The following is a 144179-nucleotide window of genomic DNA, read 5'->3' as shown; positions in this document are numbered from 1 at the left end:
AACCCCTCACATCTAAATGTTTGAGGTGCCTGGTTTCCACCATTTGGTGGAGTGAGATAAGTATATTTAGGAGGAGGAAAACTTTTTGTACAAAGCACCATAGGAGGGAAGACTTATTACCACTAAGCAGAATGCAAAACATATTTTCTCATATCTACGTTATGTATATTTCCTTGTGAAATTATGTTTTTCATTTGTTTTAGAGAGATGTATTTCTAATAATAAATTTATTTAGCATTTTTCACCAGATTGCTTCATTTCTGATTTGTGCACACACTTATGTCAATATTTAATGAGTTTCATTAGAGTACAAGCCACTACATCTAAACCTTTATAATACATTGGGTTCTCCAATCCCTGATTATACGACAGTCTCTAATTTCTTTATAATTGGTTACTTGCAACACACACAGTCCCTGATTATAAAGAAAACATGTCAAAACTCCACTATTATAAGTTATTACAGCCCGGTTCTGATGTCATTGTGCCTGCTGCCAGAACCAGCAGCGGAGGTGAACAACAGCTAAGGTCACGGAACATAATTTAAGCAACTCTTTTAGGCAATGAAAATGGAACATTGCCTTTTTTTCTTCTGCTCTGTTTTAGTAGCTTACAATGATAGGCAAAGAGAATATGTTTCTTTTTTGCTCTCCTTAGATAAAGATAAACTGGGACTTTTCTGCATGTTTCTACACATTTCGAGCTCCGGAAAAAACGTGTATTGATGTGATTATATCTGTTTGCAATAAATATCTAACAGGTTTTTGATGTGTTTGATTTTGCACTGGAGGTTTTCATCATCATAATCAAATAGTTTGTTTTGGGTTTCGATGAACCCATAAAACATTCATACTCGTAGTCAACAACATTCGTAAAACATTATGAGCATCAAAGTTAAAATAATACAAAAGATACACATATTAAAACAACAATCCCATGGTGTATTGATCTAATTACATAAAGTGCAAGTGCAACAACAATACCATCAGTACATTGCTAAAAAACTGTTCATGGGAGTCAAACTTCCCTAAATATCCAAATATAAAAACAATTAATATCAGAGGCTCGGATAAGATGGCTCCTGAGATCAGATAGCAATTACAAATGACCAAGGGCCATATGTATCAAGCTAATTAGCATTTGCAAAGGCCGAAATTCTGCGAATTTCGGCCTTTGCGAATGCTAATTAGACACATGGTATGTATCAAACATGTTTGATGCAAAATAAGGAATAGCAAAATTTGCAATTCCTTATTTTGCGATTGCACTTAAGGAATCGCAAATTTTGCGATTCCTTAAATGCAATGTATCAAACAAAAAATATTCAAAAAATGCCATTAAGGATTCGCAAATTACCACCAACTTCTAGTTGGTGGTAATTTGCGAATTCTTTTCAAAAAGCTTTTTCACAAAAAACAAAAGGTGCCATATGACGCCCATACATGCCCTTAGGGCATGTATGTGCGCCATATGCCCCCAAATGTCTTTTTCAGGGGTGCAGCAGGGTGTTCTTGAGACACCCCTGCACCCTTGAAGAAATTCCTAATTTGCGATTAGCTAATTGCTAATCGCAAATTGCATCTTCATTCCTATGGGCCTCCTGGCCCATAGAAATGAATGGGTAATTTGCGATTAGCAATTTGCTAATCGCAAATCAGGAATGGTAAAGAATCGCTATTTAATAGTGATTTTGTACATACATACCGTTTTGCATTTCCTAAATAGCGATTCCTTAAAATTCGCTATTTAGGAAATGCAAAATTGTTTGATGATACATATGGCCCCAAGTGTCCGACTCCCTGCAGTCATAGTTCCTTAGAATGAACAGATTACCAGGTAATAAATAATTATAGAGTGATACTAAATCATTTCTTAAAAGTCAGACTGCTTAGAGATACCTACTCACTGCAAATATAATAGGCCCGTCTTTATTTGTTATTAATATCCTTTAGGGTATTAAAGAGCTTTTAAGCCCTAGGCTGTGGCAAAGGGGCTTACACCATTTCCTATGAGGGTATTTATACTGGGGGCAAAAAAACGATAGATGTTCAACATCTTCACAGAGTGCTGCACACATGCAGCATGAGGAAAAATCTGCCAGATGATTGTTCCAGTTTTTGGTGAAATGCCCAATCTGGAGAATTCCCAATCTAAATTTAACAAATAGGGTCCTCGTGTGGCCAGGTCTTATATCATCAAAGTAGGGTTTGAATACTGGATTTGGTTTAAACAGGAGAAAGCTGACATCAGCTAACCTAGTCTGCCATTGAAAAGGTACTGTTCCATCACATTGACCAATATGCTACTTTAACGCCAGATTTCGCGTTGGTGGTAATGACAGACGGAGTGGTCCAAAGTTGGCTCATGCCTGTCACTAGAAAGGTCCTTTTTAGGTGCAAAAGCCACTAGAAGAATTTGGAATTAGGAATACTCATGACTCCTGTTTATTCTTTACAGTATGGTTCCAACTCTGGGGTACTCCACAAGCACACCCAAAATAGCAAAGGTCAAGGAACTGCTGTATCACCGATCCTCTTGAGACTGATTTCAAAAGCTAAATGGATAATAGGAGTACTCTGCGGTAAATTAAACAGTGTTTTGAGGAATGGATTTTCTTTGGTGGTCACCTCTTTTTTTCCTACATGTCCCCAAATATCTGCCCCATACAGGTCCACAATCTGGATCTTTGCGCAATATATTTCAATAGCTGGTGAGACATATCATATCTTGGTGTTGTACTTCTATATCTCTTCAACACAGCATGTGCTCTGTGCAAAAGAGAAGCACTTGCTTTGCCCATATGTGACATCCAAGTACTGGATTTTTCAATTGAAATACCCAAATATTAAAATGTATCCTCGCTCTGTAAGGGAAACCCTTCCATGTTGGTACCACTACTATGGGATCTATGGGGGCTGAAGCACATATATTTTGTATGAGACGTTCTGATTTCAAGACCCCTTTCATCACGAAAAAGTGTAAATTGATTGAGAAGATTTAGTAAGCCCATAGGAGTGTGCGACTACAGTAGAGTATTGTTGGTGAAAAAAATCGCTGTTATAGACTTGCCGCATTAGCTAGGGGATAGACAAAGAACAAGGGGACTCATAGTCAGAAGGGACCAAGGGTATTAGTAAGTTATTAGAGACAGCGGTCCCTTTCAATAGAAATAAATACATATAGCCACAAAACTACAATCAGGATCGGGTCTACTCATGTAAAATTGACTGATAATTAAGAATTATTTACAGAAGTTAAAGCTAAACAATACATGAAAAAATTGAATGAGCAAAACGTGAAAGGGTTAGATTTCCTTATCACAGGCATGTGACTTAAAAGTGACTCTTGGTGAAAATACGGAATCACAATAGTCACAATAACAGAAGCATCTTATACTCCACATAAGTATCAAATGAAGGTTGGAGTTTAAGACATGGTTGTCGACGGCAGTTCGATCCCCAACAACGATTATGGGATCATCATCAGGACTAAACAATCAAAAAAATGAGAGTCGGGATGACAGGGGGGAAGTGATAGGGGAGAACGAGGTCAAGTCCTCCGCGGGTTCCGACAATCGGAGCAAGTTTACAGGAAGGCTAAATGGCAGAAATCAGCGAAGACAGTCTAGAAGGAGCCTCTGAATCTAGATGCATTGGGTAAGTGCGCGATACCAGAATGATACTCGCGGAATTGGTGATCCATATGTGCGAGTCAGAGTGCTGGCCCAAAGTGTTTCCGGGGCCTTGAATCAGGTTCGATACAAGGCGAAGATGAGGGTGCAGAGTGCCTACACCGTATGGCGCTGTGCTCGTTGTGCGTGGTAGCAGAGCCCGGCCTGGCTATGTTGGAACAACCGGGCTGGGCTTGAAGCCTGATTCTTATGTTTCTCAGGATTGTTCATGTCACCTTTCTTATATCTTGGGGATACCTGCACCTTCCTCAATAAGCTTAAAAAGCTTATTAATGTAAGGGACCCATACTTTTTGCCCTGAAATATAAAGGTTGTCTGTGTTTTTATCAAGCCCTGGAGCCTTCCCTGACTTGAGTTGATTAACAGCTCTTCTTGCCTCTTCTAGGGTAAAGCTCAGTGACAAATCATTGCTATACATCTTAGTACCTGGTGCCACTGAACTCTCATTTTGCTGGGGGTTTGGGATGCTATTATCAGGTCCTAAAGTGTTGTTCCCAAATGTGGGCTGGTATATGATGTTCCAGCTGATTGTTAGCACTTTAGTTGCCATTTGCTACTATACACCTTAAAGCAAATCCTGCCAACTATTGTCTACACACTCTTGTTTGGACTTAGCAATAATATCAATGAACATGGCTCTTTTTGTTCTAACCAGAGATGTGTCCACTTGCTTCAATGCTGTTAAAAGTGCCAGTTTGGCTTGCTTGCACTCTGAGTTGAATCAAGAGGAAGGGTTGGTGTTGGCTAGATAAATATGTTTATATTTCGTAGAGAATATTAGGCTCATGATGCTAAACAGTTCAAGGTGTGCCTCCATGAAAACAACCCCTGCATCATAGTTGTCTGACATGGGTCCAACTAGGTTATTATAAGAATTATAGATTGCTGTCATAGCCTTAGAATTATTCAGGGTTGTTTCCCCTTCTGACAGTTTTACTATTATTGGCCAACATGAATACACTGTTAGATAGTTCTTCTGTTTTACCATTACAATGGGAGGGTATCGTGTTAAAAGACAGATGTAATGGGTACTGATCACTATCTCCCCTCTTACACTTCCTAAAGTCAGACATAGTATACCAGATATCTAAAAAATATATAATCAATCCTACTCTTGGATCTCCCCTTTGTGAAGGTGAAATCTCTGCAGGGATCAGATTTAGACCTGCCATTACAGGGCCTCAAGCCATGTTTAAGTGATATCCTACTAAGCTGTAGAGTCATGGAGGACCATTTCTTTAAAGGTTCAGCATCTAATCTCTGGACATTTCTAAATCTGTCCCCCCCTTTCATAATGGAGCCAATATGAGCAATAGGTTCCAATGAAATATTAAAATCCCCAGCTATGATCAATGGGACATTGAGGGAGTCATTAGAAACAATACAATGTAATTTAGATAAAGTTGGTAATTCCCAGGTTGATTGCAAACAATAAACAATTTAATACAAAAACCTTTAGGACCCTCACCAATCAACCTCATGATGTCAGCACAATCCTAATAGATATGCCCCAAAGACAGATTCCTAGCAACTTGCACCTAAATAAAAATTCCTTCTTCGACCTTCACCACCTCGAGAGAAGTGCTTCAACGCTATAGCTAGTGTATCCATTTATTGCCACTGAGGACAAAGACCAAGGGTATGATTATGACTACGGCAGTTGGATGGACTGACGAAGCCATGGTGGCGGTGCAGGCACTGCCGCACCAATGGTCCGACCATCCTATTATGAGTTGGGCGGTCGGACTGCCATAGGACTGCTGCTACCGCCAGTCTTGCAGAGGTCTGAGGCCCATAGTATGCTGGCAGTGTCACTGCAGCACCGCCAAGCATATTACGGGTTTCCTCACGGTACAGCATTCATGGTGGTGAGCCCGCCATGAAAAGTGTGATGGTGAGGAAACTAAGGGGGTCCTATATGCCCCCTGTTGTCTCTGGGCCAGGGAATTCATGCAGGGGGGCACGTGTTGTGCCTCCCTTTCTGCATGCACTCCCAGTTCCTGCATGCCATGGACTTAACAGTCCATGCCGTACAAGACGGGCTTTGGAGGTTCCTCGGCACTGCTTTTCTAAGGCTTACTTATGAGCCTTAGGAATGCACTGACGTTGGACTGCCAAAAGACCTCCTGACAGACCAGGAGAAAACTCCTCATCTGGCGGGCGCTCGTGTTTGGCGTCGTGGGAGCAAGGTGCTGGTGTGGTGGCCCGCTCCCACACCGCCGAACTTCTAATCAGCCCCAAGTCTCCTGCAATATGATAATATCAAAACGGTTGATACATTTAATCCACTTAGGATCTTCCAGGTTGCCCCTCAGCCCTGCCATGTTCCAAAATAGTATCAAAATTACTGATAAGGAATCTGAGATAAGAACAGGGCTGATGGAATGGTTGGTAAGATGATGTTCCCTTCACCAGCATTCAAATTATGGGTGAGCCAGACTTCCCCAGATGGAATTGTAAAAAAAAGCGATTGAGGGTATGATAGTGACTTGGTTTCCCTCTACTCGAGAGGCTGCGATAACGTCCTCTCGCATTATAACCCGACAATGTCTTTTGGTTTGAATCTAATGGGTGACTTTATTTATAAGCGAGTCCATGCTCTCCGTTTGGTCTTTTACCAGCATATGCACATTTATTATAGATATCTTGGATTTCTCAGAGACGTGGGGTTTGGAAGGGGTCTACATGCTAGCCCTGTCCATCCCAACCGCCCTTTGTGCCTTGCCTGAATGGCTTTGAAAGTTGCCAAAATGATAGCTGGCCTTCTGAGCATTTAATCCATGTGAGGGATTCAACCAAGGTGGTTTGGGAGCCATTATGCAGATTTTGTGAAGAGGCTCTTCTCGTGGAAGAAAAGGTGCAAGTTGGTAATTAAACCTTCAAAGTGGTGTTTCATGTGAACCTGAGTGCAAGAATTGTAAGGGAGGTGGAACTAAATTGCCACCTACATTATTAACTGATAGAGGGTAGAAAGGTTGGTCATTGTGATCGCTATTCCTGAATGTTATAGTTGAGAACCCATTGGAATCAAACTTTTGAGAGCAATAGGCAAGTGGTAAGTGCAGGTTTGAGGGAAGATTCGAATCAGCAGTAATAGACTCTTGCATAGACCTTGGAGTGTAATCAAGCAAACTCGATTTTAAGAAAGGCGATTAAGGCTTGTAGGTCCACAGTAAACAAAGTATTTGAACCCACTTTTGACACCAGGCCAGTAGATGAGTTACCATTTTCCTTTGGATGGGCATTAGTAGTTTGATGATTAGCCGAGCTGTGGAGTGGGCTTGTCATTAAATTTGCTTGGCGGGTCATTAGAGGGCGTGCTCACAGTCCTTGAGCAGTCAGGGATTTTGCTGGGACCTTGTGTGGGCTATAAAGGAGCAGCATTATGAATTACAGTAGTACCTAAGGGGCTCTGATTGTGATTGCACAATTTATTGCCTGGAGTGTGTTCATTCCCACTTGTTTTAGATTGTTTTCCCGAGTAGAAATGTATTTGCTTTATCAAGCTTGTCTTGCCTGAGCATCCCCTACACTTCTACAATCAAATGTCTTTTTCACTAGAGGTGCAATTCTCGGCAGAATGCCTTGGTGTTTTAGCCCCTTTCCTGTTACCCAACAGGGCTTCAGCCGCCTTCCTCTTCTAATAGTGTCTCTCAATAACTCAATAGCTCTTTTCCAATATACCCTTTCAATTTGCACTGGAGGTTTTATTTTTATTGTTCATTTTCCGAAACATGCGTGTTCGTTTAAATGACTGAGCTGTGCGGCAAGGTTTAAGTGGTTTGTGCCAAAAGTGAATATGTGACCATGCATTATATGGGTTAAAGTACCTCCTGGCATACATGATAAGGATATTGCAAGTCACCTCAGAGTTCCATAACCTTCGGTCTCACTCCTCAGTGACTTGCATTATCCTTATAATGTACGGCAGGGAGTACTTCATATCTTATATTATTCATTTACATTTTCAGAGGATGTGGATGAACAACTTTTATTATTTTTAAAAAAAAGAAAATAAGGAGGATAAAGGTAAGACGAGGAGAAAAGAGGAATATGTGTATTATATAAGTATGCGGAATAACAACATGTGTTACGATTCTGTAGTAACATATGTGATATAATAGGACTTGAGACTGCTACTAAAACCATTTCCAACACTTTGATGTAGCCAACAATCAATCAATCAATCGGATTTGTATAGCGCGCTACTCCCCCGCCAGGGTCTCAAGGCGCTGGGGGGAGGGGTCCGTTACTGCTCGAAAAGCCAGGTCTTGAGTTGCTTCCTGAAGGAGAGATGGTCCTGGGTCAGCCGTAGGTGGACGGGGAGGGAGTTCCATGTCTTGGCCGCCAGGTAGGAGAAGGATCTTCCTCCGGCGGTGGCTCTGCGAATGCGTGGTACGGTGGCGAGGGCGAGGCTGGTCGATCGCAGCTGGCGGGTGGGTGTGTAGAAGGTGAGGCGGTTGTTGAGGTACTTGGGGCCCAGGACGTGGAGAGCTTTGTGTGCGTGGGTGAGGAGTCTGAACGTGATCCTCTTGCTGACAGGGAGCCAGTGCAGGTCTCTTAGGTGGGCGGAGATGTGGTTGTGGCGGGGGATGTCCAGGACGAGTCGTGCGGAGGCGTTCTGTATGCGCTGGAGTCTTTTCTGTAGTTTGGCTGTGGTTCCCGCGTAGAGGGTGTTCCTGTAGTCCAATCGGCTGGTGACGAGTGCCTGGGTGACCGTCTTCCTGGTTTCGGTGGGGATCCATCGAAAGATCTTATGGAGCATGCGCAGGGTGTTGAAGCAGGATGACGAGACGGCGTTAACTTGTTTGGTCATCGAGAGGGAGGAGTCCAGGATGAAGCCCAGGTTTCGTGCGTGGTCCGTTGGCTTGGGGGTGGAGCCCAAGGCAGGGGGCCACCAGGAGTCGTCCCAGGCAGAGGGGGATGATCCCAGGATGAGGACTTCCGTCTTGTCTGAGTTCAGTTTCAGGCGGCTTTTCTTCATCCACTCGGCGACGTCTTTCATTCCTTCGTGTAGGCTGGCTCTGGCGGTGGCGGGGTCGTTGGTGAGGGAGAGGATCAGCTGGGTGTCGTCGGCGTAGGAAATGATGTTAAGGTTGTGTTGGCGTGCGATGGTTGCGAGGGGGCTCATGTAGACGTTGAAGAGAGTGGGGCTGAGCGATGATCCTTGAGGTACGCCGCAGATGACTTCGGTGGCCGCGGATCGGAACGGGGGGAGGCGGACTCGTTGGGTTCTTCCGGCGAGGAACGAGATGATCCAGTCCAGTGCTTTCTCTTGGATTCCGGTGTTGCTGAGGTGCTGTATTAGTGTGCGGTGGCAGACTGTGTCGAACGCTGCAGAGAGGTCCAGGAGGATGAGGGCGGCTGTTTCCCCGTTGTCGAGCAGGGATCTGATGTCGTCGGTGGCTGCGATGAGGACGGTCTCGGTGCTGTGGTTGGCTCGGAACCCAGACTGTGAGGGGTCGAGGTATCCGTTCATCTCGAGGAATGCGGCAAGCTGTTTGTTGACGGTCTTCTCGATGACTTTGGCAGGAAAAGGGAGGAGCGAGATGGGGCGGAAGTTCTTGAGGTCGGTGGGGTCTGCTGTCGGTTTCTTCAGGAGGGCGCTGAGCTCTGCATGCTTTCAGTTCTCCGGGAAGGTGGCGGTGGTGAAGGAGATGTTGATGATGTCTCGGAGGTGGGGTGCGATGATGGAGTCGGCCTTGTTGAAGACGTTGTGGGGGCAGGGGTCGGTGGGGGGATCCGGAGTGGATGGTGTTCATCGTGCGGGTGGTGTCTTCGGTGCTGACCGGGGTCCAGTTGCAGAGGGTGGTGGTGGGGGGCGTTGGTTCTGTGGTTGGGTGCGTGGTCTGTGCGTCGAAGCTGTTGTGTATGTCGGCGATCTTGCGGTGGAAGAATGAGGCGAGTGAGTCACAGAGGTCTTGCGAGGGTGTGATGTCGTTGTTTCCGGCACTAGGGTTGGAGAGCTCTTTGACGATGCTGAAGAGTTCCTTGCTGTTGTGGGAGTTGTTGTCCAGTCATTCTTTGAATGTTGCTCTTTTGGTGGTGCGGATCAACTGGTGGTGTGTGCGGGTGGCGTTCTTGAGGGTTGTCATGTTTTCTGTAGTCTGGTCGTGGCGCCATGTCTTTTCGAGGGTGCGGCAGTTTTTCTTGGAAGTTTTGAGTTCGTTGGTGAACCACGGGGCTTTCTTGCTGCTGGGTCTGCTGGGTGGGTTCTTCAGGGGTGCGAGGTCGTCGGCGCAGTTGGTGAGCCACTGCGTGAAGTTGCAGGCTGCTTCGTTGGGGTCCGTTGCATTGGCGGGAGGGTTCTGGCTGAGGGAGGTGGTGAGCTGGTTGGCGGTGATCTTGCTCCAGCTCCTGCGGGGAGCCTGTTGTGGGTGGTGGTGGGTCGTGGTTCTCCTGAAGTTGAAGTGGACACAGCTGATACAACAGAGATATATAACATATAATCAGAAAATCAGTCAATGTTATTGTATATTGCTACACTATCAGAACCATCTATGATGCTGTATTGAATGATAACAGTGGATATAAATAAAAGTTTAAACAAAAAAAAGAAAATGTTATACATATGTAAATGTTTGTTTGGATGGCTAATTTTACATACTCTCCATTAGCAATAGTAAAATAGTAGGAGCAACATAGCTTATTTGGAGTGTGCTTCCATCATATTGACCAAGGTCTGCGGCAAAAAGAGTAATGTGTGAAAACAAAACTGACGTATATGACTCTACTAAAAACATTTTCTATGGTAAGGGTTTACCTACACAATTACAATATAATAAAACACACATTTCATATGTTTAATTGCTATATATTCAGACATACTGATTCTTTAAGTGAAAACATCACAGTTAGGAACAGGGACGTTTTATGGCAATATCAAAAAAGTTACACATACCATTGATTATTTTGGCGCAGTCATGACTCATCATCCATATTGAACAGTAGGCAAGAGAATCCTTGCAACATCCAATTTATGGTAATAGCTTGATGAGTATATGCAGGAGAGCTCTGGTATCCCCTTTTATGTGTATGGAACCGCCAGCTCAGGTGTGGATTAACCACCATGCCAACAACAGCCAAAAGCAAAGTTATAATCTGGCGAGCAGAGTTATCCCTGTCAGGAATCAGTCAGCTGCTTTCTGGCCAATACCCCTTCAACAGAGTAGTTTGAATGCAATGGAGACAGCGGAGGCTTGACTGAGTTTCGTCAACATTTAAATCGGGTGGATGAATAGTTACAACATTGCATTGATGTTACGTCGGTTCTCGGCAGTCAGGACGCATCCTCCAACATATAAATCAGGCCCTAAGTTTGAAGATAGATACAGAGAGACTGGAATAGTTGCAGAGGGAATAGAGAAAAGGCAGACAGCACAGTCTCACACAGAGACAGGAAAATGCCATAACCCTTCTACTGGGAAGAAGGGCCTGAGTGAGAACTAAAAACCTCTGGGGCAAAAATGTCCAAACCAGCTCCGCTCCCTTCCCCTCTCTCTTACATCGCTTACTCTCTCTCTCTCTCTCGCTCTCTCTCTCCTCCTCATTTTCATGCTCTCTTGTACCTACAATGGTGCCAGCAATGGCCCTCTGCTTTCAAATACCAGCCTCCCATAGCTCCAGCAGCCCAGGGGGAAATGCCTGATGTAATAAACAGGCAGTAGAGTGCTGCTGGGAACTGCAACAGGCTTGAAATAATGAAGAGACGTTGTCTCGCAATCAAGAGGTGATTACCAGTAGATGCAAGGACATCAAAGCAGAAATTGGGGCACTCCCAAAGTTCCAATTTCCTAAAGTTGTTTAACACGTTTCCCTTTTTTGCTGCTGATACAATTCCAAGTACCTTCTCTCTCTGTTTTTGTTGTTTTCTTTAAAGGAACCCCCTGAGTGCAGTATGTTTTCTATGAAGACTGAAGCTTTGATTTGGACTTGTATCAGTGGCATAAAGGGAAGAGTGTTAAAAAAACTTTAAGAAATTAGAACTTTGGGAGTGCTCATATTGTGGCACAATATGTAACTCATATTTAGTCAGTGAGACTGAGTAACTTTGGAAAAAACTACCGTAGTACATTTTGAATTCCCGTAAGAACAACAGAGGGGAATGATAGCGATATGGGACTTATCAATCCCCTTCTTCCTTTTGCCTAGTGCGCCCATTGGGAAACAACTCATGCATTTAAAAGTTCCGATATGCTTTTGCTGGTTGTCATTTAGGTGCGAGCTGGAAGAAGGTTGACACGCGAAACGCGTCCTCGCAATAAATAATTCAAATGAACCCTGTTTGTGCAGTATGTTTTCTATGAAGACAGGAGCTTTGAGGTATATATATATGTAGGTTGATCTATCTATATATTTACAGATACACACACATATATAGATTCACGCAAACCCCCTCTTTCTTTAAAATGTCAGCCCCAGGGCAAAGGTATGGGCGGTTAATATTGAACACAATAACCATTCGCTGGTGAGTGAGAGTACTCCGACCATGTGCACATACTGCTGACACCACTAATTACCTATTAAAAAAAAACTGTTGCTAAAATAAATTGTCTATGAGAACAAGAGAGTATTCCTGCAGGCATGCATTGAAGTACCCCCTATGTATTATTGTTAATTCATTCACTTGGATGGATTCACTTGATACCAACCTAATGGCACTTTTTCGTATTCCTTTTTTAACTATTCTTTTAGGATCTTTTTTTCTACTTCTATAATAAATACAGGCTCCCCATTAATGAGTCCAAGTACCTATCAATGCAAAAAAGCAATTGGTTCAAGGTTTGTATAACATAATATAAACAACAAAAATATTGCAATACAGAAATAGTGTAACACAAATGGTGTGGTCCTTAGCTTTGAAATTTCAAACTTACAATGTAAACTACAAAAAATCATCTACAAAATATCCTGGTCTTAAATATGGAGATTACATAGGTAACTATACATACTTAAAAATATTTCAAAGTATAATACCTTCATAATTAATGTTAAAAAATCTCACACATAATTAGATATGTATAATAAAAGTGCAAAAATAATGGCAATATTTCAAAAATTGATAATGAGTAAAATGAAATGTAAAAAAATATAAAATGAACAATATGTAAATAAATGAAGCTGGTTCTTAAAGAAATTACGCAATATATCAAAAAATGTTTTAAAACACAACATATAATATTGATTTATGCCAACATTCATTTTACTAAAATTGTTACAGTATAAAACTAAATATAACATTACAATAAACATATATCACAAAACATATATTAAAAAAATTAAAAGAAATAGAAAACCAAAACTGAAAAATAATTCAATTAAAAAATATACAAAGAATGATGAACATACATTCAAATTTACCAAAAAGTGAAAAAATACTTTCAATTCTGTATCCAAACGCATAAACATAAACAAAGTAAAGTAAATAGCAAACAATTAAAGTCCATTAAAATAAAGAAATTAAGCCAAAAACATAAATAAAACAGAATTAATATTCCAACTTTGAAAAAGGTAAGAAAAAAATGTTACTCTTTGGAGGAATACAATTTACTACTCCCACTCCAACCTAAGCAACAGTATATAAAGGGTTGGACTTTTAAGGGCTCATATTTCACTATTTCCATTCTAACCTAAGCAACAGTAAGGAAAACATTGGAGTTTGAATAGGACAGCTTTACTATTTTTGCTCAAACCTAAACAACATCAGGGAAAGGATTGGATTTAGGAGGGGTCATATTTATTCTATCACCTCTAACCCAAGAAACAGTAGGGAAAGTGTTGGACTTTGGAGGGATCACATTTACTAATCACACTCCAACCAAAGTAATAGTAGGGAAAGTATCAGATTTGGAGGGGTCAAAAGTATTATCCTCACTCCAAACTAAGCAACATAGGGTAAGGGCTGGAAAGAAATATATAGTAAATATTATAAAATATTTTTTTTTAAATCACACCATAAAAATAATATTGTTAAAACATTTTAAAAATACATAACATTTTAAAAATATAAATACCACCAACTTATACATACAACAAATACTCTTAAAATTTACTTAAACACATAGAAAAAAAATACTTCTTAAAAACAAAATTAATATTTTAATCATTATTTACCAATTAAAAACAGTAAAGACATTCATGGTGAATCCTACTTTCCTACAATCCCAACAACCCACAGAAAAGCTGAAATAATAAAAAAAAAATAATCAATTAAGTCACAACAGATAAAGATATTTACAAAAAATGAAATGCCTAAACAAACAAAAACATAACACAGTAAAATAAATCAACTAATATGAATACATATAAAATACATATTTAATAATGTAAATATTTAATTAAAATTAAAACTGAATAATTTTCAAAAACAAATGAATGAATAACTTATCACATCAGAATTACATACTAATAACCTAATCAGGCAATAACAAAAATAATACATATGAAAATAATTAATTAGATAATGCACCATTAAATAATTTACATAACCCTACTCCTCTACAAACCTCTACAAACCCACAAGCCACCATTGATTAAAAAGTTAAAATAAGCTGAAAGCAACTTTAAAAATATTACCAAAACTATAAAAACAGGTTAAAAAAAAGAATTACCAACAACATATTAGTAACTCAAAGCACGTACAATCATATAATGTTACAAAATATTTAAAAACCATTAATATATACAATTATATTTAAATCATTTTAAACACTTAAAAATGTGGTATTCTTATCTGCATAATTCTGCCCTTCAGGCAATTCATGAGATATGTTTTCTTAACATGTTTATATATGGTTTTGTGTGTGTGTGTGTGTATACATTACCACAGGTCAAAGGTCAAATTAGAGTATAATACAGAAAAATTGACGGGAGAAAAACACTTTTTACAGCCTCACAGATTGCATGTAAAGGTTACTTTACACAAGGAAAGAACTTCTTGATAGTAAGGATATCTCAACAATGTGATCATACCATACTGCAAAAACATAACCCCTTGCATCTTGGTTTTGGTTAAATGTCTTTTTTTTTTAAAACAAGGCAAGTGCAGAATTACCAAGGCATAAACCATATGTGCAGATGCGCAGAATATAATATTCTAATTATTACCATTGTTATGCTAGAGGAGGGCCGTCATGAATCACTCGTCTTCGCCTCTTCTGAGTCATGGCCCTACCCACACTCAACAATGGTAGTAAATAGCAGCTGCAGCCAGTGGAGGGAGTTTCGTGGGGCAGAAAGGCGGGGCGGAGGAGGGGCAGGGTGGGGGGTGCTAAACACAGGAAATGGATAATGAGAGGTAAGTAAACATGTTAATAAATAAAACGAATTTCGTAGCGCGCCCTGCATCTCAAAATGCGATGCAGGGCGCGCTACGAAATTGGTTTTATTTATTAAAATGTTTACTTACCTCACATTATCCATATTCCGGTGTTTAGCACCCCCACCCTGCCCCTCCCCGCCCCCCCTTTCTGCCCCATGGAACTCCCTCCAAGGGCAACCGCTGGTAAATACCATATTCCACTCTGCACATCTACATAGATACTATGTATACATATGCACACACACACAATCCCATAAAGGATAAGTCCTTGCAATCGTGACATATGTAAATAAGATTAATACAAGCAATGATTAAATAAAAAGAAACATTGTTGCATTTCATGTTGTGTTAGCCCAATAAAAGGTATCAAACCCGGTGCTGTTTAGTTTCTCAAATCAAAGGTAGAAAGCACACAACTGGGAAAATATGTAAGGCAATGTGCTCTGCGAGAGAGAATCAGCAAAATTAATTATTTTGCCGACTGTGAACTTTAATTAGAGAATACAATTTAATTGCATTACGGAATGTGTTTCTAATTAATATAGAAATCTCGAAAACAACTCTCAGAAATTTATGTAGGGACACAAGTAATAAAAATCATGCTCTGCTTTCTCAAATAAGATCACATTATTGGAGAAATTGAGACAGGAGCCTAGGGATAGAAGCATCTGACTCACTTGCTAAATGAAGCTCAGGAGGTGACCTTAGAACAAGTGATATAAAAAGCTAAAAATCCACTGGAAATAAATATGCAAGTATGGTCATTTGGTGGTGCAATTAATACCGCAGCGTGGAAGCTAATCTATTCCTTCTGGGAGTGATAACATGGAGAAGGAGGCATAGAAACATGGTGAATCTGTTTAAAGTCAAACACAGAGAAATACCCTTTTTCCATCTCTTACATGATGGAAATTCCTCGGTGGCCACTTTTGTTACACAGGCAGAGCTATGTAGTTACCCACAAAGAGAGGTACTATAATAAAAGTATACAAAGATTTAACTCCTCAATGAGAAAATGCATGATGTGATTCTGGGAACAGACGAGACGTGCCAGTTTGGAACATAACTGGATAGGAAAGCAGTAAAGGTTACTGCCCAGGAAGATCTCCATATACAGGGACCAAAATGGCTTCAAGATCTAAAGAGAATGGCAGAGCTACCATGGTCTTTCTTTCCACCATTGCGGACTGTTCAATGTATGTAGAAATTGCTCTTTTCTAGGCTAGAGCGAGTTACAACCCAACAAGTGGTGGCTTCCGCTCTTAGGGCCTGATTATGATCTTGGCAGATGGGTTACTCCATCACAAACGTGAGTATATCCCTTCCACCAAATTGCAGTTCCATTGTATCCTATAGAACTTGTAAAATGGCAGATGGGATATCCGTCATATGTGTGACAGAGTATCCCCTCTGCCAAGATCATAGTCAGGCCCTAAATTTCCAGTAATTTCCCATCACAGCTGCCCGAGATCTGCACCATGGTGTGGTTGGCCTCAAGCAGTACAGGGGTTACAATCCTGTAAATAGAGCTGGGTTGACTTTATCAGATATGAATTCAAAAAGTGACAGTAAGCAGGAGAAGCCGCACCGCATCATAGGACAGAGACAGCTGCTCAGAGCTGTTATTCAATTTGGTTCTCACAGCCTTTTGCACATTGGATGCCCTAAAAATATACTTCTACTTCTGTGCTTTCAGATGGCTATGGATTTCACCACTCATGGCTCTGCGTGAACTTCGGTAACCTAGCAACATTTTACATCACTGCTGCCCACAACTCCCACGAGGCCAGTGCATGGGTCTCAGGATCACTTGCCATCATCGTCAGACTCATCAGTCAGTGTAGCACTGGATGCTCTGACATTCCTGTGAAGCAGTGAAAAATGGTCCAGGTACGCATTAACCTCTTCGATGCTGATGACGGAACCGCACCGGCATCAGCCGTGGTGGCGCTGTGCTGATGACGGAGCGGTTCCGTCATGGCCCGCCCGACGCGCCTGTGCTGATTTTGCGCCTGCGCGGCGCGTTCTATTGAGCGGTCGGGGCCATGACAGAACCGCTCCATCATCAGCACAGCTCACCCGAGGCTGGTGACGGAGCGGTTCCGTCACCAGCGTGTGAGCGCCGCGCGGCCCCCCGCCCCCTTAGCGCTGCGGCGGAATAGCCACCGCAGCGAAGGTGTTAACAGGAGATGGGGATATTTCGGTGTAGTTATAGCTGCTGCTGATATATCTTGTTTGTTTCATTTGTGTGGCCATTTTTGGTGATCTGAGGTATTTGCCTTATGGACTGAGATTATGGTATTGGGGTGTTTTTCTTTTCAACCTACATTGCCATATCTGTGGCCTTCAAATCTGCATTTGCTTTAGGGTCTTTGGTGTGATCTGAGTAGGCACCTTTAGGTGCTACAATACCAGAGCTATATGTATATCCATCTATATATCGTGACAAATTGATTATTTGGTTGTTTTCTTGTTGGCATACTTCAGGAACACTGCAGACACATTGTGGTCACTGGGTAACTAACGGCGGCGTAGCATGGGTTAACAGCATCCAGGGCAAGGCAAGAATTGCGCTCCCTAACCCGTGGACCATTAGAACTTCCTCAGTGCTACTAGTACGAATTGTTCTTCTTTATAATTTTGCACCCATAAGGAATTATGCACCCGTGGCACTCCCCCCTTGGCCCTGCCCGCGCTATGCCACAGGTTAGTAATTTTTATTTGCACAGTTAATAAAAACTATTGCAATTGTAGCATAAAAGCAACGAGCTTTGGTAATTCTTCAATATGCGAACAATCATGTAACCGTCGTACGATCATGTAACTGTAGTAAAAAGTGTTTTTTAAAACAAGGTGAAACTCGAAGTCAAAATCATCTTTGAGGTTACTTTTCAACAGCTAAAGTTAAAGTGCATAGATAAACTTTTGTTCCCAGTAGGGTACATTTCAGCAGTGCAAGCTAGTAAAACCTGACATTCACTAGGAAGTCGTTTCTCCCTTGGGACATTTGTATAACCACCATAATAATTAAATAGACAAACATAAAAAAAATATATATCATCTACAAGGCAATATTGAAATTCAACTGTAGATCAGTGTTCCCAATTAAAGTAAGTTTCATCGACATAGACTGGTAGAGCTTGAGCATTCGTTTTAAAGACTTTTCTCCCTAGGACTGCGTTGTCTGGGATTATATAAATGCTATAAAAGGGAAGAAATGTAATCAAAATGTTTCTTGACTTTTGGTCTATTCACATCAATTGGCAGTTTGGGGCAAATATATAAACTGTTCCTGCTGGAGTCTTGTTCACTTAGTCCACTCCTTAGAGCCCCTCACCAATCAAGCAAAAGTGCAACGTTATTGGACCTTTTCAGAACAGGAGCAATCCCATTTGAAGAGAACTCTTCTTGAACCCCCATCAATTAAATTAAGTCAGATTCTGAGTTGATTATCTTTAAGAAGTGATCCACTTTTAAAAGATATGTTAAAACACGATATGATTTGGGGGTGGATCTTTTACACAAAATAAAACTACTCGTCAACAGATTCTGATACCATTGAGTCGTGGGTAGTGGGTGTGGTGGTTGGAGGTAAGGATCTTCACACAAGAATCTGGAGCCACGTAGGTAGGAGATACGTTTTTTAAATTTCCTTTAAGACGCTCAGGTTATAGCAACAGCATGTAGGTACTGGACCTCATCCTTAGTCGAACTGTCCCTATCTTCTAGCTTTCACTCCATTCTATTACCTCATTCACTCTCAGCATTTCAGACACCAGCTCAGGCAATGAGGAATGGGGACAACCAGTATACTACAGTGGGTTGTGGGACACAAGGCACTCACAGGATCATGGGCTCCACATGTGACAAATGGGGCCATTTGCTGATGGTTTCATGGGGCTGTACCTACTAATAGACCTAAACATGAGCACCAAGTTTACCTCTTGAACACTCAATTCACAGGATAGTGATGCAAGGCGATCAAAGTTTGCTTGGGGAGGTGATATAGGGTTGGAGACTCCGACATCAGTATAGGACACAATAAACAATGCAATAAACCAAGGACCAACCAGTGCTTTGCCTTAAGCTTAGAAAAGCATTTATGTCTATTTACAACACAATGTTATACTGCTAATGATACAGATAAATGTATCAACAGTTTAAGTAGGGTACCCAGAAATTGGTGGTAACCACCTGTAGTATAGTCACAATGATTAGCAGAGCCCTCTGCTTCTGTGTGATCAAGTTTCATCTGCACATCCTGTTTCTGCTCAATATCTTGTATCTTGTGAACTACTCTGGTTCCTTCTGGTATTTGTAATATGTGTGAGCTATGCAGGGACTACTTCCCTCGGGTACGGTCTTCCCTTCCACCTGGCTATTGATGATAGGCCTGATCCAGTGCCTCAGTAATCAATTGTCTAAATAGTGCACTCACCCACCGTCTTGATGTAGTTGATGCATGTCGGGCGGATTGGTGTCTCAGCCAGTTCTGCTGCACTCTTCATACATTACACATAGTTTACTGTAAGGCAGAGGTTGTAGGCTGCTTATTGAAAGTAGGAAACTCTGATATGCTTGTAACCGTTGATTCGGGATCGAAACACAACAGCTTCACAAACGCCTCAGCTCTTCACCAAATCCAGCAGTTACAGAGCCAACATTTCAACGGCCGTTGGAATGTTCGAAATACCAAGAAGTAGGCAGGGAAAGGAAATAGGAACGAGGAGTAAGAGGGGGGAACATAACAAGATATGGCATAACACAACAACAACACTTCTCCCTCCATAAAATTAAAAAATTGAATAATCCAGAGCATGACATTAGAGCAGAAGATAAATAAATGTGCAAAAGGAGAAGAGAAAAACATTCAGTACTAGATTACAACACAACAGTATTATACAAAACAGTAGTCTTTGTGCGAGTTAGGGACATTGCAGTGTCTAACATTACTGGGAATGCTATCCTGTGGCACATCATCATAAGAACAGCCAACAAAGGCTCCTCATTCCAATTGTGAGGGACATCACGCCACTCTGTCTATACTCCATGTTCTCCCATCCTCCAGTATTACTTCATTATTCTTAACAGAAATAAATTTGATGGGTTTGGAGGACTTAGAATACCCCTTCTGAAGTGGGACAGAAAGATTAATCAAAAGTACATCTCCCACCTTCAAGTCCTGTTCCTTGGTACCATGTTTTGTATTAAATCATTTGCTCTACTCTTCTTGATGTACTCGCACCCGTTTATTCATTTCCTCTGTCTATCCATTTGGGTTCACTACCCCTAAGCCAATTAGGTGACATTTCAGTGCCCCGTAGCCTGCCTTTAAATGCTAGAAAATGGGAAACTTGGGTAATTGCATTAGGTGCAGTATGATATGACCACAGCATATTCTTGAGGACCTTGTCCATGGGTTGCCCAGACATACACACCAGTTGCAAACACTCTATGATCATTCGATTGACCCGTTCCACTAAGACATTGGCCCTGGGAACAATACAACACAATCTTGAGATGTTTTATAGCCATCTTTTCCAGGAAATCACACATTTCCTTCAAGGTACACTGAACCCCATTGTCGGTTTTAATGGTAATCCACTAGAACCAGCTTAAATTTTCCTGCCCACATGGAAACTTTCAACGGGCCAGTAATTTCAAGACCAAGTTTGTCCCAAGGTTTAGTAGGTACTTTCACAGGTGACAACAGAGCATCCCTAGTATATTTTGCTTTATCACTCATAGCACATATTAAGCAATCCTTAACTTTAGCTTCCCCAATCATCTCCATCCTGGGGAACCAGTATGTGGCTATAACCTTGGATTTGGTAAAACTCCTCCCCAAGGGGCCTTCGTGAGCTAGCTTTGCTATCCTGTTTCATAACTCGTTGGGGAGTTCTAGTCTCTCCCCTCTCAAAACCTGGTTCTTAACAATGCTTAATTCATGGCTTACCACCCAGAAATCTTTTATCTCATCATCCAGATTACTAGATTTAACAAGCAAGCCCTGGACATTTTTCTCCATTACTTGTCTAAGAGACTGATCTTTATACATGCTCTCATCCCATTCTTCTCTCTACATACCAGGGACCTCCACTAATCCCACCAGATCCGCAACATTTCTGTCAATGCCATCTTCCCCTTTGCACAGCAACCTAAAAAGGCAATCAGCAACCAGATTTCTGTGCCCTGGTACATGCTCAATCTTCAAGTTATATCCTTCCATATTAGCAATTCGAGGAGTAGTAATCTCCCTCCCCTTGGTGAGAAAGATGTACACCAGAGGTTGTGGTCTGTATGAAGAGAAAAAGTCAAACCCCACAAGAAAAACGTAAAATGTCCAGTGGAATATGTACGCTCCACATCCTTAAGGGTTCTTGAAGCGAATGCAACAGATTTGTCATTTCCATCCACAATTTGAGACAATGATGCACCTAAGCCATTACCACTTGCATCGGTAGGCAAAATAGTCTTACTGCTAGTGTTGAAGTTCCCTCGAAACAGTGCCTCAATAATAGCTTTGTTGATGACCTCATAGGAACTCTTGCAATCCAAATCCCATTGAAATGGAACTAGTTTCTTAAATAAAGCTGTCAAGGGTCCTGTTGTCAGCAACATTTTTTTTACATATTTAGACATATATTCTACCAATGCAAGGAGCGATTGAAGATCCTCTTTGTTTACAAGGGGAAGTGCTTCCCTCACAGCCTTAATAAGTCAGACTTAGGTTTAACACCATGTTCCGAAAAAGATTGGCTTAGATAGTCAACAGACACCACACCAAATAAACACTTATCTTTCCTCATAGTTAATCCTGTACTCTTGGGCGCCAACAATACCTATCTTAAAGTGGAGTTGTGTTGTTCTGAACTCCCATAAATCAGAATGTCACCCTGGAAGCAAAGAACGTCTTTTATCCCTTCCAAAACCATTTGCATTACTCTTTGGAAAAACTGCGACCGCTGACACAAGGCAAAACGGCATTCTGCAAAACCTATAGGCCCCAAAAGGTGTAATGACAGGGTCAAAGATCTAGATTCAGAATGCAGTTCTATTTGATGGTATGCGAAGGAAAGGTCAATAACACTACAACTTTCAGCATCACCTCTCATACTAATCATCTCATTTATACGTGGAAGGGGAAACCTGTCCACCCAAATGTTGGCTTTAAGGCCATTTGAGTCCACAGAGAGCCCTAAGCCCCTCCCCCCTGACATCTGGGTGACAACAATCGAAGCCAACCATAATGAGCTCTCAATTGGTTAAATAATGCCCTGTGACACCAATTTGTTTAATTCTTCTTTAAGAGGTTCATACATTAAATGTGGTAAAGGTCTAACTTTGTGAACTACTGGAACAGCATTGGTTTTCACCTTGATTTTATGGTGGACATTCCTTAGATAATCTAATTCTTCAGAAAAACTTCAGGAAATTCCTGACATAACCCTGCACATCTATTTCTCTCCCCTACTGTCAAGACGGGTTCGGAGTTGTTGGGAACTACTCTGATTCCCAGATCTTTCTGGTCTGGCGAGCCCAGCCCAATAAGTTAGACCCATTCTTTGTTAAATAAACATTTCCTACTGTAGTGCAATCCTTAAACTGAATATGCATGACATTTCCACTAGGGGTATAGGGTCCCTATTGTACCCCCTGGTTCAATGTCCACCTGTTTAATTACATAAATTTCCCCCTGAAACATTTCTTCAAAACTATCATAATCAATTAATGTATAAGGTGAGCATGAACCTGCAAAAACCTTCACTTTAACCCCATCCAATGTAATATCAAACGTAGGGTAATTGCACTCCTTTCTTGATTCACCCCCTCCAACTTGACTCACAATTTGGAATATATACTTGCTCTCTCCATCCCCTGCATCACTAATTGAATGTACATTCTTTTTCTCTACACTGATATTTTTGCATAACCTGGCAAAGTATCATTTCTTGCATTTCTTACACACCACCGTACGTGCAGGACAAGTAATGCTATTAGATAAGTTTAGATTATTGTTACAACAGCGATAACATCGCAATCTCTCCCTTCTTTCATCTCCTGTTTTCTTGTTAAGTTGCTCCTTGAATTAATTTTCTTCTCCAAATTCACTTGCGGGTGTGTCAGAGCTAGACTGGCGCTTTACTACCTGTACCATGTCAGAACTGATGCCTTGCTTCATTTCCCTTATGCATTCTGCTGTGTGTTCCACACTGTTAGCAAGTATCACTGTGACCTTTAAATCAGGATTTCCAGTAAGAAGCTTTCCCCAAATTTTAGGAATATTTGTATATCTAGCTAATTGGTCTCTGATGAGAGACTCACTCAATGATCCAAATTCACATAAGTTGGCCATGCCTCTTAACACTGCCATATAACTAGTTACTTTCTCATTCTTTCCCTGTACTCTGCAGAAGAATGCGTGCCTTTCCGACACTACGTTTACCTTTTGACCAAAGTATGTTGCCAACATGTGGAGGGTTGACACATAGACATCTTCTTGAGCTTCTTCCCCCCAGAATCACTTTTAGAGTACTACATTTTTGTACACTTTCCTCCCCTGAAAACCAATATTAATAAACAAAATGTGTTGATTTCTGAGAGTGAAACATTTCTCACCACCTATTGATATAAGATGTGACGTAAACAATTTTTCCCATTCTTTCCACAGTATGGTCGGTTCCCCGATTTCATCCAGAAAGGGTCACGGTCGAGACATGTTCATTGCAGCCATATTAACATGGTAACAACACTACCCAACTTCACAAGAATGCAACAACATTAATGAGGTGCCCGCTGAAATTAGCTATTTCCCTACCCAAGATTGCTGTATATTAGGGCAGAGGAGTTTGCCTAATGGCTAGGGCGTTCAACCTCGAATCTTGGGAACTGGGTTCAAGTCTCGGCAACGACGCTCAACATCCTGTGATTCTGTGCAAATCACTTAATCTCCCCGTGCCTAACAAAACAATGAATGTGTACTCATGTAACGCAACTGGTGCTATGTAAAGTGCACTGTATACGCTACTATCCAGAAGGAGTGGGAAAGAAAATGAAAACAGTACACAAACTACAGTTTAAAGACTTATAAAGTGTTAAAATAGTCCAACACTATGCAAATAATCTGTGAAAAGGAGGTTATAGTGTTTACAAAGCACTCCAGAGAACAGGATAAGTTGCCAGAAAGCTGCATAAATTGAGAGTGTGACAAAACTCCACTACCTCTCTGGCACCCTCATAACAAAAGGAGCGAGTTGTTGCCTCAGCTGAGCCTGTCAGCATTAATTACTTTGAGCAGAAGGAAAGTGACAGACTATATCCGTATATTCCATAAGGCTGAGGGAGCATGACCAGTAGTTACCTTAGTTAAGCTTGTAAGCATAAATTGCTTTTAGCAGGAGGAACGTGACACACTATTTCCAGAGATTCCATAAGGCTGAGGGAGCATGAACGGCTAGATCCCACAGCTGTGCCTGTCAGTGTAACTACCTTTATTAAACAGAGCGTGACAGGCTCTTGTATGAGCTGTGCCTGTCAGTGTTGAAAAAAAAACCCTTAGCCACCTCCAAACGCTGGGATTCCCGCTTTAAGAAAGCTGTGCCTCCATGCCCCTCAGAGTGATGGGCGTGGAGGCAGAATGCTAGACTGCCCCGTTAAGTCGAGCTGTGCCTGTCAGCGTGATGGGCACATTGAACCCAGCAGAGCGTGGCAGACCCGGATCTGTCAATCTCGGCCAGATGCTACCTTGCTCCTCCTCGGCAGCTCTCCTGCAGAGAGGATACGCTCTTCCTCTTAGGGTGAAAAGCCACGTGGAAGCAGGCGATGGCGAAGGAGAGCAGCGATGAACTGACCCCCTGCAGAACCAAGCAAGTGGTTCACTTACACTGATGCCGTAGACAGGATTTATTCTCAAAATTGTACCGCAAATAGAGACTATAAGTGAGGAAGGTCTATAGGCAAATGGTCTGATGAGGTATTACTCACTTTAACCTTGTGGGCAGCAAGGTATTCAGTGGGAGCGAAGCAGCAAAACATCCTTATCGGGGGTGAAGCTGTCCCTGCTGCCCCCTGCGCAGCAATCGTCGCCAATATTGAAAGTAGGAAACTCCGATATGATTGTAACTGTTTATTCAAGATATAAACATGACAGCATCACAAACTCCTCAGCTCTTCACCAACTACGGCAGTTACAGAGCCAACATTCCAACGGCTGTTGGAATGTTGGAAGTACCAAGATGCAGGCAGGAAAGGGGAATCGGACAAGGAGGAGTAAGAGCGGGAACATAACAAGATATGGCATAACATAACTATAACAGTGCTCTAGCAGTAGTTGCCGGGATGCTGGCTTTGGTCCTTAGTCCCATGAGGAATTGGTCAGACTCTTCGCCTTTTATTGCCTGGCAAATAAAGCACCCCAGCTAAATGGGATAAAATAACCTATCCCAATCAGGATACATTGTGAGAGCAGAAAGGTAAATGTTCTATGGGAGCCCATTGGTGGGACTAGAAATAACACTCAGGGCCCGTGAACCAAGATCTTCAGTCTTGTCGATATCTCGGTCCGATGGCTTTATCCTTGACACTTCAAGACCTTGGCCAAGCGTCTTGGTCAGCACAACTTACAATCGCTAAGCACATGCCCCCCTGGTCTCTCTTTCAAGGGATCTCTCATGCGGGTCAACAGACCAAAGAGTAGACTTCCAGTAAGCAGCCAGACCTGGCCAGGTGGTAGTTTAGCAGTGATAGTACAGTGCTGGATCACCATAACTGTATCCCTGGCGCTTCACTCTTAGGCTTCACACTTGACACATAAGCCCTTTCTTAAACAGCTGCATCCACCAGATAGATGGGCTCCGGGTTACTTTTTTAGACAGCTGCACATCTCCAGGTCCCTTTCTTCTTCATTGTAGGTCTTTCAACTCTCTTAAAAGCAGTCTGTCGATGTTCGCACTAGCTGTATGCTCAAACAAAAGCCCATTTTCTGCAGATTTACCAAGCCAGAGTATGGATATAGGAGTTCTCTCACAGGAGCTTGTGAGAATAATCACTTAAAAGAGAAAAGTCTTCCTCGCTCAGCAAGTCCAAAAACTGTCCAGAGCCCACACAGGGAGAAGACTGAAGCAGGAAAGTGACAGGAACTATTCCTACACTTCAAAGGAGAAGGGTTCTCTTCAAATTACTACTGGGCTGTTCTAGTTTATGCCTATTCACATCCCTAGTTGGAAAGCTCTCCTCGTCCTCCATTTTATCTGCCAATCTCTACAAAAGTTCCAAAATAGATCCCTGTCTCCCTGCAGTCACACACTGCCCGACTCACGCTCACTCCACCACATTATTCACAGAACATACGTACGTATTCCATCTGTGTCCCATATGGATGCAGGAAAGGAACCAGCTGATAGAACATTTTCAGACCCTTTCAGGTGTGATTAGTAGACCACTCTTATACTGCAGGTAAATAATAAAATGCCCTGCTCCTACACATATAATTTCTTGCTACTGTCAGTTCTTCGCAGTAATGAGTTGTGCCACCTCCAGACTTCAGTCCATTGATTTATTTTATTGTGGAGTTCATATTGTGGATAAGGACAGTGATTATAGAGGGGTCAGTCTAGAACTGAGCTAGTCCAAAAATATTTGTTATATATGGTCTCCATAGAACGTCTCTGTGATGAATAACTCCATCAAAATCCAGTTTTCCACTACCACTATATCTGTTTTGCACATTGATGTAAAATTTTCCAGCTATTATTATTTTTTTCCATAACTGTAGTGTCTTTTCAACACTAATAATTTAACATGTCACAAATGTTACAATTACTGAACTATACTAAAATAGCATTGTTTGGTGTTGATGGTGGCGAGCAGAAAAGTAATGCAATATATGTAAATTAGAACAAACTGATGGGGTCATTTAGCGTTTGGGAGATGCAAAGCATCTGCCATTATATAGAAGATCCCTTATCTGCTAACCTTATGGCAGGGCCAGTGGATTTATGCAATGGGGGGCAAATTATGCTGCAGGGTTGAGTAAATTATGCTGCAAGTAAAGGCAAATTATGTGGCGTAATGCAGCCCATTTTGTGATAGTGTTACTTTATTATTTTTACACTGTCTGGGATTTGGTTGCACCTCATTAGTACCAGTTTAACACCCAACTACATCGATAGGCAAAATAAAGGTGACCAGTCAACTTTTGCAATTGGCCTTCTACTCGTGGCAACAAATCTTGCTGCATTTTTTTGTAACTTTTGAACCATTTGAGCTAAAAACAATCATTTTTTGTAAAAATCTGCAGATTATGATGCAGATGAGGGATTATGTAGCAAATTGATAATTATGCGAAACACTCCACGGCTGCACACTTACATAATTCCAGGGACCCTGCTTTATGTTTCGCCCGCTCATTTAGATTAGGTTTGTAATGGTGGAGCAGAAACCCTTGAGCGGACAATTCGTCTGTCACCAGGTCAATTGGTCACAGTGACAGCCGTGCTCCCTAATTAGAACATGATAGAGACTGGTGCTCCCAGAGAATCAAGCAATGGCCCCCACATGCAAGGATAAATCGCCCTAGCTCTCAGGGCAAATTGAATGTTTATTTTTCAAAGACAAACTCCCACTTTGTGAATTTGTTTTTGAAAAACAAGCATAGAGACTCACAGGCAACATGGAGCCCACTCAGCATTTCCTTCAGCATATAGTGAAGCCGCCACACTGGGAGCTCTACTTTAGGCTTAGAGATCCACACCAGGCATGCAGGCATTTCTAAATTGAGCTGATGGTACTCTTACAGAAGATACCATAGTCTCCTCCATCTTGTGGACACTGGGCTATCTGCCCAATTTTAAATGAGCCCCTTAATCTTTACCTTAAATCTAAATGGATAACATTGACTGAGAGTAGGGTATCTTTTTCTATACAGAGATGAACCTTTACTTAACCAAGAGACTCAAGAAATGAATGTGAGAATATTCAACCACGACAAACAAGGTAGCCGCCAACATAAGGACACTTTGCCTGCAAGGTGGCCCTGTTTTTTTGGGAGGGCCCCAATACTCAGAAGCCTCCACTCAAGACCTCGCCCACCTCAAGCTTATAAGTATGTTGCGATCTTACGGCCAGTGTAGCCACCAATGTGAGGCCTCTTTACCTCCACTGGGGCTCTGTTTTTCGGAAGGACCACAACACTCTGCTGCCTCCACTCAAGGCCCCGTCTCCCTCATGCTCATAAGCGCGTCATGTTCTTGCAGCCAGTGTAGCCGCCAACATGAGGACTCTTTGCCTGCACGGGTCCCTGTTTTTCGTGAGGACAACAACATCCAGCAGCCTCCTCTCAAGACCCCGCCCCACTCATGCTCATCAGCGTGTCGCGGTCTTGCGGCCAGTGTAGCCACCAATGTCAGGACTCTTTGGCTGCACATGGCCCTGTTTTTTGGGAGGGCCACAACGCCCAGCAGCCTCCACTCAAGACCTCACCCCCCTCGAGCTCAAAAGCGTGTCGCGGTCTTGCGGCCAGTCCTAGCCGCTAATGTGAGGAATCTTTACCTGCACTGGGGTTCTGTTTTCCGGGAGGACCACAACACCCTGCTTCCTCCACTCAAGACCCTGCCCCCCTTGTGCTCACAAGCACATCGCAATCTCGCTGCCAGCATAGCTGCCAACATGAGTTCTCGTTGCCTGAATGGGGGCACTGTTTTTTGGGAGGACAACAACAACCAGCAGCCTCCACTCAAGACCCCGCCCCCTCCCATTCATCAGCATGTTGCTGTGTCACGGCCAGTGTAGCCGCCAAAGCGAGGACTCTTTGCCTGCACAGGGGCACTGTTTTTCGTGAGGACAACAACATCCAGCAGCCTCCACTCAAGACCCTGCTCCCCTCACGCTCAGAAGCGCATCGTGGTCTCATGGCACAGTGCGTGCCCAGGCCAAGGACTGGCCTGTCCACACCCACAAGAGCCCGGAAGAGGGTGGGCTGGGCCACTCCCTAACGATTAGGTCCTGAGATTTATAATGGTTATAGGGAAGACAATGCAAATGGATGCAGGTGGGGAGATTATTATGACTCTTGATTCTTTCTTGGTATGGGCTGCTAGTGTAATTTCAAAGGAGATAGAACTGACGGAGCGTAGATTGTCCCTAGGAGAGTCAAATAGTGGGGGCATTATTAATGAGAGCCCCTTGAGCAATGCTTTGATCGACCCACTGGGGGGCATTTATCCCGATCTCCCTAATGCTCAGATTGGCAAAAACGGAAATGATGTTATTTCCCCTAAGGAACCACTTTGAAGAGGAAAAGAGGAGGACCTAGACAGCAGCAACACCTAAAAGTGAGGAAATGAAAGGGGATAACTACTTGTACTGAATAGTTGCAGTAGCAGGCCCCATCAAATGATAATTTGCAGGAAGTATATATAATATTGGAGCATGAATTGATCCAGTCCTTGATAAAATGGTTGGAGTCTTTTAGAACAACGTTTAATGTCATTAATTGAGAAGGGCGAGTCTGTTCAGAAGCCTGGCCCTTTTATTACCCCAAATGATGCTTCAAAGGGTATAAACCCCAATTCAAAATCGTTTGTGCCAAATGCGGGAGGAAATGCTAAAGTTGGAGAGGGGAGGAGGTGGAGGAATCGCATAATTAGTCTCAGCAATTGTGTTTACAATCAATGGGCCAGAATAGAGAAGTGTTACATCTAAGAGAGAGATATTCATCTAGGGTGGGTGCTGGTGCTAGAGCTATGCCTGTAATTACCATCACCTCTAATACCCAGAATAATTCAGTCTACAGAGAAGCACAAGCCCTTAATTTACATATAGAGCCCAATGTAGTCTCTGATAGGGAGGAATGAGGGCATTTACAAAAGGCATGATGGTGAGGGAAAAACGAGTATGGTGGGAGAGGGAGGGAAATAGAGGCAAGACCCTTTTTCTCCCACCCGAAGCAAGCCTAGATGTCCTCATGTTGGTCAATGTGCCAGAATTAAGAAAGTCCCAATATAAATCAACAGTGCAATTTATAAGGGAAAGCGCTCTACTAGTTGAAGAAATTTGGCAGAATGGGCACGTATATACACAGACATATCCTCATGGCGAGGAGAATCCCTCGAATTGGACCGGCACCAAAATCTATTTCAGGAGATTGTATTGTGATACATTTGATAGCCGAGAAATGGTGAGGGACTTGTTAGGGCAACTCCCCATAGCATCATCAATAGGAACACGGATACATGCCTTACCATTAGGGGTTTTTTATAAACCCCTTGAAGTGTATAGGACTCAGGCAGGGGCATTATGTGGTATCTTCCCTTAGAAAAATCAACCCCTCGAGTGGACTCAATGAAGTCCATACAAATAACAGGTTTGCTCCATTAGAGGACTTGGAGGAGTGAGATTGACTCTCAGGCAGGGTATCATGCAAGGTCATAAGGAAGAAGGCAGGTTACCATCCAACGAGGAGTATGAGCAGAGGAAGGAGGGAATGGAGGAAATTCAGATAATTTCCTGGAATATAGCAGGGTTTAGCCATAAGAGGAATGATAATGATTGGCAAATTGAGATACTCAAATATGATATTGTGTGCCTCCAGGAACCCTGGAAGGTGGCACTAGTATTTAGCATGGCTTCCGATCTTACCAAACTTTGGTGGTTCCATCTAGAGCTGGTAAGACAAAAGGTGGTATTGTGACATTGGTTGTGAAAACCGTTAGTATTAAAATACTAAGGTTTTTTAAATAGTCTTTATATTGTCATTATTTAATATGTGAGGGACAAGGAGACTGTGACTTATTAATAATGAACTTTTATAGCAACAAATTTGATGGTATGATGAACACTGTGGTAAATGAAGTGGAAAGGTTGATTGATGAAATAAGTACCAAACATCCTAAATCACTGAGATTTATTTGGATGGGTGACTTTAATATTAGAATTTGTCATTTACTGGATACATGAGTGTGCTGGGTAACAGATTGTGGTGGAGACCCGTTCATCCATGTTAAACATAGTACCTATGGAGAGGCACTGGATAGGATTTTAATTATGTGGAATTTGGGGATTGAAAATTGTATTAACCCGGTATCAGGAGACATGGACAAATCTTATGAATGTCCGGCATCAGTATCTACAATTGATTTTATAATAACTTCTGAATCTTAAAGTGATAGACTTAGTAATAAGAAGGTTGTTTTTGTGGCCTTTAGTGACCATACTTCCCTTATATATAATATGAGGTGGGAGACTAACTCTGATAATCAAATAGAGCGAGTACCAAAACCTGTCCTGGCCAGAAATGATGGCTACATACAAAAATGGGATAGGGTGGAGAGGAAAGGTTTTATTCATACTCTGATTGCCAATAAACAATCAGAGATTATGATTTGTTTAGATGACAGTGCTCCTGCAGAGCAGGTGATAATAGCCTTCGAAGAGGTCCTGAAAGGGATGCTAACTGGAGGAAGTCTGGCTAAAAAGCTAACTGGAGCTGTGTGCATACCTGTGGGGGCATTTCCGGACCAGCGCCTGCTCCCCTTTTTCCTTCGTTGGACCTGCCGCCTCACCCTTGCCCTTGCTCGCCTCCCGCCGTCGCATCTTGTCGGACCTGTGCGGCCGCTGTGTGGGGGAGAGCCTGGACTGGTGGGGACTACAGTTCCCAGCTCTCATCGTGGCCGGAAGCCGCCTACCGCAAAAGAGCGCAAGGAGGCGCATAAATTACAGCTTCTCTGCCCGCGTCGCGGGAGCGCGCGGGAGCGTCCCCGGAGAAGCCCGGGACAAGGGCGGGACAGTCTGTGGCAGTCCGGGGCAGGACGAGGCCGGGCTGGGCTATAAACCCTGGCCGTTGCAGCTAGGGCCATCTATCCCCATATCGTGAGACATTTAAACGTATTTAAGTTATAAGGACACTGATTTGTTATATTCGTGTTATTATCATTTCATTGTCTGATTCATGATAGCTTCCGGTTTTTAACATAAGTATTGTGGGGTTTGTTGGCGGTTTTAACAATGTCTAAACAGAAAACAGTGAAAAACCCCTCAGTGCCTGCCACACTGGATAATTATTTAGTTAAAGTAGTCAAGAAAACTAATAATGACCGGCGAGTATCGCTGGGCCGTGGTAGTCCCCCCACTCTGTCTACTCCTCTAGGCGTACATGCATTATATGACAGTTGCAAAGCCGACAATGTGGATATCATTAATAATGAGGTACCAGCGCTAGCTGCGCCCAACCAGGCTGTGATGGATGACTTCTCTGACACACCAGTACAGGCTTCCCCGGTCCGTAGAGTAGTCAGAGCTTGTAGGAAACTGCCAATGAAACGAGGGGGTAATCGGAATAAAAAAAGAGTAGAAACCCCCCCCCCCAAAAGTACAGTAGGCGAGGAGGATGCCGTGGAAAAGGAAGGTACAGCGAAACTGAACACTGAGCAATTAGATTTCCTGGTTAGCCTTATTGGTGCCAAGTTAGAAAGCATCATTAAACCCTTAGTGGCTAAATTAGATCTGATTTCCGCAGAAGTAACTAGATTAGGGGGCCTTTTGGATACACACATTGCCCTGGTTGGAAAACCTAAGATCACAGAGAAGGGCATTAGAGAGAGTAAAGATGTAAAAATCCCATCAGAGGGGATGCAAAGTGTTAATGAGACAGTGCTACTGGATAGCCCACCAAGAATTTGCCAGGAAAATAAGGCCTTAAGAGCAGCCGAGAGCAAAGAAGGGTGGACAGGGGTGAAGAGAAGGCGTTTTATTAACCTACCCCTGATTGTGCCCCCTATGTGGTCGTCTTAACCAATGTCCCGCCTATTGAAACAAGTATGACCCAGTCCCAACAAGAAACACATGACTCTTTAAAAAATAAAACAGTTTCATGGTTGCATAGGCAATGTGGGTTTCCTGTGGCCTATTCCGACCAAATATTAACAACTAGAAGGGTCAACTGGATTGGCAACTCTACAAAGAATAGCAGGGGTGACTGTGTTATTATTAATTTTAAACACCCCCAACATGCCGCTACTGTCTTGTTAAGAGCAGCATCCTTACCGATTGCTGATAACAGTGTTTGTGCCCGTCCACTTGGTTATTTTTATAGCCACCTTATAAAAGGCCCCCCTAATGACAGTAACAGTATCAGGCAATCTTTATTTATCTACCAGCCAGGTCTGAATATCCCATTGCGAAATCGATTCCATGCCTTAAATAGCTTGGACACTAATGATTGACTTCCACAGGTTCTCAAGCCCTCCTTGTGAGAGATCTCAGATACCTCTGTAACTGAGATAAGTGAAAACACGTTGGGCCATGAGCCAATCCGGGTGGACAACTTAGATCTGATCAATGACCTTGGGGTCCAATCCGGGTGGACAACTTAGATCTGATCAATGACCTTGGGGTTCTATCAAGTGGAAATCAAAGGGAGGAAGATGGTAGTAATGTAATTACGATACCGGATAGCATTGGAACAACGGGTAAAGAGATAACAATCGCTAGCTGGAACATTGCAGGGTTGAAATCAAAGGGGAATGTTCTAGGCTGGTCGGACCTTATTAATACCTATGATATTCTATGCTTCCAAGAAACGTGGTGCAGGGAAGATGTTGATTTTGAGGGGCTTGTCTCTTACAACCTGTCGGCGCAGGGCACTGGACCTGGGAGAGCGAAAGGTGGTCTATTGATATTAGTATCGATCTATCGCCTGATTGTAGTTAAAAGGTACATAAACGTGGGAGCACATGTGCAGATCCTCTGGTTATTTGAGGATCAAGGACGTAACATTTTACTGGTTAATTACTACAATAACATTTTTGATAGCTCAAGGGTAACAGTAGTACATGATCTGGCACGTGCCATCGAAAATCTAATTTTAGATGTAAATGTTTCTTTTGATTTCATTTGGGTTGGCGATGTCAATACTCCATTATGTGAATTTTCAACACAAAAAGTCTGTGGGTTCACAAATAATGCCGGATTTGACGACCTGCATTTCGGACATAACAGCTATGGTGAGGCACTACACTCATTTATGGGCTGCTATGATCTGGAAATTCTGGGTTTTGCAAAAGATTAAAATGGTGAAACTATTCCTACCTTTAAGAATCGGCACACTAGTTCGGTCATTGATCATGTGATCATTTCTTCTAACATCATTTCTAGTTGTGCTGTACCTAGGATTGAAGAAACTTCTATAAGTGACCACAACTGTATCATCCTGGAAACAATTTTTTGGGGGGGAAGTTTTGTTAAAATTGGTACTACAGTTACCAATGTGGAACCACACAGACCAAATGGAGTTAGACTAAGATGGGCAGGGGACAAAGCCAATGAATTAACCGGTACTATTGTCAGGGACTGTTTGATAGATATTACCTGTATCCTTGATAATAGTACCGATCACACGCAGGTTTTATTCTCTTTTAATGATATTAATAAATCCATTGATGCCAGGTTCACTAGGCCCAAAAGTGTTCAGAGGAGAAACGGCCCAGGTTGGTTCCACCACACAAGCACTAGTCTATTAATTGAATTGAAACATGCACTTGCCAAAAGGCAGAGGGACGTTAATTATATAAGAAATTTAAGAGCAGAATATAAGCATGCCCTGAAATGGAGGAGGTGTGAGTTACAGCAGTTGGCCTGGGATTCACGTAATCAAGCTGCCGAATTATCTAACAGTACTCTGTTCTGGGCTACTGTTAACTCTCCTTTTTTGAAGGGAGAAAATATACCAGAGTTAACCTCGAATGTCCCGAGTAAAAGCTGGGTTGCCCTTTTTTCAGATATTTTTGATTCAAATAGCTGTGTAGATCCCAACCTTAGAAGGTGGGCAGTTCTACCATTGGACATCACGGTTAGGGAGGTGGAACTTGCCATATGTGCTAGCAAGGGGGGGAAAGCCCAGGGCCCCGATGGGGTGTCCGTGGATGTATATAAAGCAGTCCCTGAGATGTGGAGCACTCTCTTTGCCATTGTTTTTAACGCTGCAGTATGTACCGAGGCCCCCAAAACATGGGGGGAATCTATTATTATTCCAATACACAAAAAGGGCAGTAGATCTGATGTGAAAAACTATCGCCCCATTTCCCTTCTTGACTCCTCAGTTAAGATCATGAGTAGAGTCATGCTGGCTAGGCTAGAGGAATGGGTCGAGCAAGAGGGTATTCTTGCCGACAGTCAGTATGGATTTAGAAAGGGTCGGGGAACACTCTATCAGTGTATAAACCTTGACTTACTGATCGGGAAATATACTGAAGCAAAACAAGGATCACTGTACCTTTGTTTTGCAGACCTTAGTAGTGCTTTTGACATGGTTGACCACTCTATTTTATGGCCAACCCTGTTACAGCTAGGAGCACCAGAGGGTATCATCTTTTTTCTCGCAAGGCTGTACGGGAAACTACAAACATCTGTGCTTTACGGCGTTAAAGGTGAATGCACCCCAAAATTTAGTGTCAAAAGAGGGATTAGACAGGGCTGTGTGCTGGCCCCCCTACTTTTTATACTATTTATTAACGGAATTGATGCAATTTAAAAAAAATTTGAAGCGGGTGCCCCCCAGATCAAAGGTGTACCCGTTCCGGTGTTACTATACGCCGATGACGCCGTTTTGCTCTCTAGAACCGCTTTGGGATTACAGAGTCTGCTCCATAGATTTTCTGTCTTTATTTAAGACAGAAAACTGATCATTAATAAGGGGAAAACGCACACTATGACGGGTGGGGCTAAAAGTAAATTTTTAAATGCCTTTTTTATTGATCAAGAAAAGGTGCAACAAGTAAATACATTCTGTTACCTTGGTATAACCTTTTCCAAAGATAGAAAATGGTCCAATGAATTCAGTAATATTCGCACAAAAATGACTAAAAGTGCCCATGGTGTTTTTAGATTTGCTGCAAAGGTGGGGGACCGACGCACCAGGGACATGCTTAAGATTTACCAAGCTAGATGTGTTACAATTGCACTCTATGGGGCTGGTGTGTGGAGTCACAGAAGTGACCATCATTTACAGCAGGAGGAAAACTCTGTCTTAAAAAAGCTCCTGTCTTTACCAACCTCTGCTCCGACTGAGTTAATCCATCAGGAACTGGATTCCAATTCTCTAACTGATCTGTTATCCCTAAGGCCACTTATGATTTGGCGGTCAATTTGGCTTCAGGAAGAAAAATCTTTTAACAGATCAATCATCGAGGATTGTATCTTGCTGGATAAACATCTAAATATACCCTGGCTAAAATATGTTAGCGTTTGTTTTTCGGAGATATTCGATCTAAATGTTTTGATTGATCCCAGTGCAGCATCTCAGATACCCAAAAATAGAGTTGAAAATCAAATTCTTAGCTTTTACTGCAAGGAAGCGGGCCTTAGCCTATGGTGTCAGGATCTGAGTCCCGGACCATGGCGCCTACCTAGCGCGGAGGAACTACATGTCCCAGAAGTCCCGGCGACATGGAGGCGGGAGCTACATATGCGGGCTGAACCCGGAAGTCGGGTTGTATCAGATTCCGTCTTAGAGTTGGACTGACGGTGCGGCTGCCCGTTAGGCTCTGGCTTTTCCGTGGTGCTTCGCAGGTCAATTCGCGAAGACACGGACTTCTGCTTGTTTGACCCGGCTGGGTTAGGAACTATTCCGTTTCAGCGAAGGCTTGGGGGGAGTGGTCTCCCTACTGTGGTGGTGTGGTGCTTCGCAGGAACTGGTCTGTGCAAAGACACACCCAACACTCGACTTGTGTTCCCTGCACGGAGGAGGGGTGTCGGCTGACACGCTCTGCAGCGCTGTGGTGCTTCGCTGTTGTGAGCGCGAAGACACGGACGCTGAATAACGTTTCTTTCTTCATTCTCTGGGAGGTAAGGTTAGAGGAGCCTGGATACTGCCTACAGGGGAGCCCAGGTAGACTGTATTGGTGATTGGCAGTAGGCCTATGGGCTAGCTCACCTTTTGTGACTCCTTGTGTTTTCTTCTTTCTTTATTTTCTCTTTTGTTTCGGGCTCTGGTGCTAAACTGTGGATTCCAGCCCTTGCTTCTGTGATGGTACTGGAGGAGGGGTGTTTGGTGAACCTTTGATAATCTTGCTATTCAAACCAGTGGAGGGCGAGGTCTGACGTCTGGTTAAAGGCTTCGGGAAGTGAGGCTCTGGTACGTACTGGAGGAGGGGAGGCCAAAAGCATGGAGACTTGAGACAGGGAGGCAGGAAGGGTGTAACTTGTGCTTGTGTCATTATAGGTACCCGTTAGGGAGTTTCACACAAGAGAAGAGCGTCAGGCGACCGCATTGGTTGTCCCGCACCGGTACTCTTAGCAAGGTACGATCATCACCTCGCAAGAGAATACTATTCGGAGAGGTGCCCTAGAGTGGTTATAACGGGTTCTTCCTTTGTCTTTCAGGTTGATACCTTCCAGGCCGCACCATCCTGGCATTATACAATTTTCCCTCCCCAGACCACCTCTACGCTCTGGGTACCAGGGTGAGCCGAGCTTGGGGAGGTCTGGAGGTGGACCCTTTGAGCATCACCCGGATCCCGAAGAGCGTGGCAATTCCTGACAGAATCCGATACCCACGAATTACTGCTCTTCTTGGTCTGGGTGATTCGCAAACATGGCAACCTTGGATGACGTGCTGCAAGCTCTTGTGCTGGTACAGCAGGAGCTGGCAGATTCCAAGGCTGAGACCGCTGCTTTGAGGGAAAGGGTGGATAGGCAGGCCCGCAACCCCTTTGTTGCTTCCTCATCCAACCCTCATATACATGTCACGGTTCCCCCGCCAGTCCCATTAGCCACACCGGAGAGATATTCAGGGGACCCCCTTAAGGGTCAGTCTTTTCTTACACAAATAGCGTTTCACTTTTCTTGTCGGCCTGCCTCTTTCCCTACTAATGTTTCATAGGGTTGCTTTTGCGATATCGTATCTCACTGGGGATGGAGCCGATTGGGCGGTTCCATTGGTACGGAACGATGACCCATTGCTTTCTAACTGGGATGATTTCAGGAAGGAGTTTGAGAGGGTGTTTGACCGGAGGGCAACCACTTTCAGCGCAGATAAAGAACTTTTGGAGCTCAAGCAGGGTAATAGGGACCTAGTCTCCTATATGACGGCGTTCAACCGCTTGATCGCGGAGACCGCTTGGCCAGAGGAAAAAAGGATGTCCTTATACTACCAGGGTTTGTGCGGGGAGATGAAGGATGTATTGGCACAAATCGATCCCCAATCCACCTCCTGCATCAATCTCATTAACCTCACGCTCAGGCTAGACCATCGTATGACTGAAAGGCACGGGGGAGGACAAAGGGGGGAGAAGCCATCTCCGGTAAGAGAACTGAATAATCGTTCTCAGGCCGCTCCTAGGGAGGTAGGGCCGGAACCGATGGACATAGGGGCGGTTCGGCCGCCCTTGTCTAGGACAGAAAGAGGGAATCGCAGAGCCCAGGGTCTATGTCTCTACTGCGGTAAAAAGGGTCACTATGTCCGGGATTGTCCGGTTAAACCCAAGAGACGGAACACCTATTTTCACGGGAAAGAGGTGGCTATGAGCGCGGTGGGAGACTCTGACAGGAGTCTTCCGTCCACTGGAGGAGACAGGGAGGAACCACGAGTTGCAGGATGGCAGATACCCTCTCTGGCTATTGCGGAACAAATAATTCGGAATCGCACATCGTTCTGGACATGCTGTTGAAGGTCCATCGTAACACGTATTCCGTCCGGTCCATGATCGATTCAGGTGCCACGGGGAATATCATTGACCATGGGTTGGTACAGCGGCTAGGGCTGACGCGAGTGCGCAGCAAGAAACCTGAACCGGTGCTGCCCGTGGACGGCACCCCTTTGAAGTCGGGCCCTATTGTTGAACACACGGAAGCACTAGAACTGACTCTTCCTGGGGATCCACAAGATCATGTGGAAAGTATCGTCCTCAATATCATCGAGGTTCCTCAGTATGAGCTCATACATGGCATGCCGTGGTTGTGGCGACACAGTCCTACCATGGACTGGCGACAAAAAACTATTCAATTCCAGTCTAGGGAGTGTGTGTCGCAGTGCATGAAGGACCACCGATCTTTAGCTTTGTCTCTCGCTTTGGTCCACCAGGTGGCCACGGCGGCAGAGAAGGAGGTAGTGCTGCCGTCGGAGTATGTGGAATTCCAGGACGTTTTCAGTGTGGCTAAGGCCGAAAGGTTACCACCCCATCGCGAATATGACTGCCAGATTGACCTAGTGGATGGTGCAGTTCTGCCCTCTTGTAGGGTCTATGCCCTTTCTGACCCAGAGAATAAACATCTACGGGATTATTTGGATCACTACTGTGCCCTAGGGTTCATTCGACCATCATGCTCTCCGGCTGCCTCTCCACTCTTCTTTACAGCTTAAGCCAACGGGGATCTACGGGCCTGCATAGACTATTGTGTCTTGAACAAAAACACGGTGAGGAACAGGTACCCGCTTCCGCTCATCCCTGTGTTGTTGGACCAGGTGAGAAAGGCTACCATTTACACCCGCCTCGATCTGCGAGGAGCCTATCACCTGGTCCGTATACGGCAGGGAGATGAGTGGAAAACAGCGTTCAAGATGCGATATGGCCTGTACGAGTATTTGGTCATGCCGTCGGGCTGTGTAATGCCCCGGCGGCATTCCAATATTTCCTGAACGATGTGTTGAAGGAATATCTGGACCGCATAGCGGTCGTTTATATCGATGATATGCTCATCTATTCTGCTTCCCCTGCACAACACTCCGAGCACGTGTGCATGATCTTACAACGATTGCAAGAGAACCACCTTTATTGCAAGTTAAGAAAGTGCGAGTTTGGTGTACGGCAGGTGGAATTCTTGGGAGTGATCTTGAGTCCCCAGGGGTTCAGTATGGCGGAAAGGAAAGTATCAGCCGTGCAAGAGTGGCCCATCCCCAAGAATGTGCGAGAGGTACATCGTTTCCTTGGATTCGCCAACTACTATAGGCGTTTCATCTCGCATTTCTCACAGTTGGCTGCCCCAATAACTCGGCTGTTGCGGACAGGTGTTCCTTATGTTTGGACCCCGGAGACAAGACAGGACAGTTGCATCCGGTGGCGTTCCTGTACAAAAAGTTGAATCAGGCCGGGACCAACTATACCGTAGCAGAGAAAGAACTGTTAGCGATTAAACGCGCCTTGCAGGAATGGAGGCACTACCTGTGGGGGGCTCAACACCCTGTCACGGAATATACGGATCATCGCAACCTGCAGTTTATGAAAACCGCTCGACACTTATCACAGAGGCAGATGCGATGGACTTTGTTCTTTGCGGAATACAATTTCGTAATAACCTACCGTCCTGGCACCGACAACTGAAAAGCAGATTCATTATCGAGACAAAGCGAAGAAGATACCACGAGTATAGTAGCCCTGGAGGCCATTGTGCCACCTGAGAAGGTTTTGTGTGCGGTCACAGCGGACGCATTCCTGGATTTGGTAAAGAATCATCACACTTTAGCACAATGGCAAGAATGGGTTAAGAGGGATAGACAACGCTCCTTGCATCATGGTATACCGTTACATCGTAACCGACTGTACTTGCCTCAGCATGAAGTGCGCCAGAAGGTGTTCAACTGGTGTCATAATGCGGTACTAGCGGGACATCCCGGATGCAAGAAAACACTGTCATCCTTGCAGCGATCCTTCTGGTGGGAAAACATGGCTAAAGATGTGAAAACCTGGGTATCCCAATGCGACACCTGTGCTCGGGCCAAGGGAGAGAACTGTAAAGCGAAGGGATTTCTGATGCCGTTGTCCACTCCTTCCGGCCCGTGGCAGACCATTAGTCTCGATTTTGTGGTGGGGTTACCTATGGATCAAGGGTGTAACGCGATCCTGGTGGTGGTGGACAGCTTAACCAAAGCCGGACATTTCCTTCCATGTAGAAACTTGCCTACGGCCGCTCAGACAGCCTAAATGGTACTGCAACAGGTGGTCCGGCTGCATGGCCTCCCCAAGGTTATTGTATCGGACAGGGGACCACAATTTGTTGCTCGGTTCTGGAGGACATGGTGTAAGGCGTTACGGGTGGAGGTGGCCTTGTCCACAAGCTTCCATCCGCAGACGGATGGCCAGACCGAAAGGTTAAATCAAACTCTCAAGAAATACCTGAGATGTTATGCAAAAGAGGCTTCTGAATCATGGGTATCGTTGTTATGGCTAGCGGAACTTACGTATAACAACTACTGGCACAGTTCCATCAAGGAAACCCCTTTTAGGGCGAACACCGGGTACCATGCCAACACGTTGCCGGTGACGGTGCCAAGTGAGGTACAGAACCATCCCTTGGTCCATGCCCCAGTGACGGACCTATTGAAGATCCACAAACGGATACAGGCGGAGCTGATCCGGTCCAAGATCACTTATAAGAAACGGGCAGACCTCCATCGTCAAGCCGGACCGCAGTATTGAGCAGGGGACCGGGTGTGGTTATCCACCAAGAACATCAGGTTCCGCTATCGCAGTGTGTTCCACCCTCGCTTCATTGGTCCATACGTGATTGTTCGCCAGGTAAATCCGGTGGCGTATCGACTGAAGTTGCCTGCATCCCTGCGGATTCATCCGGTATTTCATTGCAGCCTTCTGAAGCCGGCTAGCAGTCGCAGGCGTGTGGCGGTTCCTCCCGTGGTGAGGGATGGCCAGCTGGAGTATGAGGTGCACAGGATCCTGGATTCCCGGTATCGTCGGGGCCGGCTTTGGTACCTCGTGTCGTGGAAGGGCTACACCTCGGAGGAGGACTCATGGGAGCCATGCTCGGGGGTGCATGCACCGAGGGCGGTGCGTCTGTTCCATGCTCGCTTTCCAGGGAAACCCGGTTCTAGGAGGCACTGGGGAGGAGGACGTACTGTCCGGATCTGAGTCCCAGACCATGGCGCCTACTTAGCGCGGAGGAACTACATGTCCCAGAAGTCCTGACGACATGGAGGCGGGAGCTACATATGCGGGCTGAACCCGGAAGTCGGGTTGTATCGGATTCCGTCTTGGAGTTGGACTGACGGTGCGGCTGCCCGTTAGGCTCTGGCTTTTCCGTGGTGCTTCGCAGGTCGATTCGCGAAGACACGGACTTCTGCTTGTTTGACCCGGCTGGGTCAGGAACTATTCCATTTCAGCGGAGGTTTGGGGGGAGTGGTCTCCCTACTGTGGTGGTGTGGGGCTTCGCAGGCACTGGTCTGTGCGAAGACACACCCAACACTCGACTTGTGTTCCCTACACGGAGGAGGGGTGTCGGCTGACACGCTCTGCGGCGCTGTGGTGCTTCGCTGTTGTGAGCGTGAAGACACGGACGCTGAATAACGTTTCTTTCTTCATTCTCTGGGAGGTAAGGTTAGAGCAGCCTGGATACTGCCTACAGGGGAGCCCAGGCAGACTGTAGACTCCATTGGTGATTGGCAGTAGGCCTATGGGCTATCTCACCTTTTGTGACTCCATGTGTTTTCTTCTTTCTTTATTTTCTCTTTTGTTTCGGGCTCTGGTGCTAAACTGTGGATTCCAGCCCTTGCTTCTGTGATGGAAAAGGAGGAGGGGTGTTTGGTGAACCTTTGAGAATCTTGCTATTCAAACCGGTGGAGGGCAAGGTCTGACGTCTGGTTAAAGGCTTCGTGAAGTGAGGCTCTGGTACGTACTGAAGGAGGGGAGGTCAAAAGCATGGAGACTTGAGACAGGGAGGCAGGAAGGGTGTAACTTGTGCTTGTGTCATTATAGGTACCCGTCAGGGAGTTTCACACAAGAGAAGAGCGTCAGGCGACCGCATTGGTTGTCCCGCACTGGTACTCTTAGCAAGGTACGATCATCACCTCGCAAGAGAATACTATTCGGAGAGGTGCCCTAGAGTGGTTATAACGGGTTCTTCCTTTGTCTTTCAGGTTGATACCTTCCAGGCCGCACCATCCCGGCCTTATACAATTTTCCCTCGCCAGACCACCTCTAAGCTCTGGGTACAAGGGTGAGCCGAGCTTGGGGAGGTCTGGAGGTGGACCCTTTGAGCATCACCCGGATCCCGAAGAGCGTGGCTGTTCCTGACATATGGATCTTTATCTACTGTTATATTTTATAATAGTTATCTCACTGTTGGAGGTTTCCCAAATTTCTTGGTATGGGTGACAAGGCCATCCCACAAGTTTGTGCTGACCAGACTGAGGTTTGGAGTAGGACATCATTTAGTGGCTCTGCCGAACCTTAAGAGACACCCGCTAGGGCCATGTATGTGTGATGGAGTATCTAAACAGAGCACTTTGCACTGTTTACTGTTGTGTAAACTGTATATGAATTTCCGTACTGCCTATCTGAAGCCTATGTTTGTCAAATATGGCGTACGTACAGTTAACCAGGCAATGAGTTTAATTTTTGATATGCAATCTGTCGATATTTGTTTTTATACTGCAACGTTTTTAACTCAGTGTATTAATGTTAGGAAAAGTATGTGTTTTTAAGAACCATGTCTGTAATGTCTTGGTCGTTCCTTGCCCTGAAACTTGATGTATTTCTTTTTTTAAATTTTATGTATGATTCTCTTTTTTCTTTTTGTGCTTTTATGGTCATTTTATATGTACCGAATAAAGCTTCATGAATTGAATTGGATAAGAAATCAACTGACACAACCATTTAAGAATAGAAAGATTGCTCAAGAGTCATGCTTTGACCATAATTGTATTAAGACTGCCACCAATGTACGCACTGCCCTGCGAGCAATGCCTAGGGATCAGTTGTTTAAACGGTCCCTACGAGCAAGCTATAAAAAGGCGAGGTGGGATAGACTAAAAGGCTAAAAAGACAAAGCATGGAAAGATCCAAGGCAGGCATTGCAGAAAAGGAGCACCTTCATTAGATACACACATGGAGGAGCAGGTGTGGGTCATGCATTTTCAAAATATTTTTAAAAATACTAAGGTGACTGAAAGTTATAACCAAGTTCAGAGGTCAAACCATTACCCAGCTAACTTTTGATGGGGGAAAAATAGAATGCACATTGGCCCACACCTGCCCCTTGAAGGCGCCCAGACCCGATGGGGTCCCGGTAGATGTATCTTCAGAAACCAAGGTCTTGTGTGGTCCTGCCCTGACAAATGTATTTAAAGTTGCAACCAAACTGGGACAGCCAAGTATATGAAAACACTCACAATGTGTGCCACTGTATAAAAAGGCTAAACCCAAAGAGCTGTAGATCTATCTCCTTAATTGATAACACAACAAAGTTATTGGGTAGGATGCTCTTAAATAGGTTAGATGATTGGGAAAGGGATCAGAGAATATTAACAGAGGCACAATATGGTTTTAGAAAAGGTATGTTAACGATCAACCAGTGCCTAAATTTGACCATGATAATTTCTAAATGCACACTTGCCAAAGACTGACAGTTATGCATGGCATTCATGGATTTGAAAGCCGCTTTGGACTGTGTTGCCCACAATACATTATTATGTGAAATTTGGAGGAAATGTGAGTGAACCCTCTCATTATTTACTTCATAAGGCATCTATATATAGGAGCAACTGCGTGTGTCAGTTTTGAAAGAGAAAGGGAATGCATAAGATCTTTTAACATTGAGAGAGGGGTGAGACATGGTTGCGCCCTTGCCCCCTTTTTGTTCTCTCTGTATACCAATGAATTACATGCAATATTGGGTGAATGTACTAAGGACGTCCCATATGTTGAGGCATCCTCCTTACCTAGTAAGTAAGTAAGTAATAGTTTATTAGCATAGTTAGTTAAAACCATTGCAATTCATCCTTAAAAACATCCTTAAAAACATCACTTGAGTAAAATTACATTCACATAAAATGTATATTTATAATTCCTATCAAAAATTCATGAGATTTAATATATGTTAGGGAAAATTAAAATAGTAAACATATTGTTCTAAATGTCCTCTGTAAGTTATGGCAAGGGGGCAAGTTCCAGTATTCTCTTTTCTTCCACCTTCCGTATTTGGTACTGTGTGGAATACCGGTAAGGGATTCTGCTTTGTTTGATAACCTCTAAAAACATGACGGTGGGTCAGTTTTCTGCATCTTTATTTCTACCTCCTTCAAGAACTTCACCAAGCTGCAGTTCAACTGCGGGTCACAGGGGGCAAAGCAGGCAAGAACTGCCTGTCTTCGTGTACGTATTCCACGATGGTTGAAATGGTATTTCAATAGCCGTTTCCTTTCCACCAACAGCTTCTCACAGGAGCACAGCAAATGTTCCATGTCTTCTAGCGCCGTGCCACAAAGACGACAGAGGGAACCCTCATTAACCCTCATCCACTGCGGGAAATGGCGTGTGCAAGGTAACACGCCCAATCTATATTTGAGGAACTTCAGTTTTATATGGCGTGAGTACCCGAGGTCAAGATAACTCTGTTGGCCATGTTTAGAGTAAGAGTTTAGAATGATCCACCCATGTGACCTCATTGCAACACTCGCTTTATCTTCAATCCATGAGAGGTGTTTTATTGGTTTTTTTTTACTAATCTTTTGATCGTAATATGATTAGTAGGGGTGTTCCACAGCTCCTGTAGCCCTAGATTCACTAGGCTGTTTTTCAAGTATCTAGCGGCTGGCGATGCCGGATTCCGTTCTAATTCTGACCATAAATAGCTATTTAGAGTTCCTTTGTTTGCCTTGCGGACTTTATCCCAAATCATTATGTATACACCTTGTCTTGCCAGAGACTGCTTCTGGCCTCCAAATTCAAGCCTGAGTTGGGCCGGGGAGGTTTGTTTTGGCAAGCTGAATATGGTTCTATATGCCGCTGCCACAGTTCTATCTAGGGTCGCCGCATCCCTTCCTCTCTGAACTTCGCTCCCATAGGTAATTGTGGGCAACAGTTTAGCTCTTATAACTTGTGCCAGGGGCAGGAGAGAGGGACTGGTGAGTTTGCCATTTAATTTTTTTAGCGAGATAGATATCGCAATGCCTTTTCCTCTAATGCTTGCTTTCTGGATGGTAAACTGGCCGCTGTTATCGATTTTGACTCCCAGGAACTTATACACTGTTGTGTCCTCAATACGGTTGTTGTTCCAAAACCAGCCATAATTGGTTTTCCCTTTTTTGTTAATTGACATAGTTTGTGTCTTCTGTAGATATATCGTTAGTTGATTATCATCCGAGTACACCCGAGTTGCATCCACAAGATTTTGCAGCCCTATTTTTGTTTGACTGATTAATACTATGTCATCCGCATATAGTAACGAGGGTAGTATATGGCCTCCTAATTCCGGTGCATGGGAATTACAGTTGTTTAAAATTGGAATTAGATCACCTAAGAACAGATTAAAAAGGGTTGGGGCCAAAACGCATCCCTGTTTTAGTCCCTTGTTAGTTGGGATGCGTCTGGACAGGTGGGATCCATCGCCCAACTTCACCTGTATCCATGTGTCACTGTGCATGTTAATCAATAAGTCTAGCAAGGGCCTCGGGATCCCCTACTTATTCAATTTCGACCACAGGAGATTTCGATTAATATGATCAAAGGCTGCCTTATAGTCGATAAAGCACAGGTGGATTGGCATTTTGGTGGTTTTGGCTTTATCAATTAGCAGGCCCATTGTCAGGATGTTCGTTGTTGTCCCAACAGTTTTAGCAAAACCTGTTTGATTTACGGGGATTAGGGAATTTTCTGTAGCCTATACTCCTCTATGCAGATGGTACAGTGCTCCTGGCTAGCACTCCAGTGGCACTGCAGAAGCTCATAGAGGAGTATACAAGAGTTATACCTAGTTTAGATCTACGCATGAATTTTGCTAAATCCTTTGTTCTAATTAATGGGCAGCACCCAAGGAAAGCCTTAGGCTTCCATATAAAGAAGAGAAGATTGGAAGTGGTTGACACATTCTCTGATTTGGGGGTCCTATTCGATAAGAAACTATCTTGAAAAGAAAATGGTTTTAAATAGAACGACCCTCTTGGAAAAAGGTATTGTGACACTGACAACGTTTTTAAAATAATTGGGATCTAAACGTATCTGTTAAACACTTATTTAGTGAAAGCTGAAGCTAGTGCCATTTATGGGGGCAGCAATTTGGGGCACGCTAGATCTAAGTCCTCTGCAGTGAATGGAAGATGCATTCTGTAAGAAAACGCTTTCTTTGCCCTCTACTTGTGCGAATTATAATTCCCATACAGAGTTAGCTCTGATATATTTGGAAGATTTAATCATATTGGCCCCGTTACTACTTTAGCTATCTATATGTAAAAAGGGAATGTGTACAGCTGAACCAGGCGGTCCTTAGGCATTGTTTAGAATTGGATTATGTTCATAGGATTCCCTGGTTAAAATATGTAGAGACCACTTTGACTGCATTGGGACTTCCAGTTTTATTTGACATTCCATTATCATGTGTTAATGTTTCCATTGCCAAATTAAAAAAATATTTTCTTAGCAAAAGATACGGGGGATAGATGGGAGAGGAATAAAGCAAAAAAGTACCATAATTACATATAGTTTCCTTCCCCCTGTAAAATGTGTATTACAATCGTATTGGTCCTTTGTCCAGGACTCCCAATATCAGAACATCTTGACAAGGTTCCATCTAAATTATATTCCTTTAATGTTCAATTTACCGGCCAACATTAAGTGATTTACCACTATGTCCTTGTAATGGGACAGCACCGCAAACAAATCTGCATATTTTATTCTTTCGATTATTTTATGGTCCCTAAAAGGAAAGCTTTTTTAGTCCCTATGTTGCGGAAATATACATTTGTCCAATGTAGACCTGCTCTGTTTTTTCATTCAGTGTTTGGGAGAGCCGTGTGTGTGTTGTGAGAGACCAAAAGATTTTGCTCCCAAAAAATTAAATGTTGATGTTAACAGGACAGACCTAAATACAAATGATATTTTTTTTTATTAGGTTTCGTCTGCACAGCGCTTGCACTGTGCTTGCTTGTCTGGTTTCGCCTGCACAGCACTTGTGCGATGCTTGTGAAATCATTGTATTTAATATAAATCTTAAAAGGGGCTTCAGTAACTTATATTGCACAACTGCTCACCAAGCTACAACTTACAACAAAAAACAGCTTATTATTTACCCCATAGGTGAAACCTATTGCATTTACCAATGCCTGTTTTGTATTTCCAATAACAATATCATATTGAGTTGAGAAGAGCAAGACTGTTTTATCTCACTGACAGTGAAGATTTAAAATGCATTTTAAGGGGTGCAAAATGCCTGATCCCAGGTAAGTCTTTAAAATAGGATCTCAAGCAGAAACTTTGACACACCCTAAGTGCCCTGTCTAAAGAAAAATTGAGAAACTTCTTACATTGATACCATCTGAAAACAAAAGCTGTGACAGATCATTACTGAGGGATTGTGCTCAATATGAGCACAATAAATATATGAATGATGTCTGTTGTATTTAGCAGAAAGGAAAACATTTTGCTGAACATATTCAATGTTATAGTCAAAAGAAATAACTTACACTTTGTTCCTCACTAATAAATATTAATTAGGATTTGCTCTAACAAAAATGGCAGTTGTAAAAGAACCACTAATGTAAACTTATTGTATAGATTGGTGGATGTTGGATTGTTTTGTTACCATGTAAATCTTTAATGAAAAAAGCTGGGCAAAATACATTTGTAAAGAGAGATAGAAATGAAAATAAAATTGCTCATATACAATTTGGGAAGATATAATTTTGTATATTGACACTTTTACTGATATAAAATACTCTCCGATACACTCCTTGTACATCACAAGAGAACATGCCCAGGAAGTAAGCAATGTAGAGAATTATAGATGGAAACAGGGCCGGCTTTTGCGCTGGTTGCACCAGGTGCTACAGTCTTTTTGCCCTCCCCCATTACTTTCTTTTCCATGAATTCCTACACTACCTCTCTCCAACAGTGCACCTCATCTCTCCATAGTCACTCTCCGGCATACATTTCATTTTTTTATAGTGCTACTCATAGTTCACTCACAATCAGATCTGCATGGTACACGTTTTTTGCAGCAGGCACATTAACCCTCCGTGCTACTTTATGATAAGCCAAAAAACTGCCACTGGATCTCTCAGCAGAAGGAACAATATCACCAGAATTATCTTGACATCTTTATTGTTGCCTGACAATTGCTAGACAAAAGGGGGTGGTGATGGACGGAGCATCTGAATCAATCAAACACTCACACCCAGTCAAAAGATATGGGTTTAATCCATCACCGTTCTTTAGCCCACTCTGCCACCCCAGTTCAGACATGGCTATATGCAAATCAGTCTGACCCTGTGCCTCATGGGAACAGTCCAGCCCGAACTGCCAAGCCATGTCTTCCCTGGACCGGAAACAAGCTTCCGAGGATCGGTTTCTGGCATTCCAGCCGTCTTCAGCCGGGCTTGCTTGAATCCAGTGGCAAAGTGAGCAAGGGACTCACGTCTGAGCATACCCTGTCACACTTATGGCGGCCAAAAGCGGTACAAAAGGGGGTGGTGATGGACGGAGCATCTGAATCAATCAAACACTCACACCCAGTCAAAAGATCTGGGTTTAATCCATCACCGTTCTTTAGCCCACTCTGCCACCCCAGTTCAGACATGGCCATATGCAAATCAGTCTGACCCTGTGCCTCATGGGAACAGTCCAGCCCGAACTGCCAAGCCATGTCTTCCCTGGACCGGAAACAAGCTTCCGAGGACCGGTTTCTGGCATTCCAGCCGTCTTCAGCCCGGCTTGCTTGAATCCAGTGGCAAAGTGAGCAAGGGACTCACGTCTGAGCATACCCTGCCACACAGGGTCAGACTGATTTGCATATAGCCATGTCTGAACTGGGGTGGCAGAGTGGGCTAAAGAACGGTGATGGATTAAACCCAGATCTTTTGACTGGGTGTGAGTGTTTGATTGATTCAGATGCTCCGTCCATCACCACCCCCTTTTGTACCTAACAATTGCTAGAGGCACGTAGAAGTGCCTGTGCTTTTAAACCAAAAATTATTTCTGAACATAGTGCTCCCCCCTCACCAAAGTCAGCGCCAGGTGCAGCTGCACCGGCTCCACAGCCCCAAAGCTGGCCCTAAATGGAAACCTATCATTTCCGCCTCGTTTGTCTTCCTAATCCCAGTTCATACCTTATGAGTATTTGCTCCCATTCACCTACAATGTGTACATATCTGAGTAAGTATTTCAACCACTTTAATATGGCTTCCTCTCCTACTGATGTGCACTCCCCTCTTAGAAAAAAGAGAAGCCCAATCCATACACTTCCTGTTTTAGTTTCCTGTCATCACTGACGTGTTTGTTTTCTAATCCAACAAGATGCATTATAAGGGAGTAGAAATATCAGTTATTGGTTGCATTTAGCTTTTTTACGATTCTAACTTTTTTACAGCTAAGGATTTGTAATAGCAGTCCTTAAAGACTTAGGCTGCTACAGTATGTGACCAGCACTCAACGAAGCCGTGACCCCCCTCCCCCTTGAGCCTTGAGACCCTTGCGGGTGAGTAGCTGTGCTTTACCAACCCTGATTGATTGATTGATTGATTGATTGACTGAACAAGCATGTTTGCTTGTGCAGTCTTTCTAATGGTGCCAGATATTCCCCTCCTGAAACGTTTGGTGAGATATCCATTCTAGCAGATCCTAAAAGTGAGTGCTCCTGCTCCATTTTCCTTATTGTGAGAAAATGCACAGATGCAATAACCTATTTCCTTGCAATGAGTCAAATGACTGGAATGAAACTGAATGCTTAAATTCAATAGTATGGTGCGTAGTGAGTAAAGAAATGGAGGATCATTTTTCCGTGGAGAATGTCAGAAAAATTGTTTCTAACCTAAATTTGACACGGGCAGCCGGACCTGACAATCTCCCTGCGGTGGTGATAAAAAAGAGGCCGGCGTGGTGGGCTCTTTTCTTTTCAAAAATGTTCCAGGGGATACTTGCCACAGGCCAAATCCCTGAAAATTGGAGAGGCGCAATTATTAGGCCTATTCACAAAAAAGGTGACCTTAACTCTCCTAAAAATTACAGATTAATCAATTTGTTGGATATCGGCGAAAAAGTATTTGCAAAATTGATCTTAGAAAAACTAAAGGAGTGGTCAGAGATGAATCATGTTGTACCTCCTGAACAAGGGGGGTTTAAGGATGGCCATTCGATGGTCGACCACTGTTTCGCACTTTGGTCCATTGCAGGGAAGTCCATGGAGCAGAATGGTAAGTTGTGCTGTTGCTTCGTGGACTTCCGTGCGGCATTTGATTTAGTGGACCATGGGAAGCTGTGGGAGACACTGATTGGCTATGATATTCCCAGAGAACTGTAAAGCATAATACAACTTCTGCACACTGCAAACTGGGCACAGATCATTTAAGACATAGATGGGAGTATATCTAGAAAAATTGAGATTGGAAATGGGCTAAGACAAGGGTGTGTTTTGGCCCCTCAACTGTTTTCACTCTTTATAGCAGACCTACCCTTAATTTTAGGTAGAGCAAGGGAGGCAAGCCCTAAGATAAATGGGGAACATATAGTATGCCTCTTATACGCAGACGACCTGGTAATTTTTGACCAAACAGAGATCGGGTTACAAAGAAAGCTGAACAGTTTCCATGAGTATTGTAAGTTGAAAAAGTTAGTAGTCAACATGGACAAAACAAAGATTTTATGTTTTGGAAAAATGGAAATAAGATATAGCTGGTACCTAGGCCTTGAGAAGCTGGAAACTGTAGAAGAATACAGGTATCTGGGTATGTGGTTTCAGAAAAATCTTAAATGGACAACCCACCTAGATGCATGTAGAACAAGGACAGCAGCGACAATAAATGGCCTTAAGAAATGTAATGGAAGCTATGGAGAAAAATCGGAAAGGCCGGTCCTAAAGGCATATCTAGCTATGGTGCCCCCGCAATTTCTATATAGGGCTGAATTACTGTTTTTGCGTGGTAAACATGGTTGGGACGCAGAGGAGGGAAAAGCTATGAAAAATCTATTCTCACTCCCTAAATGTTCAATGGTGCAAGCTGTAAGGCTAGAAACATGTGTAACCTCTTGGAAGTTTACAGTCTGTGTGGCCTTAGTTAGATTCTGGCAGCGTTTGGGCACTGAGGAAGATCTAAAAGTCTTGCAATGCTGTAGGAGGGAAGCCCTGACGAGTGAACGATCATGGGCTAAAGGGGTTAGAAATTCCCCTAAGATGGTAGGTAAATTGCTTTGACTGGATGTAAGTCCTGTGACTCTCCAAATGGAAGTTACGAGGAAGGCTCTTAGGGAGGTAGGATATGAAGTAGCCCGAGCCGAGGACCAAGATTACTTGGCGACGAAAAAGTGGGTACAGTTTATGGCCCAGGCCTGGCTAAAAGATACACATTTTCCTTATATGGATAGACTACTGAATAGATGGCTGAGGTGAGAAGTTCTCAGACTAAGAACTGGATTGTCATTGTAATACTAGAGTAAAATTAGTGACGATAGATAGAATTGGAAACTGTAAGTGTATATTGGGAACTACATGCGACATGATGCATATTTTATTGGATTGTACAAAGTTTTTAGAACCACGAAAAGAGATCTTATGTCCCATTTTTAAAAAATACGGTATACATATTTGACTTGCTGCAAGTGTCCTAACAGAAATGATGAATTTAGATATTACTTGTGCACTGGGGAGATTTATGCAAAAAGTTAAACAAATTATAAATTGCGATTAGCTCAAGTCGTGTTTGACCCATTTTAATGAGTTATAAGTCATATATTGTTTTAAAGTTTTTATGCAACAATGAACTGTTTTTTAAAATGTTTTTATCTGTTTAAGGACAATTGTCCAAATAAACTTTGATTTTGAACTGAACTGAGTCAAAATAGGAAGCGTTTGACCGAGATAGGGAAATTAGTATTTAGCTTCTGGGTTACTGTGTGGTTTTTACATCAGTATGGAGCAAATGAAAAAAGAAAAAAATTACGACCTTTTGAGGAGCATCCCTCCCTTTGATCAGTAGCGGAGAAACCGGATCTTCATACACCCCCAGATACCGTACCATAAATGGGGGCTACTTAACAAATAATGGACAGGTGACACATGGCTAGAAAGAGGTCTTCAGTACCTAAATCGCCTAGAGTGGCTCATGTGCGGAGTGATGACAATGAGGAAGTGAAAGAGAAAGACATCAGTGGGTGTTTCATGCAATGAGCTGAACTTTATGAAATCCTAAGCCGCTTTAGGAATCATGTATGCCTCCTTGAGCCTGCTACTTCCACAAAAGAAGAAGATACTTTTGTCCAGTGCCAAAGAAAAGACCCAGAATGTCTTTCTTTGCATGGGGCAGCCTGCAAAGTTCTTTCACATGAGTGGAGCAAGGCAGAGCACCATCCTTTTGCTAGGTTCCTGACAAGATGTTAGCCTTAGAGGAATTGCACAGGGAATTTCCTTTTGACATCAGGGTAGATACATGATAGAAGGACTCTGTGCATCTGCCTGTCTCTGAATAAATGTCTGGGTTGGATGACAGTTGGGCTTTGTGAATTCACTCTAGACAGTCGCACACAAAGGGAACTTAGGTGTGCCCGGCAAATTCTGACAGTCCATCGCCAGGCTGATGGGTCTTACTGAACAAGAGTGTTGGGAGGAGACAATTGCATCTGAATAGGACTGGGCAGGTCCCCTTAAAAAGCAGTCTCTACCCCACTGTAGTGTGTCTGGAGCCAGGGTCAGCAAGGGCAGGGTCTTGTGCATTACAAAGACTTTCCTTTGAATTGTGCCTCCATTAAAGGCTGAAATGGGTATAAGTACTGGACCCTTGACACTATATACTCTGAACACTTCTGTATTGAGGATGTTCTGCCAGGAAGAAGAGCTGTGTTGCTGTCAGGAGGGACTGCCACTTGGCAGTTTGCTTTGCTGGGCTGGCCTACATCTGCTACTTCTGTCCTGAGTGTGAAAGAACTAGACTTTTCTTTCTACATCCTGCTTTCAAAGTTTCTCCAATGGCTTGAGTTGTGCTTGCCATAAAAGACTTCACCTGCAGCATCTGCGCTTTCCTGCTGAGAGCCCTACTCGGTCAAGTGGTGCCAAATCCAGTTCCTATACCCTTGGAAGTGAGTTTTCTGTGTTCAACAAGAAGAAACCAGCAAATCGACTCTGAGTGTGACTTCAAAATTGGTGACGCTCTTGACACCTAGACACCTTGAGGGAGTCCCGAGTACCACGCCACTGAAGTCCGAGGCGCCCGACTCTGCTCCCGTGCCGGTGGGCCCATGGTGTGAAATTGACACAGCGAATTCAACACCGCATGTCTTGACTCTTTGCACTTCATCGACCGAATGGATGCCTCGCCGCAAGTGGAACTAACACCATGCCACCAATGTCGCATCACCTCCCCTGTGCCTTGCAACGTCCCGAGCACCAACTTGCCAACGACCTGCACTGTATGAGAATATAAATGAGAGAATGCATTGCAGACCTTAAAATTACCATGCTAAAATGTTTGTAGTCATGAACTTAAAAAGAGAAATTTAGCAGCCATAATGTTAACAAGCATTGGCATAGCCAATAGGTCTCGGTTTTGGGACCTTCTAAGTATTTAGTTATGCAGCAAAATATCCTTGGTGCAACATCAACTGTTGCATGGCTAAACACTTATAAGGTACAAGGTTTAGCCATGCAACAGCTAATGTTGTTGCACCAAGGATATTGTGCTGCAAAACTAAATACTTATAAGGTCCTAAAAGCGAGACCTATTGGATATGCCAGGACACAGTAAAGCAGAACTAACAGCGCACGAGCTAACAGAACCACTAGCCGACAAACCAACAGGCAATTTAACTCACAAGCTAACACAAGCATACGCTCGCTCAGTCAGGTGAAAGACACCTGGCCCCTCCCCCATCACCAGAATCACTAGTCCACAATCCAATACAACCACCAGACCACAAACCATTAACACCATAAGTTAAATCAGTAGTTTCAACTGGGTAAGACAGTTAACCAGACAGCAAAGTGGACAAAGGGTGAAAGGAGCAACCAGCTCCTGGGTGGGACTTCAGCGCGTGGACACTGAACATACCCCTACTGGTGGGGGCTGGAGTTAGTCTCTCGTGCTGAGAAGGGACGTGTGAAAGGCAGATATATTGTTTAAATATCCTGCTTTGGTGTAAACACACACAGACAGATTTAGATAGGATTGCATATGTATGGAGAGATTGACATTATATTTGTGTGTCTGTGAGTGTGCGCGTGCGTGTGGGGCGTGCGCTTAAATGCAATGATATAAAAATCTTATTTCATAGGCCAAGGATATAATTTCACAGTTGCCTGTTAAACAGGACGTCATCAGTGCCGGACCTATTCTCGGCGTGATTTGAATCTCTCCGGGGAGTTAGTCTCTGAGCATAACAGTGTCTTCAGACAATGAAAGCCGCGGGCCGTTCTACGGAGTTTTACCACTGCCCATTGTTTAGTCAACATTTAATTCGTGAAAGGTTAGCAAAGCCCCAGTCTTGTGATACAGGCAGCACCCGTGTTTAGTTCAGATGGTGAGGCCAGTTTCAACGAGCGCTCCATTCTACTGACAGTCAAAGATGGTTTTTAACGAAAGCAGTTGTTTTTTTAGTCTAAATTCTTCTTCTCTCGTTTGTACTACAGAAAAACAACTATTTACAATAACAACAGCGTTTTCAAGCCTCGCTATTTATAAAGTACCAAAACCTTTGGGCGGTAATGTACGGCCATACTACGTATTTATCCAACATAGATAATATTATTTTATATAGCACTTCGTGAGCACTTCTGCCTTTTCTAAGCAGTGTAGACAGACGGCGGCGCCACTGCCCAAAATAATACTACTCCATTACAGAAGGAGAGATGGGTGACTTCTGACAGGGTCCAAATTTTAACAGGGAGTTCACAACAGAGGTGAGATGGGGGTCATCTCACGGGCAACAAGTGCAGAGAGAGTGAGAGAATGAGTGGGTGTGGGGGTGTATGTATGAGGAATATTAATGTAAATAATATAATAATAATTGTATGTCGTCAAAAGTATAAAAATACATAAGCGGATGTCAGACATGTAGCTTTGTATCGCCTGATTCGTAAAGCGCTTAGTTTGCCGCTGAATGGAAGACTGGGCGCTATATAAAATAATCTAGCATGACAAGACACCCCAGGATTTCTTAGGGCCTCGAAGATCTGGTGTGGTGTTGTCAAGATGGTGTTACCAGCCCAGGTGCATCGTGAACTTTGGGGTCTCCACGCTGGCCCTGGTCAAACGCCTCGCGCGCAGTGGGCCAGCATCACGCCCTTGGGATTGGTGAGAGGCGAGGGCCTGTACCACGCCTTGTGCCCTGCGCCTTAGTGACATGTGTCATTGGGTCTAGGCGCACATCACGCGCCGCGGGCCCCAGTCACAAACCTCTCGCACACGGTTGAAATTGATGTTGGGCTTTAAAAAGTGAAAATGCACGCAATCTTGCAGTGAGGGAGGGGGGTTGCTCTGTGGTGAGGGAGGGGGAGGGAGTTAAAGCGCGGGCAGGCAGAAATTTAAAATGCACACGATCTTGCGTGAGGGAGGGGGGTCCCTCTGTGGTGAGGGAGGGGGAGGGAGTTAAAGTGCAGGCGGGCTGAAATTGAACATGCATGTGATTTTGCGGTGAGGGAGGGGGTGGAGTTGAAGCTCGGCCGGGTTGCTGGAAAAGAAGCCAAATGGCAGCTGTGCACGATGGCAGCTGTGCACGTCATGCGCACGCTTGTGCACGTGATAGTAAGCTGGTCACCGGGAACATAGCACTTTTCAAAGCAGCTACTAAATGTCTCGGCCAGACCAGCGCATGCGCTGGATCAGGCTGAGACCTAAAAAGGGACATTTCCAGGAATGCAAAAAAATAGTCAGACAGGTCATATTAAAATTTCAAATCAAGTACAGCCAAATTACGGAAAACCCATAACCGTTCAATTTGTAATAGCAAATATAGATCAAGGGTAAAATCGATATCTAATATGCCTTAATATCCATCAGCGAAAATGTTGCCAGGTAACATTACTTATCTAAGGCACATTGATGCACCTTTCTAAGTATCTAAACCAAAGGATTTCAAAAACTGTCACAAATCTACTTTCAGATACATCTACAAGTTGAATTATGAGTCACTACTGGGGAAAACCTGACAGTGAGGACAGAAAAAAATATTGACCCCCACATCCTGGGAGGAAATTCCCAGGGCATGGGACAGTGGCAGCTGGCATGTACGGAGGTCAGTGGGGTGATGTTAGAGATGTTTCAAACGGCGAAGGAGACCGGATAACTACTGGAGGACCAGCAATCAGCTACTATAGTAGTTATACACAAAGCAGGCAATGTAGTTCCTGTAGACCGATCTTCCTTCTGAATGTGGAGGCGAAGGTACTGGCCAAATCCTCGTGACCCAGGTCCTAGCTGTCCTTCCCTCGCTCATCCACGTAGACCAATCCGACTTTATGCTGCTCAGGAGCACTTGGCACAATCTACTAAGAATACATGGGGTCCTACACATGACAGATGAATCGCAACCTCTACAGACTGCGTTGATGGCATTAGACACCTCTATGGCATTTGACAGTAGAGAATGGATCTACCTTTTTGCCGGTTTGCCCAGATTGGAATTCTGACCTACATTTTGTGGATGGGTTAAGCTTTTATATCGAGATCCGGTGGCTAGTGTGAGGGTCAATGGAGTGATATCAACTCTGTGTAGGGGTACCTGGCAGGGTGGGCCTCTCTCGCTCTTGCTGGGTTATAGTGTGTACTCAGAGCATTAAAATTGGAGGGAAGATAGTAATGATTAATTTATCATTTTGCTATTTTCCCCTTCTTTCCACTTTTTTTGTAAAGACTTGGGGCCCATTTAGAGTTTGGCATACAGGGTACTCTGTCACAAATGCACCAGTGTGTCCCTGACAGCCAAGCCCTCAGTGTGAATGCATAATTTAGTTATGAGTGGATGATAAAGTTTCTGGAAAACTTACTCCGACAGCCCAATGGTGTGGGGGCCGCCAGAGAAAGGACATTACACCATCATCCTTATTTCGGTTAGATGGTGTAATGTCTTTTTTTCCTTTCTGTCACTGTTAGAAATTGGGGTCTCTAGTTGCCATAGGTAGGTACCTTTGTCCAAATAGTAACCCGTGCTTCTAGTCAGGGTAAGGGGGATACACACTTTAGATAATCCCTGCTCACCTCCTGGGTAGCTTGACATGAGCAGACATACTTATCTCAAAGGCAATGTTTAAAGTATTTTGTACTCAAAACACACAGTATTACAGTGATAACACCACACCAGTTAAGAAAAATAAAGTATCTTTATCTAAACTCAACAAGACCAACATGACAAAAATCCAACATACATGTAATAAGAATATGACTTTTCAAAGGTTTCAAACAACTGGGTCCATAGAAAACTATGGATACGTGATTTCTCACAAAGTACCTGAAGAAGCTTAAAAATTCACAAGGCCGAACAGCCACTGAGATGGGAAGTGTCAAAAAACAAAGAGATGCATCAGTTCCTGAGACCATGGGGAGGTGATGCAGCAGTTCTGCTGCACGCAGGAGAAGTGATGCATTGATTCTGAGATGGTTCTAGTCCACGGGTCATACGTTGGGAAAACTTGCCGCACAGGTACGATGCGTGGAAATCCGGGATACGTCGGCGATTGATGTGGCGGTGTCGAGCGGCGTTGCATCGGTTTCTCAACCACGATCCCTCGATGCGTCTGTTCTTGCAGAGGCGACAGGCGCTGCGTTAGTTTCAGCATCGGCACGGCGATGCGTAGAGATTCTTCCCACACAAAAGTGCTGCGTCAGAAAAACAGCCGCAAGAAGAGTGATGCATTAATTTCTTCAGTTCTTTGGGTGTCTTCAAGCTCCCAGCAGCAATCACAACCTTCAGAGGCCCAGACCTGGTGCAGGCACCTCCCGGCAGGTCAGAACTCTCAGCAGAAGAGTTCAAGGAAGCTGGGGGTGAAATCTCTGTCCCTGAGACCTCAGAACAGGAGGCCAGCACACACAGGTCTTTGCTAATCTTCTTCAAGCAGGTTCAAAGCAAAGCTCCAGTCTTTTTCCTCTCGTTGGCAGGAACAGCAACAGCAGGCCAACCCCACACAGCACACCACAAAGGGGCAGTACTCCTCCTCACATATCTTCAGCTCTTCTCCTTGGCAAAGGTTCCTCTTGAGTCCAGAAGTAATCTAAAGTCCTGGGTTTTAGGTCTAATACTTATACCCCAAAATGTCTTTGTTCTCTTTGTGCAAGGGTCTCTGAGCCCAGTCCAAATCAGTTCTGTGTTCACTGGTGCAGTATGACCACAGGATGTGGAGACAGCATTGTGCAAGGGAGGCAGGCCCCATTCAGGGGCAAGGAAATACATCTCCTCCCACTACTTTATATGCAGCCAAGCCCCATTCAGCTCAGCTCTGAGTCACCCAGGAAGGGCCAGGTACACCTCAATCCCCCAGTGGCTGTCTACTATTAATGCACATCCCCAGCCCCTGACACTCCAAAACCAGACAGTCAATACACAAACAGGCAGAGGCACACAGAATGATTAGACAAAAAATACCTACTTTCTAAAAGTGGCATTTTCAAACACACACTTTAAAAACTATCTTCACTAAAAGATGTATTATTAAATTCTGAGTTCAGAGAACCTAAACTTTATTTCCCTCTCTCGTCCCAATGGGATATTAGACTTGTAAGATGTCACAAAGCATTTCCTATTGTGTCCTATGGGGCAAGATAGCCTTTCAATAGTGAAAAACGAGATTGGCAGTATTTCACTATCAGTATATGTCACACAAAACAGTACATGTCCTACCTGTCACATACATTGCACCCTGCCCAGGGGGTGTACCTTGGGCCTACCATAGGGATGCCTTACATGTAAGAAAAGGGAAGGTTAGGGCCTGGCAAGTGGGTGCACTTGCCAAGTAGACATGGCAGTTAACAACTGTGCACAGACAGTTCAGTGGCAGGTCTGAGATACCCTTTCAGGGCTACTCATGTGGGTGGCACAATCAGTGCTGCAGGCCCACTAGTAGCATTGGATTTACAGGCCCTGGCACACTTCAGTGCACTTTACTAGAGACTAACAGGTAAATCAAATATGCCAATCAGGGAGAACCAATTGTAACAACAATTTGCACAGGGAGCAATTGCACTTTGACACTGATAAGCAGTGGCAAAGTGCCCAAGGCATCTAAGCCAGCAAAAACGAAATCCAGCACAGCATCAAAAATACAGGAGGTAGAGGCAAAAAAAGTAGGGGAAACCATGCCAAAGATGCCAAGTCTAACAGTCCCCACTAGGAACAACCTGAAAAATAATGACCCCAACACCCTGGTAATGATAATGATAATGATATTTATAAAGCGCGCAAATACCAAAATGGAAATTCCAAGGTCATGGCACAGTGGCGGCTGGTGTGTACTGAGGTCGGTGAGGGTCGTGGGCCAAAAATAAATAAGTAATACATTAAATACACTTAACGTACTGGCACAACGTCCTCCTAGATTGGGTCTTCTAAAGGGCAATCTCCAATATGGGACCCACGAAACTCCCCTGACCAATCCTGGCGTGTCTCTCAGCATGAGAGATGTGCCGGGATTGGAGGGAGCGGCCTCTTGCAATGCTCTTAAGAGCACTGGAGGCCAGCGCTTTCTCTAACCCGGCTTTCTTAGACAGCTAGGTTATAGAGGTTTAAAATGGCTGGCTGTCTTGTCAAAGGGACATGCACATTTTAAACTTAGGCTCACAGCTTCCTGCTGCCATTCAACAATAATGGCCCGCACTGTCCTTACATTCAGTTCAGGACGGGTTGCTGGAAAATACAATGGTGATAAATAAACTTTATTACCTTTTTATTTTTCTGCTTTGGTGCATTTCTGGGAGCTTTTTTGGGGGACCGCAGTCTCCGCTCAAATGGAGGAGCCGCCACTGGCATGGGGGTTCTTTAGTTTTGCTTTTCTACACCAAACTCTTGCTTTGTGAGTTTGTTTCTGAAAAAAACCAAAAATATAAAAGTTTGAAGTTGGCCATACACCAAACTTTCTGTACATTGAAATGAATTGCCATGATCGTGGTTCTTTTCAATGTACAGAGATCACCGCCAGGCCCTGCGGTCATCTGTAAATTTGATGTACAGTAGTCAGATTGGCGAAGGCAATGCCCTTTGTCACCCTGAGGGACAGATTACCATTTGTCAACCTCACCTTCAGGCCCTTGGTTTAGCTGGCTGTATATATTTTGACTGTACTCTTTACTAATGTGATGTGCAAACATTCAGGAGATATAAGTTTGTTTCTGACTTCATGCTATTTGCAGGGTTTGTTCAGGACTTCCTTAGTACGCCTCAAAAGGAAAGTTGTTTTTGCATCAGTTATTTCCTTATGGTAAGATGTACTTTAATTACAATGAACCTGTGAAGCGACGGAGTTGTAGGCCACCTAGATTCTAAATTTTGAAAGGTAGCTTTCAATAATGCTGGATATTCACCAAACAAGCTAGAAGTATGGCCTCTAGACATATTTTATTTCAATAGAACAATCATTAAAGCATCATAAATATAATAATAAAGGATCACTGACAGAATGTAGAATGTCAAAATATCGACCTACCAAAATATAGTGGACAAAATATAGAATGCAAAAATATCGAAATCCTATCTGCAAACAGGTAAGTACAAAAATATTGACTCAAAAATATAGTTGTAAAAAATATAGTTAGTCAAAATATAGAATTTTATTAAATGTCTTAAAAGTAATTTAGAATTATTGAAATATTGAATCTAATTAACTAAAACATACTTAAAAATACTTAAATAACCTTAAAATTAATAAATATTTAATGTAAGTTAAAAAAATAAACATACAATTTTATTGTTTAATACATATATATATATATATATATATATATTAACGTAATATTATTTAAAAATATACAATATTTTTACCGTAGGATAGCGGGAGGGTAAAATTGACTATAACCACTCCAGTGAGTGCAACAGTTGGGAAAGCGTTGAATAGGGTAGGGGTAAAAATTACTATTCCCACTCCAGTGAGTGCAACAGTAGGGAAAGCGTTGGATAGCGGGAGGGTAAAAAGTACTATTCTCACTCCAGAGAGTGCAACAGTAGGGGAAGCATTGGATAACGTAGGGGTAAAAATTACTATTCCCACTCCAGAGAGTGCAACAGTAGAGAAAGCGCTGAATAGCGTAGAGGTAAAAATTACTATTCCCACTCCAAAGAGTTCAACAGTAGGGAAAGCGCTGGATAGTGTAGGAGTCAAAATTACTATTCTCACTCCAGAGAGTGCAACAGTAGGGAAAGCGTTGGATAGCGTAGGGGTAGAAATTACTATTCCCACTCCAGTGAGTGCAACAGTAGGGAAAGCGTTGGATAGTGTAGGGGTAAAAATTACTATTCCCACTCCATTGAGTGCAACAGTAGGGAAAGCGTTGAATAGTGGGAGGGTAAAAATTACTATTCCCACTCCAGAGAGTGCAACAGTAGGGAAAGCGTTGGATAGCATATGGGTAAATATTACTATTCCCACTCCAGTGAGTTTAACAGTAGGGAAAGTAATGATTTAATATATTAATACAAATACATTCAATATCAATACCAATAAAAAATTAATTACCAATTTAATATTATGTAATACTTAATCAATTAGAAATACAAATAAATATTAGGTATAAAAAATTAATTACCTATTCATATTTAACAACTAATTAATGTTCAATAACAACAACGAATTAATAATAAAAATGAATACATATTAATAATTAATTATCAGTAAATTAATTATCAATACACAAAAAGTATTTTTAATATGTAATTAATTACAATTAAATTACTTCCCACCCTATTCCACTATAAACCCACAATCTGCTACGGAAAATAAATTAATACAATTATCATAATTATCAATTATTACAAATTATTTACTAATTAATAAAAATGAATTACCAATTAAAAATTAATTAACAATAAATTAAAAATCAATACCAATAAATAAAATAAAAATATTTACTCAATTACAATTACATTACTTCCCACCCTATTCCCCTATAAACCCACAACCCGCTACGGAAAATAAATTAATACAATTAGCATAATTATCAATTAATCAATTAATAAAAATGAATTACCAATTAAGAATTAATTAACAATAAATTCAAAATGCATACCAATAAATAAATACAAATATTTTTAACGAATTACAATTAAATTACTTCCCACCCTATTCCCCTATAAACCCACTACCCGCTACAGAACTAAAAAGCAAATTTAAATTAAAAATGATTAATAATTTCTAAAAATTAATATTTAATTTAATATAATTAAATTACTTCCCACCCTATTCCCCTATAAACCCACAACCCGCTACAGAATTAAATTAAGCAAAAATTAAATGACATAAAATTCACTACCTAAAATAAATTAAACATACATTACAAAAATAATATACACTTTTCACACATATACTAACATACAAAACACTTAACAAAATTCAATATTATTAAAAATTCGATATATTTTAATGCCTATATTATATACTTCGATATTTTGACTTCTATATTTTGACAATCGATATTTCTTACCTTCAATTTGATATTTTTAACTACTATAGCGTGTCCATTCGATATTTTGTCAATTCTATATTTTTACTTCGATAGTATGTCCATTCTATATTTTTTTTTCGATATTATGGCTAGTTACCAATAATAAAGCCTTTAATGATCCAGTTTCTGATTAAGATGAAAGAGCATGTTGAGCACAATCCCGGTAACACGTAGTTGGGGTATAACAATGGTATGAAAGTCTCGATCGGATTGCAATTGCAATGGTGGACACCAGTGTAAAGTTGAAAAGTTATTTAATGAAGCAATGACTGAATTGAAACAAAAAACCAGCCGACACGTGTTTCGTCACTAGGAGTGGTCCTGTGACTCTTCAGGGCTGGGGAGGATAAAAAACATGGGGTGAGGGGGTAATCGGGAAACATTCAGAAAACCTAGTTGTTGACATATCAAATGGGAGCAAGGGGAAAGGGATCACCCTAAGTGCAAATGGAGTTTGTGTGACACCTCAAGGAGCATGGTGATTGGTGATTTTTGTGTATGTGCCGCTCTCATGGTATGATCATCATGAATAATGCATGGGAAAAAATAGTAAATAGAGTGGCGTGACATGGTACAATGGTGTGGACAAACGTGTACGCGAGTGACATGATGGGTGTCATGTGCTCATACAGAAAGATAAGTAAATGCCCAAAACAACCATTTAAACAATATGAGCCACATTGAGATTCTGTTAATGTCCCTCAATTTTGATCCGTCCCACTCTGTGATCTAATCTCTGGGCTCACTCTTGTTTCTACTCGTGTTTCTCCTTCACGCAGGGGCCTGCTTTCCTTATCCCAACAAACGCCACACAGGTAATCACCCAACCTTCACCTGGGTTGTTTTCCTGGCTCATTTATTTTAACATGATTTCTAGACTTCCTCCACACTTATCCCATTACCCCCACCCCTCTGCCTAGACCCAGTCCTTTTTCTCCTCAGTCTCTCCCCGCCCTGAGACAGGGTACTGTCCTATATTAGAATCACCACCATGAACAGACACAATGACGTCGATTACGATCCTGGAAAAAAATCCGTCGTACGACCTGTATTCGTAGCCGTCTCCGTACGATTCATAAGAGACCGTCCGAACTGCGAAGTACGATCCGTATCCCGAAAATACGTCCGAATACAAGCGACCCGTATGAACCATAACCGAAGAGACGTACAAAATGGCGTCGGAATTCAACCCGTACGATTTGTAAACATGCTGTACGACCAAACTAGTACGATCCTGAACGGTGAACTAGTACGCGATTTGTACGGGCAAACATAGTCGCGCTTGACGCCTGATACGTACGGAAAACATCGCGAAAGAAGCGAGCCGCTCCAGCACATACAAACCCCACACCCCTCAATAAAGCCTACGCGAACCCCCACACTCATAACGGCCCGTAGGAGCGAGCCGTACCAACACATACAAACCGCACACCCCTCTATAAAGCTCACGCGAACCCCCACACCCACAATGGCCTGTAGGAGCGAGCCGTACCAACACATACGAACCGCACACCCCTCTATAAAGCCCACACGAACCCCCACACCCACAACGGCCCGTAGAAGCGAGCCGTACCAACACATACGAACCACACACCCCTCTATAAAGCCCACGCGAACCCCCACACCCACAACGGCCCGTAGGAGCGAGCCGTACCAACACATACGAACCGCACACCCCTCTATAAAGCCCACGCGAACCCCCACACCCACAACGGCCCGTAGGAGCGAGCCGTACCAACACATAAGAACCGCACACCCCTCTATAAAGCCCATGCGAACCCCCACACCCACAACGGCCCGTAGGAGCGAGCCGTACCAACACATACGAACCGCACACCCCTCAATAAAGCCTACGCGAACCCCCACACCCACAACGGCCCGTAGGAGCGAGCCGTACCAACACAAACGTACCGCACACCCCTCAATAAAGCCTACGCGAAAACACCAATAATGTCCCGTATGAGCCGACAGCACCAACAAATCCGAATTGCACCCCCCCCACACTAATAAAGCACACGCGAACACCGAAAGCAGCACTAGGAGGGTGCAAAAGAGTCACACAACCATAAAAAACATGACTCCTGTGTGCACACCATTTGACAAAAATGTCCTGGCCACATCCAAACAGCCAAACAGAGGCCCCAAGTCACTCCGACACCTTATCACACACCCAGAGAAAATTCAAAATAAGCCACACCCACAAATGGACCAATAAAAGGGCCCACACATACAACCCATCATCCTTTGCAACATACCTTTTAGCGCGAACACACTGAGAGCACAACAACAACTGCACCCATACACCTTCACACATACACCCTATCTCATTCACACCCACACACACCCTTCATAATCAGACCCACACACCCTCATCCATACACACCATCACCCCCCCAATCACATAAACCCCACACCATGACCACACCAAAGAATCCAAAGTTCACCAACCCAGAGATGGAGATCCTTACAGATGAAGTCATCAGAGTTTAGCCACAGCTGTTTGGTGCATTGGTCAGACAGACCAGCGTAGCGGAGAAAACACGCATGTGGACGAGGATCATCGATAAGGTTAATGCTGTTGCACCCATCAGGCGCAGCAGGAGGGATTGCCAGGCCAGGTGGTATGATCTGCGGAGGATGGTCATGAGGAAGATGGCCGAAGACTACGCCAATGCCCACTACACTGGAGGTGGTGGTCCCCGCAGACCTCCAACATACCATCCCTGGGAGGAGAAAGTCATGGCCCTGCTACCACCGGTGGGAGCCCACGGAATTGAAGGAGCCGTGGAGCCTGGTGAGAATACAAACAACTCTTGTGAAATGTGGGGACTCCCAGCAGTGTCTAACAGTATGTGGGTGGGTGGCTATGATTCCCAGCAGTGTCTAACAGTATGGGGGTGGGTGGCCATGACTCCCAGCAGTGGGCAGACATATGAGGGGTGGGTGGCTGTGACTCCCAGCAGTGTCTAACAGTATGGGGGTGGGTGGCTATGACTACCAGCAGTGTCTAACAGTATGGGGGTGGGTGGCTATGACTACTAGCAGTGTCTAACAGTATGTGGGTGGGTGGCTATGACTCCCATCAGTGTCTAACAGTATGGGGGTGGGTGGCTATGACTACCAGCAGTGTCTAACAGTATGTGGGTGGGTGGCTATGACTCCCAGCAGTGTCTAACAGTATGGAGGTGGGTGGCTATGACTACCAGCAGTGTCTAACAGTATGTGGGTGGGTGGCTATGACTCCCAACAGTGCCTAACAGTATGTGGGTGGGTGGCTATGACTCCCAGCAGTGTCTAACAGTATGGGGGTGGGTGGCCATGACTCCCAGCAGTGGGCAGACATATGAGGGGTGGGTGGCTATGACTCCCAGCAGTGTCTAACAGTATGGGGGTGGGTGACTATGACTACCAGCAGTGTCTAACAGTATGGGGGTGGGTGGCTATGACTACCAGCAGTGTCTAACAGTATGGGGGTGGGTGGCTATGACTACCAGCAGTGTCTAACAGTATGTGGGTGGTGGCTATGACTCCCAGCAGTGTCTAACAGTAGGGGGTAGGTGGCCATGACTCCCAGCAGTGGGCAGACATATGAGGGGTGGGTGGCTATGACTCCCAGCAGTGTCTAACAGTATGGGGGTGGGTGGCTATGACTCCCAGCAGTGTCTAACAGTATGGGGGTGGGTGGCTATGACTACCAGCAGTGTCTAACAGTATGTGGGTGGGTGGCTATGACTCCCAGCAGTGTCTAACAGTATGGGGGTGGGTGGCCATGACTCCCAGCAGTGGGCAGACATATGAGGGGTGGGTGGCTATGACTCCCAGCAGTGTCTAACAGTGTGTGGGTGGGTGGCTATGACTCCCAGCAGTGTCTAACAGTATGTGGGTGGGTGTCTCTGACTACCAGCAGTGTCTAACAGTATGTGGGTGGGTGGCTATGATTCCCAGCAGTGTCTAACAGTATGGGGTTGGGTGGCCATGACTCCCAGCAGTGGGCAGACATATGAGGGGTGGGTGGCTATGACTCCCAGCAGTGTCTAACAGTATGGGGGTGGGTGGCTATGACGCCCAGCAGTGTCTAACAGGATGGGGGTGGGTGGCCATGACTCCCAGCAGTGGGCAGACATATGAAGGGTGGGTGGCTATGACTCCCAGCAGTGTCTACCAGTATGTGGGTGGGTGGCTATGACTTCCAGCAGTGTCTAACAGTATGTGGGTGGGTGGCTCTGACTACCAGCAGTGTCTAACAGTATGTGGGTGGGTGGCTATGACTTCCAGCAGTGTCTAACAGTATGGGGGTGGGTGGCAATGACTCCCAGCAGTGGGCAGACATATGAGGGGTGGGTGGCTATGACTCCCAGCAGTGTCTAACAGTATGGGGGTGGGTGGCTATGACTACCAGCAGTGTCTAACCATATGTGGGTGGGTGGCTATGACTCCCAGCAGTGTCTAACAGTATGGGGGTGGGTGGCCATGACTCCCAGCAGTGGGCAGACATATGAGGGGTGGGTGGCTATGACTCCCAGCAGTGTCTAACAGTATGGGGGTGGGTGGCTATGACTCCCAGCAGTGTCTAACAGTATGTGGGTGGGTGGCTATGACTCCCAGCAGTGTCTAACAGTATGGGGGTGGGTGGCCATGACTCCCAGCAGTGGGCAGACATATGAGGGGTGGGTGGCTATGACTCCCAGCAGTGTCTAACAGTATGGGGGTGGGTGGCTATGACTCCCAGCAGTGTCTAACAGTATGTGGGTGGGTGGCTATGACTACCAGCAGTGTCTAACAGTATGTGGGTGGGTGGCTATGACTCCCAGCAGTGTCTAACAGTATGGGGGTGGGTGCAAGGGGAGTGGCAGAAGGCATCAAGGGGGAGGGTGAGAGGGTGCAAGGTGTAGGGTAGGAGGCTGCACTCATCCCATGTGGCCCATGTACACACCCATGCACCATGCTCAATGCACAGGGAGTGTGAAAGTACTGACAAGATTGCTGACACTGGGCCCTGGTGTAGGCAGCACAAGGGCCTCCTGTGACCAGTGCAAACACCAACACCAGGACAAGGTCAGATATCCTGCACAGTAACTCACAACCACTGTCATGGCAGCATGCTTCATGGGGGGACAGACACAACACGAGGGACACTCACTTTCAAATCACTCTCAAACTACTAGCATGGGCTGTCACACACACCCCTGACCGAAACCAAGCCTCTGGGTACAGGCAATGGAGTGCAACAATGTCACAATCGTCATGTAACACAACCAAACAGATACAGATCAGATGACACATCCAAGGAAATAATGCACAGTGCTGATTCACAAGTCCATTGTGCCCCCACACAATGCAGTTGCCAAAGCTGTTCAACACAGTGGATGCACTTAAGTAGCACCACGGACCGGGGTATTGACAAGGTGATGCTTCTTGGAGAAGTGCCATGTTCTAAAGCCCTGTGCCAGAAGTAGGTGTACTGGTCCAGTGGTGTTGGCAGTGGGTGGCCGTCACGGCACAGCAACACCTCTCAAAAGTTGATGTCTGAAATCTAAAAAATTCCACTCAGTCTCTAACATTAACAAGCAGCATTTAAACCCTGTGCATGCTTGAACCAGGCATAAAGATTGTCGCTGCATTGTGCAGATAGCCCCACACAGAGCCCAGCTGGATCTGTGTTGTGCTGGCGACACAAGCCACAACAATGGCTGTGCCAGTCATCGTAAACAGTACCGAACCTGTCAATGACCGCTGAGCACATGTCAATCTGACCACACAACATACCCATACACAAGTAAACTATGACAACAATCTACATCAGGTGAAATAGTGTGAACGACAATGGATCTCCAATTTGGATGTTGCATGATAGTGCATTAACAGTGTCTCTCTCTCACACCCACAGGGCAACGTGTGGAACCCCCCCCAACCAGGGGGGTGATGGATCCCAGTCCCAGGCTCAGCAGGACCCAGACCCCACCGACACCGACCACTCTCAACACACTGTGGATGGCCCTAACCAACCTGGACCCTCTGGATCCCAAACCCTTGTAGCAGCCGGCTCAGACACATCTGTGCCAACCTCCACACCCACTCCCGCCACACCCCAGCAGACATCTCGGAGCCCTGCCCATAATCCACAACAGAGCCAGTCTGAAAATGAGGGACAAGGTTCGGCGGGCACCCAGGAGGAGGCAGACGACACCACCACTGCCATCACTCATGGGTCCCATCGATCCGATGTGCCCACAAGCACAGGCACGGCTCGTGTGGGCAGGGGTGGTGGGAGTGGGTCACGGCGGAGGCGAGAATCTGACCAGGAAGCTGCAGGATCCGGTATGTCTGAACTCAGAAACATCTTGAAGGCATACCGGCAGGACACCAGGGAGTTCAGCCAGGTAGTGGTGGCCCTCAACTATATTAAAAGCAAGCAGGCCGAGCAACTTGCCAGTCAACAACAACACCAGGGACGGATGGAGGCAAGACTGGATGAGCTCTTGACGGTGCATAGGGAAATAGGCCAATCACTCCGTCAGATTGCTGTCAACATGCAGCCCCCTCCCTGTGTCACCAGGCCAGAAACATCAAGGCAAAGATCAACACCAGCCAACGGGAGGGAGGAGGAGGAGGAGGAATTGTCTGACAGAGCGTCCCAGGCATCGTCAAGGCCTGCACGTGAGGGTCCCACAAGAAGGGTGGGTCATCCACGCAAAAGACAGTGCGAGGCAGTGGGCCATGCACAACTCCCAGGTCACCTGGTCTGCCATCTTGCCTTTGTGTGCAACAGCATCACCTTATTGACTCTCCCACATGGACTTGCTGGTCGCAGTGTGCCCAATGATGCCAAGCACTGTGGCCTTGACTCAGTTGACTCATACTGTAAGGCATCACATCTCCCGCTGTGAACTTTGGATTCCCCCCTTTTTGTACAGCACCTACTCACGTTTCCCGCACAAGACCTGAAAATAAATCTAAATAACATAAAACGCAGTGGTGGAGAGGTTTTGTACACAGAGTCAAAAACATATTTGTAGGGACAGATATGAAATGCCAGAGTGTTGAACAAACTGCAGCCATCCACACACTGGGATCTGAGTCTGGTTGTGGACACACATAGGTCACAATATTCAAAGAACTACATACATGGATGGCAATACACACCTGTGAAGGTTAGTAAATGCTGAAGGAGGGTTTGGCATGCAATACCGCAATTACAGACAGGTTTAGAAGAGTCACTTGGAGGTTTACAGATCATGGGTAATAAGTAGGTGTCCTTGGAGGGAGTTCCAGGATCTGTTTTCTGAGGAATGCGATTTATCTGCCACATGCAGTTGTACTGTGGATGTGATGAATGTTGCCCAGGGCAAGAGTGGGCAAATGGACTGTGGGCAACGGGGTGTTGGATGGTAGACGTACATATTACTTCATTGGCCTGGGCCTGTGGAGTGCCCACTGAGTGTGGCTGACTAGTATGAAGGGGAACCTGCAGTTGACTGTGGGACTATTGTAGGTATCTCAGGTGGATGGTCATGTGGCAGTAGCAGGGGATGTTGAGGATGAGTGGTGTGCATGCACCCAGGTTGTTGCTGTATTTGGGCTGGCTGGTGTTGTTGACGGCGACCAGGCTGAGCACCACCTCGTCAACAGACATCACCATAGCCATCCCAGAAGGCCATGAGATCTCATGCAGACAACGCACAAACTGAGTGGTAGTGTGAATCGCCATCATCCACATAAACACTCCCCGAAACACCAACGACACCCGCCCCACCACCTGGCACGTGCACTTACAGATCCACACTGATGCAAAAAACACCCTCAGAGGAACACTCATCAACACAGCACCTGGACCCCAAGCACAATTCATCAACTCAATCACTCACCTCATCAGCACGCACGCCCTCAGCTACACGGATTACATCCTTCTTGGGGACACAAACATCCAGCTTGAGACCAACAACGACGCAAAATCCACTGCCCTGGTAGACAACCTCGGATTTTAAACAATCCTGACCACACCCACCCACACCGCTGGACACACACAGGACCCCATGTTCTCCGCAACTCCACACGTCTCCTTCACCAACAACACCGAACACCACTGGACAGACCACAGATGCCTCCACTTCAACTCCAGTAAACCCAGCACCCCCCCCCCGCACACAGCAGATGCCATGCTGCTTCTGGTGCAAGGACACCATGGACTAACTGAATGCCCCCCTCGCCCTGGGACCACCCGCCAACCACACCTACCCCGACACTGCTACCATCAACCTTAAACAGTGGATCATCGACTGCGCAAACACCTTCACCACACTGCAGACCTCCGCCACCTGTCACAACAACAAGATAGCCGTATGGGACACCGAAGACCTCAGGACCTCCAAGTGCACATGTTGTAAGCTGTAGAGGAGCTGGCTCCACAACCAAACACCAGACAGCCACACCGCACACGAGCACCACCTGCAGAGACCACCAACTCATCAGGAACGCCAACAGGACAGCCTACACAGCAACGCACACAACAGCAAACAGCACATCAACATCTGGAATGAACTCTCTCCTCCCACCTACAACACCAACGACATACCACCATCACAAGACCTGTGTGACACACTGGCCACCTTCTTACACCGTAGATTCCTCTACATCCACAACAGCTTCCACTCTGCTACCCCTATATCCACAAGCGAGCCCACACCCCTCTAGACCAACTCCCACACAAATAACCTGACCGCCTGGTACAATGTCAGCGATTTGAGACCTGTTGATGACTGTTACAATGAAGGTGGTCAGGCTGTTGGTGTGATACCGGATGTGCAGATGTTTGCCAATGCGGAGTGTGTCCTTTGTGTTGTATGTGACTCTGATGGTGCACCTCTTTAAGTTAGACCAATCATAATCCTGGTGTTGGTGTGTGGTCCCTGTGTGTCTTGGAGTGTTGGTCTGCGATGGCTATGTAGAAGTGCTGTGCTGAGGTTGAATACTACCACGTTACATTAATAAAGGCAATGTGTGGGGCTGTTGTGTTGAGGAGGTAACACAGTACGATGTGGTGCTGCTGGAAGTTGGATATGTGCTGTACAAGGAACATTACCTGGTTGTACGTAGACGCACTGTTATGTGGGGATGCTTCGTGTTGGCAGTATGAGTTGCACACACAGGCTGAGAAGCTGTCATGGGTGTGTTTGGGGTTGCGTGATACCAGTGGATGAATGCCTGGTGTTCACTGTGTGGAGGGTGGCTGGAGCATGAGTCTGTGGTGTCACATGAGTCATGAAATGAGCTGAGTGTCTTGCAGTGTGCATGTTGTATGTGCTGACGGAGCTGCCATTGTCATGGAGGTTGGGCAACAGTGGCACAGCCAAGCAGCGGCATGTTTCAAGAATAGATGGATGGAGGAGTATCTTGAAGGCGTGTGTGGTGCAGGATCTGGCCACATGGTGCTGCGCAGTGGCTGGGGATGCAGCAGCAGGAATGACTGAATACATGACGGCAGAAGGGGTGAGACAACAAGCCAAACAAGCACACAAAACCAAGGATTCTTTCAAGTCACAAAGTGACATGTGTATGTGAAGGCAGGAGTGTCTGGTTACCCATGGTTCACTGCGATCAAAACTGGTGAGCAACCAACAAAGATCATGGACACAGGAATCGGCACCCTAAGGCCAAGCGGGGCACAGGACACACAGCGTCAGCAGGTGTAGCCTGCATGGTGTGGGTAGTAGCAGCTAAACAACACATACACAACCATGTACCTCACACACAATATGGTAAATTTGCCATTACCAACAGCATGCATGTTGTCACTGTACATCTAACCCCATATGACCAATCATAGTAAACATTGCCATATAGAACACATGCAGACTGGCAAGAGAACTGCGGTGACAGGTATGAGGCACAATATACAGTTTGAAACAGACTTCATACACAAAAGGATACAGTTGGTTGTGAGGCCATGCTGCATTAGCCAATGTACATGCCTAGTGGCATTTCTCTGAAGACAGTAACAGTCATGCAATGAGGTCACCTGTAATGCTGGTGAAAGAATGTCCACACGACTGCCAGGGACTGTCCGTACCTTTGATCATCAGAGTGGAGCGATGCTGAAAGGGTTCCACCTCCAAATCGCCCCTTGGTCTGAGTACAAATGACAGACACAAAAGGGAGATCAGGCGAGAGAAGGAGAGGATGGGAACCGCAGGGAGGGAGATCTGAAACAAATGAATACAAGCATGAGGATTCCATACTTTTGTCACAGATTCACAGAATACATCCGGAGATACACTGTAACAGTCACACCTGTGAAGTGTAAGCACTGCCACTGTATCGTATATGTGATCACAGTCTTTGCATTGAGACAAGTTCAGATGCTTGAACACGGACACATAAAAGGTAGCACAGTTAGTCACCTACATGAAGAATGTGTAACGCTCACAAGGCAGCTCATATTCAATTTGATCCATGCGGCCAACAAGTAAGTCCCAGTGTATGATTGAGGCTCCTAATCTCAGGAAATGTAATGTATAGCAGTGATACTCACACAAAGCAAACAAACTGCAGGTAGCCCTGTGAATCCGTATGATCCATGAAGGGAAAGTACACATCACCCGCAAGAGCCGTAAGCAGCTCCTCCTATGAGAAAGGGAATTACCTAAACACAAGGAAGCCCCACACGAGCCACTCATTGGCTCTTACAACTGTGCCTCACTATGCTAAACATGACAAGCAAGTGCAACCAAACTCAACAGCAAGTAACGAGGAACAAAGCAACCAAAAGTCCCTACCGTTACCATGAGCTGCTGCACGGCACTAGATAATACTGTGAATAACCTCAGTCCATTGGTGTCAGGGACATTTGACACTTGCTACAGCCCAACGTTGTCATGGCATCAGCGCAACATGCCTTGCATCATTGTAATGGAAAGTAAACATCAACTCACAGAGAAGGATAGCGAAGCAGTTTTATCCACCGGCACTGAGGTAACGACATGACAGTGACATGACATACTGGCACAAGGGGCAACGCATCCATGCCAAAAGACTCACAGGACGGTTGACTGAACTTGTGGGACATACACTGGGCCACACCTACACAACATGGTTTTAGGTAAATCAAACTGTACTGGCCCACAAGGTTGAGCAGATGATCCAGACACATCCTGTTGCACACAGTGAGGCCGCAATATCCCACAGACTCCGTGGTAGTGATGTCCCCCACGATGTCATACCGTGCCATCTGCAATGTGTCTGGGTCAAGGTTTACACACATTGATGCAACCACCAGAGTCAAAACTCAACTACAGATGACTGTCAAGAAGGGTGACAGTCCTCTCATGGGAGTTGGGCAACATGAATCTTGATACATTGTTATGTGACATGTATGTATGGTGCTCCAACATGCGCATGAACATTTACCACACAATTGAAACCATACCAGCACAAAAAAGCCTGTTTGTAATCCTTACCCAAACTGAAAATTCGCCATGCCCGTGCATGTCCCGCTGATTCGGCTGACGTTGCTAGCATCATGAGGAATAGCAGGAGGACTATGATGACCCAGACGGACAACATGCAGGGTGACCTGGGAATGACAGGCACACAACGGGTCACGTTCTGTATAAATGATTTCAGACATGGTCATGTATGATACAGTAAGAATGTAGTACACATTAAAATTCCAAAGTCACACTTTGCACATATGTGTGTGGCATTACATCCGCACCTGTGTGACACTGCACAACAAACAGCAAATTGACATTGCATAGAGTCAGCTGGACACACAGTATGCTACACAGGCCACTCTATGGTACAAGCTCCCACATTATATTCCTACCACTCACCATTATGAGAAGAAGTTGCGTATGAGCAGACTACGGATATCATCCTCCTCCTCCACATCGCTTGCATCCTGCCCAAGGCCTTCATCCTCAGCGGGTGGATGTTCAAGGTCGTCAGGATCAAGGATGAGTGGGACTGCCTCCTCCACTGCCATGTTGTGCAGCATGCAGCACACGACAAAGATGTCACACACCTTGAGCGGGGTGTATGGGAGGGCTCCGCCAGTCTTGTCGAGGCACCTGAAACGGCTCTTCAGGAGTCCAAACGTACGCTCAATGACTCTCCTGATCTGCCCATGTGCATTATTGTACCACTGGTCTGCAGCTGCTCTGGGGTTGCGCAGCGGAGTCATGAGCCACGGCATGTTGGGATATCCTGCGTCTCCTACAATTGAACATCATGGCAATGAGTGTGGAATGTGATGCCGTCAGAGAAATGATTGAATTTGAGACATACATGACAAACAGAGTATACCCACCAACAAGACATGCCCGATGGTTGCGCAGCTGCAGCATCATCTCTGGTACCCTGCTACGCCTCATGATGAAAGCATAGTGGCACGATCCTGGAAAACGGGCACACACATGGGAAATGTTCATGTTAGCAAGACACACCACCAGGGCATTTATAGAGTGGTAATGTTTCCTGCTGCGGTAAGCCTGCTCCTGAGCATGTGGTGGCACCAGAGAAACATGTGTTCCATCAATGGACCCAATTACATGTGGCATGTGTCCCAGGGCATAGAAAGCACCCTTGACATTGGTCAACTGGTCTGGAGTAGGGAATTTGATGAGACATACGCGTGTAGCACGTAACCCTATAGTGTGTGTGCGTGGGCGTATGGTCGTTTCACTATTGCATTCGAGACATACGCGTGCGGCACGTATCCCTATAGTGCGTGTGCGTGTACGGGTCGTTTCACTATTGCATTCGAGACATAGGCGTGCGTCAAGTACCCCTATAGTGCGTGTGCGTGTACGGGTCGTTTCACTGTTGAAAAAGTTGCATTCGCGACGCTAAACGCACCATACTTGTGTGGGGATCACAGAAAATACATAGGGAACATCTAGGGGACGAGTAGAATGCCCAGAATGCAGGCTAGTTTTCAAGGAAACAGACATTTGTGTGTGCTGCAGGTGTTCAGTTGGGCAAAGCTATACAATGTTGCGAATTTTGTTGTGGAGCTAGAGCTCAATTTTTGAACCATACAAATGTGTGTCATGGCCTTCTGCTGGAAAGGTATAGGATGCAAAGTAATCTGGCCTATCACACTGTACTCCTGAGCCTGCCAGCCCCTCTGCCACACTGATTTAAGGCTGCATGTGGCTGTGAGAGGGCACTTGCCTGCACAACATTGCAGTGGACCAGACTGCTGCTGTCACTGCATTCCCTGTCAAGGACCATGGAGAGGGCACCTGCATTCAGTGAGGAGGAGAACGAGGCCCTGCTGGATGCCCTCCTACCTAACTACTGCAAGCTGTATGGGACACCAGAGGAGCAGGTGAGTGATAAATGTATGAGTGTCACTACAGCCATCGTGTATTTATGGAACAGAGATGCAATGGGGTTTTGAGTGAGTGCCAGGTGTGTACATTGTGGTATATCCCATGCAGTGAATGATGTTGTTAAATAGTATGTATTGCTTACCGGCATTGTGCTAACTGTGACATTCAATGCAATGTGGATCACACTTTGTGCTGTGACACACCTTGCATGTTTGTTTGCCATGATTCATTGAGGTGCAACAATGTACCTTCCAGAGTGACAGATGGATGTACCCACTGTTGTCAAATGTGTTTCGTGACCTGTGTGTATGTTTCACAAATGCCTGCTTAGAAGTCATGGACATTTAAGAGTATGGATGTTATTTGTCACCAGGCTAATTGTGGGTGTGATGTTTGGCAAAAGAGATGCATGGCGTATGCCACAGCTGTACCCATCTGATGTGACAAGTATACAGTGCCGTGTGCATGACTTGGACAGTTAGCATGATGCCTGTGTCACATCTTCGTAAATTGTGACATGTGCAAAGTGAGGTTGGATACACAGTTGACACTGACAAGCAAATGATCTGTGCCAGGGCGTGCATGTGTGGTCTGCTGAGGATTCTTAGGTGTAGTGTGATATGTGACAGCATGTCACGTGCTGCCCACCAGCCTGTATTTGCATAGCTTGTTCAGTGTGTGCCATGCTCAGTGAGTGTTTTGCACTCCTTATGGCATATTTTGCCTTTCTAAGGCATGTAGTGCATTGCTGTGTGCTCACATGCCATTTTTACATGGAAAATGATGCAAGTCCTGTCAGCATCCAATGCCCTGTTGTCATCGTCAATGTGGTGCAAGTGTGTGTCTTTGGGAAATGGGGCAGGTGTACTGATGGTGTTCCACTTTGTTTCCCTCACAGGTAACTGTCTATGAGAAGGGGGAGATCTGGCTGGACATATCCAGGGATGTCAGGTGTGCGGGGGGCCCTCGCCAGAGGATCAGGAACATCCGCAAGAGGTGGCAGGATAAACGGGGCTGGACCCGCCGTATTGCCCGGGTACAGCTGAAGCTGTCACCTCCACGCAAGCATGGCGGCAGCCGGCGCCTCACCCCCACATTCTCCGGGTCCTGGAAGTGGTTTTTCCGGACCTGCATAGGCAGTTGCAGGAGGGACAGCAGCAAGAAGGGGGTAGGTACTTGTCTGTTTGTTGTCATGTGTGTCACATGCTACCTGCATTGCTCAGTAGCCTGGTAACACTGCCACATTTGGGGTGGTCTGGTCAGACAGGCTATTTAAGCATTGTCATTTCTATGCCCCATATTCAGCTGATACTCTTTTACATCCCTTCCCCTCCTCCACATGTGTCCCCTGCTTTGGGTCTTTCATCTTTGCGCATGTACTCCTAGGGTGCAATGTGTCAGCATGCATATTGCTTACCACATCATCATGTTGGAGGGAGGTCTGTGACACATGTTGGTACCTTACCTGTTCCCCAACCTGTGCACTGTGTTTTCCATTCATGATTAGTTTGGCACTGATCCTGAGCCTCAACATGGAGTTCAACAACGGTCTGCCTCAGTGGCCTTTGTCCCTGGTATACTTTGGATATCTCATGTGTTACCTACATGTGCACACTGTGCATGTATACTATGTTTGGCTTGTGCATACTCACACTGGGCAGTGCGTGTGTGCATATTCACAAGAATATGTAGCTGTTTGTTTGTGAATCATATGGATGGGCAGCCACACAAGGTGACCTCATGTTCATTTATTTAGCAGCACAGTTATTGATGCCCTGTTACAGATTGTTCACTACTTGCGCTGTATCACCCACATTGACACAGTGACGGGGGTGTTGTGCAGCGGAGGTGTGATGGCCTGCCTGTTTAGCCTTGTCAGTGGTGAGCTGTGTATGTAATTTCTGATGTGAACTCATCACTATGCACTTACCCTGTGATGCTGGACAATGCTGTCATTGTTGGATTTAGAGGCTATGTTCTTGGCTCACAGAGATGATTGCTCCACATAGATTTGTGGCCCATGTATGTATTGGTGGTGCAACGCTGTTTTGTCTTGGTGTGCACACTACTGTATTCACATTTCCCATGTGGTTGAGAGTGTGCCAACAATGCATTTTTCCTTTTATATTGACAATTGCAAGCACATTAGCTTAGGCCTTTCCAGGATGTAGGAATGTGGGCAACTTCACTTGACAGCGCGTGTGTGTTATGTGCTAGCAACTGTATGATCTGGTGATAGATGCCCCTGTGAGGAGTGTCACAATAGTGTGTGGTGATGGAGGGAGACTCTGTACCAATCATATACTCACACCCAGTACACAGGTCAGGATTTTATCCATCACCTTTCTGTTGCACACTCTGCCCCCCAAGTTCTAACATGGTTATGTGCAAATCTGTCTGTCCATGTGCCTCATGGGAACAGCCCAGCCAGGAATGTCAAGCCATGCCTTCCCTGGACTGGAAACAAGGTACCTGGGACCACTTTGTGACATTCCAACCGTGTTCGGCCATGCTTGTTTGCATACGCATCTGTGTTTCACGCAAGCCTGGCTGTAGATGGCTGTGATGCCACTGAGAGGTGATAGAAAGCTTGTTTCTGGTCCAGGGATGTCACCACATGGCAGTTTGGTCTGGACTGTTCCCATGTGGCACAGGGTCACACAGATTTTGACATGCACATGTCTGTACTGGGGTGGCAGAGTGGGCAACGGAACGGTGATGGATCAACACCTGACCTGTTGACATATAGTGGCTCATCATAGTGACTCTCATTCAAGTTGTGGCCTGGTCTGTTACTTGTATCTTTGTATACAAGGAGCATTGTGTCAATTACAATTGCACATTACTGGACTCAAATATGTGCTGAGTTATGTGGCATGTGACTCTTGGTGCATGCCATCATTAGAAATGTCCACAAATGATTTGTTGATCATATGTCTGATGTGTACAGGTGACTGATATATATTTTTACTTTCTCCTTGCCAACATCATCATCACCCGGGAGTGGAGGAGACACAAGCACGGACCAGGCAGAGGGACCCAGCTACAGTGCCACCAGCTTCGAGGTGTCGGAGGCAAGCAGGGGCACAGAGGGTGAGGGGAGTCAGGCGGCCGGACCTCATGAGCACGACACCTCATATCATGCAGACGGCTCGGTTTCGGACTCCCAGGAGGAGGGGGAATATGCAGCAACAGTATCTGCACCCACTATGTCTGTCACCTCCTCCTCCAGACCCATCTTCACCCTCCCAGTTGCTAGTGTCCCTTCGGTCCGTGCTGGCCCCCGTGTCTCCTTTGTCCCCGGCACCGCAGCCCCTGCCCCTATCTCCCCAGCTGCCCTCAGTGCTGAGTCTGTGGACCTACTCCGGCAGCTTCAAGTTGGTCAGACGTCAATGCTGACTGCCCTCCATGGCCACACACATCTCATGACACAGTTGTTGTCATTCATGGAGGGCATGTCAGCGGACATGTCTGATCAACGTCGGAGTTTGTCGTCCATACACTCAACACTGACGGCAGCACTTGCCATCCTGCCGTGTCAAACCCCCCCCACTCCTTCTGACCCATCCCCATCCCCATCCCCCATACCTGTCCACCAGACACACAGACACACCAGATCACACACCCCAACAGAGACACCCAGCACACCAACACGTCAGTCAAAGCGCAGACCTCCAGGCACCCAATCTCAGGGGGATGTGCACACACCCACAGGGACAGGGGACAGAAATCACACACGCATCCACAGAAACACTACACCTGACTCACAGCCCTCTACCTCCACTCCCATTGTGTCCCCGGGTTCAGGTGGTAGCCTGTCAGAACTGGCTGCAGTGTGCAGCGCAGAATATCTTTCATCCTTTGGCGCTGCACCTGACACTGTGGAGGGATCCTCCCCACCTGCACCCACTACACCTACCCTTGCCTCTCCTGTCCCTGCGGTGCTGGACACTGACTCCAATGATGCCCCCCATGTGTCCACAGACCTCTGAGTCCACCATGTGCAGGCAAGTTTGGGGGTGACAACCTCCACAGAGTCACCACAGTAATGGACATTAATTTGGACTGGCCATTGGCCTTCTGTGAGCATGGACTCATTTGTCTTTTCTTTGAAGAAATGGCGCTGAATAAAGCATTTTTATTTTTTCTGAACTATTTCATTTCATGGAATTGCTTTAGGTGATGTGTGCCTACGAGTTGGTGGAATGTTAATGTTTTGTTATTGTGGAAGCTGTATATATTTCTGATGGGAATGGGGTGGACCAGGGTATCTCTCTGTGCTATCCCAAAGTTAGAGCAATTTATCTTGATTGTTGTGTCTGCAGTTTGCATGCAGACATTATCCGGAAGAGTGTCCCTTCCTCAGTGACACATGAGATCTTCACTACAGACAGTTGCTCAATTGTTGGGGTGACTTGTGTATGGATTTACCCTAGTTTGTTACATTCCCTTCGACAATGGCCATGCCTGCTCAGATGTGAAATCCCAGAATTGGTGAGTGCCATCCATGCTGCTCACTGTGCTTGGATTTGTAGTGTGTAGTAATGCCTTCAGGGAGTCCATCATATTTGTTCACACTATGCATGGCAATGTAATCCGCCTTAGCCTCATGATTCAGATAGTAAAATATGATTTTGTGCACAAAAATACACATTGTGGTGCCTTGTATCTCGAGGATTTCTACCCTGTTCCTTCCATGAGGGAGTACATGTTTCACCACCTGGACATTCACATCATGTCCAGGTTGTACATGACACTTTTCTGGTCCATTTGTGCTTCATTTGTTTGGTGGTCTGTTACATGACTACACACTATTGAGTAAAGATGGAGAGGGGGGTATGTGTGCCAGCAAAGTACATGGGTGATTATGCATGTGTGGTCTGACTTAAGTACCACATGTGTAGTCTCACCCAGTGTGTGACAGGATACCATTCTCTGTGGCGTAGGCCAGTGCTGTGTGTGATGTGTTGAGATGCTACTATCATGAGTGTTACAGGTTAGGGATGTACTCATACAGGCATGTAGTTGTTGTATGATGTTGGAAATACACACCCCTGTGACTGAGCATTGCTGGGAGTCCTCTGCACCCACCCCTTCTATGTCTGGGCACTGATGGGAGTCCTCTGCACCCACCCCTGCCATGTCTGGGCACTGCTGGGAGACATATCAACCCACCCCTCCTATGTCTGGGCACTGCTGGGAGACATATCCACCCACCCCTCCTATGCCTGGGCACTGCTGGGAGTCCTCTGCACCCACCCCTGTCATGTCTGGGCACTGCTGGGAGACATATCCACCCACCCCTCCTATGTCTGGGCACTGCTGGGAGACATAGCCACCCACCCCTCCTATGTCTGGGCACTGCTGGGAGACATGGAGACATATCCACCCACCCCTCCTATGTCTGGGCACTGCTGGGAGTCCTCTGCACCCACCCCTGTCATGTCTGGGCACTGCTGGGAGACATATCCACCCACCCCTCCTATGTCTGGGCACTGCTGGGAGACATATCCACCCACCCCTCCTATGTCTGGCCACTGCTGGGAGACATAACCACCCACCCCTGTCATGTCTGGGCACTGCTGGGAGACATAGCCACCCACCCCTGTCATGTCTGGGCACTGCTGGGAGTCCTCTGCACCCATCCCTGTCATGTCAGGGCACTGCTGGGAGACATAGCCACCCACCCCTCCTATGTCTAGGCACTGCTGGGAGTCCTCTGCACCCACCCCTGTTATATCTGGGCACTGCTGAGAGACATAGCCACCCACCCCTCCTATGTCTGGGCACTGCTGGGAGACATATACACCCACCCCTCCTATGTCTGGGCACTGATGGGAGTCCTCTGCACCCATCCCTGTCATGTCTGGGCACTGCTGGGAGACATAGCCACCCACCCCTCCTATGTCTAAGCACTGCTGGGAGTCCTCTGCACCCACCCCTGTCATATCTGGGCACTGCTGGGAGACATAGCCACCCACCCCTCCTATGTCTGGGAACTGCTGGGAGACATTGCCACCCACCCCTCCTATGTCTGGGCACTGCTTGGAGACATAGCCACCCACCCCTCCTATGTCTGGGCACTGCTGGGAGACATAGCCACCCAACCTTCCTATGTCTGGGCACTGCTGGGAGACATATCCACCCACCCCTCCAATGTCTGGGCACTGCTGGGAGTCCTCTGCACCCACCCCTGTCATGTCTGGGCACTGCTGGGAGACATAGCCACCCACCCCTCCTATGTCTGGGCACTGCTGGGAGACATAGCCACCCACCCCTCCTATGTCTGGGCACTGCTGGGAGACATATCCACCCACCCCTCCTATGTCTGGGCACTGCTGGGAGTCCTCTGCACCCACCCCTGTCATGTCTGGGCACTGCTGGGAGACATATCCACCCACCCCTCCTATGTCTGGGCACTGCTGGGAGACATATCCACCCACCCCTCTTATGTCTGGGCACTGCTGGGAGACATAGCCACCCACCCCTGTCATGTCTGGGCACTGCTGGGAGACATAGCCACCCACCCCTGTCATGTCTGGGCACTGCTGGGAGTCCTCTGCACCCACTCCTGTCATGTCTGGGCACTGCTGGGAGACATATACACCCAACACTCAGATGTGACGCACCGTACGCCGACATTACAGACGTGTGTGCGGCACGTATCACTGTTGCAATGCTGATACGCTCTGGCGTGTGGCACTCCATACGCCGACATTACAGACGTGTGTGCGGCACGTATCACTATTGCAATGGTTTTACGCTATGACGTGTGCGCTCCGTACCTCGACATTACAGACGTGTGTGCGGCACGTATCACTATTGCAATGGTGATACGCTCTGGCGTGTTGCGCTCCGTACCCCGACATTACAGACGTGTGTGCGGCACGTATCACTATTGCAATGGTGATATGCTCTGGCGTGTTGCACTCCGTACCCCGACATTACAGACGTGTGTGCGGCACGTATCACTGTTGCAATGGTGATACGCTCTGGCGTGTGGCGCACCGTACCCCATCATTACAGATGTGTGTGCGGCACGTACAATTTTTGCTATGGTGATGTGCGCGTGTGGCGCACCGTACAGGTATACTTCCGTAGTGGTGGTAGATGGTACTCACCGTCTGCGCCGTCGTCGGTTTCTATGTACGAGGTCGTATGCGTACAGGGCTTGGATGACACGGTCGATGGGGTTCATGTCGTTTATGTCGCGTACCGGGGTGCGGGTCGGGCCGGACTCTGCTTTTACGGCTGTTTTCAGCTCTCGTAGCAAAAGGGCCGTTCGGAGTGTCGTCAACACGGATCGTACTTCCTGGTTTGGAAACGTCGGCCTATTTACGTCTGACCGTGGCGTACCGCGTCACCCGCATGGAATCCGTATGTAATTTCGATTTGTATGGTGTTTGATACGAGTCGTACGGAGTGGCGCTTTGGGTGACGATCGTACTTGCGGGGTCGTACGGGGATGTTGTGGGTGTACGAATCGTACGGGAAAAACGCTCCGTACAGCAAATCGTAGCGCTTTTTTCCAGATCGGAATCGGCACCAATGTCATTTGATGCTGAATTATTCTGTACATATTGTTTAAATGGTTGTTTTGGGCATTTACGTACCTTTCTGTATGAGCACATGACACCCATCATGTCACTCGCGTACACGTTTTCCCACACCATAATACCATGTCACCCCACTCTTTTTACTATGTTTTTCTCGCGCATTATTCATGATGATCATAGCATGAGAGCGGCACATACAAAAAAGTCACCAATCACCATGCTCCTTGAGGTGTCACACAAACTCTATTTGCACTTAGGGTGATCCCTTTTCCCTTGCTCCCATTTGATATGTCAACGACTAGGTTTTTGGAATGTTTCCCGATTACCCCCTCACCCCATGTTTTGTATCCTCCCCAGCCCTGAAGAGTCACAGGACCACTCCTAGTGACGAAACACGTGTCGGCTTTACACTGGTGTCGACCATTGCAATTGTAATCCGAACGAGACTTTCATACCATTGTTATACCCCTACTACGTGTGCCCGGGACTTTGTTCATTTTCCAATGTGTGTCCTTCGATTCACGCACTTCCGGGGGTTATTGGGTAATTCCCCCGACCTGGCAGCACCGTACCTGCTCAGGTCCATAGAAGACACCACGCATACTAGTCTGAGCGCCATTCTTCCTGACATCCCTAAAATCCCTACCCCTAGCCTTCACTGAAAGAGCATGTTGTTATGCATTTCACAGCTGTTTCCACGGGCAAAGCACAACAGAATAATCTTATGGCCTAACATGCATTGGCACACAAAATTATACAAAAAGGTGATGGATGGACTGCTTGTATTAATCTCTGTCACTAGTACCTACCTGGGCTGCATCGCAGTCCATCGCTATTTTGCACACCCTGCCATCTCAGTTTGGACTATGCAAATCAGTCTTGACCGTGCTCCAAAGTGAACAGTCCAGCCCGAACTGCTAGGCCAGGTCCTCTCTAAACCAGAACACAAACAACCCAGGACCTAATAAGGGTGAAACCTGGACTTGGGTTGCCAGTTTTCCTGTACCAGGGAGAACCAAGTCTGGCTTTTCGGACAGGGCTGTTCCCATTGGAGCAGGGTTGAAGCTGATATGCATAAGGCAGAGTCTAAACTGAGGTGGCATGATGGGTGAAAATCAATGGTTTGGGATTTGACCCAAGAGACGTCATCAAGCATTCCCTTCATCACTTTTGTTTTTGATGGCCTACGTGGGACGGGTGTGCCTAGACATGGGTCTGGGACTCACTGTGCCACTGGAACCAAGCTATAACTGGTTGATGAACCATTATAATAGTGAAATCATTCCTGGGTTGCTGGTGTTCTGGTTCACGGTGGACCTGGCCTGGCAGTCTGGGTTAGACTGTTCCTATTGACCAGGGTCAAGGCTAATTTGCATGTGGCTGAGTTCAAAATAAGGTTGCATGGTGGACGAGAAATTATGGATTGGGATGCAGCCACAAGCAGTCGCCAGTGTCCGACATTAATTAAACATTAAATTCATCACTTTGTTTTTTGATGCCCTAACATGCTTTGGAAGCACAGTCTGAGGTCACCATTCCCACGCTGTGGTTAAAGAGTTTTCAGGTGAAGACATGTAGGATCAAGTATGGAGAAAGGGTGTCTGTCTCCAGCAACATTTAGCCATCTGACAGAGGCTGAGGATCCCATAAGGCCTGAGAGCACATCAGCCTGGCAATGAGTCCTCCTCTTCTTCTAGAATGCTCACAAACAAACCTATGACCTCTGTTAGCAGTCTCCTATATATAGTGCCACTAAGTGAGAAGGTGGCCATCTAACAGGTGGAGATATTAAGGAGCTGTAGCTAATGAATTTTGTGCCTTCCTAAGAGAGCACAACACCACATGAGGTCAGGATACCCAGGCATGGAATTAGGGGCAGTCCACATTCCTTGGCAACTACGTCATGCTCGTTATGTAATTGAGGCTTATCCTGGGCCATGCTTGCTCTGGTGCTGGGATCTCTGGTAAATCACTGCCGTGTGTGGTGACAAGGGAAGCATGGTACCCACTTATTGACATCTCCAGGCAAATCCATGGTCTGCGGCTACAGGGCTATCACTTTCTTCAGTCCTAACGTGCACAGGGCCCAATGGGTTCCCTGCTTCCCCAGTTTATCCAACAGCAGGAGACATTTATTACCCATATTAAGGGTGCCCCTCTGCCCTTCCTAGTCTGCCGTAGTGACAGACAGGGGGTATTGGATGAAGGGGTGTTTCACTTGCCTTTCCAAGGTTCGGAGGCAGGAATGGCCCAAGTGGGGCCTATGTGACAGAACAGACCTTGCTGCAACAGCATGCCAAAGCTTTGCTCAACATTTGGGAATTACCAGGAGGACTGCAAAACTAATAATCACTTGAGCCTAGCCTGGGTGAAGGGGAGAGCTGCCAAAGTGAATAGTCAGCTGTCTTATCCCCTGTCCCCAACTCCTAGTTTGAGATAGCAGGGGGCTGCGTTTGTGGTAGTGGCAAACTGTGGCACCTAGAGTTGGTTCCTCTAGCCCAAGCAAGTTGAAAATAAAAATGGATCGCCCCAGTAGGACCTACATTGAACACCATGTGATTTGTGGCCCCTTGGGAAAAGAAGGGCATCTCAGTACTCAGTAACCCTGGCAGCAAAATAAGAAGCTGGGTGTTCCAGAAAAACCCTTTCTCAAGCTAGGGTGGATCCTACACATTGAGAACACAGGGATAGTCCTTAGAGCATTCAGCAGAAAGGCTTGTACTGACTGACATTCTTAAAACCTAATAAAACACAGCACTCTAGAGACGGTAATAGTACACGCAAAGAGTAATAATATGCAGGATTCCAATGAACTAATTTTAGATCTATATACCAAAATGTCATCAGCATTATTTCAACCTTCTTTGCGATATGGAGGTCATCACAGTACACTAAGATCCTCCCAAGCTATTTTTAAACTAGTCACATTTCATTGCTTTCTGAGATTATGGCATACTAAGATTAATGAGTAGCAATGAAGTGGTTGATGCTTCATTTTCCATAGAATGACACCGGATATTCCGAGTGAAAAGATGAAGTTCTTACAGCAGTGTAACAGTGCATGATGGGAGGGCATGCATAAAGCTTGTCATCATCCTTAACTGAACCTTTTCAACAATTTAATAGACACTTTTCATGTTTTTTGTCAAACAGAAGGCTGTCAGCACAGAACATAATCAAGGTCGTTCAAGAATGAACATCTGCATAGGTTTTAAAAAATTAAGAAATTAAGCTTGTCTTTATGGGCACTTGCAGGAGGAACTGGACTGAAAGATTCAGGGATCCAAATTCAAAGCCGATGGGGCAAGTGGGTAAAATCCTGTACAAAAAATGAAGATATCAACGCTGCAGGGTATAAACTGATCTTGTAACGTCTTTATCTCGTGTGTATATGGTCAACTGGAATATTCATGGATAAGGTTAGGCTTCGACACTCCTTCTCTGAATTGACCCATACACATTTACATGGCCTCCCTGAAAGATCTGTGTTGACCTGCGAATATTCTCAGGTCAGCGGGGCCTCTCAACGGTTACATCTCATGCAAGAGACTTCTAGGACCTCAACAAACTTCAGCATTTTAAAAAATTGTTTGAAGGAAATATAATTGAAGGCAAATCCCTACAAAGGGACGAGGAGGGTTCTTTTATATCATAGACCTAAGGGTTTAGGTGAAATATAGGAATTCCTTTTCCAAATACCATATACCTGCAGAGAGGTTTAGTACAAACAGGGTGGTTGGCAGATTTAAATCTATAACATCTCTTGACCCTTGCTACAGGCAGCAGGGGAATCAGCTGCTGCACTGCTTCTAACATTGCTTGACTATTAGAAGCAGGCCTACATGATGGCAGGACACCTCCAAATATTTCAAATATATTGAAGCAGAGTGACTGAATTATTTCCATCACAGTCAACGTGGAAGGGACAAGTGGGAGAAGCTGGAAAACAGGGAAGATTTATTAGTAACTAAAATGGGTTTAGGAAATTTAAGGAGGGGGGTGAAAGGTTTAAGGAAGGACATGCTAATGAAAACACACGCCTAAACAAAAGTAAGACCATTGCTATTCACAAGGTACACATCGAAAGTTACTACAGCTGCTAAGGTGTCAAAACAGATGTAAATGTACTCCAGCCGAGCCTTAGATTGAGGGAAGCGCCAAACATGGCCACTCACAAAAACTGCAACAAACTCCCATAGAAAACAATGGAGGCTGGGAAATAAAACAACACCCCATAGAAACTAATGCAAAAATAATGCAATTATTTTAACTATATTTATATATATTCACTGAAAAAAACAAAAATTAAAGTTATTTTAAAGTTAGTAATGGTGATAATATCTAACTTTACATTTAAAAAAGACCCTTAGAAATTCACTGAAAAAACCTAAGGTTAAAGGGATGTTATAGTTAGGTGAAAATGTCAATTAAAACATATCACTTTAAATGTACAAACCCATTGAAATTCACCAGTGATAGTCATCTCAAGTAACTAGAACTCAACTGCAGTTTCATGACCCGATTCATTATGACCCGTGTACGATCGGCCCTGCGGGCTACGCTCCCCACATTTCCCATTGAACCGGATTCATTTTCCCCACTCAAACTAGTGACAGAAAATCCTGACGGGGCCTGCCTCATCTCCAAAATGTACAAAGCTATCGCCCATATGAAACCAGTGTGTGACTGTTAGACGGGGACCTGGAGGGTCGGCCGAGCACAAGGGGAGAGGCCTCCGGTGAGGGCCGTCTCCAGCGATCGTACAGACAAGTAACTTCCCCCCCCACAGATGGACACCACACGAAGATCAGATTAACACCTTTTATAGGCCGTTCTGGAAGTAAGGTAGTACGATACAATGAGATCAGGACACGATGATCCTCTCAATTCTAGTCTCTATTAGGGAAAGGGGGTAGTGGGACAGTCTTGGTACCCGCAGGTACGGAGGTGAAACGGTGGTAGCTCACAATCCTCGAGCTCGGTGTTCGGACGGGTCAGACCGCGGCAGCGCCAGCAGGTCCCGAAGAGGTCGTAGGTGGTAACGGGCCGCGGCAGCGCCAGCAGGTCCCAACGAGGATGACGGTTACAACGGGCCGCGGCAGCGCCAGCAGGTCCCACGAGGATGAAGGTTACAACGGGCCGCGGCAGCGCCAGCAGGTCCCACGAGGAGGAAGGTTACAACGGGCCGCGGCAGCGCCAGCAGGTCCCACGAGGATGAAGGTTGCAGAAGGCCGCGGCAGCGCCAGCAGGCAGGACAATAGTTCACAAGGCAGGGCTGCGGCAGCGCCAGCAGTCCGACAAGGATGAGTTTGTCGCGGTGTCTCTCGACTCCAGGATACAACTGCCTTCCTGTTCTGGGGCTGCCTCAGTTATAGGTCTGGCGCTCTTTGATGTCCGGACCCTCGCTCTTGGAGGTCGGGAGGTCCGGGATGAGGGAGTCCAGACACCCAGCAGGGGGGTGGAGCCAGCGCCCGGGGAGGCTGGGGGTGATCGGCACCTGGCGGGAGAGAGCCATCGACACTTCTTACTCCCATTGACCTGCCAAGTGGTCCGTTCACCTCCGGGGTGGATGGTGGTGCCGGGATGTCGGGACCTGGCCAGGCCCGGGGTTGGGGTCGAGCTGAGGCCACGCGGCCTCGTGGCGCAGTGTCTAAGATGGCGGCTGGTCCGGGCAAGGGTGCTGACGGTGGCCCAGGCCAGGGACACAGGGATTCCCGGGAGCAGACGTCCCATGGGGGACGGGTTGGGGGTTGCTTCTGCGGGTAGCACCTGGAAGGCCGGTACCAGGGCCCTGTCATGCGGGGAGGGAGCGAGCCCTTCATGGGGCCTGTCCAACATGCGTCCCCCCAGCTGAAGGCGGGGAGAGTCACCCATCCTCTTGGGGACTTTCCTCGTCGAGGCGGAAAAAGCGGGACAGGCCGTCCGCGTTGGCGTGGTCTTGACCAGGGCGATGCTCTACCGTGAAGTCCATCCCCTGCAGGGAGATGGACCACCGCAATAGTTTGGGATTCTCCCCCCGCATTTGCATGAGCCATTGCAGGGGCCGATGATCTGTTTGTACCCGGAAGTGGGTTCCGAAGAGGTAAGGCCGGAGCTTCTTGAGGGCCCATACCACTGCGAATGCCTCTCGCTCAATGGTGCTCCAGTGCTGTTCTCGGGGCAGTAGGCGTCTGCTGATGAAGGCCACTGGTTGGTCGACTCCCTCGGGGTTCAGTTGGGAGAGGACGGCCCCAATACCATGGTCGGAGGCATCGGTCTGAACGATGAACTCGCGGCTGTAGTCGGGGGCCTGGAGCACAGGAGCGGTGCACATGGCGGCCTTCAGCTTCTCGAAGGCCGCTTGACAGTCGGGAGTCCAGTTGACTCTTTTTGGGTGGTTCTTAGCTGTGAGTTCTGTGAGGGGCCCCACAATGCTGCTATAGTCCTTCACGAACCGCCGGTAGTATCCGGTGAGCCCCAGGAAGGCTCGGACCTCGGTTTGTGTTTCGGGGGGTTGCCAGGACTGAATGGCAGCTACCTTGAGTTGGAGGGGGGCCACCAGACCGCTCCCCACTTGGTGTCCGAGGTAGGTCACGGACCCCTGGCCGATTTGGCACTTGCTGGCCTTTATTGTGAGGCCGGCCTGTTGGAGGGCCTGCAGGACCTCTCGGAGGTGGTGGAGGTGGTCTGTCCAGTGGCGGCTGTATACCGCGATGTCGTCCAGGTAGGCGGCGCTGAATTCTTCGAGGCCCGCCAATACCTGGTTCACCAGTCTTTGAAAAGTGGCTGGAGCGTTCTTCATGCCGAATGGCATTACTCTGAAATGGTAGTGCCCATCCGGGGTGGAGAAAGTGGAGCGTTCTTGGGCCCTGGGGGTGAGGCCGATCTGCCAGTAGCCCGCTGTCAGGTCGAAGATGCTTATGTAGCGGGCTGCCCCCATGCGGTCGACTAGTTCATCTGCTCGGGGGATAGGGTGAGCGTTGGTTCGGGTGACCGCGTTCAGACCCCGATAGTCGATGCAGAATCGGAGCTCAGGTGTGGTGCCCGGGGCCGCGGCCTTGGGGACCAGGACGACCGGGCTGGCCCAGGGACTGTCCGAAGGTTCGATGACCCCGAGGGCGAGCATCTTGGAGACTTCTTCTTGGATGCATGTACGTACCCGATCCGGTACTCGGTACGCCCGGTGTCGGACAGGAGGACTGTCCCCAGTGTCCACGTCGTGCAGGCACCAGGAGGTGACTCCGGGTGCGAGGGAGAACAGGTTTGCGAACGGCAGCAGGAGGGCCCGACAATCTTGACGCTGCTCTGGGGTCAGGGCCTCGGAGAGTCGGACCCCGTCCACCGAACCATCTCTTTCACGGGTCCTCAGTAGGTCAGGGAGGGGCTCGGAGTCTCCTTCTGCGCCACTGTCGGTAGCCATCAGCAGGCTGAGCTCTGAGCGCGCGAAGTGTGGTTTGAGTCTGTTGGCGTGGAGAACCCGGAGGGGGTTCCGGGGGGACTCCAGGTCGATGAGATAGGTGACGGGACCCTTGCGCTCGATCACCTTGAAGGGCCCGGTCCATTTGTCCTGCAAGGCACACGGTTCGATGGGGGACATCACCCATACCTGCTGACCCGGTTCAAACTCGATGGAGGAGGCATGTTGATCGTACCACTTCTTCATGTCCTCTTGACTGGCCTCAAGATTGGCTTTGGCGATCTCCCTGAATTGCCGGGTCTGATTGCGGAGGGTCAGGAGGTACTTGTAGACGTCTGGAGGGGTTTTTAGGGGGGCCATTTCCCATTCCTCCTTCACTAGGCTGAGAGGCCCGCGAACGGGGTGTCCGTACAGGAGTTCGAAGGGGCTGAAGCCGAGGGACTTCTGGGGGACTTCTCGGTAGGCGAAGAGGAGGCACGGTAGTAGCACGTCCCACTGGCGGCGTAGGGGTTCTTCTAGCCCCATGATCATCCCCTTGAGAGTGCGGTTGAACCGCTCAACCAGTCCGTTTCCCTGGGGGTGATAGGGGGTTGTGAATCGGTAAGTGACCCCGCACTGCTGCCAGAGGGATTTCATATACTTTGAAATAAAGTTCGTACCCCTGTCGCTGACGACTTCCCGGGGGAAGCCCACTCGAGAAAAGATCCCCATTAAGGCTCGACCCACTACTGGGGCTGTTATAGTACGAAGGGGAACCGCCTCAGGATAGCGGGTGGCGTGGTCCACCAGGACCAGGATGAAGCGATGCCCTTGTGCTGTTCGGGGGTCCAGGGGCCCTACAATGTCTATTCCCACCCTTTCGAACGGGGTGGTCACCACGGGGAATGGTTGTAGGGGTGCCTTGAGTTTGCGGCCGCTCTTCCCGCTGGCCTGGCAGGTCGGGCAGGACCGGCAGTGGTTGGAGACGTCATTTCTCATTTTGGGCCAGAAAAAGTGAGTCACCAGGCGGTGGTAGGTTTTGTCTTGCCCCAGGTGCCCAGCCAGGGGGACATCATGGGCCAAGTTCAACAGGAAGTCTCTGAAGTGGAGGGGCACCACCAGCACTCGACCGGCCCCCAGCTCTGCGATTCTTTGCTCGCTGTACAAGAGATCATTGTCCCAATAAACCCAGTGGGCCCCGGTGGTGTCTCCTTGGCCCTGGGCGAGCGCTTGCTGTCACAGTCCCTCGAGGGAGGGACAGGTCTTTTGCTCCTGCCGGAATTGTTCTTGGGTGGGCCCCCCTTCTTGACGCCACTGAGCCAGGTCGGGAAGTTCGGGGGGCTGTGCGGACCCCTCTGGGGTTGGTTCCGGGTGGTCGGTATGGATGGAGTCTTCTTCTGGAGCGATCGGGGGGGAGGTGCTGACCATTCGGGTTCTTCCGGTCTAGGGATGGTGCGGGTGGCCATGGACCGGGCGGTCACGCACACCCAGTCCGGGAGACCCAACATCCCCAGATGCTCTCTTCTTTCAACAGCTGCCCACGGGGAGCTCTCGAGATCGTTCCCCAGGAGGCAGTCCACGGGGGCATCGTCGCGGACAGTTACTTTTAGCATGCCGGACACTCCTCCCCATTCGAAGGGGACGCAGGCCATCCGACACAGGCTCTCCGAATTGTCTGCCGATCGGACGGGGCAAAGAACGTTTGGCAGGATTTGTTCTGGGGTCACCAGGTGACAGCGGACGGCCGTCACACTGGCCCCGGTGTCACGCAGGGCTTCGGCCTTGCGCCCATTTATGCTCACCCATTGGCTGTACTTCCGAGTGTTGGCTGGCAGGGGAGTCCGCGGGACCATGTCTCTTCCCCCTAGGCAGGCCAGGGTCATGGCGGCAGGTTCCCACTCGAACTGCTCCGACTCGTATGCTTCAGTGTCTTCGGAGACTTGTTCTTCTCCTAGGGCGGCGGCCGCCACCTGGCGGGGCCCGGGAGCCGGGTTCTTCGGGCAGGTCGGGTCACTGGCATAGTGGCCGACTCGCTGGCATCGGTGACACGTAACGTTGGCTCGGAACCCCGGGCGCATCGGGGGGTTTCCCCGGCCGGCTGGGGGCGGGGTGGTGTTAGCGGGAGTGACCGGGACAGCGTCTCTGCCCCGGCCCGGTCCTCCTCCTCCTCCTCGGGGACGATGATGACCTTGGTTGGTTCTGTTCTGCTCATTCGGCCCACCCCAGGCCACTCGGGTGCTCTCCCATCGGTCCGCCTCGGTGGCGAGCTGCCGTGGTTCAGTCAATTTACTGTCGAGGAGGTGCTGCCTGAGCTCGACGAAACAGTTGTTGGAGAGGTGCTCCCACACAATGAGATTGAAGAGTTGTTCGTAGGTGGTTACGTTGTTACCCTTGATCCACCCCTCGAAGGCTCGGCTGAAATAGTTTACGTATTCCAACCAAGTTGTACCTGGGATCCGGGTGCAGTTGCGGAACCTCTGGCGGTACATTTCGGGCGTAAGCCCATATCGACTGAGGAGGGCGGCCTTCATGTGGTCATAGGACGTCATTTGATGGTCCGGAAGCTGCAGCAGGGCATCACGGCCCTCATTGACGAATCTTCCCCATAGCCCGGCTCCCCAGTCACTTCGAGCGATCCGGTGGGCCGTCATGGCGATCTCGTAGGCCTTGAACCACTGCTGTATGTCGTCGTTCCGGTGGTATTCTCGAACCACATCCTTGGGGATGTGGACCTTCTGTTCGGTAGTACCCGGGGAGCGCGGTGGCTCGGGCACCCCTAGGTTTTTGTTCAGTTTGCGTATTTCTATCTCTGCTAGTTTGCACTCGTGTTCGTATGCCAGTCTTTTTTCTTCGAGATCCCTCTGTCTCTGTTTTTCCTCTCGCTCTTCTCTGAGCCGTAAGTGTTCTAAGTTTATTTTTTGTTCCGCCAGCTACAATTCTCCGTCTAATTTGAGCCGTGCCAAGTCTAACTCGTGTAGTCTGTTTTTTTCCCGCTCCTGGATCTCTTCTCGGGAGGGACCTGTTCTCGGTTCTTCCGTCAGGGTGGTGGGGATTTCCGGGGCTTCGAGGTCCCGGGGTGTGGCGGTATTCGTCTCTGTCCAGGCCTCTAGGGCGTTTTTGAAGTCTTCTTTTGTGCTTAGCCCGGTGGTAGCAATGCCTAAGTCCATGCAAAATTGTTTTAGCTCTCGGTGGCTGTATTCTTCCAGCTTTTCCATCTGGAACTTCTCTGCAGATCCGCTCTCTTTGGTCGTCATTGTGGTTTAGTCGTAGGGTGAGTTACTATCTGTACGGTACGCGTTGGTTCGGATCGCGCCGCTGGCCACCAATGTTAGACGGGGACCTGGAGGGTCGGCCGAGCACAAGGGGAGAGGCCTCCGGTGAGGGCCGTCTCCAGCGATCGTACAGACAAGTAACTTCCCCCCCCACAGATGGACACCACACGAAGATCAGATTAACACCTTTTATAGGCCGTTCTGGAAGTAAGGTAGTACGATACAATGAGATCAGGACACGATGATCCTCTCAATTCTAGTCTCTATTAGGGAAAGGGGGTAGTGGGACAGTCTTGGTACCCGCAGGTACGGAGGTGAAACGGTGGTAGCTCACAATCCTCGAGCTCGGTGTTCGGACGGGTCAGACCGCGGCAGCGCCAGCAGGTCCCGAAGAGGTCGTAGGTGGTAACGGGCCGCGGCAGCGCCAGCAGGTCCCAACGAGGATGACGGTTACAACGGGCCGCGGCAGCGCCAGCAGGTCCCACGAGGATGAAGGTTACAACGGGCCGCGGCAGCGCCAGCAAGTCCCACGAGGAGGAAGGTTACAACGGGCCGCGGCAGCGCCAGCAGGTCCCACGAGGATGAAGGTTGCAGAAGGCCGCGGCAGCGCCAGCAGGCAGGACAATAGTTCACAAGGCAGGGCTGCGGCAGCGCCAGCAGTCCGACAAGGATGAGTTTGTCGCGGTGTCTCTCGACTCCAGGATACAACTGCCTTCCTGTTCTGGGGCTGCCTCAGTTATAGGTCTGGCGCTCTTTGATGTCCGGACCCTCGCTCTTGGAGGTCGGGAGGTCCGGGATGAGGGAGTCCAGACACCCAGCAGGGGGGTGGAGCCAGCGCCCGGGGAGGCTCGGGGTGATCGGCACCTGGCGGGAGAGAGCCATCGACACTTCTTACTCCCATTGACCTTCCAAGTGGTCCGTTCACCTCCGGGGTGGATGGTGGTGCCGGGATGTCGGGACCTGGCCAGGCCCGGGGTTGGGGTCGAGCTGAGGCCACGCGGCCTCGTGGCGCAGTGTCTAAGATGGCGGCTGGTCCGGGCAAGGGTGCTGACGGTGGCCCAGGCCAGGGACACAGGGATTCCCGGGAGCAGACTTCCCATGGGGGACGGGTTGGGGGTTGCTTCTGCGGGTAGCACCTGGAAGGCCGGTACCAGGGCCCTGTCATGCGGGGAGGGAGCGAGCCCTTCATGGGGCCTGTCCAACAGTGACACTAAACTTAGACAAGCCTGGGAGACGGATATTGGTGTTCAGATAGCTAACAGACGAACAATGGTCAAAATGCTGCACATCCACCAAAGAAATATCCCTTAATAGCAGACACAAGCTGCTCCATTGTAAACTCCTTTGACGTGCCTATTTTACACCTGCCAAGGCGCACAGGATAGACGCCGCCAGGACCCATATATGTTTAGAATGCAACGCACCTCACGCCGATTTCATACACTTGGCTTGGTCTTGCCCCCGATTACAGTCTTACTGGGCGGACGTACACACGACCCTGGGAAAAATGGTCAGCTTGCCCTTCAATCCTATCCTGGAGATTGCGCTGTTAGGATACACAGTGCAGTTCCCCAAAAAAGTCAGAAGATTTGCCTCACTGGGCCTACTCTTGGCCAAAAGAGAGGTTGTCATGCATTGGGGTAGGAAGACTGCTCCCAAAGTGCAGGACTGGTTGCGCAGTTTAGCTTATTGCAATGTCAATGCGGAGACCGATGCCAGTCTTATGCAGTCAACATCCAGAGACATATGGAGCCCATTTCGGGAATATATAGCAGCTGCTAAGCAGGCCCCCAGCTCTCAGGTAGAAAACTGTATTTTGCCAGAGGGAGTGGGATGATCGGACCGGACTTATATTGTGGGACTTGACAGAACTAATATTCGGAGTGTTGTAATTCTGGGTTTCTATGGTAAATGTCATGTCAGATGTGAGGAGATGTGCATAAGGAATGTGTTGTCTGGGCGGGCTGAGGGTGAGTTCTCCTGATTTGGATAAGTGGTAAACTCGAGACTGCATTATTCTTACTGTCATAACTGCAACTGTTATTAAACTGTTAGGAGCGACATGTAAAGCTTGCATAATGATTGTATACGATACTATCAGCAAGGTGCTTGTTACAAAATATATTTGTTTCGTATCTAAAAAATAAAGTAAAAAAAAAAGTAACTAGAACTCCTGATCAAAAGTAACTTGCCCTATGGCCAACCCCATGCTAGAGGTGGTGCACAGCATGGAGTTGGCTGCCGAGGAGGTTGGCTGCCGAGGAGGCTGCAGGCCAAGCCATGTGGCCAACCCCAGGCTGCTCACAGCTGAAGACAGTGTGCAGCTTGGGGTTGGATACAGGGCATACCCACAGGCCAGACCCTGCAGCCAACCCCACCCCACACACAGCCAAAGGATGTACGCCGCTTTGCTGCCTGCACGGGGGTGCCTACTTGTTGGCTGCAGCGGCCAACCATTCGGCTGTATGCGGCTGGCGGTTGGCTTTAAGTATGGTACTAAAATATTACTAAACTACAACTTGCCCTTTCTCCATGCATTCCTAAAACCCTTGCATATTGAATGATTTGCAGCATGTTAAATTATAGCACTGATAACAACACTTAGGAAGCTGAAATTACATCCTTTCAGAGAACACACTGCTTAGTAGAGTAGCGAGAAGTAGTCAATGTAGTGTGGTGAGTGAGATGACCAGCCATTGTACAGCACTTGTACTTCCCAGTGACTGCTGGTCCCTAAGCATAAAAGGGTGTCATCAACTATTTACATAGCACTCAAGACATTTATTGTAAGTTGCAATGCTGACTCATCACTATCAACCAGCTTTGGTATGTTTATGTGTACTTTAAAAAAACCAGCACAAGGCATAAGAGAAGCAAAGTGTATATGCAAATTTCTAGGTTCAAGTCGACTTTGTGATTGACATTTCAAGCAATTGTGTCTCATGTGAGACATATATTAACGACTTGAGGAATTGCAGCAAATGTGCAGCCTTTGCATTTCTTTCAGATACACTGGTGTTGCAGGTACATGTATTCATTGTGTGTAAAAACTCCAGGATTTTAGAGTCCTCCCAGAATAGTTGTGCATTTGCCATTAGGGTGCACATCTAAATTGCTAAAAAGAAAGCAAACGTTTAATGCTGGAAGTCAGTCCAAGGCAAATTTGATCTTTCAGAAGGTAATATATTTGTTTATTGCGCTTGTTTGAGGTAAGCTTGGACCTAGGAGGAAAGCAGAGGTGCGTGTATGTTCTCAACATGTCAATGTTGCGTGCCGTTTACATAACTTGCTCTTCTAACATGCAAGTATACACACAGGATGGGCTATGACACTATTGCACTCTTTTATGAGGCTCATTATTGATTGGTAGCATAGCACAACTGCATCTTTCCCTCTCCGTTGAAGTCTATGGTGAGGACCTTTGTTGGTAGTATAGTTCAACTATAGCTTTCCATCTTCATTGCACTCTCCATTTGTAGCATAGCGCAACTGGAGTTTTTCATCTCCAGCTCCTATATACTGTTCTGTGAGAATCTCTATTGATAGATCAGTGCAACAAGTTTTCCATGTCATTATATTCTTCTCTAAGGACCTCTGTTGGTAGTGTGGGCAACTGGAGCTTTCGATCTCCACTGAACTCTTCTGTGAAGACCTCTGTTGATAGTATAGTGCAATGGCTGCTTTCTGTCTCACTCTTCTATGAGGACCTTTGTTAGTATTATAGGGCAACTTAAGCTTTTAAGCACCCTTTTATTTTACTCTGAGGACGGATGTTTGTAGAACAATGCAACAAGCTTTTTATCTCCATTGTATTATCCTGTGAGGACATTTGTAGGCTGCATAGTGACACCTCAGCTTTCCAACACTTGTTTAAAGCCGTGGAAAACTTTGATCTAGATGCAGGGCAGTGATTGTTTGCCTTTTTCTTAAGATGTAAACTTTGTAAGTGAGCACTCATGTGTCTGTTTTGTAAGGGGCACGTAGGGTTTCACATTTACACAGAATAGGACAAGAAGTCCTGATTTACTTTCATTTTGGTCTGGTACTGCTATTAATGTGTAAAGTCATTAATAAAAGAATGCGAATAAAAGAATGCAGAGAAAAATTGAAATTGAATGAACCATGTTGACTCAGAAGAGCTGTGAAACTCAGAAAGGGCTGCCATCCTCTGAATTTTATGTCTCTCCTGTCCTCCATCTGCATTAATCTTTCAAAAGACACTGTTTTGCGCTGCTCCAATTCTCTCTCCCTACATCCTTATTATATGTGAGCATACCTGTCTTCCCTTTAGTACAGCTGCAGTCCTTAATCTTCTATCAGGAAATATGTTGGTAGTACAGTACAACTGCAGATTTCCATCTCCATTGTGTTCTTCTATGAGGACATCTTTCGGCTATCTCAGGAAGCGCCGTGACTTCAAACCCATCACTGATAAGCTCTGCTGGGGCTCCCAGACGATTCTCAGAAAGAGGGTGCCTCCCCCCTGCCTCTGAGCCCCTCAAGCCTAAATGGTCCACGATTCCACTGCGACGGCCTGATAAACGACAAGCAGAGTCATCCTCACAAGGAACAAAGTGAGACATTATCCAGCATCTCAGTACTCTCAGCAGTGGTGCCTTTCCTGCCTTCTGTGACCCCACATATTATTTGGCACAACCATGTATCCACAAGACTGAACTGCAGCTGTATCTCTTTTTAACTGTCCTGCTGCCAGTGCTGATGGGCCTCGGTGATGGGGGAGTCAGGATAATTGAACTCTGGCACCTCCATGGATTTCATGATGGCCGCTCCCCAATGACTTTATCTTCTGGAGGGTGACTCCTCCAGCGGGTTTGGAGCACCTCGGTGACAGCCTCCACAAAATGAAGAAGTAATGGTTGAACCCTGTTGGTCTGCTGTTGTTCTCTGTTATGTTATATTTTCTATTACAGGTCATATCTTGTATGCTGCGGGCCAGATGCGACAGTGCGCCCCCTCTTGTGGCCTGTGGGGGGGGAGGACCGGGCATTGCCCGCAGTTAACTTTTGAACCCCAGCAAGATCCCATTGACGAGCACTCGCCAAGATGGGTGCCCGCGTGTAGGCTTGCTGTCGCCCTAGATGTGAAGAAACCGAGCAAGGTTAGGCCCCCTCCCTCCAGATGAGTTGCGCGCTCAAGCTTAATTGCCTTCCTTCCCACACAACATCTCATGCACATGTCCTGACCCTCTGCCTACCCTGGGTGATCTCAAACTGATTTTCCTGAATGTGTGGTGCATTAGATTCCCCAAACAAACGCATATCTGGTGCTATGTACTGCAGCATGTCCCAGATGTCCTTTGCTCCAAGAAACTCACTTAATGGGGGGTTGATCGCCATCGCATGGCCATTCTAAATATCTCAAGCGACACTGGGCATACACGACTGCTAGGACTCTGAGAATGGGCATTCTTTGCTAAGCAAGCTTCTCTACCTCAGTAGTAAAGGAGGTCAGCAACAAAGAGGGGTGTTACCTGTCCCTACATCTACTCCGAGGACAACACAAATTGATGCTGCTCAATCTCTATGCCCGAATGCTTCCCAGGACACATACTTTAGGTAAATCCTGTGAGAGCAACTCGATGGGGTGGAAGGTGATACCATAGTCTGTGCAGATTTCAACCTGGTGTGGGAACCTTAACTAGATCGAAGCGGGACAACCTTTTACAACACTGGGGCCATGTCAGCGCGTTTAAAGAGGGACTTAGAGGACCGTGGACTGGTAGATGCATGGTGCTATAAGCACCCTGACACACAAGATTACTCTTTCTACTCATATGTTCATACTTCCTACTCCCTCATTCATTATACCTTTGTCACCCCTTCCCTCATCCGTTGCCTAAGTACTGTGGAACTCTCAGGCATCTCTATCCCTGATCATGTACACATAGAGCTTACTTGGGATGATAAAGCTAAACACTGCGGGAGCACACCAAGCTGGCGCTTGACCCCGCACCTCCAGCGTGACCCTACAGGTGTAGAGGAGATATGTAAAGGAATGACCGACTATTTTCAGCTTAAAGCGCTCCCTGTGGTCTCCCTTCATACGCATTGGGATGGGTTCAAAGCCACTACTAGGGGAACAATAGCATTAATTGCTATTGCGAAGGATGCAAGACTGGTGGAGTCTAAACGGTCAGCAGAGATCAAGCAATTGGAGCACTCACATAAAGCTGCCCCATTTCACCTGACCAAGCGACAGCTAGCTACTCCTCAAGGCCAATTGCGCACCCATCGCTCAAGCAAGACTAAGCGTACTCTCCTGGCCCTCCAACAGTGATATCATGAGTGCGTGGATAGGGTGGGGAGACTCTTGGCCCACAGGCTATGACAAATGTGTGCCAAGACACACATTGCTAAGATCCAGGTGGGGAGCTCTGGGTGAGCCACCGAGGAGAGGTATAATCTAGAGACCTTTCGGGACTATTATCAACAGCTATGTTCTCGGGAAGACTATTCACCTGAGCAGCTTCAGTCCTACCTCGCTGAGTGTACCTGGAAACTCTAACATCCACAACATGTTTTAGGTAGCCCGATCACTGCTGACGAGTGCGAACTGCAGATTGGGCTGTTTCCTTGGGTAAAACACCAGGCCCGGATGGGCTGCCAGTGCTCTTCTATCGGCTGTTCTTGCCCCAATTTCAAGAGCATCACCTGCATCTGTTTAACTCCTTCTCCCAAGACACATGTCTTATGCTCACAATGGCTGAGGCGAGATATCTCTCAAACTCAAAACAGGTAAAGATCTGTCTCTATGCTCCTCTGATTGCCCAATAGCCCTACTCAACATAGACGCCAAGCTCTTAACTAAAATTCTAGCTACCAGACTGGAACCCTATCTACCAGGCCATGTTAGCCTTGACAATGTGGGCTTCATTCGTCAGAGGCAGGGGGCAGATAATGTTCGTCGCATAGCACACCTGGTGGAAAATCACAGAAAATTGATATTCCTGCTTGCCTTCTTTCACTCGATGTAGAGAAGGCATTCAACAGAGTAGATTGATCATATCTTAAAGCAGTACTGAACAAAATAGGCCTTAGATGGGGTTTATCACCAAAAATATGCCCTCCTATGTAGCACCGATAGCTCGTATCCATGTCAACGGGCAGATCACAAGCTCTATATCTCTGCGGCAAGGGACACAGCAGGGGTGCCAGCTCTCGCCCTTATTGTTTGCTCTGTCGGTCGAGCCTTTGGCTATCCAGGTCCGTGACACTGACAAGATCAAAGGCATACCCTTTGGTGGCCAACTGCACAAGATAAGCCTGTTTGCAGACGATCTCCTTCTTTCCCTGACACAACCTGAGATATCGCTCCCCAGCTTTGAGGCCATCTCTGGCTGTAAGATTGCAGGCCTGAATTTAAACTCCCGGCCACCATGCGTCTTCAATATCACCAGCAGCAGCATTGGGCGCTGTACCCAGAGGTTTACACAGCAGTTGTTCGCCCATACACCCTTTTCGAGAGGCTCGTACGCCCTTTTGATGGTACACGAGGGTGATCCTGGAAGCATCCCCCAATATCTCCAAAAGAAACCTGTTCTTTAGAGAACAAAGATGGATACACAGTCTATCAACACATATCAGTGATTTGAATGAAGTTATGCCATGGGGTGCCCTCTAAATACTGTATCCCTCACTAGAGGTGCTTAGGGCGACCACTGGTCCTCCAAGGGACTGTTTCCACTCCGGTTTTTGTGGCCACGCTAAAGATTAAAGCGAGTGCTTTATGATTAGACACCCAAAATGAGTGAGACCTTTGTGTTTTATCCCTATTTCTAACATGGCCAATAGATCAACCTCCATAATCTGTATGAATATACACACTGTAAGGGGCTATAGCTCACTTACCATGATATGAACCACCTCTCAATAATGGCCGCGAAATGGGAAACAAAGCTTAGGGCGCCTATCCAGTCACTGACAATTGGAATCACGCCCACAAGGCAGCGTGTGACACCTCACATGACTAAACACTACACCTCCGACCGCTACCGGTCCTCCCCCTTCTTATCAGTAACATCTAATAATGTAGACTAATAAAAAGTGATACACCACTCAGCAATGGCAACTTTAACTGTCCTTATGTACCATTTAGATTCCGCCCCCTTAATTGCGACGGACAAACTCTGACCTCCTTATTGCTTAAAGACCACTAAATAACAGGCGCCTATGTTTGGAGAAAACCGGCCAGAGAACTTCACTCCACAGGCCACGTTAACTGGTCCCAGCTATGACACAAACTACCTCTTAGAAATGGCCTCCAGGGTTACATAGCATTGAACCCCTTCAGCTAATCAACCACCGGAACCACGTATCATGTGACACATCCCATGACCAATACTCCCTCATAAGCAACCTTCATGGGCCGCCGGGTTATCTCACAGGACCCGGTGGATGTGGGTAGATCGCAGGACGCCGACACGAATCACTGCATGTAAGTACTGACTACCTGTCGGCTTTTCCGACTGCCCAGTTTAAATTTAAACATAACCATTGTCGCCCACCCTTGTAATTTAACCTATACTTTGGCGACAAATTTCTAGACCGTGCGGCAAGCGCCTAACGCTCATACACACACCCCCCGGTCGTGGCGCCCACAGATCACGTGCTTAACTCTGGCGTGAATCGCTCGCTCCTATTAATTCCTTCAGAGATTAAATAAGTCAAGGGGCCCACTTTAAGTGAGGTGAGACCAGAGGAACAATTGTAATTGCCCCGCATACAGTGTTCCTCCGACATAGAACACTACCGGCACTGCGGTACCGAGTGCAACCTTAACCTACGATTGACTGAGAAGGTACACGGGTATTATCATCAGTGGGCGCGGGATCGTTACACAACACGCTTATTGCCGGCAGCGACCATAAGACAGCATGAGACAGAGGAAACACGATATTTTTAACCATGATAGTGTGACCCACTGATTAGGCTTTTGGCACTACCTAGAATATAAGAAAGCAGGGAATTAAAGCCCTGCAACTATTCAGTAGCATAGATGCATATAGATGGGCTTAGTTCAACAAGGCACATCACGTTCTAACACATTCTCCCAAAAGGTTTATTTCAAGACATTGTCCACAATTCTTGGTACACTGGACACGCTATAACACCACGCAGATCAGTCCAACATACCATTATGGATTATGATCTTAGCATTTAAAGATCTTAGTAGATTGCAACTAAATAATCTGTACCTTCAAGATCTTGCTCTAAACGATGTACTTAGCTTCACAGCCTTTTTCTTCCCTACACTGCCATCTTTTCTATACAGGAGCTGAGCCATGTGTTAGGATCCACCGGGCACTGTTGAAGCCTAGGGACCACTAAGAGTGGGTGAGTCCTCCGTACAACAAAGTACTTTTTCTGTTCTGTTCTTTCCACAGGGTCATGATTCACCTTAGTTCACTGTGGAATATCACCTGTTTTTAAAGTTTTTAACACTGTTTGTTCTTTAGTCCGCCAGTGAGCACACACACCAGATTATAAGTAGCATGCTTTGGAGTCACCATTAGACAAATGTTGGTGTCGGCAAACGAATGGTTTTGTTCCCTTTAATGCCTGTTTCTTTCCCACAGGTAGATCCAGGCAGGTCAAGAAGACCCATGGTATAAGTACAATCCTTGACTTATTATACCCCCAACCCCCCCCTTTTTTTTACTTACCACATATACTTATTGTAGCTAGCTTATTTTTCTAGGTCCTGAAGAATCACAGGGTTAGTACACCATTAGCGAGAAACATGTTGACCAACACACGTTAACAAGAGCAAGTAGACACGCATATTGGATGTGACTACGCCTTCTTGCATTGCTTTTAATTAGGACAGGAGACCCCCAGAATAAAGTTTTTCCATTCTAGGTACTCCCAGCCCTATTTTATCCCACAACACAGCATCTACACCATCAAGCCCTCACACCTGCACTTCACCATATGGCAGTTGGATAGAAGAATTCCGACAAAGAGCCACTTTTCTGGGAGCCCATTGGGGATTGCACCTCTGCCCCAACGAGGAGCAGCCCATATGATGAAGCATGACACCTGAAAGGGTGTGTGAGGGCATTATGATCCAACAAATGGATCTCCACTACTACCCTCTCTAGGGAATAGTGAGCTCCAACCTTTTGGCTTCTCCAAACCGCTACAGTTTTTACTGAGGAACTTCATAGGAAACCCCCTATTGTATTGCATCTACCGAGGCACTCTCTATGTTGGACCTCCCCACTCCAGTGGGAAAACGCCTCTAATCCCTTCATTTTTGTCTTGATTGCCAGCACGGTTCCTGACCGTGGGACTTTCATTATCCTGGTGGGTAAAGACATGAGTCTATCCCCCTATTATAAACCCCTTCCACGACTTCGGCGTGGTGAACCTCTACTTGAGGCCCCTTTTTTATCAATAACTTTACACTAGACCTCCACCATCATGGAGGGACTAGGTTTGAGTTACGGTGATGAACAGGCAGAATAAATACTGAGGACACACTTGATTCTCTCTACAGAGATCGATAGTGCTACTGGTAGCCAATCTGAGGATTGGCACTCATTAACAGCCCTTAAGCGAGAATGGGTCAAAATCACCCTACACGGTGCTCTCATGGCAGAGTACTTCAGAGCCAAAATTGCACCAAATGGGCTCATAGTAAAAAACTTACCCAGAATTTTCTGGGAAGACGGTCAATTTAAAATCGAGTGGTCACAAATCTCCTGGAAATGTACCAGAGATCTTTTGATTCTTATTGTCAACACAGCCAAGAGGCTAGCGGACGAGTTGCTGGTCTGGATACAAGTAGCTGAGAACGCTCTAAAAAGTGCTTACCCAGGCCCTGGCTTCAAAAGAAAGCTCACTGAAATCAACAAGGAGCTTGCAGACCATCAAGAATACTTGATGAAACAAAAAATTGCCAAGCTACAGAAAGAAATCAAGGGCTTTGATAAGGAGAAGACATACCCCTATCTCAAACCTGACTTTGTACCATCTAGTACTGGCTATCAATCTGACAATAGCTCAAACTCCACTACGAGGGGTTCAGGAAGCCGCAGCGATTCAAGTACTGAAAACTGGAATCCCCGCCAGCAGAGGGGACGAGGGCATAGACAAAATTTCAACAACTACCCACCTCCCAATATCCAGGACCACAATTCTGGCAATATCCTATGTTCCCCACAGGCACCCTTCAATTTGGACCCCCAGGCATGAGCCAGCCTTTTTTAGGCAGAGGTTGGGGTAGGGGGCGAGGGCGAAGAAGTGGGAATCAACCAGACAAACGAGTGCAGTGGGAGGAACCACCACAGAAGGTTTACGAGACAAGGAGTCACACAACCAACACAAAGAAAAAAACCTAGTGGTCAATCTTTCACCAAGAGTTCTGACCAGTCTGGAAGAGACAGTCCTCCAGAAGGGGTTGGGCTTTGTACCCACCACCAAGATAGACCATTTCAGACAGGCCTGCAAAATCCATCAATTATTCTGCAAAGTGCGGTTGAAAGCTTTCTTTGATGGGAAACAACAGGAAGAAAGTGATGACTCCGGACTACACAATCCATCTTCGTTCATACCACACAATGGTATGATCCCCAATGAAGTTCTTACATACAAACAAGCGGTACTCAAGGATATACAATCCTTGAACACCCCCAGGACATTTTCTAATCTCTCGAAAGAAGAGACACTGCAGTGGGATTACTAGCCAATGACCGATTAATCACCATCAAACAAGCCGACAAATGCGGTGCCACAGTAATCATGGCAACATCAGACTATGAAACTGAGTGTCTGAGACAACTAAGTGACCGCAGATACTACACGCCAATAAAAAAAAAATCCAACAGAGAGGTTGTTGAAAACCAATACTGGCTTGGTAGACTCTGCAGAGGGGCAAGGTTGGTTGAGCAAAAAGGAGGCATCCTTCCTGATCAAAAAGGATCCCGAAACCCCTTACTTTTATAACTTACCCAAAATACACAAAGGAACGAATCCGGTGCCAGGAAGACCAATTGTCTCAGGCATCGACTCCGTGTTGGAACCACTCTCACAGTTTTGTGACCATTTCCTCCAAGCCTTGGTCAAAACTATACCATCGTACCTGAAGGACACCACCGATGTCCTATGCCTACTAGGACAGTTTCCAAGAGTTGATGAGATAGACTTTCTCATCACTCTTGATGTGGAAGCCCTGTACTAATATTCCACAAAGGGCAACCCTAGAGGTGATTGAGGAGGACCTGAGTAAAACCACTTGGGCTTCACAGACACCACCGAGCTTCATAATTGATTGTGCTACTCTGGCCTTAACAGAAATTTTTTTTGAGTTCAAAGGCCAACTGTACCATCAGACCCAGGGTACATCCATGGGGAGTACCTTTGCCCCAAGTGTGGCCTGCCTCTATATGGCATCTATTGAGGCACGCCACATCCATGATGACACAAATCCATACCACGACAACATCCGGTTATGGAGAAGATTTATAGATTATATCCTCCTCTTCTGGCACGGGGATGCCGTGTCTTATGGCAACTTTTTCAACTGGGTCAATAACCTTGACCCTTACTTGAGGTTCACAATCCATGCCTCACCATCTGAGATACCATTCCTTGACTTAACTATCAAACTTGAAGGAGGTGCCCTAACCACGAAAATGTACAAAAAGAGCACGGACCATAATAGTCTTTTGCTCTTCAACAGCCATCACCCAAGGGCATTGAAAGAGAACTTGCCCTTTGGGCAATTTCTTCGCATAAGAAGAAACTGCAGCACATTGGCTGATTACAAAAGTGAATCAGTGGCTCTGGCAGGGAATCTTGCGGACAGGAACTATCCACGCAACAGCATCGCTCTCGCACAAAAAAGAGCACAGAACAACAATAGAGAGAGCCTACTCGAAGCAAGAGTGAAAGACAAAACAGAAACCCTGACATGTGTGACAAAATACACACCAATGTCTAACCAACTCAGGAAAATATTGAGAAAACACTGGGGGATACTGAACACCGGCTCAGAACAATTTGACCAATCAGGATTTGCTTTTAAACGCTCGAGAAATCTCAAAGACATGTTGATTAGCACAAGACCTAAAGTTAAAGTGTCCAACCGACAAGGAACACTTTGGTCACTGCCAGCAGTGAAGGGTCACTACCCCTGTGGCTCGTGCACTGCGTGCGCATTGACCAAAGTACACAAGAGCATCACATTAAACAACAACTTTACGTGGGAAATGCGCTCACACACTAACTGCAACACTGCCAACTGTGTATACCTACTGACCTGTCCGTGCAACCTGTACTATATAGGCATGACAACAAGGTGTGTCAAGCTACGGTTTCTGAACACCGCAGCAACTTTCGCTGCCACAAAAGTAACACCAAAATGTGCACTCACTATCTGGAGATGAAACATACTCCAGACTCCCTTAAATGGGTGATCCTGGAAGCATACCCAAATATCTCTAAAAGAAACCTGTTCTTTAAAGAACAAAGATGGATACACCGTCTATCAACATATATCAGTGGTTTAAATGAAGATATACCATGGGGTGCCCTCTAAATACTGTATCCCTCACTAGAGATGCTTAGAGCGACCACTGATCCTCCAAGGGACTGTTTCCACTCCGGTTTATGTGGCCACGCTAAAGATTAAAGCAAGTGCTTTACGATTAGACACCCAAAATGAGTGAAACCTTTGTGTTTTATCCCTATTTCTAACATGGCCAATAGATCAACCTCCATAATCTGTATGAATATACACACTGTGAGGGGCTATAGCTCACTTACCATGACACGAACCACCTCTCAATAATGGCCGCCAAATGGGAAACAAAGCTTAGGGCGCCTATCCAGTCACTGACAATTGGAATCACACCCACAGGGCAGCGTGTGACACCTCACATGACTAAACACTACACCTCCGACCGCTACCGGACCTCCCCCTTCTTATCAGTAACAGCTAATAATGTAGACTAATAAAAAGTGATACACCACTCAGCAATGGCAACTTTAACCGTCCTAATGTACCATTTAGATTCCACCCCCTTAATTGTGACGGACAAACCTCCTTATTGCTTAAACACCACTAAATAACAGGCACCTATGTTTGTAGAAAACCGGCCAGAGAACTCCACTCTACAGGCCACTTTAACTGATCCCAGCTATGACACAAACTACCTCTTAGAAATGGCCGCCAGGGTTACACAGCATTGAGCCCCTTCAGTTAATCAACCACTGGAACCACGTATCATGTGACATATCACATGACCAATACTCCCTCATAAGCAACCTTCACGGGCCGCCAGGTTATCTCCCAGCACCCAGTGGATGTGGGTAGATCGCAGGACGCCGACACGAAGCACTGCATGTAAGTACTGACTACCTGTTGGCTTTTCCGACTGCCCAGTTTAATTTAAACATAACCATTGTCCCCCCCCTTGTAATTTAACCTATACTTTGGTGACAAATTTCTAGACCGTGCGGCAAGCGCCTAACGCTCATACACACACACCCCGGTCGTGGCGCCCACAGATCACACGCTTAACGCTGGCATGAATCGCTCACTCCCATTAATTCCTTCAGAGATTAAATAAGTCAAGGGGCCCACTTTAAGTGAGGTGAGACCAGAGGAACCATCGTAATTGCCCCGCATACAGTTTTCCTAAGACATAGAACACTACCGGCACTGCGGTACCGAGTGCAACCTTAACCTAAGATTGACTGAGAAGGTATACGGGTATTATCATCAGTGGGCGCGGGATCGTTACACAACACGCTTATTGCTGGCAGCGACCATAAAACAGCATGAGACAGAGGAAACACAATCTTTTTAACCATGATAGTGTGGCCCACTGATTAGACTTTTAGCACTACCTAGAAGATAGGAAAGCAGGGAATTCAAGCCCTGCAACTATTCAGTAGCATAGATGCATATAGATGGGCTTAGTTCAACAAGGCACATCACATTTTAACACATTCTCCCAAAAGGTTTATTTCAAGACATTGTCCACAATTCTTGGTACACTGGACACGCTATAACACCACGCAGATCATGCCAACATACCATTATGCATCTATGCATTATGATCTTAGCATTTAAAGAACTTAGTAGATTGCAACTAAATAATCTGTCCCTTCACGATCTTGCTCTAAACGATGTACTTAGCTTCAAAGCTTTTTTCTTCCCTACACTGCCATCTTTCCTTTACAGGAGCTGAGCCATGTGTTAGGATCCACTGGGCACTGTTGAAGCCTGGGGACCACTAAGAGTGGGTGAGTCCTCCGTACAACAAAGTACTTTTTCTGTTCTGTTCTTTCCACAGGGTCATGATTCACCTTAGTTCACTGTGGAATATCACCTGTTTTTAAAGTTTTTAACACTGTTTGTTCTTTAGTCCGCCAGTGAGCAGACACACCAGATTATAAGGAGCATGCTTTGGAGTCACCATTAGACAAATGTTGGTGTCGGCAAACGAATGGTTTTGTTCCCTTTAATGCCTGTTTCTTTCCCACAGGTAGATCCAGGCAGGTCAAGAAGACCCAGGGTATCAGTACAATCCTTGACTTATTATACCCCAACCCCCCCCTTTTTTTTACTTGCCACATATACTTATTGTAGATACCTTATGTTTCTAGGTCCTGAAGAATCGCAGGATTAGTACACCATTAGCGAGAAACATGTTGACCAACACACGTTAACAAGAGCAAGTAGACCCGCATATTGGACGTGTCTATGCCTTGTTGCATTGCTTTTAATTAGGACAGGAGACCCCCAGAATAAAGTTTGTCCGTTCTAGGTACTCCCAGCCCTATTTTATCCCACAACACAGCATCTACACCATCAAGCCCCCACACCCGCACTTCACCATACGGCAGTTGGATAGAAGAACTCCGACAAAGAGCCCCTTTTCAGGGAGCCCGTTGGGGATTGCACCACCGCCCCAACTAGGAGCAGCCCATATGATGAAGCATGGCACCTGAAAGGGTGTGTGAGGGCATTATGATCCAACAAATGGATCTCCAATACTACCCTCTCTAGGGAATAGTGAGCTCCAACCTTTTGGCTTCTCCAAACCGCTACAGTTTTTACTGAGGAACTTCATAGGAAACCCCATACTGATATGTAATACCTACCAGGTGCTACAAAATTTGCTTCCGACTCGTATTCATAAGTATCAATCCACATGGCATGACATTATCTCAGGGGAAATTACTCCTAAACAGTGGGAAACATTATGGCGCAATATCCCTAAAATCTACTGAAGCCTTTCTTTACATGAGACTGCATACATACTGATGTTTCAATTGTACTATACACCTGCCCGTTTGTCTACCATCTTTTTGGATGTCTTCCCCCTATGCTGCAATGTGGAGAGGAAGGGGGAACCTTCGTCATATATGGTGGTTGCTACATATTGGAAGGAGATTCTGGGCCACATAAAGGGCATCATAGGCTTTCCTGTGCCAGGCCAATACCCCACGATTATCCTGGGCATACGTCCTACTAACCTAGTCGCAATGACCCATGCAAACTGGACCCTTATCAGCCATTTACCATTGGCATGTGGAAGCAATCAGTACCTCCCTATGCTGCACAATGGTTTGCTCGAGTATGGCATCTCTTGGCAATGGAGCGGTTATCTCACAACCTGTCTATTTCAGCCCAAAAATGTCAGCGCATAAGGAGACCATTAATAAAATACCTCATGCCATAGAATTCACATGCTTCAGCCAGCCAAAACTTAGGCCACTCCAGGTTTTCGACTAAAGACATCACACAAGTTCCCCTCCCCCCCCCCACACTAACATAGAGACCACTGTGTGTCATATAGGACCTGCCTTTCCCTCTTCCCACTGACATAAACAGCTGATTTGGCAGACAAGTCCAAAACAGATGTGTGCACTTTAAAATCTGCGTGATACACTTTTATATTATTATTGCAAAACAAACAGGTGACTGCTGGAGTTAACTAACTGCACCGTGGAGCCTAGCTAAAGCTAAGTTTATGGACCTCTACGACACTCGTTGCTATTGAAAAGATCATATCAACTGTTTGCTGCAAACAAACACTGAATGCCCTGCTGTGCTTTGCAAAAGTAAACACACCACAACAGTATAAGAGCAAATAGGTGTCACAACAAATCAATCTACAGCATGTGAAACCAATGGCCCTTGACTCGAAAAAGCCACACCTTTGGTATACACAGGTTTTCAGTGAGATTTTAGTGCCATTATTCATTTTGTCATCATCTGTATCAAACTATTTATTCCCAGAAGTAAAAAAAAATCTGATCAACAAAAGCAGGCATTCATCTGTTATGTTTGCACTACAATGTTTTCAAACTTTCCATTGGCAAGGCTGCATGTTACTAGCTATTTTGAAATGTTTAGAATGTTTCTTGTTGTTACGTATATTACTCAAAATGGTGCAAATATAGTGGCTAAAATGTTCATTTCTGGAAAGGTTCTCAAGGCTATAATTTGAGAATCTTTAATGCTAAATAAAATGGAAATGGGTAATTATAATGCTTGTGTTATCACCAAAGCAGGTATTTCCCTTTTAATTTTACCATGCTAGTCATCATTTATTTGGATCTTTTTGTAAGTTGATTGACACAAGAAATTAGTAAATTATCAAAAATACAGCAATTGTAGCAGATTTTAAAATGATTCTATAGTTATTGTTTATATTTGATTTTTTTAAATATGCTATTTCTAGATCTGTAACAAATGTATGTAAGTATAGGTAGCTCTGTTAAGGTTATTCTACATTGATGATAGTATGTTTTCTTCCCCTTCCTTTTTAATTTATTATCCATCATATTATATTGTATCTGTTTAATATATATGTACTGCTATTGTTTTATTATTCACGTTAGAAATACTTTTAAGGGTACTTAATCCGGTGCTTTTTTTTGTATTGTCCTTGTTTTATTAGACAATTCAATAAAATATTTTGAACACGTAAAATTATTCTCACAGGGCTTTCTAATGTTCTGTAGGAAACTAGAAAAAAATTCCCCCACCCTTTAAGTTGCTCTTCATGTTTCTGCTGCTGCTGTGTTTTGTTTTCCTTTCTCCATTTAGCGGATAATGAGCCCTCCAGCTGTTCCGCAAGAGCACCCTTTGCAATACAAACTCCTGACAGCTCACTACATGGGAGATGAATCTTAAGTGTGCGGCCACCCAGGTGCCCAGCGTAGAAGGAACACTGGTGCTGAGCACCAACCACGTTAAAAATTCAACAGTAAAAACGCAAGTAATATTGCTCAGTGACTTAACACACACCTATGACATCCGCAGTCATCTGATAATGACAAGTTCTAATCCTAGCAAGCAGGGCACAAGTCCTAAAAAAAGAAGTTGGGGGGACGCTGTCACCGGAAGTGACGTCACGACAGGAAGTGACCTCCCGAAAGGTGGCTCCGATCCCCTCCCAGAGAGGCCAAAAAGGTGAAGTCCAGCTGTTTGGCAGGGGGGACGGCGTCCACCCTGTAAAATAAGTGGGGGGACGCCGTCCACCAGCGTGGTACCCCGACTCGAGCCCTTTATTTACAGTGTTTAGAAATTACGTTAGTATAGTATACAAATGTCACTATTATGTCTTTACATTACATTTTTTGTTTTTTTTAATCTATTGAATTTTGTGTTGCATATAGCTTGTACAGTTGCTATCAGAGTTTGCATAAGATACATTAGAACGACATCACCAAACTTAGCCATTTGGTATATAGCACTTAGGATTGAGCACTGAGAACTGTAGCAAAAGGTCCTTACAGGTAAGAGCACTTGCAAGTATTACCATCAACAGTTTGTTGGTGCGGATGGTCCGTGCACTACAGTCAATATGCCTCGGTAATGAGGCCATTTGCATACGTTTCAATAAACAGGTGACCTCAGAGAAGCAGAATGATAAATCTAAACACAAAATCAATAGGCCCTTCTTAGACTTTGACCCACCCCATCACTCTGTGGTTTCCCACTTTTGTTTGTTTCCCTTCTACTTGCAAATGTTGGAGAAAACGAACAGGCACATCCATAAGGAATAAGTGTTCCAGTGCAAACATAACTGCCATGGATGTGACAATCAACAAATTGTATCTAATTTCTCTATTACTGTATAATGAGCACGCTTATGCTGACTCATGTCCATATAAGGGATGGCACAGTATCACTTCTATGTTTGGCATGCATGGGTTAAAAATGGGTCTCCACAGTCATCGTTAATGCCCCGGTTACTTACCGGTAATCTTCATTACTCCGAGTCCAGGTCTGCCTCACCACAGTAATAACACATGAGCATTCTGCTCCGACAGAAACTCCAAGTAAAATCAGTTAGCTTACTAGTCTCCCTATCCCTCCAACATGTCCCCCATAGTTCTCCACCAATCCCATGAAAGGAATACACCTATGAACCACTACCTGTATACAAAACCATAACCATGAAGCACCACAAGGGCCGGGAGGGAAGGAAAACTATACTGTGTTGAGGAAGACATGGACTCGGAGTAATAAAGATTACCGGTAAGTAACCGGGGCATTACATCCTAGTCCGCCTTCCTCGCTATAGTAATAACACATGAGCAGATACCAAAGTAACTTCAGCTTCATGGATAACGAACACAGCTCACACAGTGAAAGCCAAAATACAAACGTTTTAATGAAAACATGCTACATGTAAATAAGAACTCAAGCATTCACAGAGTCTAGAACCGAAGAGTCACAGACAATGGAAGAACCCCCCTCAACCTCAAGCCTGTAATGTGACAAAAAGGTATGAGGAGAAGACCAAGAGGCCGCCCTGCAAATATCCACTGTTAGACCTGACACCCTTGGCGTGGTTTTACCCTATCTTTTTTGCCCCTGCCTCCTATATTTTTGATGCTGTGCTGGATTTCGTTTTTGCTGGTTTAGATGCTTTGGACACTCTGCCACTGCTGATCAGTGCCAGAGTGTAAGTGCTCCCTAGGGAAATTGTGATATTGATTGGATATACATGATTGGCATATTTGTATCACCAAGAAGTCCCTAGTAAAGTGCACTGGGTGTGCCAGGGCTGGTGATGACAGATGCTACTAGTGGGCCTGCAGCGCTGATTGTGCCACCCACATGAGTAGCCCTAAAATGGTGTCTCAGGCCTGCCACCGTAGTGCCTGTGTGCAGTCAGTGAACTGCCATGTCCTCCTGGTCAGTGTCCCCACTGCACATTAGTCACCCCTATGGAAGGCTCAAGGCACCCCCTTGGGCAGGGTGCAGTGTATATGAAAGGTAGAGCATGTACTAGTGCAGGTAACATGCTCTGGTAGTGAACAGCAGCCATTTTGTGTGATCACTGCTGCAAGGTTATCTTGCTCCATAGGAACAAGATAGGACATAAGTGATTCATATCCCTGAACTCAGAATTTAATAACACATCTTTTAGGAAAGGTTGTTTTTAAATTCTGTGTTTGAGAACAGCACTTTTAGAAGGTGGCTGTTCTCTTGTCTGACCTTTCTGTGTGCCTTGGCCTGCTTGTGGATTGACTGTCTGGTTTGAGGGTGACAGTGGCTGGGGAGCCCCCAGGAGGTTGTCTGAGTCAGCCCTTGGGTGAGTGACTGCATTTGCAACTAGAGTGGTGGGAGGGGATAGTACCTGGGAGCAGTAGCGGTCGGCAGTAGGTGTTTCTGTAGGGCGGTGACGTGGGCAGGGGGAGGGGCAGGGTGGGGGGTAGTAATGTATGGATTACGGAGTTTTACAGGTAAGTAAACATTTAAATAAATAATAAAAATTTCGTTGCGCGCACTGCATCACATTTCCCCATCTGGCGCCCCCAAATACTGGCTCTGCTACTGGGTCATGTGTGCTCCCTCTGTCAGAGAAACCCATGCCTGGCTCTGCAAAGGGAGCTTCCCACTGGCGTCCGAGACGTACCTCATTGCACAGTATCATCATCCCGGATTTCGGCGTTATAGCATTTCTACTGCGTGCACTGGTGGTGTTCGTCACTTCCTGTGCGCCATTGTTTATTCATTAAAACGCATGCGTAGTGACAACGCATGCGATGTAACAAATTGCTTAGTAAAGGCTATATGTTGTTACATCGCATGCAGTGTAACGCTTGTGAAGTAATGGTATGCGGAGTAAAGCCTCCAAAGTAATGGGTGATTACCCCCTGAAAGCCATGCTTACTGCTATAGGATTTTTATGAAGACCTAAGGTAGTCTCAGTGTGCAATGCCACACTCTCCGCCCTAGCCCATACTAGCAGCAACTGCCGCCAGGCCATGAAGGTGAAAGGATCAGGTGATTTCCATTGTTTCATGATCAGGTGCTTAGATACCAGTATACCCATGTCTAGAAAGCAGGAGATGACCTTCAAACATTTGCCTCTAGGGTAAAGGTGTAAAATATACTCCTCCCAGGTGTGTGGTAGGGTGCGGCCAGTGCAGGCGGTTAAGGCAGTGGCAACCAAGCACCAATAAGTGCGCAATGATGGGCAAGACAACAGCATGTGAAGGAGATCATTGTTAGTGGCCTGGCATCTAGGGCAGGCTGCATCCGTGCAGTGGAAAAATCGATTTATTTTGGCTGGGGTGAGGTATGCTGTTTGAAATATGAAATGTTGGATGAGGCAGAAGCGAGCATTGCGAGGAATATAAGTCGGGCATCTTGGCACTTCAGCCCATTCCTTTTCAGTGATGGGGTGGTGTCTCCTTGTTTCCCAGTGCTGCCTCAGTGGCATTAGCGTCACTTCTGTATGTTGACGCAATGAATCCGCAAACCATTTGGTGAGATGCCTATCCCTCCCCATGACATGCAAATACTAGATGGTCAAAAGTGTGTGTGTTCCGTGGCCATGTCCCCCCGATGGTCAAATGTGTGTGCGTTCCGTGGCCATGTCCCCCCATTTATAACCCAGATCAGCAACCAGAGAGTTATATAGTTAAATCTGGCCAGCAGGTAAGTCATTTAGTGTGCCAGTGAATAATCTGTCACCCCAATGGCTACCATATGATTTTCGAACCTCCCTAACCACTGCTTCCATTTATGGTTGAATGTCTTTTATTGATTTTCAAGACAAAAGAGTCAACAACAAGCCAGTATGCACTTTGTTAATCGGAATACAATCCGGCATTAGAGTTATTACGTTTGGGTAATCATACATCAACAACAAAGAGAAACCTCCCTCCCGCCTCCCCCCTCCTCCTCCCATAAACCAAGGGGACATCCGTGGATGATAGGTGTCCAGGTTGTGTAGGAATGAGCCCTGTGAGGGAAAGTCACTAAGGGGCAGAGATGTTTAGGTCTGGTTGCTTGGGTGGGTCCGCAATTCGCAGAACCCTAAGGCATTTGGGGCAGGTGAGTTCTATGAACTCAGACGTCAATAGAGTGAGAAAGGGCTCCCATAGGGCATGGAAGGAGGCCTCCGTAGTCCATCAAAGTGTCCAGCACATCGTTACGCTCTTTAGCCATTGTCTCCATGTCTGGGCGAAGGCATAGGGGAGGGTTCCCAACCCTCTGTCATTTTGTTGGGCTGTTGCGGCGTCTGGCGGGGATCTCTCATTCCGGAGTATAACGATTGCTATCTGGTAAGTGAAGAAGCGAAGAGGCCTCTTGAAGGGAACGGACCTGGCGAAGCTTGCCCTCCCACTTGAAAGTGATCCGGAAAGGATGGACCCAGGAGTAGGAGATATCCTTGGAGTGCAAGAACGCCTTGACTGTCCGGAACTCGTCATTTCTGCAAAGTAGAGTCCGCCAAATCTTGAATTAGAAGAGGTCTATAGGAACGGAAGTCTAGAATGGGTTTGGCCCTTGCCTCTCGGAGGATGCATTCTTTAAGTTAAAAATCGTGAACGCATGTTAAGATATCTGGAGGGGGAGCAGTCGCCGGTTTCTTGGGTCTGACAAGATGTGTCCGGTCGAGCTTAATCCGTTGCTCCTGGGGGGCCCCCAAGACATGATGAAACAGTTCCTCAATGAAGGCTTCAATGTCCTGCCCCTCCAATTCCTGAGGAACCACACGGATTCGGATATTGTTCCGGTGGGAACGTTTCTCAAGGTCTTCTGCTTGGGCTTGAAGATCTATTTGTTGGTCCTGCAGGCGTAGGACCTCCTGTTGGAGCTGCGCAACTTCTTCGTCCCGCGACGTTGCTTGTGTCCCCAGATCATCGACTCGCGCCCCCACCAAATCTATGTCCCTGCGTATCTTGCAGAGTTCTGATGTCAGCTCCTTTTTCATAGCGTGGAATTCCCCGTAAGGGAAGTGAAGAGAGATTCAAGGACACTGAGGGTGACAGGCCCCTCTGGTTCATTCTGGTCCTGTTCGGCTTGGGGTCCCCCCTGTTCCTTCAATGCCTCTGACCGCCCAGCACCAACCTTGAGGAGAAGATCCTTCACTGACCTATCCTTCCTGGATTTGTTTGTGGCCATCTTGAGGCGGCCACGTCTCCTTTGTGTGCAAATATGAAGCAGAGTGGGGGATGGTAGGGAGCTGTAGATCTTCTGGTAGAGAGTAAGCAGCTATTCATGCCGCGCGATCAGCAGCCCCTGTCCGTCTTGGTCCCCCCAGCCCGGAGTCAGGCCAGGTGACGCCCCAGCATGCAGCTCCTAGCACTTGGCTCCCTCGGCGGGTCCCTTCCGGGAGTCACCACCGAAAGTTGCTCTGTATGTTGCCCCCTCTGAGCACACACCTGGGGTCTCAAGGGCCACTCCTACCAGGCCCCCCGCTCTCCCAAGGCCCTCCAGCCGTAGCTACGCAAGGGGTTGCGCCTTCTGTGCCGCCAACCAAACTGCGCCACTCTAGGCATGTGTGCCGTTATTTCACTGCCGCCTCTCTCTGGGGTCTCGAGTTCTCTCCCAGCGTCGCTGGTAGAAGGGCACCGCATCTGTGCAAGGCCCGCCGCCCCTCAGACCGGTCGAAGACAACGCACCCACGGGGCAAGGCAAGGGGGGAGACCCACCAGTGAGCTGGGCATACGTCTCAGGCTACGCCGCCGCAAGGCCGTAGGGCAATACTCACGGGCCCATTGCTGCCAGTCGGCTAGACTTTGCAGCGAGGAAGCGCGAGGCCCAGGGAGGGGATTAACCGCACCGAGATCCGGGGCTCGTCCGCCCCCACTGGCAGTCCAATCGGGGTCAGCAGCCCCCGGGTCCAGGCCTTGTCGCACCACCACTGATCAAAGGGGGGCCGCCGCTTGGCACTGCTCCGCTTCCCCGGTGCCCCCTCTAACTAGGTCAGGGTCCCTCCTCCACCTAGGGCCAACCTGCTGCCGCTCAGACCTTCCAGGGCAACGCCGTTGGGCCCACTCTCAGAGTGTGGGCCAGAATCAGCACACCTCCACGCGCTACTCATCCCACAGGCCACGGGGACGGCCGTGTAGGCCGGAGCACTGATCTTGGCATGTAGATGTCAGCGCCGCTTCGCTCCACGAACTCCGGATGTCGCGGGTGTGCACAGGACCAGCGAGGTGTCTGGAACGCTGTTAGGGGGTCCGCTATACACCACTATAAGGCTTGGGCCCAGGCTAGGGACTGGAGCGACAAGTAGGCATGTCCTACTCACTCGCCATCTTGGCCACGCCCCCCACTGCTTCCATTTGATTTGTGGTTTACCAGGATGCTGCAAGAATGAAGGGGGTTGGGCAAGCTGATGTAAGGAAGCCATGACACAGGCTTAGTCAGACCTCAGTATAGATCACTCCAAATGAATGAAACAAAGTACAGATTACCAGCACAATGTCAGATTGTAAAAGCATGGTTAAAACATCCGATAAAACAGCTCCACTTTTGACTCTTGTTCCTCTGGCGACACCTGGTCCGAGTCAGTAGAGGAATGACAGGTTCAGGCACAAACATTTTTTTATTGAAATGATGAAAATGTAATGGACAAAAGACTCTGCCCAAATGCTCCCTCCAAATGTGAGCAAGGACGCTTGTGTGGTGTGCGGCATGTAGAAAACAGCCCAAGGGCTTCACCCGTTCACATCGTTATGTGATTTTAGATGCTTATGTGGTATGTGACATGATGCCTGATCAACTTGTTGTGCATGCGAAGGAAACAGCTGAGTTCCCCTCCACAATGCAGTGACTCCTGGTAAAACTTTGCTCAAATGAAAATGCTGAAATTATTTTTCAGCTCACAAACCATTGCCAAGGGAAATGTTACTCAACGTCTAGAAGAAGTTGTTCTTACACTGCTCTGTAGCCAGCATCAGGCAGCAGCCGCTGCGAGTTGGTGGGTGGGTGAGAACACAGTGCAGTCCACTCGTTGCCAGTGCTTTAAATGGGCCGGTACTCACCGGTACTAAGTACCGGCACTTCTACATTTTCTGCCTTTGAGTACCGGAACTTTTCCTTGTCTCAAAGAGAGTACCGGTACTCATGGGACAACAAGCCACCTCAGTGCAATTTAGCATGTACAGAAAGGGAGTCGGTCCGTTTTTGTGAAGCACTTGGAAGTGCCAATCTCCCTTTACAATCTGCTAATTGAGCAACACCCATTTGCATTCAATCAGAGCAGGCAGGGAGTTTGGAAGGGGCCCACGTCACACTGTGATTATTTACACAGTGTCCACTCAGGCTCTATGGAGGCAATTGAACTGCTAAGAGGCACATCTCCTAACTAGGGAAACCTAAGAGTAGGCTTCCTATTGGCATAGCTGAGTAGGGCAGCACTTGATTAGAGCAAGACCGAGGAGAAAGGTAGTGATGATGACGCTGTAGCAGAGCAGTGGGGGTGGGGGTTAGGAGAATCAAGGTGTAGTAATGCGGACATCAGACTATGCGTTTCTAAAACATATGAACTAGGGGCCATATGTATCAAGAACACGATTTGCGATTCTGAAATTGCGAATTTTACCGAATCGCAAATTCAGAATCGCAAATCGGCATTTATCAACACATTCGCAAATATATAGCGATTCGCCCAGAATCGCTAAATATTTGCGCGATGGCCAATAGCGATTCCCTAATCTGTTAAAAATCAAAAAATTGCGAGATCGCACCATAAAAATCGCAAAATTGCGATTTCCCATCGGGAAAAATCGCTAATTCGCGATTTTCTGGAAACATCCAATCGCAATCCTGATGCTTTTTGATGACATCACCATCCAGGAAGTGAGTGATTTCCCATGGTGCTGCAGTGTTGATTGGGAGAGAGTGTGAGAGTGTTGTTTGCTACTCAGGATCCATGGCAGAAGGTGGAAATAAGGATGTTCCAGCAACCCAGCAGGAGCAGCAAGATGGGGAAGCAGCCAGGAAGAGAAAGCTGAAGTTCTCTGAGGCAGAACTTGAAATCCTCATTACAGAGATGGTGCCAAACCATGACATTTTATTTGGGAGGAGCTCACATAAGGTGCCTGAAACCAGGAAGAGACGGATCTGGGAAGGCATTCAAGCCAAAGTAAATGCCCTTGGAGTGACACACAGGACGATAGAAGTGTTGCGCAAGCGCTGGTACGACCTGCGCCAGCGCTCCAAGGAGAAATTGGCTGCCAGGCTGGAGCAGTCCCAGCTCACCGGTGGGAGAACCTCCAATGTCACAGATTCAACACCACTGGAGGAACTGGTAGAGGGCACACTGCCCCCACAGAGTGTTGCGGGCGTGTCTGTGCTAGACAGCTCAGCCCAACCAGCTGCAAGACCAGGTAAGAAGCATGCCTTCCCACCATAAACAACCCCCAGCAACAACCTAGGGATAAGTACACAGGCAGTCACAGCAATGCATTATGGGACATGTAGTCACAATAGTTAGTAATGTTGGAAGTAGCATCCATCTAATGCAATTTCACAAGTGCAGGTCAGGGAAGGTGAATGACACAAGTAAAGTTAGGGAAAACTGTGAAATAATTTATTTGAACATCATATGACAGGAACAAAAAATTGATGTGTGCTGTTCTATCCACAGCACCTGCAAGTGGAAATGCAACAGCCAGTGCAAGTGACACAGGACCCCAAGCCTCTGGAGAAGCTAGCCAGGGCCAGGACACAGATGGGGAGGACAGTCCTTTCATCCCACCACAGGGACACAGAAGGAGGATCGTGAGGCCATTGAGAATCAGGGGGGCTGTGCAGGAGCTAACTGCAGAGTTGCGTGCAGAACGCGCAGCCAGGCGCAAAGAGATTGCCCGCATGGACCACTACACTCGCGCAATTAACCGGCTGGCCTCCTCTACCAATATGCTGGTAAGGCGTACCATAGAGACCCAGCATGAGTTCTCTCACGGAATTCAGGATATCGCCACTGTGGTAGTGCAGTCAACTGCTGTCCTGGATGAACTGCGTGCTCTGCGTACTGCTGGTCCAGGGGTGCTGACCCCTAGTGAGGAGGACTCCCAGTCAGTGCGGAGCTCCAACACCCCACCACCCACTGTTGAGAGGCGCCGTAGTGGCAGGAGCAACAGGCCTGCCACACACCAATAGGAACTGCTGCCAAATGACGATAACTCACAGGGGAGAAATAGGGCCAGCAACAGTGTAGCATTTGCTGTTGTTACACTAAAATTGTTGCACTGTGATTTCAACATGTTCATTGGATTGGGAGAGTTCTTTTTTGTTTATTTGGATGTGTGACATTGTTGCTATTGGGAATTAAACACATTAGCAAAGGCTTAAGTTGTCATTGTATCATTATTACTCACCTAGAAGTAGTTGCGCATTATCTCATCACGCCTCTGTCGCCCTGCTGCTGCAACAGCTACGCCAGCTTTCATGTGTACAGGTCCAGGTCCCTCCACGTCGGAGGATTCTGAGTCACTCAGCTCCATTGGTGTCCCTTTCCTGGTTGCAATGTTGTGCAGCATGGCACAAGCTACTACAATTGTGCAGCACGTTTCAGGGCTGTATTGGAGGGCTCCTCCACTTTTATGAATGCATCTGAATCTGCTCTTCAATATGCCGAATGTTCTCTCGATGGTTCCTCTTGTAGAAATGTGTGCCCGGTTGTAGCGCCGCTCCCCAGCAGTGGCAGGATTTAGGTAGGGTGTCAGGATGAAATCCCGGACTGCATAGGCACTGTCCCCTGTGGGTAAAAATGTTTAAAGGTCAGTCGCTGTAATGCACATGCTAGTCATTAGAAATGTGGCCTGTCATTGTGTGCTTTTACCTAGTAGGTATCCCTCTCCAAATTCACCTCTTGATAGTCTACGGTATAGCCCACTGTGACGGAATATAAAGGCGTCATGTGTGCTTCCAGGATACTTTGCCACTATGTCGGTGATTATGTTTTTGGCATCACACACCATCTGCCATCTGTATGTTAAGCGAGTGGTAGCATTTCCTGTTCCGGAATACATACTCTATGTTTGAGGGGGGTGAAATGGCAACATGTTTCCCATCTATACATCCTATTACGTGGGGGAATTGGGCAATGTTGTAAAAATCCTGCTTGGTCTGTGCTAGTTCCTGTGGGGTGCTGGGGAAGTGGATGTGGTGTTGCATCCTATGTGTCATGGCGTCGAGGAACGCATGAAAGAAGCGCGACAGGGCACTTTGTGACACCCCTCCTGCTGAGGTTATGACCCCCTGAAAACTACCTGTGGCCAGCAGGTGTAGTGAACACAGGACCTGGATGTGTGTGGGTATGGCTTGTGTCCTGCGGGTGGGGTGTTCTAGGTAGGGCCTGAGTTCCTCAATTAAACCAAGTATGCTCTCTTCCTCCAGTCTGTAATGGGTGTAGATGTCCTCCTCAGTGCGCTGGAAGATGGTGGTGCGCAAACGGAATATCCTCTCCTGCCGTCTCCTCCTCTGCGCCACAGCTCTCAGTCTTCGCCTCCTCAGTATCATGTAGAGCCCAGACATTGTGGAAAAGAGTGTGTTGCATTCTGGGCTTCATTTTATACTTTGCACCTGGTTACCACCTGCTCCCACTTGATGGTAATTGCGATTCCTTAATTTGCGATTTTACTTAAATCGCTATTTGCGAATGGTTGATACATACCATTGCGAATTCTTAATTGCGATTTCCAGAATAGCGAATTTCGCTAACAGGTTTCAGCGCAAATTTGAAATTCGCTATGGAAATCGCTATTTAGCACTTTCGCAAGGTTTGGAACTCGCTAAATAGCGATTCCTTCTTTTGCATGCATTTTCGCCTTCATACATTGGGATTAGCGATTTGTTATGTCGCAAACGCTATTTTTAGCGATTCGCAGCATTTGCGACAGGATTTTCGCTTCATACATATGGCCCTAAATACCCGGTCTGCGTGCAAAAGTGCCTCAATGTCCTTGTGCATGGTCTTGTTTGAGTGAGTGTTGTCTGTGGTGTGCATATCTGCACACCAATTAAACCTAAATCAAATTAAATGTATGCCTCTGGTCCTGTTCCTTAGCACTGCACGTAACCCTGCCCCCATAGCCCTGCCCCCCCTCACCCCGCCCCCTAGTCCACATCTCAGGTGAGTACCTGCACTTGTTTTTTTCCATTTAAAGCACTGCTCGTTGCCAATACGTAGAAACCACTCTGGACCAGAGTGAGTCCAGTCACCTGATGCCCCTGCAGTATCTGTCAAGCCTCCTACTGGTACGCCAGTAACCATTCAATTCTGAAACAAAGACACGCTACAAAGGTAAACAATGCAAACATGGCATTACAGGTAAGAAACATGCCTATAAGTACAATACATAATACACAATAAATAATGCATGCAAAATACAGCTTGAGTTCCAAGGACAATATGCACATGAGATACAGAGTCTGGCGTAACTTGCGTTCTGTAAAAAAAGACGCAATATGAAGCAATTGCCCGTTTTAGAGCAGGAACCAGGTTGATTTGCTTATTATTGTTCTCTGTTATGGCACAAATAAATTAAATAGTAGTGGGGGCAAAGATTGAGGAAATGACTTTCAAAGATCACTTTTTGGTGTCTAAGCATCTGTATTTGTACCATTAAATCAAATAATTCTTTGGTCATATGATGTGAAAGATGCAGAGTGCCACTAACCCTCTACTTAGGAGGTAGGGGTCACATATATCAAACAATGTTCGTAATTTCAGCCGTTTGTGAATGCAAAATAGCCTTTCAAGATGTATAAAAGGCTTTGCAGTTGCAATTTTAGGTAATTGCCTTTTTTTGCGATTACCTATAATTGCAAATGCAAATGGGAATCACAATTTGCGAGTCTGTAAGCACATGTATTTTCGAAATCAAAACTGTGCACTTTAAAAATACTAATACCGTTGACTCCAAGTCGATGGTAACCATATGCAATTTTCAAAAAATGGACAAAAATGCGTTTATTAAAGTGCCATGTAGCACACACATGCCCCTAGGGCCTATGTGCACTTCACATGTGCACATTTGTTTTTTGGGATGCTTACGGGGGACCTTCGCCCCACGGGCACCCTTGGTTGTGCATTACCTAATTTGTGATTACCAATTAGGTAACCGCAAGTTAGCTAATGCAAAATCATGTGCACCTATGGGCCCTTAGGCCTATGGGAACGGATGGAGCTGTATTACCTAATAGCGATTACGTAATTGCGATAGAGTACCTTTAGGAATCGCTGCTAGGCAATCGCTATTTTCTTGCATACCATTTTGCATTCCTTAAATAGTGATCACCTAAAATTCGCTATTTAAAGAATGCTAAATGGATTTTTGATACATGTGGCCCCCGAGGGGTTGTAATGAGAAAACATGTTTCAAAGTTGTTGACGGTCATATTCCCTCTGCTGACAAGCTTTTAGCTTCTTAAATGATCCTATTTGAGAAGTGACCATGTTCCAATTGCGTGCTTATCAGATTGGATAACAATGGAGGATATATATACAAGAAAATAGTGAACGGTGCAACTCCAGATTTGGCAACACCGTACTCCGACATTTTCAAAATGCAGAGATGCACCATATTTACAAAAGTATGGCTCAACCCTGCATTTCCCCTAGCGCTGGCACTAAAAAAGCTACCTAGCGCCAGTACAGACACCATTGCGCCATGTTGCAAGGGTGCCTGCACTGCACGGGCAATTGTTTATGTGCAGGAAGGGACACCTTCCTTCAAATAAACAATATTTAAAGGCGATTTACTGTTTCTATGTGTGCTGCAAGAGCAAAAGATGAGGAGAATTAATAATTTCTCCTTTGGCGCTGCCCCATTCTTGCCAAAATGGGGCAGCGTCAAAAAGCAATGGGTGTTACGGTGGAACACCCACTGCAACACCCATTGGACGACCCTTTGCCGCAACGGACTGCTGTGGAAAGGGGCATATTGACAAGGTGGCGTTATGTGACTTAACACCACCCTGTAAATATGGGATATGGAGCAATACCACCGGAGCGTCAGAAAAAGTGACGCTCCGGTGGCATTAGGGGCTTGTAAATATGCCTTGATGTTTCTTGTTCCAGTGCATGAGAAGTCCGAATATCCATGTCACCTAATATATGTTTACTTTTTCAACACTTGACCCGACATGTCCTGTTATAGTGCAGGCAAGCATTTGTGATAATGCAGCTTCACAACAACTCATCGTTTTTCACCAACTCTTATAAAACTATTTTGTTCTGTTGTCTGTTTAAAATGCATCATGTGTGCTTCTTTTGTCCCTGTTCGTGTTTTTCCTGGCATCTGCATGGATATGCTTGCTTCATGGGTATTTTACAAGATTGAAAATTGTTTGCTTAAGCTTTTTTTTGCCAGACACTCATTTTCATTGTATTTCTCCAGGTGTGGCTGGGATAGTGCATCACAGCAATCAGTTTCATTGACCAATTATTCTAGCAATGGTGGTTCTTAGAATATCAATAAACAGCAGTGCCATGACAGTAATGGTTCTGGAGCAGCATCTGTTATCGTCCTCACGCTGTACTTTGGTATTACAGAAGAGGCTGCAGGTGTTTGTGTATACTAATCAGTAATATTGAACGTGCTGTGCAAAGCGCACCCACGCATATTTTGAGGCCTGCATTCCCTCAATTGCCTACAACATCCAGACAAATGAAAGGCTTCTCTCTGCATTCTACCTACCCATACCACACTAAGACCCACATGTATCAGTAGTGGAAACAGCGACTGCCTAATTGCGATTTTCTGTGAATCGCAGTTAGGTCATTTCTATTACTAATGTATGAAACTCCATGAGTTTCATTTAACGATTTTGAGTGGGTCTCAAATCGATCTACCACATTAATATTAATGAGGCAGGTAGCATTTGGCAACCCATTAGGAATCGCTAAAATCACAGGGATAGTGGCCTGCTAGGATCAGCAGGCTACCATGCCTGTGATTGCTTTTCAATAAAGCAATCTTTTTTTTTAAATGCCAGTAATATTAATTGGGAATCCCTGTATCACACAGAACCTGAGGAAATATGACAGTATATACTAATACTTTGTTCTGTCGAGAAAAGTGCAATTGATTCAAAACGTTTGCAGTTATCCTGATCACCTTGAAGAACCAATCAATGGTATACAGTCAACATTAATTACCACAGAAACAATAAAGACGAGACTGAAATTGTGAGCTCCAATTGTGCCCTATAAATTAAGAATCATATATTGTGTAAAACAATACGTATACTTTAAGGACACATAACTGTTCCACAACATATAAGATTACATACATACATACATAAGTGTCATATACAAGGTGCACTACATAAAACCGAATCCAAAAGATAAGACACTTGACATTGTCAACACACATAGAAAATAACTTGATTGGACATCCGTATGTCCTTAGTTTATATATTAAAAAATATGGCCTCATTCTTTGGCGCAGATATGTGAGATACTAGTGCGGAACACCTATTCTTTATGTTGTTGTTTCGACCCCCAATGAAGAGTGGTTTTACAGAGCATCACCCAGGGTCTTCTTCAGGACTTTGGATTTTTTGTAACAGTCTGCTTTGTAGTCCTCTTAGTTGTTACAAGGAAGGAGGGTTCACAAAATCTCACAAGTCCTCAATGTGGGCCTTTAGAATCGATAGTGTCATGGTGGCACCGTGCAACTAAAACCTCGGTGCGTGCTTGGACTATACCCAGGAGTCAGTTAACACTTCCTGAACTGCAAAACCAAGCGATTTCTTGATTGTTTAATAGCTTGTTTCAATCCTGAGTAAAACCACACATTTTATTCCTTCATATGTGCAGCTGTTAGGCAACAGGAGCCAAAAATGCTTCCTGCGTCTCAATATTGAAATAATTTCTTTAGAGGCAGTACTGAAACATCAGTCTGTCTCCGCGGCATGTCCCGACTACTGACAGGGAAATTATTTCATTTCTAAAAGAAAAATCAAAAAAGTTTTCTTTTCATTTTTTAGGAGCAGGCAGTGGTCACACGGACCACTGCCTACTCTTAAAAACAGTTTTACGAATATTCACAAAGGGAAAGGGGTCCCTTGGGGCCCCTTTCCCATTTGCGAATGGGCTAACACCTACTTGAAGTAGGTGGTAATATGCAAATGTTTTGCAACTGCCTTTCGGTCGCAGAAAATTCCTACATACCGCTACAATCCGTTGTTAGGAAGGGCATCCTAAACACGCCCCTTCCTAATACTGAATCGGTATGGATTTGCAATTCCAAGTGCGATTCCTTAACGTTACCGTATCGCATATTGGAATTCATACATACCAAAAGGCATTTTATCGGTCGCAAATGCCCCGATTCTGCAACTTGGTCCGTTTGCGACCAGTAAAATTCATGATATCTGTGGCCCTAAGAGAGTTGCTGAATGCCTACTACTTTTGAAGTGGGAAGAATTTCGTAAAAGGGTGGGTGGGGGTAGAGTTTTAGACAGAGAGTAGATTACTGAACTGCACCTCCTTCCAATAGTTGGTCCCTCTGCTCTCATCCAAATTCAGCCAGAGAGTTACATTTAGCAACTACCATCAGGGTGGCCAGGAATACAATGAGGGTATTTGCCCATGAGCACTCCTCATCTGTCCTTTGAGTGGGGGAAAACGCCTTTCACCACAGTGGCAGCAGTCTGTAACTATACCAGACTTTGTAGGAGGCTTCAAGCCCATCCACAATGGCCATTGACACCATTTGCACCATTCTTAGATGATGGAGGAAGGCAACACTGAACGAATATTTGGTGCTCGGTGTGCCATGCAGCTAGTGACAGAAAGAGCTACTGTGTGACGGACCACACCTAATTTTACATGTTATGGAATGAGGCACCAGTTTGCGCACCAAGCCCAGGACATGCCGAAACCAGTAGAAACCAGTATCTTGCCGTGGTTTATGCATATGCAAAATTATGAAAGCTGAACCTTTGCCTTACGTGGTAATTTCCAATATGGTTCAGTTTTATCTGAATTGCACCACTTGAAAAACCATGGGTGCCATCCTAAGAAGTGCACTTTTATCTGAACTATAAACAGGGCCACTGTAAATATGCTATTGTGTGGCTGCTGTGGTTTTTGCATAATTATTGATTTGCTGCATTCGCCACATAATCCATCATCTGCTGCATAATCTGCAGATTTTAACAAAAACACTTTTTGTTTCTAGCTCAGGCTGTTTAAATGTTACTAACAATGCAGCAGCATGTAGTGCTGTACAGTGGAAGACCCTATGCAAAGCTGGACTGGTCACCTTTCTGTTGCTTATTGGTATATGAAATAATGAAGTAATACTATTACAAAACGTGTTTTGCTTTATGTTGTATAATTTTCCTTTTCTTGCTTCATAATTTACTCAATCCTGCTGTATGATTTGTGCCCCTTCCCCCGCCGCATATTTCCAGTGGGCCTGATTAAAAAGCATGGAAAAACATTGGTGACATCCTACAGAGTGTACTTTTATCTGAATTGCATGACTTGGAAAACCATTGGTGCCATTTTACATATTGCACTTTTGCCAGAATTACACGACCTGGAAAACCAACAGTGCCAGCCTGCGGAATGCACTTTAATTTAAATTACACGACTTGGTAAACCATCAATGCCATCCTATGGAGTGCACTTTTATCTGAATTACACGATTTGGTAAACCATTAGTGCACTTTTCTCGGAATTGCAGCACTTGGGAAATCGTTGGTGCCATGCTACCGAGTGCATTTTTATTAGAATTGCAAAACAAGGGAAACCCATCAGTGTCGTTTTACGGAGTGCACTTTTAACTGCATTACACGACTTGGTAAACCATTGGGGCCATCTTCCGGAGTGTACTTTTATCTGAATTACAGGACTTGGAAACCTATTGGTGCCATCCTACGGAGTGCACTTTCATCTGAGTTACAACACTAGGAACATTTTTCAACTCCATCCTATGGCGTGCACCTTAGTGCTACCTTATGGAGTGCACATTTATCTGAGTTTCACAACTTGGAAAACTGGTGGTACTTTTATCTGAATTGAAACACTTGGAAACTCATCGGTGCTATCCTCTGGAATGCCCACCGCAACACCCATTGGTTTTGACGCTGCCCCCTATGTAGAAGGGTGGCATGAATAGGAGGCAGTGCCAAAATTAAGACCACTGAAAACCTGGTCTTAAACAGGCGAAATGAGGAGAAATGCTTTATTCCTCCTTATTTTTGCTGTTCCCATGTGTGCTGCATTTTGCAGCACACATAGAAACATTAACACACCATTGATTGTTTATGTGCAGGAAGGTGTCCCTTCCTGCACATAAACAATTATTGAAAAAAAATGATGGCTTACAGCTTCTATGTGTGCTGCATTAAGCAGCACACAGAGAAGTTACAAAGCACCATTACTGATTGTTTATTTGAAGGAAGGGACACCTTCCTGCACATAAACAATAATTCCCCTGCAACGCAGAGACCCTTGCACTATGGTGCGAGGGTGCCTGCGTTGGTGCTAGGCAGTTAAAGTAGAGCCATCGCAGGGGGAAATGCAGGGCTATTCCATATTCTTGTAAATACGGTGCAGCCGTCATTTCAGAAGTGGCGGAGGGATCCAGGGAGACTAACACCATGCTCCGCCACTTCTATCGTAAATATGCCCTAAAGTGATCTCATGGCGGTGATTTTGAAAATCTTCTGAAAGTGAAGAGAAGCTTCTCTTAAGAGGTATTATCCCAGCCATGACCACTACCAAACCTTCTCCCTACACCAAAACACTTTAGAAGCTACCTTTTCTGTCAGTCTATCGTATAAGTCCTTCCCTTGGCACAAAACACATATCATTTCCTGGTCTTTACAGTGATCTTAACGCAATACTGGTGCAGTATGGACCATACTTAACATCTTAAACATTAACACAACACATGGTAGAATCTGATAACATAAAATAACATTGCATAAACCAACATGGCATACTATGACATAACATAAAATCACCACCCCCTTTTCTGAATCATTTTTGGCCACTATAGGTGTGACAGGGTATACTCAGACATGAGTCCCTTGCTCACTGCTCCATCAGGATTCAAGCAAGCCGGGCGGACGAGGCTGAAATGCCAGAAACCGGTCCCCGGTAGCTTGTATCCTTTCTGGTGAAGAATTGGCTTGGTAGTTTGGTCTGCCCTGTTCCCATGATGCACTGGGCCAGGGACAGACTAATTTGCATATAGCCAGGTTCTGAGCTGGGATGGGGCAGTGAGCTAAATAACGGTGATGGATCAAGCCCTGATCTTTGGACTGGGTAAGAGTGGTCTGCTTAATTCAGACACTGTTCATCACCACCCCCTTTTCTGAATCGTTTTTGGCCACTATAGGTGTGGCAGGGTATACTCAGACATGAGTCCCTTGCTCACTGCTCCATCAGGATTCAAGCAAGCCGGGCCAACGAGGCTGAAATGCCAGAAACCGGTCCCCGGTAGCTTGTATCCTTTCTGGTGAAGAATTGGCTTGGTAGTTTGGTCTGCCCTGTTCCCATGATGCACTGGACCAGGGACAGACTAATTTGCATATAGCCAGGTTCTGAGCTGGGATGGGGCAGTGAGCTAAATAACGGTGATGGATCAAGCCCTGATCGTTGGACTGGGTAAGAGTGGTCTGCTTAATTCAGACACTCTGTTCATCACCACTCCCTTTTCTGAATCGTTTTTGGCCACTATAGGTGTGGCAGGGTATACTCAGACATGAGTCCCTTGCTCACTGCTCCATTAGGATTCAAGCAAGCCGGGCCGACGAGGCTGAAATGCCAGAAACCGGTCCCCGGTAGCTTGTATCCTTTCTGGTGAAGAATTGGCTTGGTAGTTTGGTCTGCCCTGTTCCCATGATGCACTGGGCCAGGGACAGACTAATTTGCATATAGCCAGGTTCTGAGCTGGGATGGGGAAGTGAGCTAAATAACGGTGATGGATCAAGCCCTGATCTTTGGACTGGGTAAGAGTGGTCTGCTTAATTCAGACACTCTGTTCATCACCACCCCCTTTTTCTGAATCATAACATAAAATAGGGCAGATAGGGTATGATAACAGCTTAAAAAAACATGACATAAGATGCTTTTAGATAATATAAACTTCTCTTTTTTTTAACACCCAAAGGCTCAGATCTGGAGCTTAGCTCCTATCTATTTGTTTTTTTTACATCACCAAAAAGGCAAAGCTATCCACACAATTCTACAGCACACAATTTAACTCCACACATTTCCAAACACCACCACATAATTTGACACCAAACCACATAATTCAACTCAACAACACAATTACACAACAAAACACATACATCCAATACACACCACAGAATTCCACATCAATCTACAAAATTCAACAGCACACCACATAACACACAATCCCACCACACATAATTCCAGTACACCCACTAACACATAATTACTATCTGTTTATTTCCAGAGCACACCATGCCACATAATTCCACTACAGAAATTCACTCCACACCACCCAATTCCACGCCATACATTTCCACAACTAACAATTCCAACCCAACTTACATAATTCCACTCCACACCACATACATACTCTCCATAACACATTGGTAAAAGACATTGAGGCATATTATCAAGCCGAATTCCGCCGCTTTCGCGGCCGTTTTTGGCCGAAAAGCAACAATTTCTTTTACGCTCAATTATCAAGGACACGCTAACGCGTGTTTCCTTGAATAAGCAGCCCTTTTTACTCCACTTCGCATGTCAGCGATGAATATCGCTAATGACATGCAACGTAGGCGTTCCCTTCCATTACTCCATGGAAATCCGCGCTGACACGGCATCGCAATATTAGCCAGCCTCGAGCAAACCTGCGATGCGATAAAATAAACTGCGCTGAGCACGATGATCGCAGGTTTGTAATGCCTGGTTTGAAACAGACTTAGCCATACTTATAATGGTAGGTGGATTGTACGGTTGAGGCAACATCTTCCTATCACCAAGGATGAGCTTATCGCTGCCGTTTTTACGCTGGATTTCCAGCGATGTGAGAGGAATTCGCCGCTATCGCAGGATTTATTATCGCCGTGGAGATATGCGTTGATAATAACGCAATCTCTCTGCGATTAAATCCTGCGATACACGGCGTTCAACAAAATCGCGCAAAGTGGGAAATGCAATATTTATCGCGTTTCCTTGATAATATGCCCCATTGTTATTTACAACACCAATAGCGCTAACGCAAGCAAATCCTAGACCTATTGCATTTCTAATGCTTGTTTTGGTTGCCATCTGGCATGGGACTGCATTCAGCAGCGGAGATGGGGCACTGAGGTGTGGGGGCCGTTAGGCAAATGGATCTTGGACAGCAGCCAATTCTGAAATCACCACCCCCCACCTCTGCTACCTGAAACGCTAGTGGCAGTGCCCAGTGAAGTTTGGACTTCTGCAAATGCGTAAAGAGCGGATCACTGAAACAATATCGGTGACAAAAATATAGAACTACCATAATATCGAGTAAAAAATATAGAATGCCAAAATATCGAATTCCTATCTCCAAACAGGTAAGTACAAAAATATTGAATCAAAAACATAGTTGTAAAAAATATAGTTAGTCAAAATATCGAATTTTTTTAAATGCTTTAAAGTAATTAAAAATTAATGAAATAATAAATATAATTAACTTAAACATACTTAGAATACTTAAATAACCTTAAAATTAATAAATAATTAATGTAAGTTAAAAAAAACATACAAATTGATTTGTTAATACATATATATATATAAATATATATATATATATTCACTGAAAAAACCATAGGTTATAGACCATATATAGTTAGGAATTAGCATTTAAAAAACCTTATTTTACTCACACAAAACCATTGAAATTCCATATATAGTTAGTTGCACTAACTATATATCGCGCACCCGCAATCCACTGCTGATGATGTCACATATTACATCATTCATGACATGGTCAGTGACATCACTGATGACATCTCAAATGACATCACTGATGACATCACTGATGACATCATCCAGTGACTGTGTGTTTCTGTAAAGTTTAAATATGTTTGATATATTGAAGAATGAGTGGATGTATAAGTGTCTGGATGAAGGATTTAGTAGGTGCGTGACTGACTGTATGAGTGAGTGAATAAATGTGTCGTACTAAATGCATGGGTTAGTGACTAAACTGTCTGAATGTGTGCTTCAGTATGTCTGTTGTGATGTAAACTGCTGCATGTGTGGATCATTAGCTATACAAGAGGCTATATATGTTATTGATTGGTTGCCCAAGTATTTGTATGGGAGATTGAGTTTGTGTGGGGGTGGCTGGGAGGTGTGTGACTTTGTGCATAGATGTGTGAGCAGTTGATTCACTAGGTGTATGAGTTCAAGAGTGCATGTGGAAACAGCTACATGGGCGGTTGACTGTGTGCATGAGTGTATTGATGAGTGAATGGATATCTCAATGCTACATGTCATAGTAAGTACATATGTAAAACACAGTACATGTGAGAGTTGGCATATATAAATAACTGTGCATGAGAGCCACTGAATGTGTGAGTGGCTGTATGGATCATTGTGAACTTGTATCAGGGATTGTATAAGAGAGTAAATATGTGTTAGTATATGTTTGAATAAGTAAGGTGTGTATAACTGTATAGTTGAGGAAATGGAGGTGCGATTGATTCTTTGCATGACTGACTAGGTGTGTGAGTAACTCCATGGATGAGTGACAGTGTGTGAGTGTTTGTATACACTGAGTGTATCTAAGGTTATATTAGAGTCTGAAGAGGTTTATCGTATTAGCACAAGAATGATGTCAAATGAGATGTCATCAGTGATGTCATCAGTGATGTCATTTAAGATGTCATCAGTGATGTCATCAGTGATGTCACTGACCATGTCATGAATGATGTAATATGTGACATCATCAGCAGTGGATTGCGGGTGCGCGATATATAGTTAGTGCAACTAACTATATATGGAATTTCAATGGTTTTGTGTGAGTAAAATAAGGTTTTTTAAATGCTAATTCCTAACTATATATGGTCTATAACCTATGGTTTTTTTCAGTGAATTTTCAAGGTTTTGTAAATGCTAATTCCTAACTATATATGGTCTATAACCTATGGTTTTTTCAGTGAATTTCAATGGTTTTTTAATAGCAAATATCATAAGCTGTCGAATGTCAAGTACGTGGTAAGTGAAAACATTTTCGTGTTTATGCACACTGATCTGCTTTGAATGGTGCCCCCCCCCTCATTTCTATTAGGAGTACTCTCTCTTTGCACATAGTGAAGGGTAGTTAACGCAGGCCTTTGCCCCCGTTGTAATACGTCGTGCCTGCTTCTCTCTCCATTTGATTGATTGTTATCCAAGTATTTACTGTTTTAGAATTGGTTCTCTTTGGTTCATTCTCTATTTACAAACAAACACAGAGTCGCAATACTCTGTTTAGTCTTTGCAGATAACGAAAAATCGTGTAAAAAAAAAAAGAAAAGGAATCGAGCAAAATCAGTAGGCCACTAATGGGATCTCTTTTTGACCTCGCTAAAATAGAAACATTAGGAACAACCCCTCATGACAAATACAAAACTAGTGAAATGAACTGAACTCCACACAATGATGGCTGCAAAACAGCTCGGCTCCGCCACCCACCCCGCCCAAAATAACGATAAAGAGCGGCTGCCATGATTGGTTGCGGAATGGCCACGACGGAGCTACGAAATGGTACTGCTCTCATGCTAACCCCAGCTTCAGTCTGAAACATCCAGAAACACTGTAGACTACCAATTCGATCAGTTCCGGTAGCGCCCCAATGTAACCCGGTAGAGAAGAACTAGCCCTCCCCTCTTTGACTGATGGTTCTTGTTGCCTGTCCCTTCTGTTGTCATTTAACAGAACTATTTAGCCTGCTGAAAGGGGTTGTGTTCCGACCGCTGGTTGGTGGAGACATTTTGACTATATTCTGGACCTGCGTTGTCGCGTAATGCGTCATATGACGCGCCGCGTTAGCGCATCCGGAAGTCATCCGGGGCGCGCAGCGCGTAACGTAAGCATAACAAGTCATGTGACTTGTTAATAAAACTTTTCATTGGTTCATTTTACTTTTCTTATTCTAATGATGAAAGGCTTGGTCATATGACCTAAAAATTACGCTTTTTATTACTTCCGAACATTATTTTTTCTTAAATATATGTTATAATGTTCCAGGCTAATGTACTTTCCCGGAAAATTTACAACTGTCCTGCAAGTAAAATATATTCTTTTTTCGAGAAAAAGAGCGTTTCTTCGTCCCATGACGGAGCCGTTGAGCAAAAGAGGGTCGACCTGCTGTCTTAGTCGCCGATACGCCTGAATATGAGATTCTTATCGATCACTTTATGTTGCAGGAATAGAAAACACAACAGCCCTTGACCATTTATCTTTACTGCGTTCCTTCGTATTATACCTTTTACCCTTCATGTAATTGGTCTGCTTTATTTCACTTGCCTTTTAATGATTCTAAAACAATGACTATTATTAAAAACTTTACCAATGTATATACTACTACCATGTTTTCTTTTAAAAACCTTTATTGTGAAAATGTCATTATACAAATACGAGCCTATAACCACGTGGGCCGGCCACGGAGCAAACTGTAATCGTATATGATGAGTAGACATTTACACTGTAGAGGAACGTAACGGGCGGGCCATTAGGTTGCAAGAACTAAGGTGTCTAACAGTTACGGAATCGGTGGACGTACATTTTATAATTAAAATACGACAGGGCCAGTTACAATAAAATTATCTAGATATACATTTGCGGGCAAGTACCATGGGTGACGTTAATTCGAACTTTCAATAGTACAGTAATCAATAACACATCAGAACTTAATATCAATAGGGATGTCGAAATATTCAATCAATTCTCGTCCCCGCCCGCCATGTGCTTCAAAACTGCATACGTATCTCGTGATTTCAAGGTTCTGCAACCAGTACACAACAAGGAGTTACGAGTCCCATTTATTCCGGCGCCATTTTGGGCGAGGACGGGCAGGTCCAGGATATAGTCAAAATGTCTCTACCAACCATCGACTATGATGATGTTCATATGCTGTATTTATTAGAGTAACACTCATCTGTCCACATGAAATTAATTTGCCACAATCTAAACATGTCATTTTAATCTTTCCAAAGTTCTTCTAAATATTTGGGACCGTTTCCCTTGCCTCTGATGCTGTCAGTGCCACTTCTTTGATGAATGTACTAGCAGGTCAGGGGTTCTCCTCCAAATCTCTCTTTTATGCAGCACTATAATTAATTGGTGCCACCTCTCCATATGACGATGCATGGTATAGTTACCATAACTATATATTTTTTCGGTTCCTCTGGAGAGTTCATCGTGGCAGATGAAGCGTGTAACGTACCGGGCATTTACCTTTTTTTGCATGTACAGGAAAGGAAAAAAAATCGAGCGTCCGAGTTCTAAGGTGTCCCAGGGCCATTTTAGTGGACCAGGCCCAAATCCAAAGAACAGGCCGCCATTTTGAGAGTCCTGTTGCAGCCGCCTGTCGCTGTAGCATCAAGAGCAGCCGAAACTCAGCTGAATGGCAACTGAAACGGTAAAGGGGTGCCCCACTACAGCAGACGAGCCTCCACCTAGGAAGGCCCGTTCACGCCGCCTCCCCCCCCCCTTCGGGCACCCCACGCCGTTATTCGGAGCAGTATTGTAGGATGGCCACACCAGTGCGGCAACTTGCTAGACATCACCTCGGTGGTAACCGAATCTCAACGCCTTGTGGTGTCTTCTATTCAGAAAACATTGTTATGCTGCCTTCGACCTATTCGCCGCAAGTGCGCACGCAACTCAGCTGCATAGCTTGCTAGACACCACCTCTGTGCTAACCGAATCTCAGCGCCTTGTGGTCTCTTCTATTCCCAAAAAATTGTTGCGCTGCCTTTGGCCCCATTCGCACATCGGTCCGCTACTGACGCCATCTCACAGGCTAATGGGGCGCCCCACGCCGAGTTTCAGCATTGTAGGATGACCACACCAGTACAGCAACTTGCTAGACATCACCTCGGTGCCATCCGGATCTCGGCGCCCCACTGCAGATGAAGTGCCTCTCAACTATGAAACCACCACGGTGACATCCGGATCTTGGCGCGTTGTGCTGCCTTCGGCCTATTCGCACATCGGTCCGCTACTGACGCCATCTCACAGGCTAATGGGGCGCCCCACGCCGAGTTTCAGCATTGTAGGATGACCACACCAGTACAGCAACTTGCTAGACATCACCTCGGTGCCATCCGGATCTCGGCGCCCCACTGCAGATGAAGTGCCTCTCAACTATGAAACCACCACGGTGACATCCGGATCTTGGCGCGTTGTGCTGCCTTCGGCCTATTCGCACATCGGTCCGCTACTGACGCCATCTCACAAACTAATGGGGCGCCCCACGCCGAGTTTCAGCATTGTAGGATGACCACACCAGTGCACCTTACTAGACACCACCTCGGTGCCATCCGGATCTTGGCATCTCAGCGCCTTGTGGTGTCTTCTATTCAGAAAATATTCTTGCGCTACCTTTGCCCCATTCACACATCGGTCCGCTACTGACGCCATCTCACAGGCTAATAGGGCGCCCCACGCCGAGTTTCAGCATTGTAGGATGACCACACCAGTACAGCAACTTGCTAGACATCACCTCGGTGCCATCCGGATCTCGGCGCCCCACTGCAGATGAAGTGCCTCTCAACTATGAAACCACCACGGTGACATCCGGATCTTGGCGCCTTGTGCTGGTTCCGGCCTATTCACACATCGGTCCGCTACTGACGCCATCTCACAGGCTAATGGGGCGCCCCACGCCGAGTTTCAGCATTGTAGGATGACCACACCAGAACAGCAACTTGCTAGACATCACCTCGGTGCCATCCGGATCTTGGCATCTCAGCGCCTTGTGGTGTCAGTCAGAAAATATTGTTGCGCTGCCTTTGGCCCCATTCGCACATCAGTCTGCTACTGACACCATCTCACAGGCCAACAGGGCGCCCCACGCCGACTTTTACCATTGTAGGATGGCCACACCAGTGCCACAACTTGCTAGACACCACCTCGGTGCCATCCGGATCTTGGCATCTCAGCGCCTTGTGGTGTCTTCTATTCCGAAAATATTGTTGCGCTGCCTTTGGCCCCATTCGCACATCGGTCCGCTACTGCCGCCATCTCACAGGCCAACGGGGCGCCCCACGCCGACTTTCAACATTGTAGGATGGCCACACCAGTGCGGCAACTTACTAGACACCACCTCGGTGCCATCCGGATCTTGGCGCGTTGTGCTGCCTTCGGCCTATTCGCACATCGGTCCGCTACTGACGCAAACTCACAGGCCAACGGGGCGCCCCACGCCGACTTTCAGCATTTTAGGATGGCCACACCAGTGCTGCAACTTGCTGGACACCACCTCGGTGCCATCCAGATCTTGGCGCGTTGTATTGCCTTCGGCCTATTCGCACATCGGTCCGCTACTGACGCCGCCTCACGTGCCAACGTATTTTCTCCGCATTTTATACCCTATGCCGCATAACAGGTCATGTGACTTGTTTATAAAACTTTTCATTGGTTCATTTTACTTTTGGTTTCCTAATGATGGAAGGCTTGATCATATGACCTAAAAACAACACTTTTCATTGGATGAAAACTTTTTTTTTTTTCCAAACGATGAAAGCCCCACCTTGTTTCTGGATGTTTCAGACTGAAGCTGGCGTCAGCATGAGAGCACCACCATCTCGTAGCTCCGTCGTGGTCATTCCGCGAGCAATCATGGCAACCGCTCCCCACCAGAAGCCTACAGGAGTCGGGGGCCCCCAAAACTTTTGATGAATCCTCAAGGCGGAGGGGACGCTTTCGAGAATGGGGTCCAAGACCTAGCAGACAAGCGTCCGATTTCCAAGGTGTCCCAGGGCCATTTCAGTGGACCAGGCCCAAAAAGGAAACAGCCTGCCGCCATTTTGAGAGTCCTGTGACAGCCGCCTATCGCTGCACCGCAAGAGTGGGCGCAACTCAGCTGAATTGCGGCTTTTGACACAGTGGACCAAAAACGGACGGAATGGCAACTGAAACGGTAAAGGGGCGCCCCACTACAACAGATGACACTCCACCTGGAGAGGCCCGTTCACGCCGCCTCCCCCGGGGCGCCCCACGCCGTTATTCGGAGCAGCATTGTAGGATACCAAAACCAGTGCGGCAACTTACTGGACATCACCTTGGTGCCATCGTTCTGCTGCTTTGGAACTATTCGCACAACAGTTTGCTACTGATGACCCACCCCCCGCGACGCCCCACGCCGGAAATCTGGACGTTGTGCTGCGTTGGGACTATTCGCACAGCCGACCGCTACTTCGTTGTTTTTCCCTAAAAATGTTTATATGTTATTACTGTTTTTGTTTTCTTGTATATATTTATAAGGTATTAAAGTTTTATAATCTTACTACTTTGTTGGAGTGCTATATATTTTTAATGTGACACATAATTGTAAAAACTTTGATGTACAAAGAGTCATCCCTGGAATCTTCCGCTTCAGGCTCGGTCCCCTCCCCAATCACAATACAGGATGGTTTTCAGATAATAGGAACGCGTCTGCTGTGACGGATCTCATCGAGTGTGGGCCTTGATCTACTATAACTCCTTTGAAGAGGGGTGATTCTTTACAGCTGGGGCCATAAACTACATCTGCAGGGCTAGCTGATACCCTAGGACCGGCCTGGACAATCGGACACAGAGGAAAAAGAGTGTCAGAGGGTGCGGTAGTGAATAGGGCGAAAGGGAGGTGTCGGGCGGGCACAGGGTGTGATTCTCAGGGAAGAGCAGCGCAGATGGGGGGAGGTTTATTACCCATGCATAAGACAGAGAGCGGGGGTGACCACTGCCTGGGGGAGATGCTTGCGAGGGTGGGGAGCCATGCTAAGGATCAACAGCGTGCACAGAGTGGGTCTGGTCAAGGCATCTAAAATGGCTGCCGTGCACGACAAAAGTGTGGCATTTGAAAAAAGACAAGATGGCGCAGACAATGTTTTTCAACACTTCCTGATTTCCTTCGAATCGAACGTTAACAGATGTTGGGGCATATTACCAAAGTTAAGCGATATTTATCCCTAACGATGCTTAGCAACGATTTTTTTACCGCTAAGCATCGTCAGAAATTATCGCAGATAAACCTTGCTATTATCAAGGTTTATCGCAAATACGATAAAAAACGACCGCAATGCATTAATATCGCTGAAAACTCAGCGATATTCATGCATTACCGAGCTAATGCTCTTAGCCATGTTATCCACCTCCCATTGGATAACATGGCTAAGAACTGCTCAGGGCAGGTGCTAGCTTTTGGAGATATTCGCGCTTATCGCGAATATTTCCAAAAGTTGATAATAGGAGATAGCGATGTTAGCGACTGTTTCCAGTCGCTAACATCTTGGCATGCCCACTTTGCATGTCATTAGTGATAAATATCACTCACATGCAAAGTGGGGCCCAAGATGGTCGCTATCTCCTACTAGCCGTCGCTAACTGGTGTTAGCAACAGCTAGGTAATACAGATATAATTTTATCTCCGCGAAGCGGAGCGCTGTTACAGATATATATCTTGTTTTTGAACGTTAATTTCTCAAAATCCACTGAAGCACATATATTGAGACCTAGCAAAGGCACATCGAGCTACCAGTCCCTACAATTTTGCCAAGTTTCGTGCAAATCCATTCAGCCGTTCGATTATTATTATTATTTTTTTTTTGCCCCGCGGGGCCCTTTTAAAACCTCCACATCAAACCTAAGAGGTCAAGGAGGATCTACTATGCCCCCTTATGGTCATTTGCCCCTTTGCTTTGGCCTCCTCTTGTCTCTCGATCCTACTGAGAGACAAGATGGCGGCCGCTACGGACTGTTTGCAATGTTTACAGACGCCGGAGAACCAATCAGCTTCGCAAACCTCCGTTACGCGAAGCGGAGCGCTGTTACAGATATATATCTTTTTTTGAACGTTAATTTCTCAAAATCCACTGGAGCACATATATTGAGACCTAGCAAAGGCACATCGGGCTACCAGTCCCTAATATTTTACCAAATTTCGTGCAAATCCATTCAGCCGTTCGATTATTATTATTATTTTTTTTTTTTGCCCCGCGGGACCCTTTTAAAACCTCCACATCAAACCTAGGGGGTCAGCGAGGATCTACTATGCCCCCTTATGGTCATTTGCCCCTTCGCTTTGGCCTCCTCTTGTCTCTCGATCCTACCGAGAGACAAGATGGCGGCCGCTACGGACTGTTTGGAATGTTCACAGACGCCGGAGAACCAATCAGCTTCGCTTCACAAAGCTCCGTACCGCGAAAAGTCCGCGAACCGGAGCGCTGCCCGGTCCGCTGTTACAGATATATATCTTTTTTTGAACGTTAATTTCTCAAAATCCACTGGAGCACATATATTGAGACCTAGCAAAGGCACATCGGGCTACCAGTCCCTACAATTTTGCCAAGTTTCGTGCAAATCCATTCAGCCGTTCGGGCTAAAAGTGAGGCCAACCGCCCTATGGAAAACTCAATGTTAAAAACACGTTTTGGGACCCCCCTTTTTTCTCGGCCCCCCCTTGACGAACCCCCCCCAAATTTTCAAGGGCTGCTCAGAAACAAAATGTGCCATTGTCCTGAAAATTTCAGCCAATTCCGTCCACAAACGCCAAAGTTATTAGACATAGAATTTTCAAAAATCCCATAGAGAAAAAATCCTAACTATATATACCTACTGGCGACCGCCAGTAGGTAATGTATATATATATATATATATATATATATATATGAACGTAATATTAATACAAATTATACAATATTTTTACCGTAGGATAGCGGAAAGGGTAAAATTTACTATTACCACTCCAGTGAATGCAACAGTAGAGAAAGCGTTGGATAGCGTAGGGGTAAAAATTACTATTCCCACTCCAGTGAGTGCAACAGTAAGGAAAGCATTGGATAGCGGGAATGTAAAAATTACTATTCCCACTCCAGAGAGTGCAACAGTAGGGAAAGCGTTGGATAGCGTAGGGGTAAAAATTACTATTCCCACTCCAGAGAGTGCAAAGGTAGGGAAAGCGTTGGATAGCGTAAGGGTGACAAATTACTATTCCCACTCCAGAGAGTGCAACAGTAGGGAAGGCGTTGGATAGAGGGAGGGTAAAAATGAGTATTCCAACTCCAGTGAGTGCAACAGTAGGTAAAGCGTTGGATAGCGTAGGGGTAAAAATTACTATTCCCACTCCAGAGAGTGCAAAAGTAGGGAAAGCGTTGGATAGCGTAGGGGTAAAAATTACTATTCCCACTCCAGAGAGTGCAACAGTAGGGAAAGCATTGGATAGCGGGAGGGTAAAAATTACTATTCCCACTCCAGTGAGTGCAACAGTAGGGAAAGCGTTGGATAGCGTAGGGGTAAAAATTACCATTCCAACTCCAGAGAGTGTAACAGTAGGGAAAGCGTTGGATAGCGTAGGGGTAAAAATTACTATTCCCACTCAAGAGAGTGCAACAGTTGGGAAAGCGTTGGATAGCGTAGGGTAAAAATTACTATTCCCACTCCAGTGAGTGCAACAGTAGGGAAAGCGTTGGATAGCGTAGGGGTAAAAATTACTATTCCCACTCCAGAGAGTGCAACAGTAGGAAAAGCGTTGGATAGCGTAGGGGTAAAAATTAATATTCCCACTCCAGAGACTGCAACAGTAGGGAAAGCGTTGGATAGCGTAGGGGTAAAAATTACTAATCCCCTTCCAGTGAGTGCAACAGTAAGGAAAGCGTTGGTTAGCATAGGGGTAAAAAA

Source organism: Lissotriton helveticus, chromosome 4_1, assembly GCF_964261635.1.
Source record: "Lissotriton helveticus chromosome 4_1, aLisHel1.1, whole genome shotgun sequence".
Lineage (NCBI taxonomy): Eukaryota > Metazoa > Chordata > Amphibia > Caudata > Salamandridae > Lissotriton > Lissotriton helveticus.
The sequence above is the reverse complement of the archived record's forward strand: the minus strand, read 5'-3'. Positions refer to the sequence as shown.